We start from the raw sequence: 144,179 nt of genomic DNA, 5'->3' as shown, positions 1-144,179 counted from the left end.
AGCTAAGTAATCAATGTAATTTATTGCGGTTGGTGAATGTAGGTAGGATATTTTTTCTATCTTATCGTTTAAATTTAGATATGTTTTTAATATATATATGTATGTAATGAACAACAGTTCAGTGAAAAATGTTGTTAAAAAGAATCTGAGAGTTTCACTCTATTTTTTTTCTGAAACGCACAGCAGTGCTCAGATAGTGAAATCAGATTCTGGAACTGAATCGTTCCTGTTGTAATCCCTCTGAAGAGGAAGACTATTTTGTAACAGTTTTATTTTCTGTTGTTTTCTAATAAAGATCCTGTAGTAGAAACAAAGCGTTGTTCTCTGTGCTATTTTTTTTGTGTTTGAAATAAACAGAAATTTCCAACAAAATTATTATTAACTAACAAGTTTGGGAATCCATGGGAGAGAACCCAAGAATGAGATTTGTCAAGCACGAGACGGTTAGAGATATTTAGTTACTCTCTCTCCCCTCATAGAAAAGGCATCTCACTGGGAAAAGGGGTTGAGGAAAGGCAAAAAAGAAAAGCTGAGGCACCTGAAGATAGAGAGGAGAGACAAAACTGCAGGCATGACGCTGCCATTAAGGGACTCTTAAGATGAGCTATGAACCAGTGGAGACCTTGAATTCCTGGCTCGGTTGGCACCTTGATGCCAGTGAATAAAACCCTAGAGGTCACTCTTCTCTACTGTTCTGGAGGCTTAGTGCTCCAGGGAGAGAAACAACCGTAATTTTAGTCCTCGTGCTTGGGAGGAGAGTTGTACTCTCAATTGGATTGCTTGGCTCTAATTGATTAGATAAATATGGTGACACAATATACATGTTTTAAAAGTATAATGTACATGTTTTAAAAGTATGTTGTTTATGTGTGAATGATGTATTTCTTTAGGAATAGTAGAAAAATGCTCATTCAAATTACAACAAAGAAATGGTTGGAACTGTTATAGTTTTAAAAACTAATCGTGACAATAATATTTGACTGTAAATATCATGAATTCCAATACTCTATTACTGAAAATAAAATCTTCAGTGTGTTCCTATACAATGGGAAGGTGAATAAGTGAAACCTCCCCGACACCACGCAGGCTCAAGATTAGCAAATACGTTGTTCCCATTGCACAGGATGAATGGTGTTGGCGGTAGGGTTAATAGGGTTACCAACCAAAAAATTGACTCAAAAAGAGGAAAGAAAACTAAGAGTCTGTCCAAACCCAGTTCAAATACTTGGGTTCGAGCACAAGCGAAACAAAAACTGTTTAAGAATTGACAGAGACCCGTTTAGCTTCCGGGTCAAGCTGACTTAAGTAAGCAACCCAAAACCCTGTCTAGACCGTAGCCAATAGGGGACAATTATTTCCAAAAATGAGCAGGATCGGGTCTGCTATAAAAACCCTTACAGAACTGATTTAAAACCCTCAAGCCTAGAACTGAAAGTAACAAATTCTATGAAACTTCAAAACGCCAGAGGAAGTAACTCTAGTAAAACCTGGTAGCAGAGGTAGTCGTAATTAGGAAGTGATATGTAGAGTACCCGAGTACCAATCAAAATGAAGCTCACAACATTCAAGGGTGAAGCAAGAACCTGTGTCGCTAAACTCTAAGAACAAGCATAAGAGGAAAGTAAGCGTGGGAGTAAAATGATCCAAAAAGTTACCAATAAATAGAACATTGCAAAGGAATTGAGGATGCCCGAGTACAGGGGTAACTCCAGCGGAAAACCCTTGTAGAGTGTGAGCCCTGTAGTAAGATTGCATGCCGAAAGAATGGACAACATAAGTATCGGTCCAATAAAATCAACCTGTAAAACCGTAAGTAAGGATATATTACCAGTCCAATACAAGTAGCCAAGTCGTGCAATGAAAGGCACAAAACGAGGAAGTGTTCTTTCCCATCACATGATCTTGTAACCAGCAAAAGAAGTATCTTAGTTCAATGGGAGCAATAAGGAATTAAAAGAGAAAGAGAGCTAATTACGAGGTAGATGGAGTTTCTTTCCTACATGGATCAGATTATATGCTTTCGAAGGTAAAATTTGAAGCATTTCTTTTAACTCTTGATGTGGATATTGTGCTCTCAATTGAATATGGTACACAGGATGAGTTGAATGAGGAAGCCAAGAAGATATTGTCAAATCAAGATGTAGCAAAACTGAGACACCGAAAGACTACAAAATAGGATTCAAGATAGGATTCAAGATTCTGAAAATATTGAAAAACTCCATTGCATTCTTAAAAAGAAAGAGAATAATAGAAATGACTCTTCATAGCAGTAGCAGATCCGAGTTTATCTGAAGAAGATAGTGAGAGTATCCATGAGAGTAACGACATTTAAATCATTGATCTCAAAATCCAGCATGATGAAGTCATTAAGGAAAATGAGAATTTGTCAAATCAACTACAAAACTCGGAAGCTTATTGTGCAAGCCTAGACAAGGAAATAGTCTCTTTGAGATGTGAGCTTGAAAAGGAAAATAATTAGCTATCTCAATATTGAAAGTTGGAGAAAAGCACCGAAATTTTGAATGAAATCCTGATCGGCCAAAGATCTCCACTTATTAAAATTGGATTGGGCTTTGAAGAAGAATCATGCCTTGTGAAAGAAAAAGAGAAAGTGGAGGATAACGAAGTAGAATACAATCAAAATTCCACCACATTTAAAGTCAAGGTTCTAGGAAGCAACATCATCAAAGGAAGCAAAAGAAGAAAATAAATTATCAGCAAAAGCAAAGAAAAGAAGATCACAATCACAACATGTAGCAGTTCAAGAAGGTGACAAAGCATCCAGGCATTCATGGTCCAACAAAGAAAAACACAAGGTATCCTAATTTATTTTACGGGTATTATTTTTCTTGCAATCATTTTGGTCATTGTGCTAGAAAATGTAAATTTTTACAAGAAAAAAAAGTTGGTTGGATAATCATTGCTTCAAGTGTGCAAAATATGGCCACAAAGCTATAGGTTGTAGATATGACAGAATCAAGCCAACAAAAAGAGCAATAACACCATTGAAGACAAAGAAGGTATGGAGGAGAAAAGATGAGTTGCAAAGAAATAGCTCTTCAAAGGACATCAAAGAAGAATGTTTTGGTTTGAAAAATGATATTCTACTCAGGGGAATAGATCTTTATCTTGTGAACAATAGGAGATGGCTTCATGAGAAACCAAACTTGATAGGCGCATGTGACTAATAAGGAGGAAATTTCAGCCTCATGCATCTATTCATTTCAGGTCCACAAGATCGTTTTGAGGCATAGAAGGAGAGTGTGTGAGTCTAGGGGGAGTTCTACAAGGTTAATGCATTATATATCATTTTATCCTTTTGTCTCATGATTGTTGATAGTTGCAGCCATGTTTTGAGAAGATTATTTTTCTATTTTATGAACACTAACAAAATTTCATGCAGCAAGCAACAATTGTTGATGGAAAGATGGCATATTCTTAGGGGAATTTGATTTGGATTTATGATTTACATGTATAACACTTATGCCATGCATGATACTATGTCTTCCATGGGAATTTTGGTGATAGTTTGTGAGAATGATGTTTCTCTCATTGAAACCCTCACTCTTTTACTTCATTATAGAGTCATTTTTCACATGAGGAAGGGTCATTGATACATGCATGTGTATTAGGAAGTTGTTGGTCGATTTTTGTGAGTTGTTTGAAGAAAATTGATACATCATTCAATACAGTTGTAACATGTTTGAGAGTCCATTACATGTGTATTCACATGAGTCATATATCTTACATTGCATTATTAAGTGGCCATGCATCCTATTTTCATATCATATTGTCATAAGGATCTCACCTTGAAGACTATCACATATATTTGTTAATGATGATGAGGATTGTTCTTTCTAGTGCACATATGATATCTAGAGAGAGTGGATGAAGTTTATATTGCAGATTTCTTACTTTGATGATAGCCATCTTATGCCTAGAGGTTGTGCTAAAAAATCTTGGTTGCATGGTTACTATTGTTGATTGTATTTGAGGATTACTTGCATATGTTGTTGCTGCATTATTGTGTTTAGATTAGATTATTGCTCATGATGTATATGTGTTGTTGGTGCCAGAAAAAGAAAGGTTGTATTGATGGCATATATATGATAGTTTCCTAATGATTAGAGGCATGTTGTTGCTTGCTATTCAGCTGGAGGTTATAGTATTGATTCATTCATATGGATGGCTAATAGTGTTTTGTTACTTATTTTTATATGTGAATGGATTGTTTTTTCTATAGTTCATTCATGGAGGCTTGTGTTGTTGGGGCTGCCAACTATTAGTGTTGCAGCTTGCTAGTTCAGGACATGTTCTGACAAATCTTTAGATAGAGTTGTGCACACTCTTTTTGGCATGAATTTATTCACTTTTGATCATGGATCAAAGCCTTGTATTTTCACTTCTTATCATCATTGTGTTGATTGAGTGATCCATGAAATGGAATTTATGTATCGTCATGAGTCAAGATTGTCTTGAGAGAGAGCACCATGAGATTTATTTCAGCCTTATATCAGCTGGTATATGTTATGTTTTTGTAGTCATGTGTGGGCGTTCAGAATTATTTTGTAGTCATGTAACATCATGTATCACTCTTGGGTCATCGGTAGAATCATATGAGTGATGTTCATGTATATGTGAGGAGTCATATTTCATATTTGATGAAGCATTGTACAGTCACAATCTATCATTCATGTAGCCATGTAGTAGGATTATGAAGCCCTGTACTTTCATTGCAATATTTTTGAGTCATAGTCCTTGGTTCTTTTGGAGTAGCCTCCTACTTGTCACTTGGAGGAAATTATGTGTTGTTTCTCACACCATATTGGATGATGGTCATCATATGCCTTGTTGGTATTGTTGTTGGTTATGATATGCTGATGCATGGGAGGATGTTATTGTCATTGTCTAACTATGTTATTACTGATGGATGTAGTGTAGTCTTGCTTTATGATGGTGATCATTTGTTTTGTTGTTGTTGCTGGTGATGTTGATGGATAGAGTGCCACTACTCTGGTTGAGAGTGGTGATCTTGGAGTTGTTGATTATTATTTTCTCTATTGCTTATGATGTGTTGTTTCTGATTTTTATACTGTTGATTACTCTATATTGTTGTTGCTGCGAGAAACGATATACTGTTGTTATTTGGGCCTTGACATTGTTGTTCATCTAGATGGTGTTATTCCTTGAAAATACTGTCATTTCTTCAAGAGATAGAGAGACCCATTACTGCTATTGTTTTATGTCATTCTTCCATCAGGAGTGTTGTTGATGCATTATGATCTGACCTTACTGGTGCATATGATGACTTGTTGGTTATAATATATTGTTGGCCACACTATGTTGATGGTTATGGTTGTTGCTTCTTACTGAGACATAGTTAGTGTCTAGGGGTAGTAGCTTCTATTCAACTATGGTTATTGGATGAGCTCAGCCCTTTTCCATTAATGTCAAAGGGGGAGTGAATGATGAGCTTTTCAGAGGCTAGTTGGTTGGCTTAGATGGGGTTTCCATCAATGCCAAAGGGAAGATTGTTGGCATTATAGCTCAGTTGGTTGGTTGGCATTGATTTCAACCTAGTAGAATTGGTGTTGGATGTTTCATTGGTATTGGTTGGCATTGATGTCAACCAAGTAGTATGAGATTGTTTATGCACATGATTGTTTGGTTTATGGTCTCTAATATGTGTGTGTATGGATGAGATACTACATGATTGATTAATACAAAAATGGAATTATGCTAGTGAGATGGTACTTGGCTTATAAATTGGTTGCAGACCTTAGCTTGATGGTTTGCAGATGTTAGTGTAGGTTGTTGGTTGTTGTGTGGATGCCTTGGCAGGTTGTGGAGTTGCTACACCTAGTTGACAGTATTGGAGACATTCAAGCATGTTTATGGTACTTGGTGTATATATGGATGGGTTTCAGCTTGTATGATCAGTTGCAAGGTTAATTATTGATGGTTGCAGATGTTGGAGTAGTTGTGGTGAAGTTTGATGGCTTGAGTGTTGGAGCAGCTAATGGGTGGCATACAAGTCAACCTAGTTTGACTGATGATGATAATGGTGTTGCTACAGTGTTTTGCTGGAGTGTTGTAGAGGATACAGTGGGTCCTTGAGGTCTTACAGAAGATGATTTTTCAGTGGGTCAGGTTTGATCAGGTTATGAGCTGATTTGGGATGAGTTCTCCTAATCCTCTGCCCCAGTCACATGGAGGATGGGTCATGGGAGCGACTAGAAAGCTCTAGTAACTTGGAGATGGGCCCCATGAGAGAGATTACATGTTTCAATTGATTTGTCTCAGGCCTGTGCATGCGACTCAGACTCGGAGTGAAAATTCCTCTGCATTCCTCACATTGATCGATTTTTTTTTCTAGCTTACCTTGTTCGGGACTCATCATGTAGAGGTCAGAAAAGGGTCATTGGACTTATAGAATATATTTTAAAAGGAATATTCATTAGTAAATGAAGTTAGTTGCTAGAATGAGTCAAGGATCATTAAACCAAACCACTTTTAGCATATGAATAAAGCTCCATTACATGATTGGAATTAATTGATTTAATAATCTTCAGCAACTACAAACATGTGGAGAAAGGTTGCTCATTTTGTTGGTTCTCTTGTGTGAGAAAATTTTCATAGTGTTTTGGAGAGCCATTAGTGAGGAGTGTGAATTTGCTGAAGCATAGTGTGCATGGAGGTATTACTGGAGCAGAGACAAAAGTATGCATGGCTAAAGACTATTCTTATGCAAAAGACAAGTGTTAGGGGTACAAAGGATTTTTTTTAATGAATTTGTGATTGGAGGGGAAAAATTATTGTTTGAGTTTATATGATTGTGATAGATTGGTTGTAGTAGTGTCTCATGTTTTCATATAGCAGTTATGTATTGCATTGTTGAGTTTCTGCATCTAGTTTATTTGCAAAAAATGTATTGAGGACATGTGAGTTGAGGATGTGAGAGAGGGCTATGATTTGAGTTGATTCAGTAATTGATATTTTGTGTTTTGATTATGTGATATGGATATATTTTTGTTGTGATTTTCATGTTGATCAGCTCAAGTGTTCCAGTTTGAAAATGCATGAAAGATGAACTACATAAAGAAGTGGGGTGGGTGATCTGGAAAAACAAGTATTGAGAACATATTTCTTCATAAGTCCAATGGGTGTTGGGAAAGGCTTGTTGATTATATGGGTGTCTGTAGAGTCATAGATGGAGATCATAGATCCTTTCAGATAGTTGCCATATTGTACTCTCTACATAATGATTTGCAAAACAGATAATAAAATATATTGAATAGCTCAACAACAACAGGTTGGTTTTTTTCCTAGGGAAGGTTTTCCACCAGATATCTTGTGTTCCTATGTGATGTGATGATTTTGATTCATTATGCATGTTTATTTCTTATACTATGGCTCTCATGTGTTGATTCTAGTTGAAGTTGCATGTTCACATCTAATGTTTATTTTTGAAGTAATAGATTGATTAATATATTGGAGAAAAAGTTTTACGTGTAGGTTTTAACCCTATACAAAAATTACTTGCATACGAATTCTAAAAAACAAAAAATATACAATAGCGAGAGCATAAAACATAAAATAGATATACACAAAGATTTTCCCCTGGATCCCAAAACTGGGACAACTAGATTGATTTTTCATTAAGTTCCTTTCAATGATACAATAAATATATACACATGTTGAAGCATCCATAAATCCCAATCCATTAACCGTAGATTAGAACATAACTGTAGTTCTTTTCACCGGATCTGCAAAATACCATGGACTGAAAACCATCGTGCCCAAAACCATGTGTGAAATCCATGCACAAAATGATACCTAGGTATGCCCACCTAATATAGGGTCCAAAAAAAATTTCCCGGGGTGCTGCCCCTGTCAACCCCCCGCATGTGGGATAGTCATGGAAAGAATATAACACAACCCAACATTCTCCCACTTGTTGTTTTCTTTCCACAAAGGGCCACAGGAGAGCTTATTCATTGATCCAACCCTACAATGTCCATTGTTTCTCTACACCAAGAGAACTTCTCAATGCTCACAAACTTTGTCAATGCATCTGTAGTATTCTTCATAGTGTTCACCTTTACCAGCAACACCTTTTTGTCCTCAACCATATCCCTCACAAAGTGATATTGAACATCAATGTGCTTTGTCTCTGAATGGTAAGCAGGGTTCTTTGCTAAGAAAATTTCACTTTGGCTATCACAGTCTATCCTTATATATTGTTGTACTAACCGCATACTTGAACACAATCTTTGCAACCAAACTTCTTCCTTGCTTGCATGAGTGGTTGCCATGTATTCTACTTTTGTAGTTAAAAGTGCCACTACAGACTGTCTCTGACTCATCCCACTGACTACAACTCCAAATAGGTTAAACACATACCCACTTATAGATCTTCTCTGATCCATATCTCCAACCCCGTCTGCATCAACAAAGCCACAGATGTCCAAAACTATGTCCATTCCTAGTCCTCCTTGGTAGCACAAAACATAATCACTAGCATCACAAAATTACCTAAAAACCCACTTCACTACTGTCTAATGCTCCTTCCTTGGTTTTGACATAAACTTGCTCAATATTTCCACTGCCTGTGTAATGTCTCATCTAGTATGGACCATTGCATACATCAGGCTACTATGAGCACTTGCATATGGAACATGGGACATGTCCTCTTCCTCTTCTTATGTCTTGTGACACTGTTCAACAGATAACTTTACACCTACAGGGATAAGAACCTTCACCGATTTACTGTCCTACATATTAAACCTCCATAGTATTGTCTCGACATACTTCCTCTAGTTTAACTAGATCTTCCTCTTTCCTCGATCTTGTTTAATTTCCATGCCCAAAATATAGTTTGTAGCACCAAGATATTTCATGTCGAATTTCGAGGACAATTGAGTATTCAAATCCTGGATAATTTCTCTGTCGTTTCCAACTAGCAATATACCATCCACATACAAGACTAGATAAATAACATGGTCACCAATTAATTTAAAATACACATAGTGATCTGCTTTGCTTCTGGTGAAGCCATGTCCCCATATAAATATATTCGTTTTTTGATACCACTTCCTTGGTGACTATTTTAACCCATATAGAGAATTTGTTAACTTGCGTACCAGTTCTTTCTTACCCTTCACTGCAAAGCCTTTAGGTTGCTTCATGTAGATCTCTTCTTCCATATTTTCGTCAAGAAATTTTGTCTTCAGATCCATCTGCTCCACCTCAAAATAAAGAGAAGCAGCAATAGATAAAAGTAATCTAATAGAAGCTACCTTGGCAACAATAGAAAAAATATTACCAAAATTAATTCCTGGCACCTCGAAATAACCTTTTGCTACCAATCAAGTTTTGTATTTATCCACCTTTTCTTCTACATTTATCTTCTTCTCGAACACCCATTTCCTTCCTGTTGATGGTGTTGGACCCGCCAACATGTCAAGGGAATCTCCTCAGTAAGAAGTCCCAATTAGACCTTAGAATATTTTGTGTAGGAGTCCCAGCAGTGGGTCGTATAACAATGCCTTGACAGTGATTTTGCACAGAGACAAGTAACATAGCTCTGTGAGTAGCAAGGCTGTGACCGTTGTGGTGAGTCAAGGAAGGTGCATGAGAGGTTCTAACACATGTGGGTTGAGATGAGTGCGCCCCTTGGAAACCTGTAGCAGTACTCGGATGGAAAGGGAACACACAAGTGAAGATGCATCACAAGCTAGAAAGCAAGTCAGCTGGCAATCCAAAGTGATGGTTAAACCAATCAACACATTTAAGAAAGATTCATACATGCTCATATAGAATAGTCCATACATGTGTGCATAAGAAAGAAAATACATATGTCATTTAGAGTAAACAAGATAGCCGGAATACAATACAACATATGCATGAAACGTGTTGGCTCTTATTATATAAAGAAGTGTAAGTTTCAGTCATACAATACATCCATGTACACCCGCTAGCCCCAAAAACGGAATGTTTTAGCTACATCCACCTACTCCTCCAATGAGATGTACTAGCTCTGTGTGGTGGAGAAGCCAAGGCGCGTTACAATATTATCGAAGCTCTCTCCAAGATAGTCTTATTGGAAGCTTGGCTGACCAAAAGCCTATACAATGAGTTATGAGGGACTATTTATAGCAAAGGGTGGGGTGACCCTTGACATTCCCCTTTGTGACCATTCAACTACCCTCATGACTCTTCACCTACTCTATGACTGTTACATTCACTATTGACACTTGACTTACACTTGACATGACTTAACATTACAATACACATGTACCCATGTGAACACAATGACTTGAGCAAGATATGCTAGACATCACTCTAACTTAGACAACCATGGAAGTCCAAATCCTCAACATCCTCATGCTGATCAACAGTAACATATTGATGCCAAGATCTATAGTCCTTGATGGTGTCTGTGTGTTCTGCGGTGACATCTGTCTAAAACCTGACTCTTGCCTCCATATCATTTGGGTACACTTCTCAAGATCTTCTATCCAACTCATCTGAAAGCATGCGCATCATTGTCTTCAATGTGGCTGGACTAGCAACATACTTGTGCATGATATCTGCACTGATGGGAAATTTTGGGCTGGTGGGAATGTGCATTAACTCATCGAAGTACAAGTCAAACTCGAGTTGGACTTGTTTCTTTGTGTTCACCTGGGTAAGAGTCCGAATTGATGGGATCGCATGTGCATGCACCACAACATCCATACCCTTGAATACTCATGCATGGGAGCCTGTATGTTAGTGATGAACTATAGGAGCTCTTCATAGTTCTGGATCTGACTCTGGATATGTGCTTTTAGCTTGACTGCATTGACCCTCATCATATTAGGCAAGTGAAGTGGAGCTCCCTTGTACTTCATCGTCCAAGTTTGCGTGTCATCAACAACAACATGCAAGTTCATCAAGATACGTGCTCTTCTAACACATCATTGCTCCCATTCATTGAGGTGGACGACTGCCTTGTGCATGGTACCCAACCTGGAGTACAATGCTCAGATAACTATGTCAAGGGACTATACTTCATCTATTATTGACTTCTTTAGTTCAGATCGGGCGGACATTGTCACCAAGTCTTCTCCTTGCTTGGCCATTTGTAGTTCCTTTTCCATTCACTCATTATCAGCTATTAGGAAGCAAACACTTGAGTTGGTGGCTTTGGCATACACTCTAGATGCATCAGTGAAGGCAATTGGATGTTTGTGCACATCAGTCACGATCACTTATTCCTCAACTTGTGCAGGAGACGTATGATCCTCCAGAGTTGACACTTTGTGAGACTACACAACCCTATGTTGGGATTCGTCGAACGTGATGTTGTGCAGTTCTTCTTTGGGTTGATCACCAAGGATCTTAGTGCCTTGGTCATTCGAGACTTGGTCATCATCTGGATGCATTGAAGTGGGTGAGTCGACCTCTTTGTGGTGAGGCATGAGGTCGATGTGCTGTTCCAACCCCTACTGCTCCATGTTTGCATCCAACTATTGAAGTGCATGTTCTATCTCATGAGCAAAGTCTTGCCCCTATGATGGTTCACCCTGTTTGCTTGATGCCAGTGTTTGAGATGAATCAACTACTTGTACGGGTGTTGCTTCGTCTGTTTGCACATGTTGCACCCCCTGCTGTATCTGCTACTACTGCACTTCCCTCTCCTGTTTGCGCAACTCTTGTTCCTTTCGGAGTTTCATTTTTTCTACATTGGTCTATATTTGATTCCTAATAGATCTTTCTCTTGCATGTGGCTTAGGAGTCCTCTGACAATCGTGAATAATAGTTATATTAACACCAGTCCAAATCCAATAAATTTGAATAAATTTAGTTAGTATTTTCAAGGGCTCAAGAAAAATAGGTTCCTCACTCCTACGAAAAAGTAAGAGAAAAAAGATCATGAATATTATCATTCCAACTAATAATATAAAAACATTCAAAAAAAATCATATGATAGAACTTAAAGATGAATGCATAATTGCTAACTCATGATGTGGGGCAAGCAGTAAAGTGCAAAGTTTGTTGTTTGATTTAAGGTATTTTTGAAAAGCCTTAGCCTATGGGATAGATTTTTAACACTCCACCCATGTTGAATGTATATATTCAAATTTTTAGTATTATCATGAGGATGTAACACATCCTAATTATGAATTAAACTCATCTTGTAAAGGTTTGAAGATATCATTGAAAATTAGGATTTTCATTTAGATCGTACATATGTTTTGAAGGTTCCAAAGTTTGTGGATATGTTTTAATAAATGGTAAAAGTACATCTTTTTAATGCAAATATTGGATAGTTCACAAATTAGCAAGTAATATTGGCTTTGATTGATATGTTTATATTTGTATTATGGATTTAAAAAAACAATGATCAAAATGCTTATTTTTAACTTTAATTTATGTTGAGATAGAGATTATTCTAAATATGACGTCAAAATTGTAAGTTGATGGAACATCAATATCATAAAGAAGTAGACAATGTAAGTTTTCACATGAATAACTAATAATAATCATATAATGGTTGGAGCATTATGTAGTCATGCTCAAAATTACAAATAATTAAACAAAATCAGTTGTCATAATAGATGCGTTCTTACATCTTACCTAGGAGTCTTCCATATGATTAGAAGTGATAGTTATGTTGACTCCAACTTCTAATCTAATAAATATCAATAATGGTGGTTGAAATTTGAGAAAAAAAAATCCACTTATATGAAACCATAAGATTTGAGAGAAATAAATTCACAATTATATGAAATATAAAATAAACAAACACAAACTACTAATAAATAATAAATAACAAAATATAACAATTTAATATATACTCTTTAAATCAATGATATATATATATGGCATCGTTGAGGTGGAATGAAAGGATTCCTCCCCACCGAGTGACTCCCATTTTCATGGTTCAATGATAACCCCACCACCAACCGAATAAAGCAACAAACTAATTAGCACCAGATGGGACACTGATTTGAAGTGGGCAATACGGAATCCTCAAATCAAGTAATATTTGCTTGTAGTCTGTACGCTGGCCCCACCCGTCCAACAGCTCTATTTGAAGCATTTTTAATGTATAAACTCTTTAAAATCAATTATATATATATCGCGTCGTTTATTCAAGATTACAGGAGAAACTCCAGCGAAATATTTTATTGTATGTGAAAATGTAAGAACCTGACCATAGAAGCTTCAATCTTGACTTTATCAATATTTTCCGTCCACCTTTTGCAAATCACTCTAAAATTCTCTGCGCAGTTCTTCTGTTTCGCTACTTTGTTTATCTTCGACTGTCTGCTCTTTTGCATGTCAATCTTTAATTCTCTTTGCAAATTTTATTGTTTTCTCTCTCATTGGTTTGGGCATGTGATAAAATTAACTGCATATATAATCCTATATGATAATCCTATGCAGCGCCGGTAAATTACGCCTGCGTTACAAGCTAAAACTATTGAATGCGAATGTTTTCTAAAACCGATATCGAAGCCAAGTAATGAAGCCCATTGGAGTAACCAAGTGGAGTATCCGAGTGCGCAAGCCAAGCCAATTATCCTGGCAGCCGGGGATCAGCCGAGTAACGCAGCAACGATAAACGGAGGGCAATAATAAAGTTAACAGCATTAATGATATATCCCACATGAGAAACACTACGTGATTTCCACCTCTTTATAATTTGCCGCTGTGGGAAGGCTAAGCATGGTGTCCGGTTTAGCGCAGGACTGATACTTGAGATACCCGCCTTAGAAGAAATCCAGATTTAGCGCCAGTGAGATCGGGTGCTTGAGAGTCTGTCCCCTTATTTGTCAGCGATCCGCTGGCTTTAGCGGGCGCTCGAAAGGCTTTCATTTGTCGCCAATCGGCTAGGCTGAGTTAGGCCGCCACTTGTCACCCATACGCTGGACACATCGGGCGTCTGATTGCTCGCCAATTGTCACCCATCCGCCGCCCAGATCGAGCTGTCGAGAGCCTGCCACTTGTCAGTCTGCCAGATCCGGCGGCCAAGAGGCTCGCCACTTGTCACCCATCATCCTCCCCTAGATTGGGCGGTTGCGGGTGGCCGAGAATTTCTCCGACACTTGTCAATCATCGGCTGGCCAGATCAGGCGCCTGAGAGCTCGCCACTTGTCAATCATCGGCTGGCCAGATCGGGCGCCTGAGAGCTCGCCACTTGTCTGCGGGCCAGATCGGGCGGCTGAGAGCTCGCCACTTGTCATTGGCCACAGCGAGTGGCTGAGAGCTCGCCACTTGTCACTCATCCGGCTTAGATCACGCGGCCAACAGGCCACCACTTGGCAATCATCGGCTGGCCAGATCGGTAGCTGAGAGCTCGCCACTTGTCACCTAACCGACGGCCAGATCAGGCGGCCAAGAGTCCGCCACTTGGCAATCATCGGCTGGCCAAATCGGGCTGCTGAGAGCTTGCCACTTGTCACCTATCCGACGGCCAGATCGGGCGGCTGAGAGCTTGCCACTTGTCACCTATCCGACGGCGAGATCACGCGGCCAAGAAGTCGCCACTTGTCAAGCATCGGCTGGGTAGATCGCCACTTGTCATTGGCCACAGCGAGTGGCTGAGAGCTCGCCACTTGTCACTCATCCGACGGCTTAGATCACGCGGCCAACAGGCCACCACATGGCAATCATCGGCTGGCCAGATCGGGTAGCTGAGAGCTCGCCACTTGTCACCTAACCGACGGCCAGATCAGGCGGCCAAGAGTCCGCCACTTGGCAATCATCGGCTGGCCAAATCGGGCTGCGGAGAGCTCGCCACTTGTCACCTATCCGACGGCCAGATCGGGCGGCTGAGAGCTCGCCACTTGTCACCTATCCGACGGCCAGATCACGCGGCCAAGAAGCCGCCACTTGTCAATCATCGGCTGGGCAGATCGCCACTTGTCATTGGCCACAGCGAGTCGCTGAGAGCTCGCCACTTGTCACTCATCCGACGGCTTAGATCACGCGGCCAAAAGGCCACCACTTGGCAATCATCGGCTGGCCAGATCGGGTAGCTGAGAGCTCGCCACTTGTCACCTAACCGACGGCCAGATCAGGCGGCCAAGAGTCCGCCACTTGGCAATCATCGGCTGGCCAAATCGGGCTGCTGAGAGCTCGCCACTTGTCACCTATCCGACGGCCAGATCGGGCGGCTGAGAGCTCGCCACTTGTCACCTATCCGACGGCCAGATCACGCGGCCAAGAAGTCGCCACTTGTCAATCATCGGCTGGGCAGATCAGGGGGCTGAGAGGCCGCCAATTGTCATCCATCCACCCGCCAGATCAGTTCGACTGAGAGGTCGCCACTTGTCGCTCATCTGTAGGCCAGATTGAGAGGTTGCGAGGCTGCCACTTGTCACTCATCCACTGGCTAGATTGAGAGGTTGCGACGCTGCCACTTGTCACTCATCCACTGGCTAGATAGAGTGGTTGAGAGGCTGCCACTTGTCACTCATCCACTGGCTAGATAGAGTGGTTGAGAGGCCGCCACTTGTCACTCTTCAGATGGATCGTGCGGCCAAGAGACCACCACTTGTCATTCATCCCATGGCCAGATCGGGCGACTGAGACATCGCCACTTTTCGCCCATCCACCGGCTAGATCAGTGGGCTGAGAGGCTGCCACTTGTCAATCATCGGCTGGCTAGATTTCCGGCTGGGGGCGCCACTTGTCACTCATGAGATGGCTAAATCTAGTCGCTGAGAGACCGCCACTTGTCACCCATCCGCCACAAATCACACCGCTGAGAGCTTGCCACATGTCACTCATCGGCTGGCCAGATCGGGCGGCTGTGAGGCTGCCACTTGTCATCCGTCCACTGGTCAGATCTAGCGACTGAGAGACCGCCACTTGTCATCCATCCGCTGGTCAGATCTGGCGACTGAGAGACCACCACTTGTCATTCATCCGTTTGGTGGATCGAGTGGCTAAGAGGCCGCCACTTGTTACACATCCATTCGCTAGATCCAGTGGTTAAGAGGCCGCCAGTTGTCACACATCCGTTGGCTAGATCGAGTGGCTGAGATGCCACCACTTGTCATCTATCCGTTGGCCAGATCAAGTGGCTGAGATGCCACCACTTGTCATCTATCCGTTGGCCAGATCGAGTGGCTGAAAGGCCGCCACTTGTCAGATAAAAGGGTTACGTTTCTGTTCAGATAATTCATTTAGCGGATAAGTGCCGTTTTTGTTCAGATAATTCATTTAGCGGATAAAGGTTTTTTTATAAGTTAAGTCGATATAGACAAAAACATATACATTGATAATTTATATGGTATGCAGTTATCAGCGATAAGTTATTATAGATAGGTTATGTGTTAGCAGTTATCAATGGATAAGTTATTATAGATAAGTTATAGATTTATAATTTATAATTCGATAAGGAATATAACGTATAAATTGATAACTTATAGTTCGATAAGGAAATTACCGTATAAATGAGAACTTATAATTCGATAAGGAACAGAACCTATAAATTGATAACTTATAATTCCATAAGTCCAATAACGTATAAATTGATAACTTATAATTCAATAAGTCAAATAACGTATAAATTGATAACTTATATTTGATAAGAAATATAACGTATAAATTGATAACTTATATTCGATAAGGATTGTAACGTATAAATTGAGAACTTATAAGTTTTACAGTTATCAACAGATAAGTTATTATAGAAAGGTTATCCTTTGATAATTCATGTATATAAGTTTCGTAGATAACTTATCTAATGAGAACGTATTGACTGATAACTTATAAGTTATACAGTTATCAACAGATAAGTTCTGTAGATAGGTTATCCTTTTCAGGGGAGTAGATAGGTTATCCTTTGATAACTTATTGTATATAAGTTTCTTAGATAACTTATCTAATGAGAACTTATCGACTGATAACTTATGTGATATTTAATAATTTATTACATGATAGGCTATCTGACAATAAGTAATGGGCATATAAATTATCAGCATATAACTTGTGGCTAAGAACTTATCGGTGGTGATAACTTCTCAAGCAATAATTTATTCAATAATTAATATTTCTCTTAATTCACAGTGTTATCAGTCCGGCCATCGTCCGCAGGGTTCTCTGCACGGCCAAATTTGCAGGGGGCGTTCGACGCGCAATACTTTGCCTCCATGAGCGGCGCCTCTGCATGCCAAAATTGCAGGCTTAGAACTGGGATTTCGAGGGGCACTTCGCCGGCGACCAGGTTCATTTTTTGACTGTGCATGCCTACCAACAGCATATCAGTGATTCTGGAGAGGATCGGTCAATGGTTCGAATCACGCGAACGATCTAGAGGCCTCTGAGTCGCTCGTGCATTACTAATATTAATCATGAAGGACTCTGAATATATTTAATAATCGGTTCATAGGCTCGTATGGTTTTTTATGCTCGCCGCCTTCGTAACTTGTATATTTTAACCCGGCTTTTAATGCTTCATAAAATTCAGAAATATGTTTCATAAAATACAATACTAAATAATAATTTGACATATTTTAGACATTTTTTTTATGATGAATATATTTTAGAACTAGCTAGAAAGGAGGAATATTATTCCGAAATCTTCATCCCAATCAAATTTTTATTGTGCATGCATTTATAATGGTTTTTTTTAATTGGAATGAGATTGGATGCATTTATAATGGTTTCAGAAGAAATAAAAATTATTGTCTTCTTTGGACGTCCTGTCCTTCCATGGGTGCATCGTCTGCCCTACCTCTCTTCATTGCCCTACCTCTCTTCATTAGCTCAGGGCTTTCATTTATGACCATCGCATGCGGCTCTCCATCCCCTCTCTTTTTCTCTTTTTCTCTCTTATTAACAGTGGAGTATCTGACGGACCTTAACGAACCTTATGATTGAGTACCTAAAGGTCCTATGGTTGAGCGCCTCCGGACCTTATTGTCGACCACCTCTCCTCTCCCTTTTGGTCGATTTTAAGTGAAATTTAAAAACAAAAAAAAAACAAAAACAACATGCTAAAAAAATTAAAAACAAAATTAACGTGTGATTTAAACATTTGATTTTAATCATTAGATTTTGAGTAAAATTTATTGAAAAAATATGCTAGAAATATATATATATATATATATATATATATAGATATTAAAGTGTGATTTAATGAAGACATTTTTTTTTTTTTTTTTAATTTTGATGCAAATTGGTGTTTGTGGGACAAGGGACCCACTGCACAACGATTTGACTACTAAGTCTACCAAGGCATACATACTCTAACCTCGTTTAGTTTTGAACCTATGACGTTTTAGGAGGAAACACATGCTCTTAACCTAGGCCCTAAATCATTATCACCACACTCAAATGGCCACCCTTTTGGTCGATTTTAAGTGAAATTTAAAAACAAAAACAACATGCTAAAAAAATTAAAAACAAAATTAACGTGTGATTTAAACATTTGATTTTAATCATTAGATTTTGAGTAAAATTTATTGAAAAAATATGCTAGAAATATATATATATATATATATATATATATATATATATATATATATATTAAAGTGTGATTTAATGAAGATACTTTTCTTTTTTAATTTTGATGCAAATTGGTGTTTGTGGGACAAAGGACCCACTGCACAACGATTTGACTACTAAGTCTACCAAGGCATACATACTCTAACCTCGTTTAGTTTTGAACCTGTGACCTTTTAGGAAGAAACACATGCTCTTAACCTAGGCCCTAAATCATTATCATCACACTCAAATGGCCAACAATAATAATATAATAATAAAATAATTATTATTATTATTACTTAATAAGTTTTATTTAATTTTATAAAAAATTTACTCATTTTATTTTATTTTAATATCTATTTTAGAAGTTTCATTTTATTTTATTTTAATATCTATTTTATAAATTTAATATAATTTATATTTTAAATAAATTTAATTTATATTTTATATATCAATATCAACCTCTTTTTTATATATTTTATATTTTATATATCAACATCCCCATATCCTTCCTTACCTTCTTTCCTAAGAGGTGGAATAATCTTTTTATAATAATTTATATAAAGATTAATGTAAAATTATATTAAATTCCTAAGAGGTCGCATAATTTTTCTAGAATAATATATATAGACATTAACGTAAAATTATATTAAAATTCAGGAAGGGAAAAATATCAGAGAAATTTTAGAATAATATATATAAACATTAACGTAAAATTATATTAAAAATCAGGAAGGGAAAAATATCAAGGAAATTTTATTAAGTGGAATATGGCATTTAGAAAATTTAGATTTTTTTATGGAAGAATACGCCTAAGGCCAAGGTTTAGAACATTAGAGAAAAGTGATGGAACATTCTGCAACAAATTATGTCGCATATTCTAAGAAAATATTGACGGAATATCTTATTTAGCTAGTAAGGTGAGGAACAATTCTATGATATTAAAATGAAACAGTTGTTTCCAGATTCATGATGGGTGTAACAAAAAAGAAACTACACTATAATAGATCCTAGATTTAACATATCGAGGCATATTCATGATTTAGTATGTGAGATTGACCATGGTGATGGTATTTTTAACAATGCCTTTTGTCAAGACTTGAAGTACAGTTATGGGGAAACCTCCAACTTGAAGTACAATTTCGGGGAAACATCCAACAAAAATATTGAAAGGAGATCATTACAACATGTGAAGACTAGGAGTGGATTTTGAGGAAATTTCCACTAGAAATTTGAAAGTAGTTTTCTTTAGTAATTATATGTTGCTTGGCAATTGTTGGATGGTATCCTAATACCCAACATGTCAGGTGTGTTAATATACATGGAGGCCTTTTTTAGGATCACTGGTTGATAAAGACCTTAATCCATGCTTTACATATCCAGGTCACATTGAAGATTGAGATTGCACTAATAGTTGATATATTAATGAGAAGATCACGTTGTGTGATTGAAGAATCATGTTATGCAAGGATTAAGCTGAAGAATCAGAGCATCTTGTTTAGTTATCTACTAGAACAACAATATCAATCATGAATATGAAAATGCCTCCAAAGATTCTTTTGGCTCCCATCCATAAAGATCACCATCTTCCAATAGGTTATCCTATGTTTCCACATCTCTTAATGGTTCCTATGACATGTGGACCATCCAACATTCTTGTGGTAAATTAAGCTTTTTGTCCAGTAGAACTTCCCATATTTTCAAGGGATCTTCGGATTAGATAATTTGATGGATGCTCCAATGGATGTGTCTTTGGTTTTGCAGTCACCTTCCATATTCCACTACATTACTAACTATGAGTGACATATCATTGAGCCTAACCTCACTAATGTTAGGTAGTCCTTTTGTCATCAATGCAGTACATTTATGTGTTATTGGCATGCCCATTTATGTGTTATTGGAATTCCCTTTAGATGGTAACTTTTCCTCTAATGATGCTTCTGGTGGTCCAAGTGGAATTGGCACATTAACATGAGTCCAAATGGATCAAGTAGTCCTTTTGTCATCAATGCAGTACATTTATGAGTTATTGGCATGCCCATTTATGTGTTATTGGAATTCCCTTTAGATGGTAACTTTTCCTCTAATGATGCTTCTGGTGGTCCAAGTGGAATTGGCACATCTGGTGGTCCAAGTGGAATTCGCACATTAACATGAGTCCAAATGGATCAACTAATGGTGTAATTGATTCTTTTAATTGACTCTCTCATTTGTCAATTACACCTTTCTGCATATTTAACTCACCTTTCCTCAATTCAATTAATATCATCCTTTGGTGGTGTAATTGATTCTTCTAAATCACTCTCTCCATTGTGTAATGCCATCCTTTGGTGGTGTAAGTGATTCTTTTAAATCACTCTCTCAATTGTATTAGGACATCCTTTAGTGGTGCAATTGATTCTTTTAAACCTCTCTCAGCTGTCAAATACACCTTACTACATATTTAACTCACCTTACTCCAATTCAACTAATTCCATCTTTGAGAGTTACTTTGAAGTATTTTTGTCTCGCCATTCCTAGCATTCCTTTACCTATTGGAACTATTCATTCATGAAACATTATGAAACCTCATGATTGTGTTGCTTTATAAGTGGTAGTGGGCCACTTGATAAAAAATTATTGCACTAATAAAGTTTGTAATTTAAGATAGTTCATAATCAAACAAATGAATATAATAAATTGACAATTGCTAGCATTGTAATCTTCTTCACTTGCATTGAGATCTCAAACGACTACTCCATTAGGTTCATCTATTGGTTATTTGGATCAATCTTAGTGGCTAGTGCAAATCATTTTCAGTGTCGACTTGTCGATTTATCTAGCCTTTAACAAATTGTACTAGCAACGCCTTTATCAATCATTCATTGGATCAATCTTAGTGGCTAGTGCAAATCATTTTCAGTGTCGACTTGTCGATTTATCTAGCCTTCAACAAATTGTACTCGCAACGCCTTTATCAATCATTTATCTAGGTGAAAGAATCATTTATCTAGGTGCAAGAATCAGTAGTTACCCTTTTTATGAATAATATTCTAATGAAATGAAAATCATGAGTTGAAAGAAAGTTATGAATAATATTCTAATGAAATGAAAATCATATGAGTTGAAAGCATAACCTTATCAATAAGTAATCAATGTTTCATCAATTAAGATCATGTGTCTAGATCATGTGTCTAAACCTCTAAGAGCATCCAAAAGGGTCCCTAAGGACAACTCAACTCTCAACATTCTAAAACCGGCATGGATATTTTGTTTTAATGAAAAATGAAACCCCTCCCTCTCAGAGTTATGAATAATATCCAAGTGAAATGAAAATCAGTGTCAGTGAAATATGAAAATCAATGTCAATTAAATATGAGTTGAAAGCATAACCCTATCATTAAGTAATCAACATTTTATCAATTAAGATCATTTGTCTAAACCTCTAAGAGCATCCACTAAAGGGTGACTAAGGACAATGACACAACTCAACTCTCAGTATTCTAAAAACTTATGAATATTTTGTTTTCATGAAAAAAAAGCCTTGCCTCTCCATCTGAGGGTTATGAATAATATCCCAATGAAATGAAAATCAATGTCAGTTAAATATGAGTTGAAAGCATTGATTTATGATCATGCAGTTGAAAGTATTGATTCATGATCATGCAATTTAATTTTTTTTTTTCCTTATATTTAGAAGAATTTCATGAGCTTCAAATGGTCATTTTAATTTTTCTTTTCCATATATTTAGAAGAATTTCATGAGCAATAAGAAATCTTGTTAAACTCTATCAATAAGTAATTGAGTGTTTCATCAATTAAGAGTGTGTGTCTAAACCTCTAAGAGCATCCACTAAAAGGTGAAGAGTGTGTCTAAACCTCTAAGAGCATCCACTAAAGGGTGATTGAGGACAATGACATTATTTTGGCATTATTTCCATTTGGAGTGTGTCAAGAAATAAAGTTGTGTATGCTATAAAGTTGTGTATGCTATAAAGCAGGGCTTAACAAGTGGTAAAGTGGGGCAGGGGTTAACAAACAAGTGGAAAAGAGAAGGAGAAGAGAAGAAGAAACAATGGGTAGTAAATCAAGCTTATTCCAACAATGACCGGTGGTAAAGCAAGGCTTAACGAGTGGAGAAGAGAAGAAGAAAAAATGGGTAGTAAATCAAGCTTATTCCAACAATGACCAGTGGTTACAACAGGGCTTACCAGGGCTTAACAAGTGGAGAAGAGAAGAAGAAACAATGGGTAGTAAATCAAGCTTATTCCAACAATGACCTTATCCGATTGCTTCCCAACTAAACAACACTTATAATCTGCCAATTTACAATAAGCTATATTCTCTCCATGTTATTAAAGCAGCTAGCATTCGTAGATAGTTACAAGCGCTATAAACATGCAAAGTCCTATAAATAGCATAAATACCTCTCGCAATTACCAATGGCATAAATGAAGCCTCCTATCAAGCTTATATCCAAAATGTGTTATATCACAACTTTAGAAGGAAGGAACTCTCCATCATTCGTAGATAGTTACAAGTGCTATAAACATGCAAAGTCTTGTAAATAGCATAAATACCTCTCGCAATTACCAATGGCATAAATGAAGCCTCATATCCAAAATGTGTTATATCACAACTTTAGAAGGAAGGAACTCTCCATCATTCGTAGATAGTTACAAGCGCTATAAACATGAAAAGTCTTGTAAATAGCATAAATACCTCTCGCAATTACCAATGGCATAAATGAAGCCTCCTATCAAGCTTATATCCAAAATGTGTTATATCACAAGTTTAGAAGGAAGGAACTCTCCATCAAAAACAATCCAAAATGTGTTATTATATCCAAAATGTGTTATATCACAAGTTTAGAAGGAAGGAACTCTCCATCAAAAACAATGACAAAGGCTGCAACAATGAAAAGCTTGATATCCAAAATCTGTTATATTACAACTTCCGAAGGAAGGAACTCTCCATCAAAAACAATGACAAACAATGCAACAATGAAAAGCTTGATATCCAAAATGTGTTATATTACAACTTCCGAAGGAAGGAACTCTCCATCAAAAACAATGACAAATGCTGCAAAAATGAAATAATAGGTGTAGTATCCCATCAACTGTGTTATATTACAACTTCCGAAGGAAGGAACTCTCCATCAAAAACAATGGAAAAGGCTGCAGCAATGAAAAAATAGGCGCAGTATCCCATCAACTGTGTTATATTACAACTTCCGAAGGAAGGAACTCTCCATCAAAAACAATGGAAAAGGCTGCAGCAATGAAAAAATAGGCGCAGTATCCCATCAACTGAAAGATATCTTTATCAAGATGCTTAAACAATAGTCATCAAAAAAGAACAACAAGTCCATTAATAACAAAAAATATGAGCAACATCCTATCAACTGCTTTCAAAGATGTCTTTATCAGATATCTGTATCAATATGTTTAAACAATAGTTATTAAACAAGAACAACAAGGCCAAAAAAACAAAACACAAATATCCCATCAACTGCTTTCAATATATCAATGTTTAAACAATAGTCATCAAAGAAGAAAGTTTGACAAGAATGTTGGTTGAGTCAATTGCAGAAACTCATGCATAATTAATGTTTTCTCAATTGAATGCATATTAATGCTTTTTCAATTAAATGAATTAATGTTGGTCGAGTATTCAACCCAAAATGTTGATTGATTTAACAAAATATGATATGAAAAAGACTCATAAACCAGGTTTTTCTGAATGCACATGAACATATGAAAAATACTACTTGTGGTACAAAGAAAGGTTTCAAAAATAGAAACTGAGAAATTCTCGGAAAGAATGTTCATGAATTATGCTCCAATGACAATGACAAACTTTCAAATTTTTACACGACCTAGAAAAAATAGTGACCAACATTGCACCTAGATACTGATTTAGGTATGATTTCCAGTTGCTTAACCTCCATATAGAAAAAATGTGACCAGGATTGTACCTAGATACTCATTTAGGTATGATTTCCAGTTGCTCATACATCTATAGGGTTGAAAATTACAATCTTGATAGAATGCCTCAAAAACTAGAACACAAGTGAGAGATTTCACTGACAATACGCTACCATTATTCATGGTATTCTTGTAAATAAAATACAAAGAGTCGGTAGACACTTGTTCTTATGTTTCCATTAAACTACCTTGAGGGTGGTTCCAAACCTTTGTTAATTAATGTTGGATTTGATCCGACAATTCCATTATTTGGGGTGGGTCCAACACCACTTCCCTTTGGACTCTGAAGCTTCAATAACATGAACTCCTCCATCTGTCATTCCAAGAACGAATTGATTCAGTCCGAATGGATGTGATGCAACGACTAGAGGAGACATTACTGCTTCATCTTGATAGAATGCCTCAAAAACTAGAACACAAGAGAGACATTTCACTGACAATACACTACCATTATTCATGGTATTCTTGTAAATAAAAGACAAAGAGTCGGTAGACACTTGTTCTTGTGTTTCCATTGAACTACCTTGAGGGTGGTTCTGAACGTTTGTTAATTGATGTTGGATTTGATCTGACAATTCCATTGTTTGGGGTAGGTCCAACACACCACTTCCCTTCTGACTCTGAAGCTTCAATAACATGAACTCCTCCATCTGTCGTTCCAAGAACGAATTGATTCGGTTCGGATGGATGTGATGCAACGACAAGAGGATAGGCATTACTGCTTCATCTTGATAAAATGCCTCAAAAACTGGAACACAAGTGAGACATTTCACTGACAATACGCTACCATTATTCATGGTAAACGAATTGATTCAGTCTGGATGGATGTGATGCAACGACAAGAGGATAGGCATTCCCGCTTCATCTTGATAGAATGCCTCAAAAACTGGAACACAAGTGAGACATTTCACTGACAATACGCTACCATTATTCATGGTATTCTTGTAAATAAGATACAAAGAGTCGGTAGACACTTGTTCTTATGTTTCCATTGAACTACCTTGAGGGTGGTTCCGAACCTTTGTTAATTAATGTTGGATTTGATCCGACAATTCCATTATTTGGGGTAGGTCCAACACACCACTTCCCTTCTGACTTTGAAGCTTCAATAACATGAACTCCTCCATCTGTCATTCCAAGAACGAATTGATTCGGTCCGGATGGATGTGATGCAACGACTAGAGGATAGGCATTACTGCTTCATCTTTATAGAATGCCTCAAAAACTGGAACACAAGTGAAACATTTCACTGACAATACGCTACCATTATTCATGGTATTCTTGTAAATAAAATACAAAGAGTCGGTAGACACTTGTTCTTATGTTTCCATTGAACTACCTTGAGGGTGGTTCCGAACCTTTGTTAATTAATGTTGGATTTGATCCGACAATTCCATTATTTGGGGTAGGTCCAACACACCACATTATTTGGGGTAGGTCCAACACACCACTTCCCTTCTGACTCTGAAGCTTCAATAACATGAACTCCTCCATCTGTCATTCCAAGAACGAATTGATTCGGTCCGGATGGATGTGATGCAACGACTAGAGGATAGGCATTACTGCTTCATAAATAACCCAAACAATAATTAAATCATAAATTGCCTTGAACAATAAATTAAATCATAATATGCCCTTGTCAAAAGCCAAATCTGAAAAATAGATGTATCAACCATGACAGAATGAAAGAGCCCATTGACATGGTCATTCCCAATGGTAAATATGCAGAAGGTGCAATGCGATAGTGAGGCCTCAAACATTCAGCACCAAACACTCCAACTGCACCATAGCGGCCTCAAACATTCAACACCAAACACTCCAACTGTGCCATCACAGAAGCTCGACAACTGCACCATCACAGAAGATCGCATAAACTAGGACGCTGTCACATGAATATATGGCACTTGAAATAGGAGCAGATAAGGAATCATGAGGATACCACTGCAATGCAAGCATGTAACAAGGATATCCAATCAGATACAGAAGGTAAGTGACATTATATAACCGTCTATGTTTGAATTCAAGACTGCTTACAAGTACTTAATAGTGCAAGCTCTCCAACTTGGAAGCATCATATATAGTAAGCTGGCTCTCATGCACGACCGACAAGTGAATTTAATCATTATGAAACTATACTGTTGTATCCCCGACTGGTGGTGATGATCTTCCTGGCTTGTCCCACCCATTTATGCACCAGAGACATAACTCCCGACTGGTGGTGATGATCTTCCTCGCTTGTCCCACCCATTTATGCACCAGAGACATAACTGCCAAAAGACGTGGTTGTGAGTACATGAACATTTCTAGTCGGTAAATTTATGTAAACTTTAAAGCGAACATCACAGAGTCACTATATATAATAATAAAAGAAACGATATACTTGGAGCTTAGACCTAGGCATTAGCTCCAGAAGACACCAATACATTCAATACACGTGAAAAAGCCAGGCCTTTGGTTTTCTTTTGGTGACCCTTGAGCTTTGTTTTTACCTATAAAAATTCCAATAAGTTCAAGTTTAAAGGTCATTTTTGGTAAAAGGGAACAATGAAGAAAAATGAAAATAATTTTAAATTTAAATATTTATTCACAGGCAGCACCTCATCAACTAGAACATTGTATGTTTGAATTGATAAATCCTCTATGCTTATTGCAATGATGTTATTGTCCTGAGGGTGGAAAGCCAGAAATGTGGCTCAGGAGGAGGTGTCATGAAAGTTGTCATGACCTGCAATGAATCACTAATTAGCATGTCATGAAACCAGTGATTTAGATAAACTTAGCCTATAGTGAGGAACATTATACAAGAACCTTCTAGAGTGATCCTGAACTGAACACCATTACCCACATAATATGTGAAAGTTGAAGGTGAGACATTAAAGCAGACCAATGTACCAAAACTGAAATTATATATATATATATATATATATATATATATATATATATATATAATTGGAAACATTAAAATGAAACTGGTCTTTAGGTAAAAGTCATATTGAATAAGGAGACCTTGCCACCGGAAGCAGACATCACATAGAAATCATTCTTAGACAAAGATATACAAGCAGCGACTTCTTCTGGATTTGTATCACCAATGTCATTTTTCATAACAATCCCGCTAGCTGGCTACCACATCTATGGTGGAACACTCATTGTAGACCGTGGAACAAAATATTAACTCTTAGTTACGAGTAAATCATTACTGCATAAAATACAGCTGCAAATTATGTATCCAAAAGTATAACAAACAAATAAATAAATAAAACAAGCTAAAACAAAATGGAAGTAAACAACAACTACTAAAAAAACCACACCTTTCTATATGGATTCCAGTCACTCCGCGGCCATTTTCATAGCTTACGAAGAGAATTGGATGCCAATGCTAAAACAGCAATGCCGAAATTGGTGTATATCAGTCTTACTACCTGCAAGAAATAGAAAATTACTTGTTTGAATCAATATCGACAGAAATGTAGCACAAATAATTGTAAGTATGTCAACCTTTGTGTTTTCTGTAATAGAAGGATGATTGCATGCCTTGCTCGCATGCATTGTGTCAGGCAACCTGAGAGACCTACACTGACCCGAATCAGTGATTCAGCCAATTTCCCATTCTTGTTCGTCTGCAACCTCATCTAGAAGCCTTGGTTTAACCTCTGGGATCTGATTCAGTCAATTTCCCATTCTTGTTTGTCTGTAACCTCATCTAGAAGCCTTAGCTTAACATCTGGGGTTCGACTGCTATATATACTATGCACACATGCCTTGAATGCCAGATACATATTCTTGTTTGTCTGTAACCTCATCTAGAAGCCTTGGTTTAACATCTGGGGTTCGACTGTTGTATATACTACTCTGCACATGTCTTGAATGTCAGATAGTTGTTAGAATCAATTTATCATATCATCCTATTCCTATAAAAGATATGCCAAGGTATGCCAAAATAATGGCTAATAGAGCACTTGAAAGGGGAAAAGAACAAATATGCTATATGGAAACTTGAAAGCAACAATATCTGGACTCTGGAGTGAAAGTTTAGAAAATGATAAGACAAATAGAAAATGATAAGACAAAATAAACTGAATATGGCTGGACAAATATGCTAGATTATAAAGAAATAAAGAAATTTGTTAGAATCCATTGATCATATCATCCTATTCCTATAAAAGATATGCCAAGGTATGCAAAAATAATGGCTAATAGAGCATTTGAAAGGGGAAAAGAACAAATATGCTATATGGAAACTTGAAACAACAATATCTGGACTCTGGAGTGAAATTTTAGAAAATTATAAGATAAAATAAATTGAATATGGCTGGACAAGTATGCTAGATTCTAAAGAAATAAAGAAATAAGTGTAGGGGGGAGTTCTTACAAAATTAGTCATTGACATTGCAGGTGGAATTCTCCCTGAACGTTCTACAACACTGGGAAGGGAACCAGGAGCAGTGACTGCAGGAGGCATAACATTCACAATTGAAGTCTCCATAGTAAAAATGATCTAGTTAGAGTCAAAACTTTACTATTAATTAGCAGTGCATGTACATAGCAAATGTGCATGGAAGAAGCAATTTACCTTTGTTTCCATTTTCTCTGGTGGCACCCTCGTTCCCTCAAAGGATCTACTCTACAGCATGCCAATTAAGCGAAATCCCTCATCATTGGCTAAGATCTTTATGCCATTGTCATTCGTTGTGACTGCCAACAGGGAACCATCTTTACTGAAACGAAGGGAACCATCTTACTGAAACGAAGGCCAGGACTAGCCTGCAGCTTTTTGGAAATAACACAAGGATTATACAGTGAGATGTGATCAAGAAAACTTAAAATAATGCGTCAAAACTTTTTGGTCAAAATCACTATCTCTCAAACTCTAAAAATAAACCATCCTCATCAACTTCTTACCGAACTACCCTCAACATCAATTGTTGTCAGGATACTGGTGTTATCCATGTCCCAAAACATTATTTGAAATTCATCACCAGCAGCCAAGGACCTATTCCTAGTTGTATCAAATTGCACAACACCTGAGAAACCCTTCCTAAAACCATAATATGTCCGCTTGATTGTTCCCTCACTTTCATTCCACTCAACCATGTATGAATCACCATTTTTTACTTGTTCCACAGGAGAAGATCCTAACAAAAATACAAATGATTATATACTTCAGAAAGGGCATAGTCTTGACAGAGCAAATATAGAAAATTGGAGAAAGTAAAACTCAGATCCACATGAAGACACTTTAAAAAACTAAACACCATTCCAAGTTGACATTTTACCTTGTTGCTTCAACACTATAAGCCATTGTAGTGCACCATAGGCACGGAGCATTATAGTCCACCCTAGATCCTGCAAGATCATACAACCAGGCTTTGATCTTTCCATCAATAGTTGTAGAAAAAATAAACTGTATATGAACAAAGAATCATAATCTATCTATCCTTAGTGCAATAAAGTATATCTCATATGGCCAAAAATTCACAAGCCAAACATCAAACAAAAATAGGATATGCAATATGTAATGTAACTTCAAAACAATTAGAATTTGATATTACTCGACTGCAATGCACATAAATTGTTCAGGCCTTAAGAAACAAAGTACCTGAATATTTTCTTGCTGGTGAGGACAAACATATTATACAGGTCCTTCATGACATTCAAATGTGTACTGTTGTTGACCAATTATTGCATCCAACAGCTACAAGCACGAACAATTTTTTTTTTCATATACAGGTAAGTAAACAACAACTAGAATGAGTTTCTACACATATGATAAAGCAGATTACCTTGATGGTCTTATCAGCCCCACATGTAATTATGCATATCTGGGAGGAAGGGTGTGAAAAAGAAATACCATTCACACCACCAGCATGTGCATCAATCTGTATAAATTATATCAATGTTAATAAATTATACTATCAATACAAACTTACTTTTATAGACCTACAAGAATGTACAGGTTGGCCTTTAAGCATGTACGCAAACCTCTAGATGTTGTCTCAAATCGCCTGCCATAGGTAAGAATATATGTGAACTATATGCTTGGAAAATACAACTCCTAAAACACATATGCAGGCATGTCAATATCTGAATAGAGGGAGTAGCACACCATTGTATTGGTGCGCAACCAACCAAAAGGAGATCAGAGGAATTTGTAGATGACATTATTGCAAATCACTGGCATTGATGTATAAAGAAGGAAATGATATCAAAACATCTTATTAATAAACACAGAGTATAGATTAAGTTACCATGGACTGCAGATTACCTTGATGGTCTTGTCATCCCCACATGTAATTATGCATATCTGGGAGGAAGGGTGTGAAAAAGAAATATCATTCACACCACCAGCATGTGCATCAATCTGTATAAATTATATCAATGTTAATAAATTATACTATCAATACAAACTTACTTTTTATAGACCAACAAGAATGTGATGTATAAAGAAGGAAATGATATCAAAACATCTTATTAATAAACACAGAGTATAGATTAAGTTACCATGGACTGCAGATTACTTTGATGGTCTTATCATCCCCACATGTAATTATGCATATCTGGGAGAAAGGTTGTGAAAAAGCAATAACATTCACACCACCAACATGTGCATCAATCTGTATAAATTATATCAATGTTAATAAATTATACTATCAATACAAACTTACTTTTTATAGACCAACAAGAATATACAGGTTGCCCTTTAAGCATGCAAGCAAACCTATAGATGTTGTCTCAAATCCCCTACCACAGGTAAGAATATATGTGAGCTATATGCTTGGAAAATACAACTCCTATAACACATATGCAGGCATGTCAGTATCTAAATAGAGGGAGTAGCACACCATTGTATTGGAGCACAACCAACCAAAAGGAGATCAAAGGCATTTGTAGATGACATTATTGCAAATCACTCGCATTATTGTATAAAGAAGGAAATGATATCAAAACATCTTATTAATAAATACAGAGTATAGATAAAGTTACCATGGACTACCCCATCTGGGCTCCAAATACAATGATTCACTGATAAAGCGGGATATTTCACAAGAGCAGCCTAAGAAAACATAACAAAACATGTATAAGAGTTTACCTAAGGCGAGTGCTAATGATCAACTCCAATAAAGAACTCTAAATTCTTTTCAAAATCAATTCATACATGTACATTTTTCCAATTTAAATTACAGAACATCTATTGCATGGGAATCAAACCGAACGAAATTTCCCAAACCTTAAAGTTCCTATAAGCTAATCTTTCTTGAGATGCCACTTCCCAAATTGCAGTGTCACCAACATTTTGTTCCAATCCAACTGATCGATAAAGCCAGCAATCCAAATTTGAACCACTAGCCAGTGTGAACATATTTATAAAGATAAAAGGTACATCTTCCAAATTAAGTTAAGGAATTTATTTAAATGAAGAATTCTATTGAATGGAATTTGAAATCACCTAGCAGAATTGTTTGCTGCAGAGGATGGAAATCCATACTCATAACATTTGAACCCTGATTGAGAGTTTTTGCTTTGTTCGAAAATGAAGAGGGCGATATGTAACAATGCCAACTAATGAATAACAATGTGATACCTGACAACATTAAACATTCCCATCTACTCAAAGATGCAAGGCCTTGTTAATTTTCTTTGATCATATAATATTTATTCAAGTGGCCCACAATTATAATGTTGAGCTCAATAAATTAGCAAATTACTTTGTATTATTAGGAGATGGAAAAGTATCAATTACTAATTATGATTGGCGTTCAATGCTAGATGATTGAACTTAATTGCTTTCCCTAAGATTATTGAAATTAAATGCTTGCTTAGGGCATCTGACCACTCATAACAAGACACGGGCAATAAATTGACTAGTTTGGATGATCATGGCCGATTGAACTGAAATTGCTTGCCCTAAGATGATTGAAATTAAATGCTTGCTTAGGGCATCTGACCACTCATAACAAGACACGGGCAATAAATTGACTAGTTTGGATGATCATGGCCACTGTGAAGGATGATGCCTTCATCCAAGATGTTTTCCATGTATCACACCTAGGTTCTAACTATTATGACTTGTAGAAGATATTAATACTAACAATACTCATACTCTTGACCATACAATCACTCTATGAGAAATTTAGATACGTGGGATTTAATAGAACATTTATACTTTAAGAAGATAAGATTAATATTCAGATCTTTATATAAGTTGTAGCATTAACATTATATCTTATTTGGAAGAGTTGGTATCCTGGTATCAATATTGAGTTTTAGCTATTAAGAGGAATAGAATAAGAACTCAACGAAATATCTTCGAGTATCTTTAACTTTGATAAGGGATGGCCCTATATCAACATGTATTTTCTAATCTTACCTTAGCTCTTTTCTCTTTCCTTTTTATCTTGCTAGTCTCTATTAGAAAATTCTAAATGAATAAAGGGCCACTTCCCACCAACAATGTTGTGGAAGATTTATGGGTCTACTAGTTTTCCATGTATCACACTCAACGAAATATCTTCAAGCATCTTTAAACTTTGATAAGGGATGACCCTATATCAACATGTATTTGCTAATCTTACCCTTTAGGTCTTTACTCTTTCCTTTTTTTCTTGCTAATTTATCTTGCTAGTCTGTATTAGAAATTTTCCTTTGATTCTACATGAATAAAGGGCCACTTCCCACCAACAATGTTGTGGAAGATTTATGGGTCTCCTTGGATGCTAATATAGAGTACTAAAAGAGAATTTAATAAGTTGAAAGACACCATTAAAAAAACTCGACATTGAATATGATCGACTTCGCTAAAACTCAATAATTGAAGAGAATGCAGCAGCTCTTAGCATCCACCACCAATTGCTGACAGATTAAATCAAGCATAAAATATATGGACAAGAGGATGGAAAGGGTGAAGCAAAATGTTGAAACAGAATTGGATCCTCCCAAGACTGCAATTGCAAAACCAGTATCGGTCATTTGGCAAGTACAAGCTCACCATTGTTTTGAGACAAACCAACATTCAACCTTTAATTTAAACTCGAGTAAGGGAAAAAGCAAAGCTGGAAAAATCAAAGTTGACTAGAAGTTTTTCAGCATTTTGGTCTCATTTTTACATGAAGCTATAATATGGAAGCTCTCAACGAGGAGTTTCCAAAAAGAGTTCATTTCTGTTTGAAGTCCTTAACATCACTTATGTCCAATATGTATATTAGATTTGATATGTTGTAACAAAAATTGAGAGGGAAAAATGTATCCACAGATGGAGTTTACCCTTGTCATGGTTACGTGCAAGATAAGCCTCTAATTAGTTCTGGTGGTGGACTATTATTCTCTCATTAGTTCTGGTGGACTATTATCCAATTGTAGGCAGTTGAACGCCAAGGGATACAATAGGCACCATAGAGAGATTCTCACAATCTGATCCATGTGGAGGTAAGCATAAGAGAAGGAAAGGCCCTAAACATTCACATGTTTTGTTTGAAAAAGTTAGGATTGCTTCTATCCACATCAAAGCTCTGGATGGACTCGGTCTTGAGGTTAATTAAGAAATCCAATCAGGAAGATGTTCCAGCCAAGGAGATCAAAGAATTGTTGCTGCAGACAATCAAGATGGATTGTAGTAAATATAACTTACTACACACCAACAAATGCCTTTTATTATTTCAGTCAGAATTTAAACTAGAACACAATAAATTCCCATTGTGGGAACCCTCTATCTAGAGACCTTTTGATATAGAAGATCAAACAAACTTTCTCTGAGAACTTGTGAAGGTTAGCTGAGACAGCCTTGAAGCTATCCACATAGCAAATTGTTTGTAGTATTTCAGTATAGTCATGTCATAGTAATTTGAATTAATAATCTTCTCTGTACTCTTGTAAAGGCCGACATTTTGGTAGTTTATTTAAGAGATTCATAGTGAGGAGACAATTTTTTATTGCAATGCCTCTATATACAAATAAATCTTTACCAAACCCAATTCTATGACTACCATTGATGCTTATGTTTAGTGGATGGTTCTCGATACCTTCTAGGTGATCTTAGGGCTTCCTTCAGTTGCTCATCACACATCAAAGGGAAAGGCTTACTAGTCTCGAGCAAGAACTTCTGGGAGAGACATCTATTGCTTCAACAACTTCTTATTTAGATAGTGGATTTGTGTACATAAGGTCGAGCTATGGAGATTTATAACTTATTAAATTGCACCAGGAGCTAGATGTCTCAAGCACACACGTAGAAGTTTTGGAAAGATATGCAAATATCGATCGAATAACAGGATTTTGTATTTTAGAAGAAAGTCAAGCATAAGGTCAAATTTTTACCTGTTATGGAGGCATTTAAGGAGGGTTTTCTCTCATAGTCCGCAATGATGAGCAAGCATCAACAGAGCTTTAGGGCAAAAAGGAGATTTGGTCATATTTGATAGTACCCGCTAGATTTTCTATTATTATAGTCACAATATTACTCGAATTCTTTTGACCATTACAAGGGGTAATATTGTCTATTTGAAAATTGGAGAAACATTTGGCCATTGAGTTTGATATAAATCCTATTGGTGATGATCCTCTGTAGATTGGATGGGCATATATTTAACTTTATATTTAATATGAGCATAGGGAAATTATTTGATGAGAAAAAGATTCCATTGGGTATGAAAGCTATCAGTCTTCGCACTTCTCGGTCTGGGAATTCAATGCATATGAAAGATCGAAGCCCAGCTATGATGAAATGCAAGGAAGGATCCCTGCAACTACAATTGTATCTCCGCAAAAGAACATGTAGTTGATGTATTGATGAAGTATGAGACTAGCTAAGGATTGTGGTTGTCTCCCTGGTTGAGAGGGAGTAAGGATTTCCTCCCTGATTGAGAGGGAGTGATGAGCACCGTATTCTCCATGTGTCATGCACTAGGCCATGAAGAAATAATGAAGAAGAGATCGCGAGTGAGACATAAGATCATATCACTCTCCACTGAAAAAATTCAATCCTTGATCCCATATCAAGTTGTTGGACACCATGCATCCTAGTCATAGGGAGTATGGCAGTACATGATGCGTCCATCAGTAGTGCTATGGTCCCTAACCATCTTTTCCCAACTCATTGGACAGATGAGAGGTACTTCCCATGAGTCCCAGACTCTATGGGTAGGATGTGTGTCGGGGCATTAGCAAAAGAAGGTGAACCACTCATCCTGCTCATATGCCATAAGAGAAGGTGAACCACTCATCCTATGCATATGTCAATCATAGGGGAAGGCGAACCACTCACCCTACATACATGTCAACCATAATGGGGTATCACAGGGGAAGGTGAACCACTCACTCTGTATCCAGCACACCACTAGGGTAAGGTGAACCACTCACTCTGTATCCAGCACACCACTAGGGTAAGGTGAACCACTCACCCTATGGTCGCTCATAGCTCCAAGAAGTACCCCAGGAGCTCCTAGAGCTCTATGTCCAACTCATATGGGACGCTCATAGGAGGGTCATTCCATGACTCCAAGTCTCTCTTGGAAGGTTAAGAATTTGACTTTCCCCAAAGGCTTCATGAGAATGTCTGCAACCTGCTCATCTATCCTGATGTGATGGCACCTAACTGCTCCCCGTTGTACCATATCCCGGATAAAGTGGTACATGATATCAATGTGCTTGGAACGGTTGTGGAACACGAGATTCTTTGATAGACGAATCCCACTCTGGTTGTTACAGAAGATCACGATGGTATCCAGCACGTGCTCAAATAACTCACTGAAGAGCTTCCTCAACCAGACTAATTCAAAACAGGCCATACTTGCAGCAATGTACTCAACCTCGACAGTGCTTAGTACAACCAATTTTTGATTCCTACTCATCCAAGATATAGAAGCAACACCAGACGTGCTCTTACGATCCACCACACTTCCAACCCAGTCAACATCTGTATATCCATGTAGCCTCAAATTCCCGACAGTGTATCTCAGTCCATAGTGGATTGTGCCCCGAAGATATCTCAAGAGAATTTTGGCAGCAATCCAATGAATGTGATAAGGCTCAACCATATATTGACTCAATGTGTTCACAGCGAAGCATATGTCAGGATAGGAGATGACCAAAAACATCAAGGCCCCACAAGTTGGCAATACTCAGTAAGGTTTGCCAATCCGAGCCCAATAGCACTTCCACATAGCTTCTTAAGTTGAGTTCCATCGGAGTAGTCACGGACTTGCAGTCCACCATCCCACATATTTCAAGTAGCTTCACAATATATTTTCCTTGAGAAAGGAAATCTCACTTGGCTTTTGCTAAACCTCCAACCCTTGGAAATAATGCATCAGTCCTAGGTCCTTCATCTCAAACTTAGAAGCCAACTCCCTCTTGCATTGCTGAATGAGAGGGCCATCACATGTCAAAAAGAGATCATCCACATAAAGGACAAGAATGAGAATGAGAGGTCTGTCCTTTTCAACCTTGAAGTATAGATTCGGGTCAACATCGCTTCTTGTAAATCCTAGCTTTATAAGATAGTTATCGATCCTCTCATACCAAGCCCTAGGGGCTTACATCAACCCATAGAGGGATTTCTTCAACCTGCATACATGTGTCTCACGATCTTGAACCTCGAACCCCTCGAGTTGTTCCACATATACTTCCTCATTAAGCGAACCATGCAAGAAGGCAGTTTTGACATCCATCTGGTGTAGGTTCCATCCTTGCGAGGCAGCAAGCGCTATGATCGAACGAATAGCAACAGGTGCAAATATCTCATCGTAGTCTACTCCTTCCTTATGAGAGAAGCCTCGAGCTACAAATCTAGCCTTGAATTTCTCAGCACTCCCATCAGCTCCAGTTTGATCTTGTAGAGCCATTTCAAAGTGATCAATGACTTGTCCTTGGGTCTAAGAACCACAACCCGGACATCATTCTTCATGATTGACTCATATTCCTCGTTCATCACATTTCCAAACCTGTTGCTTCACGACTTCTTTGAATGTACAAGGCTGAGATTGTACAATGGTACTCATGGAAGCTAAGTGCCCTTGGTACCTATTTGGCTTCTTGCTTTCACGAAATGTCCCCCTCGGTGCAATATGTTTCTCAGCATCTTCAAGAGTATCTTTGAGCAAAAAAGGTCTTTTTCTTGAAGTAGAGGGCTCACTAGGAAGTGGATCAATGGGATCCATCGGACCTTCAACGTCAGGCATCGGTTCATCAGACAGAGGTTCATCTTGCTTTTCTAGATCAGCATCATCATTGTTCTTTCTAGGAATAGGAAGATCTTGGATCTTTCTAAGAGCAGAATCTTCATCGAATAATTCCACTTCCCTTTGACTAGGCACATAAATTCTATATGCCTTTGAAGTTTCAATGTAGCCCACAAACGTTTCTTTCTTCACAGATACATCTTGTTTGTTTCTTTTCTCTTTCGGCACATGAAAATATACGGGACAACAAAAAATTCTAAAATGAGAAACATCATGTTTCTTACCGGTGAAAACTTCTTCGGGTGTCTTGAAGTCCAAAGCTTGATGTGGGCATCGGTTTTGGACATACACAGCGGTGTTGGTAGCTTCTCCCCATAAGAACTTCGGAAGACCTTGATCATGTAGCATGGCATGGGTGGCTTCTATGATAGTACGATTCTTCCTTTCGGCAACACCATTTTGTTCAAGAGTATATGCAGTAGTGGTCTCCCTCTTAATTCCAACTTCTCTACAATACTCTTTGAATTCATTTGACTCATATTCGGTACCATTAATGGTCCTCAATATTTTTCTCTTCTTCCCTGTTTGAATCTCGACCAAGGCTTTGAAAGAGAAAAACCACTTGAATACTTCATCCTTCTTTAAGAAATAGATCCATGTTTTGCAAGAGAAGTCATCCACAAAAATAGCATAATACAAATATCCACCCAAAGATGTCATGGGAAACATACCTGATAAATCAAAATGGACCAATTGAAGAATATCAGTGGTTTGAGTCTCACTTGAGGGGAATGGTCTACTTGTATGTTTTCCAGCTTCACATCCATGACAAACAACTTCATGATTTAAGTTGAATTTGGGCATCCTTGTGACCATCATCCTTACATCGGGTAAGGTTTTGAAGCTAAGATGAGCAAATCTTCAGTGCCATAATTCAGATTGAAGAGAAGTATCACAAGTCATTGCTCCCAACGGACTTCCTCCAACCTGATAGAGACCTTCAACCCTGAATCCAAGAGTGAATGCAACTCTTGGGTTCCTTTGCCAAACACGAACCTTCTCATCAATGAATGTCACCTTAAAACCTTTATCTTCCATCGCAGAAATAGAAACTACGTTCTTTTCAGATCAGGTACATATAACACTTCTTCTAAGCGGAGGGTTTGACCTTGATTTAAGTGAAGAGTAACAATCCCAATTCCTTTCACAGGATAAGTGGCATTATCACCAAGTATAATCTCCATATTTATCTTATTTTCAACCAAGTTTGAGAAAGCTTCTTTGTACCTAGTGAAGTGCCTTGAGGCACCACTATCAATCAACCAATGGTCCAATGTATTCGGAGGAGAGGCGATGGAGAGGGAAAAAATAAGATCAAATTATTTTTTCTTTACAACATTAACTTCTTCATACCTGGTGTTTCTCGACTTCTTGGGAGGACGACCATTTCCATTTCGAGTAGCAGGAGCATTCCTCTTTCCTTTGTTGTTGAACCTGTTGTTCCTCTAATTTTCATTGCCCTTGAAGTTGTTGTTATTGTTGTCATCTCTCTTGGAGTATCTTTCTTAAGAGGACACTCTCTAGCGAAGTGGCCAAACCTGTTGCAATTGAAGCACCTTCCTTTCTTTCCTTCTTTGAATCCCTGTTTGAACCCTTGTCCTTGATTCCTTGGACCAGCGTTATTCCTTCTCTTAGAATGAGCGGAGAAGGTGGTAGGATTTTTTCCATTTGAGGGCTTGTCTCTTTCCATCATCCTTATTTCTTCTTAAATGCATATGGCCAATAGTTCATCAAATCTAAAAATCCTGTCATTGTTGAGGATGGTAGTGTTGAACACATCCCAATCTCTTGTAAGGCCCCCAAGTGCAATAAGGGAGAGCTCTCTGTCACCAACGACTTCACCAATAGATAGGAGATCATTCTTGATCTCGGTAATCCTCATGAAGTAGGATTGGATGGGTTCTCCTCTATCCATCTTAATATCTTTCAGCTTGTTCTTGAGAAAGAGAATTTGATTTGGCATTGTTTACTTTGAACATCCCAACTAGCTTTTCATACATCTCCTTAGATGTTTCCAAATAAAAAATATAGGCAACCAAAGGCTTATGAATGGAATCAACAATAATCTTCTTAGCTTTAACCTCACCTTTCTTGTACTTGGTTTGTGCAGCAACAAATGCATTTGAAGGAGGCTCTACTATTCTTCCTTTTACATAATCCATGGCATCATTTTCTTCTAATGTCAAATCCAAAGTCATCTTCCATGCATGATAGTCGGATTTGTCCTTAAGCTTGTCCTCGGATTTGAAGAAAGATGTAGTCATCATTGGGACTAGTTCCAAGTCCTTGTCCAACAGCTTCCCTTAGTGATTGCTTTGCTTCACTCTTGCTTGGGCTTTGTCTTCACCTGAGTTCTGATACCATGTTAATTTTAGATAACAATGGTATGTTCTATGCTTTAGCACAATTTACTTAATGTTTCTTATCAACCCAATGAGAATTTTGATTATCTTCATAAGTAATCACATTAACTTATACACATTGATAGTAAATGCAAATAGAACATAAAAACATATGCAGAAGACAAGCCAAGACAAGAGAACACAAGATGTGGCAAATGCCAAGGATAAACACCAATGTGGGGAAACCATTTGATCAAATCTTCTATTATTCTTCAATAGTTCAGCAGAGAGAGTACAAATATCATAAATACATGCCCAAAACAAATCCGCCAAACCAACAGTCAAATCAGTAGTCAATGCAACCCTAACCAGAAAGTCAGTGGTGGTCAAATTCCCCAAAACATCCTCCAATCAGCTTAGTCAACAACAGAATAATGCAGCCTGCCAAGGGAGTCAAAGTAAACCCAAAACCAACTCGGTCAACCCAGTCAAAGTGTGTGTAATTTTGCGGTCAAACTAGAAAGTCAATGCAATAGTCAACTCAGTCAAACAGTCCCCAATCACCTTGAAATCCGTGCCAAATAATGTGGCCTATAGAAATCAAAATTTTTCCCCCAAACAAAAGTCAACGCTAGTCAAATACTCCAAGTCAATGTTGGTCAATGCATGCCCTAGTCCTGAAATTTTCAGCCTCCAAAACCAGTCCATAAATTTTCCTTCCTTCCACACGTGCGAAGAAGAGATCCTCCAAGTTGTAAGAACCAATCAAGAGAGGAGAGATAAGATGATGTGATGAGATGAGTGATGTCCAAATCAGAGAAGGGTCACTCTTATTTATACAATTCATTGAGGGTGAGGAGACATCCATTGGGCTTCATGAGCCTACATTTCACTGAGGCCGACCTTGACAATTTGTCCATGAGAAAGAATAAATTCAAAAGTCCATTTCTACGTGTCACAATGGGATGATCTTTATATAAAAATTATACCTCTCGAAAAGAGGAATCCAATGCAATAATCATCTCCATCATATGAGTTGTCCTAAGGTGGAATTTGGCCCTAGTTGCCAATTTTAACACAAAATGATAAATCATTGTGCAAAGAACAAATATTTCAATGTATTAAATGACAAAAGTATCTTATAGGAGAAAAGTATGCCTTACCCATCCTTTGTGCCACATTTATAGAATGTTTAGTGCATCTTCACCATTTCACCTTTGTAGACTGTACAATTGTAGTTCTTCACTACATAAAGAAGCCCTAGTTGCCAATTTTAACACAAAATGATAAATCATTGTGCAAAGAACAAATATTTCAAAGTATTAAATGACAAAAGTATCTTATAGGAGAAAAGCATGCCTTACCCATCCTTTATGCCACGTTTATAGAATGTTTAGTGCATCTTCACCATTATGAAGATCAATATAATTGATTATGAGAGCATAGATAAAACATATAATAAATTGAATAGCAAACAAATGGAGCCACAAATTAGCAAAAGATATTTTTAACTGAAGTGAAGTGCATTGTATATAGGTATGTTGAATCACCTTCATTTATGAACAATAATCTGCATTTTCCATGCTTGCTTCCTTCATTTCCGTTTCCACATCCAACAAACAAAACGAAGACCAAAGTACAAAAAATGTGAACAAAAAAAGCAAAACAAAGGAAAACAAATACAACTCACCCAAAAACGAAATCAAGACCAAACTACAAAAAACAATTAAAAAAAAACAAAACAAAAGAAAACGAGTACAACAAAAAGCATGGCCATGCTCAAACTCAACAAAACATGTAAACAAGAACAAAAAAAAAATTGTGAACATCCCCCCTGCACAACAGCTCTCCTATAGTGTGCTCTCCTCCGTTGAAAGGAAAAAATGTGGGCTAGAAAAGGTTAAAATGCACACACAGTTAGTAATGGTAAGCATATTTCAAAACCAATAATTATTCATAATAAGAAACACACCTCCCCAAGTGTTTGTTTTATAACGATGGACAATCTTTTGTATTCCACTTGCTTGTACTCATCAAAACAAGGCATCTACAACAGATAGAAAATAAGATATTACAATCATTGTATAAGTTAAACTGGAGAGTTAAATGCAATAATTAATCATAATAAGAAACACATTTCTTTGAGATTGTTATATAAAAGGAGAGAGTCCATTTTGTATTGCACGTATTCATGCTCCCTGGAAAAAGCCATCTGCAATAAATACACAAAAAATTATTATATTTCTAAAATATATTAAACTAGAGAGTTTCAATTCATGAACTTGTCACGCAACTTAGTCCAAGTCTACTTATATTCCATGCTATACCTCAAGAAAATATAGATTTTCTAAACTAGATGTACTTCTACTAGGGATAATACAAACAATGTTTTCATAAGAGGTAATCCTTTTAAGAAAATGAAAACATGACTCACTCATCCTCTATGTTGCATTTGCATTGCCTAAGGTATCTTCTCCACTTGACCATCCCAGACACTACAACTGTAGTCACTCACTGCACAAATAAATATTATATATGAGATCACGAATAAACCATGAGAGAAATCACGGCACAAAGAAATATTATATATGAGATCATGAATAAACAATGAGAGAAACTGAATAACAATTATACAAAGCAATGAATTAACCATACACATACTTGCTCACCCTCGATTATGTTATAGCAACAACAAGCATGAACAATAAGCTCTAAAAATGTGAACCCCGGTGTAACTTCTCCCTTTATTTTGTATCAAAGTTCTCGGAAAATCTCAAACCTCACACCCATTACCAAGATCACACTACCCTGAAGCCATGACAAAAGGATAAATCGTTGCATAAACAACAAATATTTTAGTGTCTTAAACCACAATATTATTATGTAGGAAAAAATTATGGCTCACCAAATGTCCCCGCTGCTTTTGTAGAACGTCTAGGGTATCTTCACCACCCGACCTTAATGGACTACACAAAGCATATCAATATATATGAGTATGAGACCACATATAAAACATATGATAAATTGAAAAACAAGTAAAAGGTGTCACAAATGAGCAAAAGATAATTGTGAGTGAAGTGCATTGTGTATAGTTAAGGTGTGTATAGTTAAGGTGATTCACCTTTATTTATGAATGATAACCTCCATCTTGTCACTTTCATTTTCTCTCCCTGCTCCCTTCCTTTCTTTTTGAACATCCAACAAACAAAACCAAATACCAAACTACAAGAAATGAGAAGAAAAAAATACAAAACAAAGGAAAATGAGTACAACACAAAGCATGGTCATGTTCAAACTCAGCAATAACAAAACATGTAGGAAACAACAAATAAAAAATCATGAACTTCCCCTTTGCACATTATCTCTATTGCAGTGTCCTCTCCTCCTCTCCTCAACTGAAAGGGAAAAAAAGTAGGGTGAATAAGGTTAAAATATAAACACAATAATTGGTAAACAAATTTCAAAACCAATAGTTATTCATAATAGGAAACATACCTCCTCTAGAGTTTGTTATATAATGATAGAAACTCCATTCTATATTCCACTTACTCATACTCAACAGAACAAGCCATCTACAATAGATACATAATCAAGATATTAGAATCATTATACATGTTAAACAGGAGGGTTGAATGTAATAATCAATCATAATATGAAACATTCTTGTTTTCAAGTTCTGTTATATAAAGGGGGATAATCCATTATGTATTTCACGTATTTGTGCCCACTGGAATCAACCATCTGCAATAGATACACAATAAAATATTAAAATTCTAATAAAAGTTAAACTGGAGAGTTGAAGGCATGAACTTGTCATCCAACTTAATTCCAGCCCATTTATATTCCATGCTATATCTAAAAATATATAAATCTTCTAAACAAGATGCAATCCTACTAGGAATAAGGAAATCAATGTTAACATAAGAAATGATTCTTTTTGTGAGAGGGATCTAAACATATTTAAACATATTGAACACCCAAAATCCAAGGGGCCACAAGGCTAAAAGGAGAAAAAGTCGAGCAAATGAATAATAATAACACTATTTTGTTGGAAAACAACATGACTCACCCATTCTCTGCATTGCATCTACAATGCCGAGGGCATCTTCTCCACTCAACCCTCCCAAACAGTACAATTGTAGTCACACACTGCACAAAGTAATATTATATATGATATCACAAATAAACCACAAGAGCTTAAATAACATACATATAGAGCGATGAATTAACCATAAACATACCTACCCTCCCTTGGCTAATATTATAGTTGTGACAATCATGAACAATAAGCCCTAAGAATGTAAATCCTAGTATAACTTTTCCATTTGTTTCATATCAAAGTTCTGGAAAAAGTCTTGAACCTCACACCCATAAACAAGATCATACTATCTTAAAACCATGACAAAATGATAAATCATTGTGCAAACAACAAAATATTTCAGCTATTAAGGACAAAAGTATTTTGTAATAAAAAGGATGTCTCACCCATCCTTTGTGCCACGTTCGTAGAATGTTTAGTGCATCTTCACCACTTTACCTTTGTAGATTATACAATTGTAGTTCTTCACTACATAAAGAAAATATATATAGTTGATTATGAGAGCATCAGTAAAACATATAATAAATTGAATAGCAAACAAATGAAGCCACAAATTAGCAATGATTATTTTAACCGAAGTGCATTACATATAGGTATGTTGACTCACCTTCATTTATGAACAATAATCTACATTTTCCTTGTCTGCTTCATTTTCGTTTCCACACCCAACAAACAAAACCAAGACCAAAGTTCTGGAAAAAGTCTCGAATCTCACACCCATGAACAAGATCATACTATCTTGAAACCACGACAAAATGATAAATCATTGTGCAAACAACAAAATATTTCAGCATATTAAAGGAAAAAAGTATTTTGTAGGAATAAAGTACATCTCACAATCTCACACCCATGAACAAGATCATACTATCTCGAAACCATGACAAAATGATAAATCATTGTGCAAACAACAAAATATTTCAGCATATTAAAGGACAAAAGTATTTTGTAGGAATAAAGTACATCTCACCCATCCTTTGTGCCACGTTTGTAGAATGTTTAGTGCATCTTCACGACTTCACTTTTGTAGACTATATAATTGTAGTTCTTCAATACATAAAGAAGATATATATAGTTGATTATGGCAGCATCGATAAAACATATAATAAATTGAATAACAAACAAATTAACCCGCAAATTAACAAAAGATTCTTTTAACTGAAGTGCATTGCATATAGGTATGTTGACTCACCTTCATTTATGAACAATAATCTCCATTTTCCTTGTTTGCATCATTTCCGTTTCCACACCCAACAAACAAAACCAAGACCAAAGTACAAAAAAATGTGAAAAAAAAATGAAATTGAGTACAACACACCCAAAAAAACAAAACCTAAACCCAACTACAAAAAACAAGAAAAAAATCAAAACAAAAGAAAACAAGTACAACACAAAGCATGGCCATGCTCAAACTCAACAAAACATGCAAACAAGAAAAAAGGAAAAATTGCAAACATCCCCTCTGCACATCATCTCTCCTACAACGTGCTCTCTGCTGCTGAAAGGAAAAAAAGTGGATTGAAAAAGGTTAAAATGCACACAGTTAGTAGTGTAAGCATGTTTAAAAACCAATAATTATACATAATATGAAATGCACATTCCCTAGAGTTTGTTTTATAATGATGGACACTCTCTTTTGTATTCCATTGACTAGTGCTCATCACAACAAGCCATCTAAAAAAGATAGAAAATAAGATATTACAATCATTATATAAGTTAAACTAGAGATTTGAATGCAATAATTAATCATAATAACAAATACACCTTTTTTTGACATTGTTATATGAAAGGGGAGATCCCATTTTGTATTGCACGAATTCATGCCCACTAGAACAAGCCATCTGCAATAGATACACAAAAAGATATTAGATTTCGAAAATATTTTAAACTAGAGAGAGTTGAATTCATGAACTTGTCATGCAACTTAGTCCGAGTCTAGTTAGATACACAAAAAAATATTAGATTTCTAAAATACTTTAAATTAGAGAGAGTTTGAATTCATGAACTTGTCATGCAACTTAGTCTGAGTCTAGTTATCTTCGATGGAGGTATATAGATTTTCGAAACTAGATGTACTTCTACTAGGAATAATACAATGTTTTAATAAGAGGTAATCTTTTTGAAAAAATGAAAACAACATGACTCACCCATCCCCTATGTTCTAAGGTATCTTCTCCACTAAACCATCCCAAACACTACAACTGTAGTCACTCACTACACAAATCAATATTATATATGAGTTCACGAATAAACCATGGGGGAAATTAAATATAGGCACTATATATGTAGTCACTCACGGCACAAAGTAATATTATATATGAGATCATAAATAAACCACGAGAGAAATTGAATAACAATTATATAGAGCGATGAATTAACCATACACATACTTGCTTGCCTTTGGTTAACATTATAGCACCAACAAGCATGAACAATAAGGTCTAAAAATGTGAAACCAGCTAAAACTTTTCCCTTTATTCCGTATCAAAGTTGGAAAATCTCAAACCTCACACACATTAACAAGATCATACTACCCTGAAGCCATGACAAAAGGATAAATCGTTGCATAAATAAAAAATATTTCAGTGGCTTAAGGCACAATATTATCATACAAGAAAAAATTATGGCTCACCAATTGTTCGTGTTGCTTTTGTAGAATGTTGCAGGTATCTTCACCGCTTGACCTTCATGGACTATACAGTTGTAGTCACTTGCTACACAAAGTAGATCAATATAGTTTGTATGAGACCACATATAAAACATATGATAAATTGAAAAACAAGTAAATGGTGTCAGAAATGAGGAAAAGATAATAGTGAGTGAAGTGCATTGCATATAGGTAAGGTGATTCACCTTCATTTATGAATGATAACCTCCATCTCGTCACTTTAATTCACTCCATTCTATATTCCACTTAATCGTACTAACAAGCCATCTACAATAGATACATAATAGAGATATTAGAAACATTATACATGCTAAACTGGAGGGTTGAATGTAATAATCAATCATAATATGAAACATTCTTGTTTTCAAGTTCTGTTATATAAAGGGGGGTATAATCCATTATGTACTTCACGTATTTGTGCCCACTGGAATCAACCATCTGCAATAGATACACAATAAAATATTAAAATTCTAATAAAAGTTAAAATGGAGAGTTGAAGGCATGAACTTGTCATCCAACTTAATTCCAACACATTTATATTCCATGCTATATCTAAAAATATATAAATCTTCTAAACAAGATGTAATCCTACTAGGAATAAGGAAATCAATGTTATCATAAGAGATGATTCTTTTTGTGAGAGGGATCTAAACATATTTAAACATATTGAACACCCAAAATCCAAGGGGCCACAAGGCTAAAAGGATAAAATGTCGAGCAAATGAATAATAATAACACTATTTTGTTGGAAAACAACATGACTCACCCATCCTCTGCATTGCATCTACAATGCCAAGGGCATCTTCTCCACTCAACCCTCCCAAATAGTACAATTGTAGTCACACACTGCACAAAGTAATATTATATATGATATCACAAATAAACCACAAGAGCTTAAATAACATACATATAGAGCGATCAATTAACCATAAACATACCTGCCCTCCCTTGGCTAATATTATAGTTGTGACAATCATGAACAATAAGCCCTGAACATGTAAATCCTAGTATAACTTTTCCATTTGTTTCATATCAAAGTTCTGGAAAAAGTCTTGAACCTCACACCCATGAACAAGATCATACTACCTCGAAATCATGACAAAATGATAAATCATTGTGCAAACAACAAAATATTTCAACTATTAAGGACAAAAGTAATTTTGTGGGAAAAAATTATGTCTCACCCATCCTTTCTGCCATGTTCGTAGAATGTTTAGTACATCTTCACTACTTTACCTTTGTATATTATACAATTGTAGTTCTTCACTACATAAAGAAAATATATATAGTTGATTATGAGAGCATCAGTAAAACATATAATAAATTGAATAGCAAACAAATGAAGCCACAAATTAGCAAAAGATTCTTTTAACTGAAGTGCATTGCATATAGGTATGTTGACTCACCTTCATTTATGATTCATGAACAATAATCTACATTTTCCTTGTCTGCTTCATTTTCGTTTCCACACCCAACAAACAAAACCAAGACCAAAGTTCTAGAAAGTCTCGAATCTCACACTATCATACTATCTTGAAACCATGACAAAATGATAAATCATTGTGCAAACAACAAAATATTTCAGCATATTAAAGGAGAAAAGTATTTTGTAGGAATAAAGTACGTCTCACCCATCCTTTGTGCCACATTTGGAGAATGTTTAGTGCATCTTCACCACTTCACTTTTGTAGACTATACAATTGTAGTTCTTCACTACATAAAGAAGATATATATAGTTGATTATGACAGCATCGATAAAACATATAATAAATTGAATAGCAAACAAGTGAACCCACAAATTAACAAAAGGTTATTTTAACTGAAGTACATTGCATATAGGTATGTTGACTCACCTTCATTTATGAACAATAATCTCCATTTTCCTTGTCTGCTTCATTTTCGTTTCCACACCCAACAAACAAAACCAAGACCAAAGTACAAAAAATGTGAAAAAAAAAGGAAAACGAGTACAACACAACCAAAAAACGAAACCTAAACAGAACTACAAAAAACAAGAAAAAAAATCAAAACAAAGGAAAACAAGTAAAACACAAAGCATGGCCATGCTCAAACTCAACAAAACATGCAAACAAGAACAAAGGAAAAATTGCAAACATCCCCTCTGCACATCATCTCCCCTACAATGTGCTCTCCGCCGCTGAAAGGAAAAAAGTGGGCTGAAAAAGGTTAAAATGCGCACAGTTAGTAATGTAAGCATGTTTAAAAACCAATAATTATATATAATAGGAAATGCACCTCCCGTAGAGTTTGTTTTATAACGATGGACACTCGCTTTTGTACTCCATTTACTTGTGCTCATCACAACAAGCCATCTAAAACAGATAGAAAATATTACAATCATTATATAAGTTAAACTGGAGAGTTGAATGCATTAATTAATCATAATAACAAATACACATTTCTTTGAAATTGTTATATAAAAGGGGAGATCCCATTTTGTATTGCACGAATTCATGCCCGCTAGAACAAGCCATCTACAATAGATACACAAAAAAATATTAGATTTCTAAAATACGTTAAACTAGAGAGAGTTTGAATTCATGAACTTGTCATGCAACTTAGTCTGAGTCTAGTTATCTTCGATGCTATACCTCAAGAAAATATAGATTTTCTAAACTAGATGTACTTCTACTAGGAATAATACAATGTTTTAATAAGAGGTAATCTTTTTGAGAAAATGAAAACAACATGACTCACCCATCCCCTATGTTGCATCCACATTGCCTAAGGTATCTTCTCCACTAAACCATCCCAAACACTACAACTGTAGTCACTCACTACACAAATCAATATTATATATGAGATCACGAATAAACCATGAGGGAAATTAAATATTAGGCACTATATATGTAGTCACTCACGGCACAAAGTAATATTATATATGAGATCATAAATAAACCACGAGAGAAACTGAATAACAATTATATAGAGCGATGAATTAACCATACACATACTTGCTTGCCCTTGGTTAACATTATAGCACCAACAAGCATGAACAATAAGCTCTAAAAATGTGAAACCAACTATAACTTTTCCCTTTATTCCATATCAAAGTTCTTGGAAAATCTCAAACCTCACACCCATTAACAAGATCATACTACCCTGAAGCCATGACAAAAGGATAAATCATTGCATAAACAACAAATATTTCAGTGGCTTAAAGCACAATATTATCATACAAGAAAAAATTATGGCTCACCAATTGTTCGTGCTGCTTTTGTCGAATGTCTAGGGTATCTTCACCACTTGACCTTCATGGACTATACAGTTGTAGTCACTTGCTACACAAAGTAGATCAATATAGTTTAGTATGAGACCACATATAAAACATATGATAAATTGAAAGGCAAGTAAATGGTGTCACAAATGAGGAAAAGATCATAGTGAGTGAAGTGCATTGCATATATTTAAGGTGATTCACCTTCATTTATGAATGATAACCTCCATCTCGCCACTTTAATTCACTCCATTTTATATTCCACTTACTCGTACTCAACAGAACAAACCATCTACAATAGATACATAATAAAGATATTAGAATCATTATACATGTTAAATTGGAGGGTTGAATGTAATAATCAATCATAATATGAAACATTCTTGTTTTCAAGTTCTGTTATATAAAGGGGGATATAATCCATTATGTACTTCACATATTTGTGCCCACTGGAATCAACCATCTGCAATATATGCACAATAAAATATTAAAATTCTGTTAAACTGGAGAGTTGAAGGCATGAACTTGTCATCCAACTTAATTCCAACCCATTTATATTCCATGCTATATCTAAAAATATATAAATCTTCTAAACAAGATGTAATCCTACTAGGAATAAGGAAATCAATGTTATCATAAGAGATGATTCTTTTTGTGAGAGGGATCTAAACATATTGAACACCCAAAATCCAAGGGCCACAAGGCTAAAAGGAGAAAATGTCGAGCAAATGAATAATAATAACACTATTTTGTTGGAAAACAACATGACTCACCCATCCTCTGCATTGCATCTACAATGCCAAGGGCATCTTCTCCACTCAACCCTCCCAAACAGTACAATTGTAGTCACACACTGCACAAAGTAATATTATATATGATATCATGAATAAACCACAAGAGCTTAAATAACATACATATAGAGCGATCAATTAACCATAAACATACCTGCCCTGCCTTGGCTAATATTATAGTTGTGACAATCATGAACAATAAGCCCTGAACATGTAAATCCTAGTATAACTTTTCCATTTGTTTCATATCAAAGTTCTGGAAAAAGTCTTGAACCTCACACCCATGAACAAGATCATACTACCTCGAAACCATGACAAAATGATAAATCATTGTGCAAACAACAAAATATTTCAGCTATTAAGGACAAAAGTATTTTGTGGGAAAAAAGTATGTCTCACCCATCCTTTCTGCCACGTTTGTAGAATGTTTAGTGCATCTTCACTACTTTACCTCTGAAGATTATACAATTGTAGTTCTTCACTACATAAAGAAAATATATATAGTTGATTATGAGAGCATTGGTCAAACATATAATAAATTGAATAGCAGACCAATGAAACCACAAATTAGCAAAAGATTCTTTTAACTGAAGTGCATTGCATATAGGTTTGTTGACTCACCTTCATTTATGATTCATGAACAATAATCTATGTTTAGTGCATCTTCACTACTTTACCTTTGTAGATTATACAATTGTAGTTCTTCACTACATAAAGAAAATATATATAGTTGATTATGAGAGCATCGGTAAAACATATAATAAATTGAATAGCAAACAAATGAAACCACAAATTAGCAAAAGATTCTTTTAACTGAAGTGCATTGCATATAGGTATGTTGACTCACCTTCATTTATGATTCATGAATAATAATCTACATTTTCCTTGTCTGCTTCATTTTTGTTTCCACACCCAACAAGCAAAACCAAGACCAAAGTTCTGGAAAAAGTCTCGAATCTCACACCCATGAACAAGATCATACTATCTCAAAACCATGACAAAATGATAAATCATTGTGCAAACAACAAAATATTTCAGCATATTAAAGGAAATAAGTATTTTGTATGAATAAAGTACGTCTCACCCATCCTTTGTGCCACATTTGTAGAATATTTAGTGCATCTTCACCACTTCACTTTTGTAGACTATACAATTGTAGTTTTTCACTACATAAAGAAGATATATATAGTTGATTATGACAGTGTCAATAAAACATATAATAAATTGAATAGCAAACAAATGAACCCACAAATTAGCAAAAGGTTCTTTTAACTGAAGTTCATTGCATATAGGTATGTTGACTCACCTTCATTTATGAACAATAATCTCCATTTTCCTTGTCTGCTCCATTTCCGCTTCCACACCCAACAAACAAAACCAAGACCAAAGTACAAATGTGAAAAAAAAAGGAAAACGAGTACAACACCCCCAAAAAAACGAAACCCAAACCAAACTAAAAAACAAGAAAAAAAATCAAAACAAAGGAAAACAAGTACAACACAAAGCATCGCCATGCTCAAACTCAACAAAACATGCAAACAAGAACAAAGGAAAAATTGCAAACATCCCCTCTGCACACCATCTCTCCTACAATGTGCTCTCCACCGCTGAAAGGAAAAAAGTGGGCTAAAAAAGGTTAAAATGCACACAGTTAGTAATGTAAGCATGTTTAAAAACCAATAATTATACATAATCAGAAATGCATCTCCCCTAGAGTTTGTTTTATAACGATGGACACTGTCTTTTGTATTCCATTTACTAGTGCTCATCACAACAAGCCATCTAAAATAGATAGAAAATAAGATATTACAATCATTATATAAGTTAATCTGGAGAGTGGAATGCAATAATTAATCATAATAAGAAATACACCTTTATTTGGCATTGTTATATAAAAGGGGGGATCCCATTTTGTATTGCACGAATTCATGCCTGCTAGTACAAGCCATCTGCAATAGATACACAAAAAAATATTAGATTTCTAAAATACGTTGAACTAGTGAGAGTTTAAATTCATAAACTTCTCATGCAACTTAGTCTGAGTCTAGTTATCTTCAATGCTATACCTCAAGAAAATATAGATTTTCTAAACTAGATGTACTTCAATTAGGAATAATACAATGTTTTCATAAGAGGTAATCTTTTTGAGTAAATGAAAACAACATGACTCACCCATCCCCTATGTTGCATCCGCATTGCCTAAGGTATCTTCTCCACTAAACCATCCCAAACACTACAATTGTAGTCACTCACTACACAAATCAATATTATATATGAGATCACGAATAAACCATGAGAGAAATTAAATATTAGGCACTATATATGTAGTCACTCACGGCACAAAGTAATATTATATATGAGATCATAAATAAACCACGAGAGAAACTGAATAACAATTATACAGAGCAATGAATTAACCATACACATACTTGCTTGCCCTTGGCTAACATTATAGCACCAACAAGCATGAACAATAAGCTCTAAAAATGTGAAACCAAATGTAACTTTTCCCTTTATTTTGTATCAAAGTTCTCAGAAAATCTCAAACCTCACACCCATTAACAAAATCATACTACCTTGAAGCCATGAAAAGGATAAATCGTTGCATATACAACAAATATTTTAGTGGCTTAAAGCACAATATTATCATACAAGAAAAAATTATGGCTCACCAATTGTTCATGTTGCTTTTGTATAATGTCTAGGGTACCTTCACCACTTGACCTTCATGGACTATACAGTTGTAGTCACTTGCTACACAAAGCAGATCAATATAGTTTAGTATGAGACAAAATATAAAACATATGATAAATTGAAAAACAAGTAAATGGTGTCACAAATGAGGAAAAGATAATAGTGAGTGAAGTGCATTGCATATAGTTAAGGTGATTCACCTTCATTTATGAATGATAACGTCCATCTCCTCACTTTAATTTTCGCCCCCTACTCCATTTCATTGCTTTCGTGTACCCAACGAATAAAACCAAATACTAACTACAAGAAATGGGAAAAAGATATAAAACAAAGGAAAATGAGTACAACACAAAGCATGGCCATGTTAAAACTTAAAAAAATCAAAACATGTACGCAACAACAAATTAAAAATTACAAGATTCCCCTTTGCACATTATCTCTACTGCAATGTCCTCTCCTCCACTGAAAGGAAAAAAAAAAGTTGGGTGAATAAGGTTAAAATATAAACACAAATAGTAACAGTAAGCAAACTCCAAAAATAATAGTTATTCATAATAAGAAACATACCTCCTCTAGAGTTTGCTATATAATGTTAGACACTTCATTTTATATTCCACTTACTCGTGCTCACTAAAACAAGCCATCTACAACAGATACATAATAAAGATATTAGAATCATTATACAAGTTAAACTGGAGGGTTGAATGCAATAATCAATCATAATATGAAACATTCTTGCCTTCGAGTTCTATTATATAAAGAGGGATAATCCATTTTGTATTTCACGTATTTGTGCCCACTGGAATCAACCATCTGCAGTAGATACACAATAAAATATTAGAATTCTAATAAAAGTTAAACTCGACAGTTGAAGGGATGAACTTGTCATCCAACTTAATTCCAATCCATTTATATTCCATGCTATATCTCAAAATATATAAATCTTCTAAACAAGATGTAATTCTACTAGTATAAGGAAATCAATGTTATCCTAAGAGATGATTCCTTTTGTGAGAGGGATCTAAACATATTGAACACCCAAAATCATAGGGGCCACAAGGCAATAGTGTTGTCTATTAGCACAATGGTTGATTGGTTGAAGGGTCGGTATGCTTGCTTGCTCGACCTTCCCATCCAGGCCACAATGTGTGGGGTTGTGTGTGATGTGGAGCAAGAAAGCATATAAATTTAAACATACCATTTGATGTATATGTCAAACCACTAATTAAGTGGTACTACCCCAAAACCACGCTAGAAGGAGAAAACATCGAGCAAATGAATAATAATAACACTATTTTGATGGAAAACAACATGACTCACCCATCCTTTGCATTGCATCTACAATGTCTAGGGTATCTTCCCCACTCAACCCTCCCAGATAGTACAATTGTAGTTAATCACTGCACAAAGTAATATTATATATGATATCACAAATAAACAACAAGAGCTTAAATAGCATAGATATTATTGAAGAATGGAACTAGTGTCGGTCCTCATAATTGTACTTGAGTCATAATAAAATGTATTTATCAAATGAAAGAAAAAGAAATTTTATTATTAAATAAATTGACTTATTAAAGCATGGCTTTCATGCTTGGGTCAATTGTTTTTAGGTCAAAGTCTACAAGTGTCATTGTCTATGTCATATTGTAAAGAACCCTTCTTGGGATTTATTTGTCAAAGAAGAAATTTATTTTATTGTAAACTAGGTCAATTAGGCCTCCTCCACCAAGTTGGCCTCAAACTAGACAAGTCGGCCTAAATAGGTAGTAGAATAACTATATAAAGGTAGCAACTTGACCTCATTTGTCACTCACTCACAACAAGTTCGATTTGCAACTTTTGGGGCCAGAAAAAAGTGCGGATTTTAAGGAAGAAGAAGAAGAAGGAGGATGGCGAAGGAGAAGGAGGTCTCTCACAAACATAAGAAGTCAAAATTTTCTCTCTTTTTCCCACACGTGTGAAGCTGCTGGAGAGGCCGAAATTTTGCAGTTGCTAGGAAGGCCGAAAGTTTGAAGTTGCTAGTTTAATTGGGACCAAAATTTCTAGGTTGATGCTGGGCTGTAGTTGCTGGTGAAGCTGGGACTGAAATTTCTAGGTTGATGCTGGGTTGTAGCTCTTGGATAAGAGGAGACTATTGAAGGTTGCAATATCTCATTGGAAGGTTGACTTGTTGAAGGAGGAAGGTTTGTTAGTATAGGGTCTTGGTCTATCTCATTTGAATTACTGAAGGAAGAGTTATTGTTTGGGTTTTCCCCTATATAAGGGTTTTTCCCTGGCTGTGCACCTACATCTGGTGTCCTTGATCTTTGTGTTTTGGTTTTGGTACTGGCTGTGCACCTACATCTGGTGTCCTTGATCTTTGTGTTTTGGTTTTGGTAATTTCTTGATGAACTAAGATAAACGAAGAACATAAGAAAGATAATAATAATTCAAGCAAATCACAAGTAATTATCAACAAGGGAAAATATTTTTGCCTTTCTGATTTTCTGACATGGTATCAGAGCTAAGGTGAAAAAGGAAGAAAAAGTATTGAAGAAAAGAATCAAGGAAAGGTCATTAAAGAGGATCATATAAGGAGATAAGTCTACCATCTACAAGAACTATGTCAAACTCAATGAAGGGAGAAAAAAAATTAGAAGGAGCCTCCAACTACAGGGCCTGGAAAAAGAGGATAGACCTCATTCTCGAAAAGAACAAAGTTTTGGATCTCGTTCAAGGAAAAATCAAGAAGCCTACAGATGAATCAAGTGAAGAAGAAAAAGCAAAGTTTAGAGAAATTGAAATCTTGGCTATGAACCTTATAGTGGATGGAGTTAAGGATAACCTAACTCCATACATATGCAACATAGATTTCGCTCAAGAAATGTATGAGGCTCTATCTAAATTATTCACCATCAAGAATATTGGTCAAATAGCAAGTCTCAAGAATGAATTAAGAACTATCAAGATGACGAAAGATGATACTGTGGCATCCTACTTTATAAGGATATCTAGAATTAGAGATGAACTCCAAGCAATAAATGAAGTTGTCCCAGAAAATGAACTTGTAATTACTGCTCTTCTAGGACTACCAAAATCTTGGAGTGCCTTTGCATCAAGACTTAACAGTTGGAAGGATACACCAACATTTAAGCAAATGTGGAATGCATGCAGTCAAGAAGAAGCTCAAATATCGTTGACTAACAACAAGGAGGATGAAGAAGAAAACATCTCTAATGCCTATTTTGCTCATCACAAGAAGAAGGGAACCTTCAAGAAGTTCAAAGGACCAAAGAAGAAAGTTGACCTATCCAAGATCAAATGTTACAATTGTCACAAGATGGGTCACTACAAAAGTCATTGTCTAGAGAGTCCAAGGAATAAGAAGAGAGATAGGGATCAAGAAAATATTGTCGATGAAGCTCCACCAAAGAAGAACAATATGGAAGAATCCGAAGTCAAAGACTTATTTGCTAGGGACTCTTAGGCACTCTATCCCTTACATATGCTTCTATTCTAAGTTTTGAATTGTTTCCTTTACGTTTTGATTTCTAAGGTTTATAGGTCTAACATGTCTTTTTGGAACATTTTTCATTTTGATAAGGTTTTAGGTATCCCTTAAAAGGATTGGGGTTAAGAGAGCAGCCTCCACCATTTTACCAAAAGATAAGTACTTTGTTCTTGGTTTCATATTTTCATGTTTGGTTTCCTCCTTACATCAAGACTTGTTTGCATTTGTATACTAATAACCTTTCCCTTTATATTTTCCTTGGATAGGAAAGCTTGTTGATTGCTCAAGGGTTATGGAGGAGACTTCAAAGGATAGACTTGAAACATGAAAGAAGTTTTATTGAAGCTCATCAAGATTTGATACAAGGTTTTTTAAGGAACAACTCAAAGGTATGCCTTAGACTATAAACTTTGTTATAAGGTTCTCTTCATAAAAGGTATGTTCATTCTATTTTAAATTTGCTTTACATTACTAACATCATTATGTCTAGGGTTTTGAATCACAAAGATTCTTGTTAGGGTGATTAATCATTAGATTGAATCTACCCTCATTATATTATCATTCTTATGGAACCCGAAAAGGGTTCACTGTAAAATTGTAAGCTAAGGGTATGTCGATGCTAATATTGAAACCGTAGTCTACCTAGGGTTGTTGATGAAATCAAGAATTCTTATTTTTTTAAGGTTTTGGAATTATTATAGAAACCCTAACCCTTTAGGGTTTGCTGATAATATCTAAGTCATGTATTGAAACCCTAGATCTTTAGGGTTTGGTAATTTAGAGTTTATGAACTAAACATGTGCAATATCTATAGAAAGGTCCTATGAATGAATCCCTAGGTATATGTTCGTTTGTCTGATCGAAACCCACCTTATCAAAATTGTTATATGTCTAACTCTGATGTGTTGATGTTTGTGTAGATATTGGTGTGAATTGCTAGTGCATGAAATCCTAGATATGTATTTGCAAGTATGCTGACCTAATTATTGATGCTCATAGATTGTGAATTCCAGGGTTTGTAACAATGCCCTCGTAATTGATATTCTAGGATTTGATAATATTATTTTCTAATATGATTTAGTTTTGAAGATAAAATCTAGGGTTTACAAACAAACCCTAGTAGTGTCTAACATTGTTTAAAACTTAGCTGCATGGTAGGATTTTTTGAAGAAAGTGTAACTATGTTCAGTATTTAAAAATGTAATTTTGATCTTTATACAAATCAAGAAAATGAAATATTATTTTTGTAAATTATAAGAATGAGTTTCTTGCTCATTCCAAGAATGTGTTTCTTGCTCATTCCATAGGTCTAGGAAAGTCAAAGAGTCAAAGACATGTAAAGAGCTCTTCTTGAGCATATATGTAATGTATATGAGTCAACCTAGTGTCTAGAATAGCCCTCCAAGAAAAGCACAATCCTCTTGAAAGAAAAATAGTCATGTCGGCCTACAAAAATGAATTAAATAGCTAAAAGAAGTCATGTTGGCTCACATATAAGACACACCTCTTCGTTGGTTCATGTCGGCTTAATATGGAGGGAAAACCCACTATATATACCCCTTTGGGGTCACCACAGAAAATACAATTCGGATACCTCTGAAACTTCAAATGGTGCAGGAATCTCGGTCAACCATACGAGTACAGGAACTCAGATTTCTCTGAGCTTTCAGATGGGTAAAAAGGTCTGAAATCTGCAATATAGGGAGACACAATTTCAGATGCCACAGTAAGGAAGATTCGAAGTTTGTCTCTAGGACAGATCTCTTCAGAGGGTAGTTTCAGGAAACATTTTGGATATCGCTTCGATGGACTGCCCTGCAGTAGCACACACAGTCTCGGCATATATATATGATGAAGAGGATCCCTATATAGCACACACAATCTCGGTTATCCAACAATGACACTTTGTCTCAGCATGCATTTTGGATGATGGTCCTCGTAATCTCAATCATGATCTCGGCATAAAGATAGTCATAATCCTAAGGGAGACATAGATACAATGATGAAGATCTAAGTGAAGGAGTAGCTATGGTGCAGCAACAATGATCTCTTTGTTATGGTGAAGTCCTCAACGAAGGTGCAGCAATGGTGTTTCAGCAGTAATGAAGATCTCGGTGGTGCATTAGTGATGGCCTCAATGGTGCAGCAATGATGATGATCTCAACAGTGACAAAGAAGAGGATTGGGGTCTTGGTCTTGGAGTGGCATAGTAAGTCAAGGGTCATGGTCTTGGTGTTCGTCAATTGGAATCTCTATAAGAAGAATTATGTGCGGGTTTTCCTCTCCAAGAGGGAGAGGTTTTGGCCCTGACAAAATGCCAACATCTTGTGTTCTTGTCTCTTTGTTCTTTGGTAGCTATTTGATGAAATAAGAAACACACACTCTAATAATATCAGAGATAAGATTGTGCTAATAAGAATATTAAAATGCCTCACAAATAGTTATCAAGTCAAGAAGAATCTCACTAGCTACATGTGCCCTAGATTCTTCAACAGGATTGTTATTAACTGTTGATATCTAAGGATTTGTCTCGAAGATGACATCTACGGGTTAGTAGAGTCTGTAACATATCTCTGAAAGTAATATTGAGGCATTGATATCTTGATTGAGTTGCTTTAAGTTTTAATGATGTGGTCTAGGGTTAATGACAATAACCCTAGCAAAAGGTATGTGTCTCTTGCTTATTATGAACCTAACTAGGTTTAGGTATTTGATTGTTTTGATGCTTCCATTATATTGACATAACTTTGATACAATTAACTTCACGCTTCTATATATGTATTTGGTTGTACTTGCTATTAAAGTTTTGCAAGTACACAATCTTCAAATAATGAAGATGTCTGTATGAGCATGGCAAAGAAATCTATAAGGATGATGATGATCAAGATGACCTTGATACTATAAGACGGAATGGAGCCATGAAAGACTCTCCCATGTTATAGAAAAAGGAAGTAGTTGATCTCCTTAAGTTGGAAAGGAGCCTAGATAAAAGAAAAGGGTATATCTCCCTAGTTGAGAGGGAGGGCATATTATGATGATCATGATGGATACCTTGAAGAAGAAACCAGAGAATAAACGAAAGAAATACAATGTATTGAGGTTTCTGAAGAGATGAAAGAAGAAAAGCTTCTGACTAGTTGCATATGGATAACTTGATATAAGTGGCATCAGGATGATTAAGGACCCCGAAGGTTTGTATTTACTTGTATGTATATTTGAAAGTTTATTTTTGATTGGGGTTTGTGTTTGTACAGATAAATCTCTCCATAAGAAGGATGAACACTCTAGAAGCATGCTTGAACAAATGGATAAATCTAGTTTATTAGGGAGAGATGAAGCATCTGATGGCGGATGCTTGGGAGGACATCTGGTCGGCCTATGTGTGTTGATGTCTAGATCCCAAAGAGGGAAAGTGACATTGGTCTTGGAGCTTTGACCTTGGATATGCCATGGGTTGATGGTTACTTAGTAAGCCTGATGGTACCTAAACTGGCTAAAAGATTTAGTCCATCTTAGTCCCACCCGGATAGAATACCCTGGTCAGGTTTCTAGTTCACAGCACTGAGTGTGCTAGAACTTTTCATAGTTCATTTTGGAGATCTTCCATGTACATCTATATATATGTAATTATGAATACCTCCCTAGTTAAGAGGGAGTGTTGAAGAAGCTAATTAGTGTTGAGATTCATAATTGTACTTGAGTCATAATAAAATGTATTTATCAAGTGAAAAAATATATATATATTATTATTAAATAAATTGACTTATTAAAGCATGGGTTTCATGCTTAGGTCAATTGTTTTTAGGTCAAAGCCTCCATTGAAGGCTTCTAGGGTTTATGTCAAGTGTCCTTGTCCATGTCATATTGTAAAACCCTTCTTGGGATGTGTTTTTAGGTCACAGCCTCCATTGAAGGCTTCTAGGGTTTATGTCAAGTGCCCTTGTCCATGTCATATTGTAAAGAACCCTTCTTGGGATTTATTTGTCAAAGAATAAATTTATTTTATTGTAAAATAGGTCTTAGGCCTCCTCCACCAAGTCAGCCTCAAATTGAACACGTCGGTCTAAACTGGGAAGCAAAATCACTATATAAACACAGCAACTCGACCTCATTTGTCACTCACAACAAGTTTGATCTGCAACTTCTAAGGCCAGAAGAAGTGTGAATTTCAAGGAATAAGAAGAAGGATAGCAAAGGAAAAGGTGGTCTCTCACAAACATAAGAAGTCGAAATTTTCTCTCTTTTTCCCACACGTGTGAAGTTGTGAAGCTGCTAGAGGGGCCTAAATTTTTTAGTTGTTGGGAAGGCCGAAATTCTAACGTTGTTGGTGAAGTTGGGACAAAATTTTTGGGTTGATGATGGGTTGTAGCTACTGGACAAGAAGAGGCTATTGAAGGTTGTAGTATCTCATTGGAAGGTTGACTTGGTGGAGGAGGAAGGTCTATTAGTCGAGGGTCTTGGTCTATCTCATTTGAATTACTAAAGGAAGAGTTATTGACTGAGTTTTCCCCTATATAGGGTTTTACCGTGGTTGTGTGCCTACATCTAGTGTCCTTGATCTTCGTGTTTTGGTTTTGGTAATTGCTTGATGAACTAAGATAAAAGAAGAATATAAAAAAGATAATAATAATTAAAGGAAATCACACGTAATTATCAACAAGGGAAAATCTTTCTGCCTTTCTGATTTTCTAATACATACAAAGTGATAAATTAACCATACACATACCCACCCTCCCTTAGCAAATCTTATAGCAGTGACAATCATGAACAATAATCCATGAACATGTAAACCCTAGTATAACTTTTCCATTTGTTTCATATAAAGGTTCTGGAAAAAGTCTTGAATCTCACACCCATGAACAAGATCATACTACTTCAAAACCATGACAAAATGATAAATCATTGTACAAACAACAAAATATTTCAACATATTAAAGGACAAAAGTGTTTTGTAGGAGAAAATTATGTCTCACCGTCCTTTGTGCCATGTTTGTAGAATGTTTAGTGCATCTTCACCACTTCACCTTTGTAGACTATACAATTGTAGTTGTTCACTACATAAAGAAGATCAATCTAGTTGATTATGAGAGCATAGATAAAACATATAATAAATTGAATAGCAAATAAATGGAGCCACAAATTAGCAAAAGATAATTTTAAGTGAAGTGCATTGCATATAGGTATGTTGACTCACCTTCATTTATGAAGAATAACCTCCATTTTCTTTGTTTGCTTCCTCCATTTCTTTTTCCACACCCAAGAAACAAAACCAAGACCAAAGTACAAAAAATGTGAAAAGAAAAAACAAAACAAAGGAAAACAAGTACAACATACCCAACAAATGAAACCAAGACCAAACTACAAAAACTAAAAAATAAAAAGCAAATCAAATGAAAACGAGTAAAACAAAAAGCATGGCCATGCTCAAACTCAACAAAACATGCAGATAAGAACAAAAGAAAAATTGCAAACATCCCCTCTACACATCATCTCTCCTATAGTGCGCTCTCCTCCGCTGAAAGGGAAAAAAGTGGGCTGCAAAAGGTTACAATTGCACAACCAGTTAGTAATGGTAAGCTTATTTCAAAGCCAGTAATCATTCATAATAGGAAACACACCTCCTCTAGTGTTTGTTTTATAATCATTGACACTCTTTTGTATTCCTCTTGCTCGTGCTCATCAGAACAAGTAATCTACAACAGATAGAAAATAAGATATTAAAATCGTTATATAAGTTAAACTAGCGAGTTGAATGCAATAATTAATCATAATAAAAAACACACATTTATTTGAGATTGTTATATAAAAGGGGAGAGTCGATTTTGTATTGCACATATTCATGCTCACTAGAACAAACCATCTGCAATATACACAAAATAAAATATTACATTTCTAAAATTTGTTAAACTAGAGAGTTTAAATTCTTGAATTTGTCATGCAACTTAGTCCAAGTCTACTTATATTCGATGCTATACCTTAAGAAAAATATAGATTTTCTAAACTAGATGTACTTCTACTAGGAGTAATACAAACAATGTTTTCATAAGAGGTAATCCTTTTGAAAAAATGAAAACAACATGACTCACCCATTCTCTATGCTGCATCCGCATTGCCTAAGGTATCTTCTCCACTTGACCATCCCAGACTCTATAAATATAGTCACTCACTGCACAAATCAATATTATATATGAGATCACAAATAAACCACGAGAGAAATTAAATAGTAAACACTACATCTGTAGTCACTCACAACACAAAGTAATATTATATATGAGATCATGAATAAACCACGAGAGAAATAGAATAAAAAATATACAGAGCAATGAATCAACCATACACATACTTGCTTGCCCTCGGCTAATGTTATAGCAGCAACAAGCATGAACAATAAGCTCTAAAAATGTGAACCCCGGTGTAAATTTTCCCTTTATTTCGTATCAAAGTTCTTGGAAAATCTCAAACCTCACACCTATTAACAAGATCATATTGGCCTGAAGCCATGAAAAAATTCGTTGCATAAACAACAAATATTTCAGTGGCTGAAAGCACAATATTATTATATGTAGGAAAAAATTATTGCTCATTGATTGTCCACACTGCTTTTGTAGAATGCCCAAAATATCTTGACCACTTGACCTTCATGGAATATACAGTTGTAGTCACTCACTACACAAAGTGAATCAATATAGTTGAGTATGAGACCACATATAAAACATATTATAAATTGAAAAACAAGTAAATTGTGTCACAAATGAGCGAAAAATAATTGTGAACAAAGTGCATTACATATAGTTAAGGTGATTCACCTTCATTTATGAATGATAACCTCCATCCCATCAATTTCATTTTCTCTCCCTGCTCTCTTTCCTTTCCTTTCGCACTCCCAACAAACAAAACCAAATGAAAATGAGTACAAGAAATGATGAAAAAAACAAAGGAAAATGAGTACAACACAATGCATGGCCATGTGCAAACTCAACAAATCAAAACATGTAGGCAACAACAAATAAAAAATTACAAACTTCCCCTTTGCGCATTATCTCTACTACAGTGTCCTCTCCTCCTCTAAAAGGAAAAAAAGTGGGGTGAATAAGGTTAAAATATAGACACAAATAGTAATGGTAAGAAAATTTCAAAACCAATACTTATTCATAATAGGAAACATACCTCCTCTAGAGTTTGATATAATGATCGACACTCCATTTTATATTCCACTTACCTGTTCTCACCAGAACAAGCCATCTACAACAAATGCATAATAAAGATATCAGAATCACTATAGAAGTTAAATTGGAGGGTTGAATGCAATAATCAATTATAATATGAAACTTTCTTCTCTTCAAGTTTTGTTATATAAAGGGGGATATTCCATTTTGTATTTCATGTATTTGTGCCCATTGGAATCAACCATCTACAATAGATACATAATAAAATGCTAGAATTCAAATAAAAGTTAAGCTCGAGAGCTAGGCATGAACTTGTCATCCAACTTAATTCCAATCCATTTATATTCTATGCTATATCTCAAAATATATAAATCTTCCAAACAAGATGTAAGTCTACAATGAATAAGGAAATCAATGTTATCATAAGAGATAATTATTTTTGTGAGAGGGATCTAAACATATTGAACACCCAAAATCCTAGAGGCCACAAGGCAATAGTGTTGTCTATTAGCACAATGGTTGATTGGTTGAAGGGTTGATATGCCCGCTTGCTCGACCTTCCAATCTTCCTCTCTAGGGCACATTGTGTAGGGTTGTGTGTGTGATGTGTAGCAAGTAGGCATACAAATTTAAACATACATTTGATGTATATGTCAAACCACTGATTGAGTGGTACTACCAGAGAACCAAATCTAAAAGGAGAAAACATCGAGCAAATGAATAATAATAACACCCTTTTGTTGGAAAACAAGATGACTCACTCATCCTTTGCACTGCATCTACAATGCCTTGTGTATCTTCTCCACTTAACCCTCCTAGACAATACAATTGTAATCACTCACTGCACAAAGTAATATTATACATGAAAACCACAAGAGCTTAAATAGCCTACATACAAAGCGATGAATTAACCATATACATACCTGCCCTCCCTTGGCTAATATTACTGCAGCGACAATCATTAACAATAAGCCTTGAACATGTAAACCCCAATAGAACATTTCCTTTTTGTTTCATATCGAAGTTCTAGAAAAAGATCTTGAATCTCACACCCATGAACAAGATCATACTACCTCGAAACCATGACAGAAGGATAAATCATTGTGCAAACAACAAATATTTCAGTGTATTAAATGGCAAAAGTATTTTGTAGAAGAAAAGTATGTCTCACCCATCCTCTATGCCACGTTTGTAGAATGTTTAGTGCATCTTCACCACTTCACCTTTGTAGACTATACAATTGTAGTCCTTCACTACATAAGAAGATCAATATAGTTGATTATTAGAGCATAGATAAAACAAATAATAAATGGAATAGCAAAAAAATGGAGCCACAAATTAGCAAAAGATATTTTTAGTGAAGTGCATTGCATACATGTATGTTGACTCACCTTCATTTACAAACAATAACCTACATTTTATCTGTCTAATTTCTTTGTTTCCTTTTCCATGTCCAGGCAACGAAACCAAGACCAAACTACAGAAAACAAAGGAAAACTAGTAGAACAAAACCAACAAACGAAACCGAAACAAAACTAAAAAAAAAAAAACGAGACAAAAATGTGAAACAAAGGAAAATGATTACAACACTAAGCATGGCCATGCTCAAACTCAAAAAAAGAAAACATGCAAACAAGAAAAGATAAAAAATTGCAAACATCCCCTCCGCACATCATCTCTCCTGCAATGTGCTCTCCTTCGCTGAAAGGAAAAAAAATGCACTGAATAAGGTTAAAATACACACAATTAGTAATGGTAAGCATATTTCAAAACCTATAATTATTTATAATAGGAAACACACCTCCCCTAGAGTTTATTTTATAACGATGGACACTCTCTTTTGTATTCCACTTGTTTGTGCTCATCAGAAAAAGCCATCTACAATAAATAGAAATAAGATATTACAGTCGTTACATAAGTTAAACTGGAGAGTTGAATGCAATAAGCAACACATGTTTCCTTGAGATTGTGATTGTAATATAAAAGGGGATAGTCCATTTTGTATTGCATGTATTAATGCTCACTAGAACAAGCCATCTGCAATAGATACACAAAAAAATATTAGATTTCTGAAATATGTTAAACTAGAGAGTTTGAATTCATGAACTTTCCATGCAACTTAGTCCAAGTCCAAGTCTAGTAATATTCCATGCTATACCTCAAGAAAATATAGTTTTTCTAAACTATATGTACTTCTACTAGGAATAATACAAACAATGTTTTCATAAAAGGTAATCTTTTTCAGAAAAGGAAAACAACATGACTCACCCATCCTCTATGTTGCATCTGCATTCCCTAAGGTATATTCTCCACTTGATCATCTCAGAATCTACAACTGTAGTCACTCACAGCACAAATCAATATTATATATGAGATCACAAATAAACCACGAGAAAAATTAAATAATAGACACTACACCTGTATTGACTCACGACACAAAGTAATATTATATATTAGATCATGTATGGTTTACCTTCATTTATGAATTATAACCTCCATCTTATCACATTCATTTTCTCTCCCTGCTCCCTTCATTTCCTTTCGCACACCCTAAAAACAAAACCAAATACCAAACTACAAGAAATGATAGAAAAATACAAAACAAAGGAAAACGAGTGCAACAAAAAGCATGGCCATGTTCCAACTCAAAAAAAAACAAAACATGTAGGCAACAACAAATTTTAAAATTACAAACTTCCCCTTTGCACATTATCTCTATTGTAGTGTTCTCTCCTCCACTGGAAGGAAAAAAAGGTGGGGTGAATAAGGTTAAAATATAGACACAAATAGTAATGTTACGAAAATTTCAAAACATTAGTTATTCCTAATAGGAAACATGCCTCCTCTAGAGTTTATTATATAATGGTAGACACTCCATTATCTATTCCACTTACTCGTGCTCACCAAAACAAGACATCTACAACAAATACATAATAAAGATATTAGAATCATTATAGAAGTTAAACTGGAGGGTTGAATGAAATAATTAATCATAATATGAAACATTCTTGTCTTCAAGTTTTGTTATATAAAGGGGGATAATCCATTTTGTATTTGGCGTATTTGTGCCCACTGGAATCAACCATCTGTAGTAGATACACAATAAAATATTAGAATTCTAATAAAAGTTAAACTCAAGAGTTGAAGGCATGAGCTTGTCATCCAACTTAATTCTAGTCCATTTATATTCCACTATATCTCAAAATATATAAATCTTATAAACAAGATGTAATTCTACTAGGAATAAGGAAATCAATGTTATAATTAGAGATGATTCTTTTCGTAAGAGGGATCTAAACATATTTAAACATATTGAACACCCAAAATCCAAGGGGCCACAAGGCAATAGTGTTGTCTATTAGCACAATGAAGGGTCGGTATGCTTGCTTGCTCGACCTTCCCATCCTCCTCCCTAGGGCACATTGTAGGGGGTTGTGTGTGTGATGTGGAGCAAGAATGCATATAAATTTAAACATACCATTTGATGTATATATCAAACCACTAATTGAGTGGTATCTTCTCCAATCAACCCTCCCAGACAATACAATTGTAGTCACTGCACAAAGTAATATTATATATGATATCACAAATAAACCACAAGAGCTTAAATCATATACATACAAATTGATGAGTTAACCGTACACATATATGCCCTCCCTTAACTAATATTATAGTAGCGACAATCATGAAAAATAATCCCTGGACATGTAAACCCCAATATAACTTTTCCATTTGTTTCAGATCAAAGTTCTAGAAAAAATCTTGAATCTCACACCCATTAACAAGATCATACTACCTCGAAACCATGACAAAATGATAAATGATTGTGCAAACAACAAATATTTCATTGTATTAAAGAACAATAGTCTTTTGTAGGAGAAAAGTATGCTTCACCCATCTTTTGTGCCACATTTGTAGAATGTTTAATGCATCTTCACCACTTCACCTTTGTATATTATATAATTTTAGTTCTTCACCTTCTAAAGATCAGTATATTGATTATGAGAGCATAGATGAAACATATAATAAATTGAATAGTAAACAAATGCAGCCACAAATTAGCAAAAGATACTTTTAACTAAAGTGCATTGCATATAGGTATGTTGACTCACCTTCATTTATGAAGAATAACCTCCATTTTCTCTGTCTGCCTTTTTCACGTCTAACAAATGAAACCAGGACCAAACTACAAAAAACATAAAAACAAAAAAGCAAAGCAAAGGAAAACGAGTATGACAAACCCAACAAGCGAAACCAAAACAAAACTGCAAAAAACAAGAAAGAAATGTGAAACAAAAGAAAATGATTACAGCACAAAGCATGGCCATGATCAAACTCAACAAAACAAAACATCCAAACAAGAACAAATAAAAAATTGTAAACATCCCCTCTGCACATCATCTCTCCAGCAATGTGCTTTCCTTCACTAAAAGGAAACAAAGTGCACCGAATAAGGTTAAAAATTAAAATACACACAGTTTGTAATGGTAAGCATATTTCAAAACCAATAATAATTATTCATAATAGGAAATGCACCTCCCCTAGAGTTTGTTTTATAACGATGGACACTCTCTTTTGTATTCCACTTGCTCATGCTCATCAGAACCAGCCATCTACAACAAATAGAAAATAAGTTATTACAATCATTATATAAGTTAAATTGGAGAGTTGAATGCAATATTTAATCATAATAAGAAACACACATTTTTTTAGATTGTTATATAAAATGGGAGAGTCCATTTTGTATTTCACGTATTCATGCTCATTGGAACAAGCCATTTGCAATAGATACACAAAAAAAAATATTAGATTTCTAAAATATGTTAAACTAGAGAGTTTGAATTCATGAACTTGTCATGCAAAGTAGTCTGAGTCCAATTATATTCCATGCTATATCTCAAAAGAAATATAAATTTAATAAAGTCTATGTACTTCTACAATAAATAATACAAACAATGCTTTCATAATAGGTAATTGTTTTCCGAAAAAGAATCTAAACATATTGAACACCTAAAACCCTATGGTTCACACAGCAGTAGTGTTGTATGTTACCACAATGGATGCTTTCTTGTCTGACCTTACCCACCTCGTCTATAGGGCACATACTATGGGGTTGTGCATGTGATGCGGAGCAAGAAAAATACAAATTTAAATATACCATTTGATGTATATGTCAAACCACTGATTGAGTAGTACTACTTGAAAACCATCCTAGACAGAGAAATAATTGTGCAAACAAATAATAAAAATACTATTTTGTTGCAAAACCACATGACTCACCCATCCTCTATGCTTCAATGCCCAAGGCATCTTCTCCACTTAACCATCCCAGACACCACAATTGTAATCACTCACTGCACAAAGTAATATTATATATGAGATCATGAATAAACTATGAGAGAAATTAAATAACAAATATACAGAGCGATAAATTTATCATACACATACTTGCTCACCCTTCATTAATGTTCTAGCAACAACTGTCATGAACAATAAGCCCTGTAAATGTGAACCCCGGTATAACTTTTCCCTCTATTTCATATCAAAGTTCTCAAAAGATCTCAAACCTCACACCCATTAACAAAATCACACTACCTTGAAGCCATGACAAAAGAATCAATTGTTGTGCAAACAACAAATATTTTGGTGGATTAAAGCACAATAATTATTATGTAGGAAAACAATATGGCCTACCGATCATTTACGCTGCATTTGTAGAATGTCTACAATATCTTCACCGCTTAAACTTCATAGACTATACAATTGTAGTTGCTCACTACAGAAAGAAGATCAATATAGCTTAGCATGATACAACATATAAAACATATAATAAATTGAAAAGCAAGCAAATGGATTCATGAATGAAGAAACGATAATTGTGAGTGAAGTGCATTGCACATAGTTAAGGTGATTCACCTTCATTTATGAATGATAACCTCCATCTCATCTCTTGCATTTTCTCTCCCTGCAAACAAAGCCAAGACCAAACAACAAAAAATGAGAAAACAAATACAACACAAAGCATGGTCATTCTCAAACTCGACAAAAACAAAACATGTAGACAACAACAAACAAAAAATTGCAAACTCCCCCTAGCACATTATCTGTATTGTACATTATCTCTATTGCAATTGGGTTCTTAAACTTGTTTCTTTTAGGCATTTAGTATGGATAACAGGGTGATTTGGAAGATTGATAGACCTTGATTGTAATTTTGTTGTCTCACCTTACCCAAAGGTTGGTTGGCTTTCAAATGTAGGAGAAATTTTTTCTCCTATGGGGTTATCCATTTTGGCGGGTAACAAGACCCTCTTTCCCTAACTAAGATTGTTAACTTGTTCGTCATAGCCATTTTCCCTGCATCAACTCATCAGTAATCTTATCAAATTTTTGGGCAAAGACTTGTGATGTGGGATCCACCTGGCTACTCGGCTTACAATTGAAAACACCAATTTGGCTCTGGGTATGAAAGTAAATCACTCTTAGATGAGGTCAAATTACATCCTATAGTTACAAAAAAATCCTTGGCTTGCTCAATGGTTTGAGAGACTTTATCCTTTAGTGCATAGGATATATGTCAAGAAAAGCATCCACACAGGGCAATGGTAGTTTGATCAGTAGGCTTATACAAGTTAGGCACTTCTTTGAGCAATTTATCAAACCTTTAAGTGAAATCCTTAACACTTTCATTATTGGTTTTCTTAGCTTCCTAGAACTTAGCCAAGAGTTGCATGCCTTCCTTCATTATGACCCATATCTTGTTAAGTGCTTCATGGAGTTGGTCCTGGTTCTTAAGGCTTCTTGCGAGAAAATCTAGGTACAAATCTCTAGCATTTCCTTTTAAGGATAAGTAAAACAACATCATGACTATTTCCCATTCTTCAATTAGCCTTCCACCAACACACTAGTAAAACTCATGCATATGTTTCTCGGTTGCGACTGCATCAGTACCATTGAACTTAGGAAACCATTAATCATACTTTTCAAGAAATTTATGACAAGTATCTAGGAAGTCACAAATATCCAAGGACTTGAATGCAGCATTAAGCAATGGTGTGGATGTTATGGTTGAGGTAGGAGAACTATCAAAGAGGTTCATGACTATAAGGGAAGGGGAAATTATGGAGGAAAGCATAGCGATAGTGATCTTACAAGTAGTTCTTCTGTTTGTAGGAGCAATGGCTCTTTTTGACCTATTACTAGAGGATAAGGAAGGGGAACTAGATACAAGAGTCTCCAGACAAGAGATTCTTATTACCCGCCAAAATGGGCAATGCCATAGGAGAAGAAAAAAAAATCTCCTATCTTAGACAACCAACCAACCAACAGCCCTACACATTTACTTATTGATTACGACATGCCAGTTCCTCAACCATCTGCAGTAGCCAAATGTTGAAGTTTCTAAGTTTACTTAGTTAGAAACCCTTCATGCACTTTTTCTGATTTATTCCTACCTACTTGTTATTTTTTCTTTAACAAGTTATTTACAAAGTAAATACTGAAAATAAACACCAGTGCAGGCTCAATATATTACAGATCAGCAACTAAAAGAAACAAGAACAAACACACCACATGACACCATTCTTTTTGGACCAATGTCCCCGGAAAAACCCAATTCGGGAAAACCGGTGCAATTATCGGAGGGTTTCCTTATTAAGCAATATCAGAGTACAATCTGGGTGCCGAGACTGGCCTACCCAACTGAGAGTTTCCTTAGCAGCTATACCTCACAGTTTGAGAGAAATCTCCTCGCTAAAACCTCGAAAAATCCTTTCGGTAGTTCCTCGGCACAAAACTACTCTTCAACCCCAGCGTCTACCCAATCTAGACTACGTCAACCTCTCCTAGCCCAGCGTTGGCCCTGCATCAACCTTCCTTGGCCTGCGTCAGCCCCAGGAGGCCCTGCGTCAGCTCTGGGAGCCTTTGCATCAGCTACACTGGTCCCTTTGGTGCTCTGCGCAGCACTTGGCTGCTTGTGTGTGGCCTTGCGTGAGCCCTTGTTGGCTCTACGTCACTCTCCTTGGTTGTTGCGCTACTCTCCCAACACAATCTCTACCTTCTCTATTTCTCTGTACTCAATGCCCCTCAACTGCTCTCTCGATCATTGATTCTCTCTCTCTTAGCAAACCCCGCTCTAGAGAATAGAATGACTGATCACTCTGGTGTCTTCTCCAAGTGACCCTCAAGCCCCCTCTTATGCTTTTCTCGTTGACATATCAACGGCCGAGATTAAGTCCCTAATCAACGACCTAGATTATATCTGGCTTGATCCATGTCTTTTGGACCACTGTAACAGAGATTCATATTAATACACATTAATATTTTATTTTCCCTAAGTTTAGACTTAGGGACTCCATTTAAAATATTGATTATTTTAATATCTCCTGATCTGTTTAAAATCTGCCCAAACCCTTTCTGGGTATTGGAGATCTCATGTGCCCCAACCTCTCCACCAAATTTTGTGGCTATAGCACATTCGATGCTACCCCAAATCAACATCAGACACCTCTCACCATCGGAAATTCCTCTTGGATGAAGGTGGACTACCACTCAATAGGTACTTTGGACATTTTGCAATCGAGTGCTTTTACTTAATGTTTTACACATTTGGTATGGATAACGGGTGATCTGGATGATTGACTGATCTTAATTGGTAAGTTGTTCTCTCACCTTACAAGGGGGGTTAATCTTTAGCTTGTGTCCATCGGGATCTCTCCTAAAGCCTTAGGGTTATAGGAGGGATACTACACCGAAGACTTGAATTGAAGTAGTGTGCCCATTTCCCTTTACCATACTTAACACTTTCCATGTCACATTTTTGTCCTGGATATCATCTCTATTCTCAGGTTAATTGTCAATGGTTCATTAGGATTTGGCACTCGCTTATCTACATCCTCAAGTAGGGCCGAAAAACATTGCCCTAGAGGTTGATACCACTAAAATAATGGAAAAGCATAAGACAGACAAAAAGAAAGAAAAAGAAAATTTAAAATGCAAAAGATGGTCGGGACATAAGATATGTTATTTTGCATTATATCAGTGTGTTTGCATTACAGTGAGTAGAGTGTAGTCTCTCATGTATAATCTAAAATATATATTTATGTTCTACGGTATCTATATTTTTTTTAATTTTCCAAGGTGTGGAGTCTTCGTTTCGTTGACTCATGAGTCTTCATTGAATCCCAAGACAATTTTGGCTCTCCACTATATACAAGTCCCATCCCAAGTAAAGTCTTGTGACTTGGTAAGTATAGCCTAGTATTGATATCAGGAGAAAGCTATATGAAATTCCATACAAAATTTTATGTTGTTGTTACTTGTAAGCATAAGATGCTTATGAATAAGATGGAGTTCTGGTTTATTATTGTTCTATATCTTAAGGGATGGCATCTATGTGATGGGATGTTTCCACTACAAATGAATTGAAACATACCTCCTTGAAACATACCTCCTTGTACTCTTATTGTGTAAAAAGATGGGGTGGACCTAATAGGAGGTTGGTGGTTGCAGTCTACTACTCTCTCTCAATCACACTCTATTGCAATAGAGTGCATGTGTTGGTTGAATAACTTTTTCGTCATTATTGTGATTTTTTTGATCCCATATGATGTGGAGAAATTGAAAAATATTGGCTTCCCCGAGATATTTGAAAGTGATTGGTGTGTTCTTACTTGTCAAGGAATTCGTTCTTCCTACTTTCTCGGCACACACCAATCACTTTCAAAACATCGTCATACTTTACGTTAAATTTCCATGAAACTCTGCAACTACTTAGATGAATAATTGAACATTGAAAACTAGTTTACTTTCACCAAGATACAAAGTTTCTTAACAATTAATAAGCAGTGGAATATAAACACAGACATAAAAACACATGCACAAATTGACATGCTTGTTTTCTCAGGAAAACCAATAGGGGAAACCTGCTTGCTTGATGTCGCTATTTTATTGATTATTCTTCAGCACTCGGATCTATTACAAAGTAATCAGTGTCTTTGAGAAGGCATTACACTTCTCACACAATTATCAGCCGATACAATTGATCTTGGTTGGGCTTGATCCTGCTTGATTTCAACCCTCTAGCACACAATTGTTCCTTTGTTGCCTCCATGACTTTCTCTACAAAACCTGCTCTCTTCTACTTCATCTTTGCGCACTAAAGGCTCCTTAATCCTTGAGCACTAGGTCTCTATTAACTAGCACACATCAGCCCCTATTCTCTAAGGCATATCAACCGCTATTTTAAAGGGAAAAACCCTATATCCTTGTGCACTTCCTGCCTCCTATTTCTCACGATCCGACTCCTCTTCCCTATGCAAAACCAACTCCTAAATCCTAGCACACTTGTGCCTCCTATTTCTTGAGACACAATTCTTGCACTCTCCACAATCAAGGCTTTCTCACAAACTCGTGAGATATATCTTGTCACAAACCTTTGTGCACAAAACAATAAATTTCGTTGTGCCTTCATCCTCCTCTTTATAGACCCAATTTGAACATTCAAGGAGACCAAGTTCAAATTTGGAACTTGAGTTCTTGATTGATGAGTTATCTAAGGGTGATACTCTTTATCTCTCCAATCAACACTGGAGTTCCTAACTTGTCCTTCCTTCAATCAAGATTGAAGACTACTTCACTCTAACTGAACTACTAACTGTCACCTCATTCTATAGTCAAACTGATGCAGACTCCTATATAACCGAAGCTTCAACTCTACGCATGTTAACCTGATGATTATTCTAGTAAATTGGAAATAACTCATACTAACTGAATTCTAACTCATATGGACAATTCGAGGTCTTCACTGGCTAAGGCACAAGCTATAAAAGACCTTGCTCGCTACAATTTCAACACTCCTTAGCGAAGAAGTTACTTCTGGAAGAACCTATTCCACCTGAATTTGTCTTCAAAGCCACCACGTTATTTGTTGTTGTAGTTTCTCCCTCTGAACTAGAAGGCTTCCCTGCTTGTTATTGCAAAATATGATCTGAAGACCCATTTCTTCCAACAATACTCCTATTTTGCGAGTCTATCACCTCAGTCATAAGTGCTATGTACCCCGCGTATCTCTATGGCTGCTTACTCTACCTGAAGGAGGGGTAGTAGGAGGTCCAACTCTCTTCTAATCCTCCCTAAACAACTCTTTTGCCCAATTGGCTCGAACTCTCCTTGTACTGGGAGTCACTAACGGAGTGGCCACCTCCACTTGCCCTGGTATTTTCTCCTCTTCATCCTACTGGTCAGCCCACTTTCCAATTAACCAAGACTGAAACAATGAAACTGGTTGAGGCTCCTTCTTGAGATCTCTAACTTTCTCTCGCTCTAAGGACTCCCACAAAGTTCGTCTCTCCTCCTCCCTCATGTCTCTACTCTATGCTCTTCTTGCCTTGCTACTCAAGGTTGTACCTGTCGCAACCTGTAGCAGGTGTAGATTCTTCTTCCTCGCACATTTTCTTCTTACATCCAAAAGCTAAGTGCTAGAGGTAAGCCATACCTCTACTGAAGATGACATCATAACCCTTATCCTCAAGGGTAGCTATTGAAACAAGGTTCTGCTTCAAGCCCACAACATAGTAGACATCTTTGAGATGGAGAGAGCTACCTGACTCCCTCTCAAAACTGATAGTACCAACTTCGCTAGTTGCATATTTTCCATCATCTCCTAGCTTAATGTGAAACTGCATGGCCTTCTCCTTCAGGTGGCTGAAATACTCCTTGTTCCCTGTCATGTGGAAGGATGCTCATGAATCAATATACCATACACTGTTCTCTGTTGAGTTTTCCATGCAAGCTATCAATGAGAAATATTTATCGAACTGAGAAGAAAACACATCTACCTCAGCTGATGCAGCCACATGATCTTTATTGGACTCCTTTCGATTAAGACACTTATAGGCATAGTGCCCGAACTCATGGAAATGGAAGCACTTGATCTTGCTCAGGTCCTTCTTCTCCTCGCCCATCTAACTAGAATCGACCTCTCATTGGCCCTTCTTTCCCTTGGCTCTGTTACCTCTATTTTCCAGGGAAAATTTCTCCTTGTCCTCTACTAGAGCTTTTATACTAGCTCTCGTCCCTCTCTGGATTTCTTCTTGAACAGAGTCACTACATAACCTTACCCACCTGGGAATATTCTCTCTAATACTTACTACATCCTAGAAACTATACTAAGACTTATGAAGTCCCAAAAGCGCAAGACTCACAAAGTCATTGTCTATTATAGTCACACCCACTCCACCTAGCTCATCTCGAACCTGAGTGAACTTCAAAAGATATACGATGATGGGCTCTCCTTGGCTCATCTGGATACTTCTTAGCTTCTCCTTGGGACCAAGCTTCCTAGCATCACTGAAACCCTGATACATATCTAAGATGGCTTTAAACATCTCATATGTTGTCTTCTTCTCATAGAGATGAGGAATGATATGATCGCTCATCCCCTCAAGAATGATCCTCCTCGCCTTGGTGTCATTCTTGTTATGTTGGATCAATTGTTGGGCATCTTGAGGTGGAGCTATTGCCTGCTTCACATACTTGAGCACTCCATTATCTTCTAGCACCACTGAGATTTGCTCCTTTCATGAGCAAAAGTTTGAGGCTTCCTCTAAATTATGATCTGACCTTAGTCCTTGGAATGCCATACTACTATCCAAAGATCTGATCTGCTCTTGAAACTCTAGCGCAAGCCTTCTGCTTGATCTGCGTTGTGCACTAACTAGTCAATCTGGTGCTGGTCTTTATAGTAATCTCTGCTTTGATACTATGTTAAATTTCCATGAAACTCTACAACTACTTAGATGAATAACTAAACACTGAAAACTAATTTACTTTAAGATACAGAGTTTCTTATCAATTCATAAGCAACAGAATAAAAACACATGCACAAATTGACACACTTGTTTTCTCAAGAAACCCAACAGGGGAACCTGCTTGCTTGATGTGGCTATTTTATTGATTGTTCTTGAGCACTTAGATCTAATACAAAGCAATTTGTCTACTTGAGAAAGTGTTTTTCTTCTCACCCAATTCTTAGTTGATACAATTGATCTTGGTTGGCCTTGATCCTACTTGATCTCGACCCTCTAGCACACAATCGTTCCTCTATTGTCTCCTTGACTTGCTTTGCAAAACCTGCCCTCTTCTGCTTAATCTTTGCACGCTAGAGGCTCCTTAATGCTTGCACACTAGGTCTTTATTTCCTAGCACACATCAGCCCCTATTCTCTTGTGCATATCAACCCCTATTTTATAGGGTAAATCCCTATATCCTTGTGCACTTCCTCCCTCCTATTTCTTAGGACCCAGCTCCTCTTCTCTACGCACAACCAGCTCCTAAGCCCCAGCGCACTTGTGCCTCCTATTTCTTAGGACAACACTCTCCACAATCAAGGTTCTCTCACAAACTGATGAGCTTTATCTTATCACAAACCTTTGTGCACAAAACAATGAATTCCCTTGTGCCTTCGTCCTCCTCTTTATAGGCCCAATTCGAACATGCAAGGAGACCCAGTTCAAATTTAGCAATTGAGTTCTTGATTGATGAGTTAACTAAGAGTGATACTCTTTCTCTCTCCAATCAACACTGGAGTTCTTAACTCGTCCTTCCTTCAATCAAGAATGAAGGCTAACTTATCTAACTGAACTGCTAACTGCCACCTCGTTATATAGTCAAACAAATGAAAACTCCGATATAACTGAAGATTCAACTCTACCCATGTAAGCTTGATGATTATTCCAATAAACTAGAAATAACTCGTCCTAACTGAAGTCTAACTCATGAGGACAATTTGAGGTCTTCACTGGCTAAGGCACAAGCCAAAATACCTTGCTCGCCACAATTTCAACACTTTGTTGTTGAATGACATGCAATGAGACTAATTTGTACATTTTAGATCAATGTTTTAAAACTCGGACTTGAACTCGGAACCAGCCGAAGGTCAACTCTGACTCGGTATAAATCGGACTAGTTGATTCCAATGACTCAGTTTTTGTAAAAAGTGCATTAAATATTTAATTTTAATGAAAAATCATATTTTTAAAGGTTTTCATTCATGTTTCCAAACACAAAGTATTATAATAATAGAGAGAAGACAACACTTGATCAAAGCATGCTCATGAATATATCTATTTTATTAAAATGGCACCCAGCGCACTGTCCAATACATGTAATATATAGAGATCAAAACAAAAACACATAACTAATGTTGCACCAAAAACCAACTCCTCAATGTTGCTCCAAAGATCGCCCAAGAACGTCCTCAATGCTGCTCCAAAAACCAACTCCAACTACTCGCAAACTCCTCCTAAATGCTCACATAAATGCAATGAGATAATTGTGAGGAAATATGAGAGGTTGGGTCACCTTTATAGGCGTGCGAGAAGGGTAGAGGAGCTAGGAAATAGTTTAAACAACAACAAAAAATTGATTCCAAGTTCGCCCGGCCCGAAATTTTCCCACCGTCGAGACCGACTAGTTTAAGTTGGGCTCGGTTAGTCTGATCAATCGATTACCGAACCGGTCGAATCAATGACCAAATCGGTCGATTCAATAACGGACCGACTAGCGAACCAAATAATTAACCTAGTTAGTCCGGGCAGGGGTATGGCTCGATCAACCAGGATGATTTTGAGTGTAATGTTCCTAATGGAACTTTTACAATGATAAAGACATGCAAATATAGAAACACATAAATTTTCAGAAACAAACACATGAACTAGAAATTTCTACAAATCCCCAAATGGCCAATTTTTATTAATAATATTTGTTGTGTTACAATGAGTTGGGGAAAGTGCACCTGGGCTTTCACAAGGCAAGCTACAAGCACCAGGTGATGAGTACAAGAAAGCCCAACGGTTGCAATAACCAACTCCTCCAGAAAACTGTGTTGTTGCTCCAAAACTACATTGCTGCTTGAATTCACCCCCTGATTTTCCCACTCTAGAGTGCCTAGAAAATTCTATAAAATTAGGAGAGTACTCCTTGCCCAAAACCCAAAAAAACCCAAAAATGGTTTCCCTTGGTTCCAACCTTCAAAAATTGACCCTTCACAGCTTGCCCCTCCTCCAAATACGAATTTTGTTGTTGTGACTGATCATGTCAATCTCTGCACTCCCAACTCCAGCAATCCTCCTCAAATGTCCCTCCAAATGATCTCCTAGCTCCTTGGCTCCAAAATTCCAGGGATAGTGTTGCCCCAACAAATCTCACTCCAATGAATGTGCAGTCCCTGCGTTGCTATTACTCTCCCTGCTCTGCTCTGCGCTGCTACTACTATCCCTGCTGCTGGAAATCAGCCTCCTTGTTGTTATTCTCCTGTTGTTGTAACTCAGCCCTCCTACTGCTGTAACTCGGCCCTCCTATTGCTCCTTTCCATGTGTTTGTAACTCGGCCTCCTTGCTATTACTTCCCCTGTTGTTATAACTCGACTTACTGATGTTGTAACTCGACTCATTGCTACTGGTACAGCTTGGAATGAAGTAGAACTCCCTCATAGGCTGGCATGCGAAGTCCACCGAAGCAAGGGTTGAGATCTTCGCTGGGAGACACATGTACTAAACAACACAATATTGGGTCAGCTCAATAGCTAAGGCAAATTTGATTTTCAAATAGACAAAAGACCCCTATTGCTCCCTCATTCCTTCCTCTTATAATTGTTGGCCATGCATTCCTTGTGGGTCCCTCTACCAATTCGATTTTCCTCAAGGAATTTGAATTCCCTCTTCCCCAGGTGTGTACTTTATGTGGGCCCCATATTCCACTATCAATTTAATCTTTCATTTTTTCTAATGTTGGTGGCCTCCATCTCTCCAAAAATTAAGTGGGGACTCCCTCCACCCACTTTTCCTAAGTTTACATGCCAAAATATTTCCCAACACCCAATTGCAAAATGTTGAAGTTTTTAAGTCTACCAGTTAGAAACCCTCCATGCACTTTATCTTATTTTTTCCTACCCACTTGTTCTATTACTTAACAAGTTATTTAAAATGTAAATACTAAAAATAAACACTAGTGCATGCTCAACATATTACACTTCAACAACTGAAGGAAACAGAAACAATCACACCAAATGACATCGTTATTTTTGGCCAATGTCCCTGGAAAAACCCAATGTGGGAAAACTGGTGCAACTATCTGAGGGTTTTCTTATTAAGCAATATCAGAGTACAATCTGGGTGCCAAATCTGGCCTACCCAATAGAGAATTTCCTTCACAGTAATACCTCTCAGTTTGAGACAAATTTCCTGACTGAAACCCCGGATAATCCTTCCGGTATCTCCTCAGATCCAACTTGCCACAGAAACCCCATCGTCTGCCTCTATGGACTGCGTCAGCCCCTCTCTGCCCAGCGTTGGCCCTGCGTCACCCTGAATGGGTCTGCGTCAGCCTTAAGAGGCCCTGCGTCAGCCCTTTGGCCCTCTGCGTCAACAATGCTGGCCTCCCTGAGGCTTTGCGCAGTTCCCGACTACCTTTGTGTGGCCCTGCGTGAGCCCTGACTACTACTGCATCACTCTCTCTGTCTCCTGCACTGCTCTCCCAACACTATCTCTACCTCTCTGTCTCTCTGTACTCAATGCCCCTCAGCTACAACTCCGATCACTGATTCTATCTCTCTTAGCAAACCCCGCTCTAGAGAATAGAATGACTGATCACCCTGGTGTACTCTCCAAGTGACCCTCAAGCCCCCTCTTATATTTTTCTCGTTGACATATCAACGACCAAGATTAAGTCCCTAATCAACGACAAAGATAAAGTCCCTAATCAACGACTAAGATTAGATTTGGCTTGATCCATGTCTTTTGGACCATTTTAACATAGTTTTATATTAATCCACATTAATATTTTAATTTCCCTAAGTTTAGACTTAGGGACTCCATTAGAATCTCCTAAACTATTTAGAATCTGCTCAAACCCTTTATGGCTTTTGGAGATCTCATGTGCCCCAACCTCTCCACAAAATTTTGTGACTAGAGCACATCCGATGCTACCACAAATCAACACTCCCTCTTAGCGAGGACTGTGCTCTAGCAATACTCCTTAGCGAGGACTGTGCTCTAGCAATACTCCTCACTGAGTATTACTCTGATCATTCAGCATCGGTCCCGATGCTGATGTTGGGACTCGTGCATTGTAGCTATCTCTGCTGCTTCATCCGCATCCATCTCTACCCGACTCAGCCAGTCCTGCTACTCCTCTTCGGGGCTCCCGTAGCAAGGTCTAATCCAAGAGGTTGGGTACCTCGAGGATCCTGCCCCTCATCACCTGTAATCCGCCTGACTACAACTCGATGTTTCCCCACATCCGCTCAAGTGGTGTGTGTGCACTCATGGAACAATCATCGTCTATCAACACTTCCTTCTCTGCCCTTGCTGGCGCTGCCTTAGTCTCAGAAGACTTTCCCTTACTCTTCTTCCTTGGACACTAGGTGGCATAATGACCCAGCTCCCCACAGTGGAAGCACTTGATCTTGGAGATATCCTTCTTCTTCTGCTTTTCCTTCTTTCCCTCAGATGCTAGGGCAACATCTTCCTCCTCTTGCTTCACTTTGATCCCCTTGTTGCTGCTACCCATCTTTGACTGTCGTCTGATCTCTTCTTAGCGAAGAGCAGCCCACATCTCATCCCAAGTGGAAGTGTCCCTTTGCCCAATATACTCTGGACAAATACCTCCCAGTCTTCTGAGACAACATTCAGCGTTTTCCTCACCATCATTTCCTGATCCACCGTGGCTTCTATAGCAGTCAACTAATCTTGGATCTCATTCATTCCTCCGAGGAAGGTGTCAATCGGTTCTCCCTTCTTCATTTGATACGACCTCAACTGATTCTATAATAACATTCTTCTTTGCACAGAATTATGATGGTACAATTTCTTGAGGGCCTCCCACATCTCATATGTCGTTTCCTTCTTGGCAATGTCTGGTACTACATGGTCCTTGACCCCGTCAAGGATGATGCTCTTGGCCCTCGCCATTGCCTCCTCGTACTTGTCGTTATCATTTGGGTCGACTGGGATAGTTATAACCTTCAAGGTGAATTTATTGACATGATTTCTGTCATGTACGAATAAGATTTTGGCCTTTTAGACTGCGAAGTTCGACGCTCCATCCAGTCTGTCTTGGTCTCTTACTCTGTGTAGTGCCATGATGCTCTTCTACTTCCCTCCTGGAAGTCCTCAATCTGACTAACTCTGAGTCTCAATTTCCTTCCTGGAAATCGTTATGCCGATGTTGAGATGCCCCTACTCTGATTGTCTTGTGCAACCGCACCACTGATCTGGGTTTCTCGGCTAGAAACCCTCGGTAGCAACTCCCTCCTCTTGGCCTTGCCATGTCAGGTACTGTCTGACTACAGTACCTCACCAGCTCCACTATGCAATGTTCCTACAACCTTCTAAACCACAACAACCTGAAGGTGAGAGCTCCTAGGCTCTGCGTAATCCCGGCACCAGCAACCCGGCCTCCTCAGCCAACTGCATTAGCCCTCCTAACTTTTGTGTGGCTCTGCATGAGGCTCCCTTTGCCTTCCTTAGCCTCTGCGCTACCTCTTCCTGGCTCACCCTTGATGACGCAAGCACCGCGTCACCCTTCCCTTGTTGCTACTCTGCTAGAAGCAACTTCTGTCACCTTGGGACAGCTGTTTTCTACTGTTATTGCTCCGCTTAGTTGATGTCCTCAGTCCTCGTATGATATGCAATCATGCTCTGATAGCATGTCGAAGTTTCTAAGTCTACCAGTAAGAAACCCTCCATGCACTTTATCTGATTTATTCCTACCTACTTATTCTGTTACTTAACAAGTTATTTACAATGTAAATATTGAAAATAAACACTAGTGCATGCTCAACATATTACAGATCAACAACTAAAGGAAACAAAAACAATCATACCAAATGACACCGTTATTTTGGACCAATGTCCTCGGAAAAACCCAATGTGGGAAAACCGATGCAGCTATTTGAGGGTTTTCTTATTAAGCAATATCATAGTACAATCTGGGTGCCAAATCCGGCCTATCCAACAGAGAATTTCCTTGGCAATAATACCTCTCAGTTTGAGACAAATTTCCCTGCTAAAACCCCGGATAATCCTTTTGGCAGCTCCAATCTACCCCAAAAACCCCATCATCTGCCTTTCTAGACTGCATCAGCCCCTCTCTGCCCAGCGTTGGCCCTATGTCACCCTGAATGTGTCTACGTCAGACTTCTGGCCCTCTACGTCAGCAACGCTGGCCTCTTTGAGGCTCTGCGTTGCTCCCGGCTACCTCTATGTGGCCCTGCGTGAGCCTTGGCTGCTACTGCGTCACTCTCTCTGGCTCCTGCGCTACTCTCCCGACACTATCTCTGCCTCTTTGTCTCTCTGTACTCAATGCCCCTTAGCTGCAACTCTGATCACTGATTCTATCTCTCTTAGCAAACCCCGCTCTAGAGAATAGAATAACTGATCACCCTAGTGTACTCTCTAAATGACCCTCAAGCCCCCTCTTATACTTTTCTCGTTGACATATCAACGACCGAGATTAAGTCCCTAATCAATAGCTAAGATTAGATCTGGCTTGATCCATGTCTTTTGGACCATTCTAACACAATTTTATATTAATCCACATTAATATTTTAATTTCCCTAAGTTTAGACTTAGGGACTCCATTAAAAATATTAATTATTTTAATATCTCCTGAACTGTTTAGAATCTGCCCAAACCCTTTCTGGGTATTAGAGATCTCATGTGCCCCAACCTCTCCACCAAATTTCGTGGCTAGAGCACATTCGATGCTACCCCAAATCAACACAAAAATGGTCATTCATCTTAGCAAAATTAATTTAATTGGGGACATTACAGTCCTCCCCACCAAAAATTGTTTGTCCTCAAGCAATGCCTGAACAAGCACCCTCTCGATCAACTGACCCCAACAGTCTTTGCACATAATACCAGGGTCCCAAATGTACCACTCAGCCATCCCTGATCTCTGACTCATCCTGCCAGGATCCCAAGCCATCCTGATCAGCATGAGGCATCCCTTGCTCCACTCACTGTCCAACTCAGCATAAGCACCAGACGTCCCCTACATACCACCACTAAGTAGAGCATCATGGTAGTATAAAATCTTGATCATCTCCTCATGAAACTGCTCTACCGAATAGTCTCTCTCGTGCACTTCAGGAGTAGACCCCTGAAGACGCAATCCAATCCTTGTGGGATGGAATCCTCACCTGCCTGTGCTTCCCCTGATCTCCTCCTGTTGATCACCCTGCCACACTGGTGAAGTCCCCCACACCACCAACAAGTCACTAAAACCCAATGGAAGATATGGATGACCTTCCCCTATAGAAACCCACTCACCTCCACGGGTAGCTGAACTGCTAAGCCCTGCTAGGCCAGAATCCCAAGCTAGTCCAAAAGGGGTGCCACCATGATGTCGCTGCGCCACTCTGATCATGATGGTTTTCCCGTCACACACAAGCTATATCCCCCTCTCTTGGGACCTAATGGAAAAATATCTATGGAGTCCCAATGCATTTGGCCCAAGAATCCCCACGATGTCATGACCTACCCATCCAACACTCACTCTGATTTGTAGCAACAAGGAAAACCAGTCTTGCCATGCGACAAAGGCCTCAACGCTCCCCCGCATGTCAAACCAAGTGGGAGTTGGGTCATCCTCTGTCCTGCTCCTGCTCATCATGAAACAAAGTGTCCAATCAACCAGCTAGATCCCTGGATCCCACAGCCAGAATGGCTGCGGCATAGTCCTAACAGCTGCTGGCGCCAACACGTACCCTGTCGCAAGCCCCTGCGTGCAATCAATATATGGCCTCCTTACTTCACAAACCAATCTAGTGCATACGAACCTGCCCTGCGTTGGCCATACCACGCAGTGGGATCTATCATCCTACCTCCTGAAAGCACTCCCCAACACCACTTGGAGTCTAAACATCCGCCTGCATGTAAGGTCCACAAACTGTTGTGGATGTTCCTGAGACACCTCGGAATGTCTCACCCAAAGAGGGTCATGCCTCTCCCTCAGTGTGGGCTCAAGGGCGGTGCAAGTTTTAACTCTACAGAAGATTGGACTACCCCCAAGCCTGCATCCACCAACCCGCGCCTTGCCCATATGCCACAGCTAGAAAGCCTCTCTCCTGATGCACTGTGCCCCGTCCAATTGTCTCATATGAACCTCTTAGGTTCTGTTGCTAGCAATGAGGGCATCAAAGGACGGTATCAAAGTCCCCGATGTTAATGTGCAATGATGGTGAGTGATAAAGGGAAGCTCAAGGTCGGCCCTATGATCAACTTGCTCTCCAAATTTAAGTGTGTCAAGCCCAATGGATTTCTTAATGCCCTCGTCAAGAGACCTCTCTAGCGAAAACACCTCAATAAACTGTTGTGCATCATCATGCTCTGTTGCATACAAATACACACCCCAACACTCCACTGCACAGCCCTGAACTCCGTGGCACAACTTCATGCACTAATGGGTATCAATACTCAGTGGCATGCCACCATGTACCATAGGCCATCCCTTATGTGCCCATGCATCTACGACTCTACTAGTACACCCACCACGATGTGATCTACACCTCCTCATCTGGCTAGGTACACCTATGTGGCTCAACTCCTCACATTCAATCGGGAATAACACTACCATGTCAAACCTCAGTAACTCTAGTGCCAATTACATTAATGAGAAAGCATTGTCTCCATATGATGCCCTGTCCGGTGGCCTGACGATGCCACCTCCTCCTACCAACTCCTACCAGAGTAGTCTAACCATCCTACAATCCCATGTCAACCCACCATGCCATGACAACTCATGAAATATGCCTACTCCTTTGTCAATCCACCTTGTCATAGTGTTGTCAAGAACTCTGAAGGGGATATTAAAATGTGTGTGCGCCCAACCACCAAGTCCATCACATAGCTGCTACCATCACCTACCGACTCCACGATGTGATGGAGAATCCACCTGGATCCCAACAGTAGTCTGGCCCTCGAGCCCCCATGGTAATCCACAACATCCACTGAGCTATGGCCATGGATGCATTTAACCTCCTAGCCAGCTCCATCGAATACCAACTCAATATCTCTTGCCATCCAACCCCAAGGGAAGGATTGAGAGCATAAACTCTCGTACATGGAACTAACCCTCCATCCTGCCAAGGATGCACCCTACACAACTCATGTCGCCTCATCTCACCATCCTAGTGAACACATGAAATATGTCAGGGTGACTCTACCTCTCCCTCTCCAATGTGTATTGGTAACCTGCTAGTGCTACCAACCTGTAATTTCTGAATAGGGTTGCCCCATCGCTCTAATGTGCACTCCAACTGAACCATTAGGGAACCCAACCATTCCCCAATGCGAGTCAGTTTGGTCGCTGACTCAACACAAACCGCTCTCATGCCCTCCAACTCCTCATTCTACTGTAGAATGGCCTCTCGCACTGTCATGGCCCTCTTTCTCAATGCTAGAAGGCTAGCCCGAAACTGATGAAACTGTGGAGGGCGACTATCCTCTGTAAACTCAGTCACCACTCTGGACCCCTCTGTCTCTTTTGGCACCTCCTCAATGACAAGTATGCCTCCAAGTACCTCATCAACCTGTTGTGGGCGACCATCATCTAGAAATTGGGTTATAGCACTAGGTATCTTTGTTGAAGTTTCTAAGTTTACTTAGTTAGAAACCGTCCATGCACTTTATCTGATTTATTCCTACCTACTTGTTATTTTCCTTAACAAGTTATGTACAATGTAAAGACTGAAAATAAACACTAGCACCTGCTCAACATATTACAGTTCAGCAACTAAAAGAAACATAAACAAACACACCATTATTTTTGGACTAATGTCTCCGGAAAAACCCAATGTGGGAAAATCGGTGCAGCTATCTAAGGGTTTTCTTATTAAGCAATATCAGAGTAAAATCTGGGTGCTGAAACTGGCCTACCCAACAAAGAATTTCCTTGGCAATAATACCTCTTTGTTTCTGACAAATCTCTTGGTTGAAACCCTGGATAATCCTTGCAGCAGCTAGTCAGCACCAATCTTCCCCAGAAACCCTAGCATCAGCCTCTCTCTGGACTGCGTCAGCCCCTCTCTGACTCACTCTAGCCCCGCGTCACCCCAGATGGGTCTGCGTCAACCCTGGGAGGCCCTGCGTCAGCCCCTCTCTGACTCACGCTAGCCCTGCGTCACGCCGGATGGGTCTGCGTCAACCCTGGGAGGCCCTGCGTCAACCCTCTGGCCCTCTATGTCAGCAACGTTGGCCTCTTTGAGGCTCTGCATAGCTCCTGGCTACCTCTGCGTGAGCCTTGGCTAGCTCTGCGTCACTCTCCTTGGCTTCTGCGCTGCTCTCCTCCCATTATCTCTACCTCTTTGTACTCAAATGCCCCTCAACTGCATCTCCCGATCACTAATTCTATCTCTCTTAGCAAACCCCACTCTAGATAATAGAATGACTGATCACTCTGGTGTATTCTCTAAGTGACCCTCAAGCCTCCTCTTATACTTTTCCTGTTGACATATCAACGGCCGAGATTAAGTCCCTAATCAACGGTTAAGATTAGATCTGGCTTGATCCATGTCTTTTGGACCATTCCAACATAGATTCATATTAACACACATTAATATTTTATTTTCCCTAAGTTTAGACCTAGGGACTCCATTAAAAATATTAATTATTTTAATATCTCCTGAACTGTTTAGAACCTGCCCAAACCCTTTCAGGGTATTGGAGATCTCATGTGCCCCAATCTCTCCACCAAATTTCGTGGCTAGAGCACATCCGATGCTACCCCAAATCAACACTCCCTCTTAGCGAGGATTGTGCTCTAGCAATACTCCTCACTGAGTATTACTCTGATCATCTGGAATTGGTACCTCTGCAGATGCTAGGCCTTCCTGCCCAACATCCTCTACACTGTTGTATCATGTACTACTGCCCATGGTTCTGCCACTGCCATTGCTGCATCTGTACGACAGCTCCCTCTGCATCCATGCTGTTGTTGGTCCTTTCTCCCAGCATTGCATCTGCACTGCACCTCCTCTCATCATGCTGCATCGTGCTGCCCACTGCTGCACTGCAACTCAGTTACTGAGAAGTAACTAATCTCCCAATCTGACCTCCCTGTTGGGCTAGAGACACCCATTGATGTTGAAGCTCCCTCTGCCGCTGACAAGTGCTCCCTCTCTTACCTTTGTGTTGCTCCAATAACTCTCTGCATCTCGCACCATTGCACACCTCTTTGTGTCGTCCTGCACTGGTGCAACACTCTTGTGCCTCTCACACTGTCGTAGCCTGCTAGCCTTGTTCTGTCTCGAGACTCCTGCACTGTAGCTCTCTTTGTCGCTCCATCCACATCCGTCTCTACCCGACTCAGCGAGTCCTGCTACTCCTCTTTGGGGCTCTCGTAGCAAGGTCTAATCCAAGAGGCTGGGTATCTCGAGGATCCTGCCCCTCATCACCTGTAGTCCTCCTGACTACAGCTTGATGTCTCCCCACTTCTTCTCAAGTGGCGCATGTGCACTTATGGCACAGTCTTCGTCTGTCAAAACTTCCTTCTCTGCCCGCGTTAGCGTTGCCTTAGTCTTAAAAGACTCTCCCTTACTCTTCTTCCTTGGACACTGGGTCGCATAATGACCCAGCTCCCCATAGTGGAAGCACTTGATCTTGGAGAGATCCTTCTTCTTTCGCTTCTCCTGCTTTCCCTCAAATGCTAGGGCTACATCTTCCTCCTCCTACTTGACTTTGATCCCCTTGCTGCTGCTACCCATCTTTGACTGTCGTCTGATCTCTTCCTAGCGAAGAGCTGCCCACATCTCGTCCCAAGGTGGGAGAGTCCCTCTACCCAAGATACTCTGGAAAAATACCTCCCAGTCTTCTGAGACAACATTCAGGGTTGTCCTCACCATCAACTCTTGATCCAGTGATGCCTCTATCGCAGTCAACTAATCTCGGATCTCATTCAGTCCTCCGAGGAAGGTGTCAATCGGTTCTCCCTTTTTCATCTGATATGACCTCAACTGATTCTCAAGCAACATTCTTCTCTGCACAGAAGTATGCTGGTACAGTGTCTTGAGAGCCTCCCACATCTCAAATGTCGTTTCCTTCTCGGCTATGTGTGCTACTACATGATCATTGACGGCACCATTTCCTCCTCGTACTTGTCATTATCATTGAGGTCGACTAGGATAGCTATTACCTTCAAGGCGAAGTTCTTGACACGATTCCTGTTGAGTACGGATAAGATATTGGCCTTCCAGACTGCGAATTTTGATGCTCCCTCCAGTCTATCCTAGTCTCTTACTCCATGTAGTGCCATGATGCTCCTCTACTTCCCTATTGGAAGTTCACTGTTCGACTCCTCTAAGATTCTACTTCCCCTCTGGAAGTTCTCTTCTAGACTCCCTTTGAATCCTGATTTCCCTCCTAGAAATCCTTTTGCCGCTATCGAGATGCCCCCTACTATGATCGTCTTGTGCAACCGCACCACTGATCCAGGTTCCTAGGTTAGAAACCCTCGGTAGAAACTCCTCTGGCCTTGCTCTGTCAGGTACTATTCTGACTACAGTACCTCACCAGCTCTACTCTGCGATATTCCTGCAGCCTTCTAAACCCCAACAACCTGAAGGTGAGAGATCCTAGGCTCTACACAATCCTGGCACCACAACCCAGCCTCCTCAGCCAACTACGTCAACCCTCCCAGCTACTGCGTGGCTCTGCGTGAGGCTTCTCTTGCCTTCCTTCACCTCTGCACTGCCTCTTCCCGAGTCACCCTTGATGATGCAAGCACTGCGTCACCCTTCCTTGTTCTGCTCTACTAGAAACAACTTCTGTCACCTCAGGATAACTGTTTTCTGTTGCTATTGCTCTGCTCGGCTTATGTCCTTTAGTCCTCCTATGATCTGCAATCACGCTTTGATAGCATGTTGAAGTTTCTAAGTTTACTTAGTTAGAAACCCTCCATGCACTTTATCTGATTTATTCCTACTTATTTGTTATTTTCCTTAACAAGTTATTTACAATGTAAAGACCGAAAATAAACACTAGTGCATGCTCAACATATTACAGATCAACAACTAAAAGAAACATAAACAAACACACCATATGACACCATTATTTTTGGACTAATGTCCCCAGAAAAACCCAATGTGGGAAAGTCGGTGCAGCTATTTGAAGGTTTTCTTATTAATCAATATTAGAGTACAATTTGGGTGCCGAAACTGGCCTACCCAACAAGAATTTCCTTGGCAATAATACCTCTATGTTTCTGACAAATCTCTTGGTTGAAACCCCGGATAGTCCTTCCGGCAACTACTCAGCACCAATCTACCCCAGAAACCCCAGTGTCAGCCTCTCTCTGCACTGCGTCAGCCCCTCTCTGACTCATGTTGGCTCTGCGTCAGCCCTCTGGCCCTCTACGTCAACAGCGCTGACCTCTCTGAGGCTCTGCGCAGCTCCCGACTGCCTCTGCGTGAGCCCTGGCTGGCTCTGCATCACTCTCCTTGGCTTTTGCGCTGCTCTCCCGACACTATCTCTGCCTCTCTGTCTCTCTGTACTCAAATGCCCCTCACATCTCCCAATCACTAATTCTATCTCTCTTAGCAAACCCCACTCTAGAGAATAGAATGACTGATCACTCTGGTGTATTCTCCAAGTGACCCTCAAGCCTCCTCTTATACTTTTCCTATTCACATATCAACAGCTGAGATTAAGTCCCTAATGAACGGCTAAGATTAGATCTGGCTTGATCCATGTCTTTTGGACCATTCTAACACAGATTCATATTAATACACATTAATATTTTATTTTCCCTAAGTTTAGACTTGGGGACTCCATTAAAAATATTGATTATTTTAATATCTCCTTATCTGTTTAGAATCTTCCCAAACCCTTTCAGGGTATTGGAGATCTCATGTGCCCCAACCTCTCCACCAAATTTTGTGGCTAGAGCACATCCGATGCTACCCCAAATCAACAACCTCATCAACTATTGGCATCTCATCAATAGATGGCCCTCCGAGTGTATGCTCTACTCCCTCAACCGAGGTGTCAGTTGGAGCTACCAAAGAGGCCTCCAACAATGGTGACTCCTGTGCCACACTGGGTATATCGATGTGCCCCTCACCATCCTGCATGTCCTCCTGTTCAACCTCCTCCTCGAGCTTCTAACATCTAAAGCCCGGTCTCCACCAGTAGAAATGCCTCCTAGTCTCATCCTCTAGTTGTCCTCGTCCTATCCACTCCCTTTGAGGGGGTCTAGTGTCCCTTTGGTCAAATCTCTCCGCGAGCCACTATGTGAACTCATGTGATACATACATGACCCAAAGGGATCAGCCCTCGATACAACCATTCCATAGCATCTCCATCCAAGTGCAAAGTGGCATGTCTAATAGCATTCGCCTCCCTCATGGGGTTTAGCCAGAAATATGTGTCCAATTCTTGTACCCATTTTCTGACAAAACTCCTAGCTAAACCATCAAAGTGGGTGAGGGTCATTTTCCCTCAATGATACTCACTCTCCCTTGAGCCATGGGTTTGTCTATAGTTCACCCATCACAGTGCATACATGCCCAAATCTTCCATGATTTAGCTGGCTACTTCACAATTGACCAAGATCATGCTCCAATACCACCCAAATCTTCCATGATTTAGCTGGCTACTTCACAACTGACCAAGATCATGCTCCAATACCATTGTAATGTTCCTAATGGAAATTTTACAATGATAACAAAGACATGCAAAAATAGCAACACAGAAATTTTCAGAAACAAATACACATGAACTAGAAATTTCTACAAATCCCGAAATGGCCAATTTTTATTAATAATATTTGTTGTGTTACAATGAGTTGGAGAATGAGTTGGTGAAAGTGCACCTGGGCATGCACAAGGCAATCTACAAGCACCAGGTGATGAGTACAAGAAAGCTCGACGACTGCAATAACTAGCTCCTCCAGAAAACTGTGTTGCTGCTCCAAAACTACATTGTTGCCTGACTTCGCCCCCTAGTTTGCCCACTCTAGAGTGCCCAAAAAATTCTGTAGAGTTACAAGAGTGCTCCTTGCCCAAAACCCAGAAAAACTTAGAAAGGGTTTCCCTTGGTTCCAACCTTCAAAAATTGACCCTTCACGACTTGCCCCTCCCTCCAAATATGAATTCTATTGCTGTAACTGATCTTGTCAATCTCTGCACTCATCCTCCTCAAATGGCCCTCCAAATGATCTCCTAGCTCCCCAACTCCGAAATTCCAGGGATAGTGTTGCCCCAACGAATATCACTCCAATGATTCTGCAGTCCCTGCACCACTATTACTGTCCCTGCTCTGCGTTGTTGCTACTCTCCCTGTTGTTGGAAATTAGCCTCTTTGTTGTTATTCTTCTGTTGTTGTAACTCAACCCTCCTATTGCTCCTTTCCCTGTGGTTGTAACTCAACCTCCTTGTTGTTACTTCCCCTGTTGTTGAAATTCGACTGACTGATGTTGTAATTCGACTCACTGTTGCTGATACAAATTGGAATGAAATAGAACCCCCTCATAGGGCTAGCACTCGAAATCCACCGAAGCAAGGGTTGAGACCTCTGCTCGAAGACACTGGTGTACTAAACAACACAATTTTGGCTCAGCTCAATAGCTAAGGAAAATTCGATTTTCAAATAGACAAAAGACCCCTATTTCTCCCTCATTCCTTCCTTTTATAATTGTTAACCATACATTCCTTGTGGGTCTGTCCACCAATTCGATTTTCCTCAAGGAATTCGAATTCCTTCTTCCCCAAGTGTGTACTTTATGTGGGCCCCATATTCCACTATCAATTTAATCTTTCATTTTCTCTAATGTTGGTGGCCTCCATCTCTCCAAAAATTAAGGGGGTACTCCCTCCACCCATTTTTCCTAAGTTTACATGCCAAAATATTTCCCAACACCCAATTGCAAAATTAGTCATTCATCTTAGCAAAATTAATTTAATTGGGGACATTACACTGAGTCAGACCATCCTAGTTTTAAAACTATGTTTTAGATACTTCACTAAAATATCATTCCTTGACAGGTAAGAACGCACCAATCACTTTCAAATATCATTCATACCTTCTTCCTAAATATCTATCATCTACTTTCTTACCTTCTTCCTAAATATCTATCATCTACTTTCTTGTCAACCATTACTTTGATAAATTGTGTAAGAAATTCTATTATCCATCGACTGTTGTATTTTTTGCAAGCTTAATAGGTAAATGAGTAGTAGGAATCAAATTGCATGCTTAATAGTTAATGGAATAGTAGGAATCAAATAAATTGTGTTCACCCTGCTTGCTTTCTTTCATTCATTATTTGACTCCATATTGATATAAGGCATCGGTCAAATACTTGGTTACTTTAATCATTCAAAACAAACATTTTCTTTAGTTTTCTTGCCAAAAAATCAGCAAGCTTAACTTGCTGATATTTTACATTTATTGCAGAAAGAGAAAGGAGTTATACCCCTTCCTCTCTCTGTGTGCATAGGAAAACTTCTAAATACAAAAACAACAATTAATTAGTGAATCCTCCTTACATAAACCAGAGTAGAACAGCTTGTTGTTCATCTTTAGATAGTGATTAACAATTTTCAGTGTTGTTTTGCATCGGTCTATGTGCCTAATTTAGATTTATATTTTCCTGAAAAGTTTACCATGTGTTTTTGTATTAGTCTATGTGCCTAGTTTAGACTTGTATTTCCCTGCATGGCTTACCATGTGTTTTTATCATTTTTCAAGTGTTTTCTACCCTCTGCCCACACAATTTACTCTCAAATATTTACACAGGATAACAGCTTTACTTATCTATTTCAGGTACTACTAATCATTAATGATTTGGTGTTGGCCTTTTATATAATCTAAGGATACCCCTTAAAGCTAGCATGCACTAACTTTGAAGTGAAACGAATCCAGCAAGGTGACAGTGGCTTGTTTCCTGTAGTTATCTGGACTCCCCTACATTTTGCAGCCAGGAATTTCCTTGTGATAACAGGATTGGATTGTACATACAAATACAAACAATAACATTGGCCTGTAGAAAACATGACCATCATTGGTCTAAAGTAAAGCATCTAAAATGTACAAACTAGTTTCATTGCAAGTATGACTCTATGTTGCTATGTGTCAAGTGTAACCCAATGATACAGCTGGAGTTGTTTTGAGTGTCCTGCTCATTATCTGTAACTATAAAAACACCAACACAATTTGGATCGTATTATCTGTCAATCTAGACTGCAACCATACGTGATATCTGAAAGCAAGGCCCTAAAAAACTGTTAGAGCACAACTATCCTTCAGCTGTCAAGGCTAGAACATCTTTGTGGCTGCATAGAATCATGAATACATCAGTAGCACCACCTACCTAATCTATGTGCCATACAATGGCTTCATTTACTCTAATGGATTTTTACAACGGAGGGATCAATAGCTTAAGTCCTCTAGCAATTTTGGAAGACTCGTGAGGCGGACAAGTGCATGCTCAATACAGGAATAAATTGAACAAAAGAGAACAAATAATTGAACAAATAAAATAAATGATCACCACAGATCACTGTAAATACTAAATATACAAAAAGGAAACTCATTGAGCTAAGGCATGTTGACAAGTAATTTATCTAATTGGAATACATGAATTAAAGCTAGTTGAAAAAAAAAATAAAATAACTATGTTCATTGTGGCCTTAAAATATGCAGAAGGGGAGAGACTTCTTGGAGCATTCTACCCTAGAAAAAAAAGTTAATTTTGGATACAAAAGTGGGGAACATAGCCAGTTACTCTGTACAACATTACCTGATTGATGTAGCTTAACTTTGAGACACCATCAACCAGGCTTGCAACATCATCTCCAAATTCTTGTTCTATATATCTCAGCTTTTCTCCAGCATCATCTATGACATCATGAAGTATACCTTCCACTATAGTATTCAGTGTTCACAACCTACGAACAATTCATGCTATGTTACAAAAGCACAGCAATCATGAATAAAGTACAATTGCGCAACTATAAAGTTGATGGCTTACAAACAGTTCATGCTATGATGAAAAAGGGAACCAATTATAAATAGAGCATTTAGAGAAACTGTGTATATTCCAGAAATTTCCACGGCCAACGCTTTTAGATTAGATATATATGTGTGTGTAGATACATATACACACATTGTGTGTATATGGGTTGACTGAAAATTCTGTTGCAGAAAGCTACATAGTTCGAGGCTACAAATGTAATTTTTATGCTCATCATACCCTTTGGCCACTGGATGCGACTAGAGCAGCTAGAATTTTGCTGGTATGGAGACAGTGAGTCAAATACGGATCCCCTGTTTTCCTCATCTGACCAGTATGTGCTTTTCTTGCAAATGTAATTGCTTTTTGCACCTGCAAAAACAACAATGAGAAGTAGTGAAGACTTCAGCCATAGAGGTGAAAAGTAAGATGGGTTATTTAAACTTTAAATAAGGGTGTTATCTCAATATATGATTACCTTGGCCTCATTGAAAATTCCATAGTCTGTGATGTCAACTCCACCCAATTCAACAGAATCTGCCAATGGAAATGTGATAAGTAGTTTTCCCCCAATTTAAAATGGATTAATAAGGAGAACTAGAAAATAAGCTATTCTGTCAATTTTTGGCAGCCTTCAAACTATAATTTGTTCAAAATACCCAAAAACAACTCATTCATCACAATATTTAATACTAGAATGTTACACTTAGTATGTGATCCCACTGCAATAAAAATACACCTGGCCTTACATCTTTCAGAGGCTATTGCAGACCTTGCAAGGACCCTCCAAATTTACGAAAATGATTGCCTCCTACTTTCAGCATATCTCAGCCCTTGGGGGTGATGAGTACCCTATAGGTGCTATACTCATGTTACAGTAACTTCTTCAGATAACTTTCTAAAGCTCAAGTGCAAGACCCATTGTGTAATTAGGCGAGGGCCATTGTCACATCTCCAACCTTCCTCTCACTTTTAGCTGGCTTTCCTCTAGCTCGATGGGGGTTCTCCTATTAGATCTTAGGGATCGATGGCCCAGTCAAACCAAGTCAAGAGACCCCTAAGGATTCTACTTCTATTACCAGCAATCAAAGGATCTAACAATTAGGGTCTAAGGTGGAAGATAGGATTTCTAGGGTTCTTAAGGTAATTTCCATATTTGAATTCAAAGGGTCGATACACAAACATGCACAATCAAGGAATCACAAGATGATTTCAGAGAGTAAGCCCCAATAAAACGTAATAAAGAATTTATGAAAGAAACGGGTGATGTAGAATAGAAAATCGGTGCCTAGCTTGCCAATATATTTTTTGGCGGCATATGGGGTCAAGGATCAACACACTTGAAGAGAAATGGAATGAATTAGGTTCAAAGACTAAGGGAGACCCACTCGTGTCCCTTAGAGGTATGACCTACATGTCCTACAATCTGCAAAGATGGATAAGGGAGTGAGCTTACACTTAGCTAATTTTCAAAAGAGCTCGATGAAGGGCTTGTTCAAGAGGGACAATGAGATAAAAAAAATACCAACAAGTTGCAACACTTTGGTGACTATTTAATAGTCATCAACATAAACACAACCAAGATGAAGAAAGAACACTTAGATCACCATGCATCCATTCAAAGCTTTACAAATATTTGTCCATGAAAAGAAGACCATCCACATCAACAAATATCCTCTACTTATTCCTCCATAGCCAAAATTAAGAAACAAGATAAATTTCAGAAATTTCAGATTTGCTAAGGGATTTCTACCTCCATCCAACCATGTAAAAATGAAAGGAATTGCACACCTATTTATAGAGGAGGTACCTGTTACCCTCCAAAATGGGTAACCCCATAGGAGGAAAATTATTTCCTATATTTGACAGTTAGTCGGTCAGCCAGACAACCCCTGTTAGACACAATTGGATGATGATATGTCATGTGCTTCTCACCATCTCGCATTAGCACTTGGATGAAGGTGGGTTGCTATTCAAAAGGTACTCTAATCATTTTGCAATTGGGTGCTTATACTTGTTTGCTTTGGGCATTTAGTATGGATGATGGGTGATCTGGAAGACTAGCAGACCTTGACCATATTCTTGTTCTCTCACCTTACCAAGGGGGTTAATCTTTAACCCTAGTATAGTGGGACCTCGCCCTTTGGGTTATAGGACGGGGCCTACTTGGAAAGCCATGATTGAGATAGTGTGTTCCATTTTCCCTATACCATACTTGGCACCTTCTGTTATAGACATTTTTTTGCCCTACAACCCCAAGTATGAAATGTCCATAAACCAAGGGCTCCTAAGTCCCTAAAAGTGTTGTTCTAACCCCTAAAGGAACAAGGTCAATAGATTACAGCTTCTCCCAGAAGTTCTCCATGAGAAACTACTCAGAATTGGTCAAAACAGGATCATTGCAGCTGCTCCATTGGCTAAGTGTGTTGCATCTCACCTAAATACATTGTGAGGGTGCGTTGCATTTCAAAAGTCCCTTCTGTGGGGTGCGATGGGCGAGAAATGACAAATGGCAATGTCATTCCGCGAGGTGGAGAGGCAATGGAAGCTTCGAGAATCTTCTCCTGTGACACTTGCCTCACTGAATTCGACCAGGGATGAGTAAGAGGCCCTCAGTCTCCAAGTGGAAGCAAGAACTGTCAGAGAGAAGACACTAATCAAATCACAAGCTGACTCATCCCCCTTACAGATATCTATATATGGATCCCTCATCCCAGAGATCCAGAGGCTGGAATTTTGCATATTGTAAGGAATTGCTGTTGGTTTCTAGAGACAAACATCAGATTGTTGGGTGATCTAAGCTTTGTTTGAGGTGAAGACGGGCTTCTTTGCTGGGAGGTTGATGCTGGGTCGGAACCACTGGTTGTAACTCCTCCTGGATCTTTTCTTGTTTATCAATAAAAACTATTTGAGTTTTCCTCCATGCTTTTGTATCATTGATGCTTGTTACATTTGTATGGTCAATTTACATCTGATCCTAGATTGTTTATGATTATAGATCCATGTATTTGTATAGTGCTATGCTTCTGTGATCTTACAGGTACTTTGTGAAGCTGGGCGTGCAAGGGAGCAGGTAGCTGGGGATTATCAAAGAAGAGAGGGATCAAATCGAAGGATTATCACAAGACAGAGGTTGGTCTTTCTATTCCTCTCTATCTATAATTCATAAAGGAAAAACAAAAGTAGTTTTTCTCTGTTTGTTTCTAAGGCAGCTGTCACACCTTAGTGGGATAGAGCAGTTCTAAATAGAAACTTTTCCCTGTAACAAAATGGCGACTCCACTGGAGAGCTAATTAGTTAGTTTGTTTATCATTCTTTGTTGTTTGTTTCATAAACTTACAAGTAGCATTCGAACTGCATTTGCCATAACAAATGCAAAGTAGACAACTGCTATTTCAATCCGTCTATTGGATCTGTTTATGATTTAAACAACTGATTCACAAACTATCTGATTACCCTTGTGATAGCTCTTAGATCCTCCTTAGATCTACCCGTAATTGTTGCATTACTGATTGCTTTTTACTCTGCCAAAACCCAAGAACTGAACTGCAAACTATGACCTGGAACCCGAACAGAGTCTCGTTTCTGGCCCAGCGCTGGTACTGTTCAGAGATTCTGAATTTCAGCGCACTTTCCGAGTGGACAACCTGCGTTGCATTTTAGATTCTCTGTGTTACAGGTGCGCTGATCAGACTAGCTCTGTGCAGTTGTGGCTTCTGTGGATCATTCTTTCCAGTTCTATTCCTGAATTTTGCTGCCTGTGATCAGTATATGTATGTTTGAAACCCCTTTTCCTTGCTGTTATCCCGCCTCCTTTGTACAAAAGAAATATAGGTGTTTTTTGTGTGTTTGTTGAGTCATTTACAGTTCTCCTTTGCAAAAGTGGCATAGTCGTACTGTCGTCCTTTGATTTGAATCAGTTGCAAGTGTTGATTTCGATCGTAGGAAAAAGCTTGATTGTTGTTGATGGTCGATTATCCTATTACTATTGTTTTTTGTCTGAATTTGTAATTTTCTAGTGTCAAGAAAAAGCATTCAGTTCAAAATCGTAAGGTGTTGTAATCGTCTCCATTTTTTAATTTCGAAAAAAAGCTTGTTGATATTCGTCGCTTGAAAAGAAATTCAGATTTGTGCATCAACTTTCTTTTTAGCATCCATATACTAAGAAAGTCGAAAACAAATACATGCATGTGCATTTGCATATAGACAATCTGATTGGCTTGATTTAGGAAAGTGCATTTAGAGTGTGCTCTTTGCTCTTTGTGAAAATATTATGTCTTTCTTTTCCCTAGTAGCTAGGATTTTCATTGCATAAAGGAGATAAAAAGTTTGTTTATCATCTTAGATTGCATTTTAGGAATTACATCTACATCTCATGGTGAACCCGAAAGGCAAACTTCATAAACAGGATCAACTTAAAATAAATTCATGAATCTAACAACGCTTTGGAACTTAACGCACACCATTTAGAAGTCTAGGCTAGAGACGTATTCCGGCGTCGTAAAGCCTGATAACTGTTGTTCTCATTGATGGTTGGGTGATTCCTCCACTTTGAGACGATAAGTGCCAGTACGGACTTGTGCTCCCACGTACCGTCAAGTATATTTTGGGAGACCCCAATAGGCTTAATCCTTTATCCATAGGAAGCCGTGTCTACCGCCCTATCGATCGCAATGCACTGAACACAACATTCGGGAAGATTGACTGCTGTCCCCTAAAAAATATTCTGCAGTTTTGCGATTGGTTTGGTACTCCCTCTACCTAGACTTCCAGAGCAGTCCCTTTCGTTCCTTTTCAGACTCCTTAACAGAAAAGGTCCATTTGAGCACTTGTCACTTCAGGCTCATTAAAAATCGAAGGAGACTAGAGTCATCTTTTGTTTTTTCTCGACTCTTAAAAACTGAAAAAACAAGTTGTGTCAAAGCGTCTAAAATTTATTTTAAACGGAATATTCATTACCCTTTCCTACGTTGATCTTGGGTTGAGAAAATGGAATCCACCAACCAAGGGATTCCCCTTGGAGGAAATCCTAGTCCCTTCTCCTCTTGGGGAGATGTTGGTGCACCCCATATGGCCACATTGTCGCTTCCAGGACTGATAATTGGTTTACCCATATGGCTCTTCTCAACCTCTGTCATTCAGAACACCGCAATTCCTGAACAATCAAATATGCAATTAGATGAGTCCAGAGTTACCCACCAACCTTCTACTTCCTCTAATTCTTCCTCTTCGCTTGATGGGACTGGTAAAGCCAAAAGTCAAGTACCTAAGGAGAAGAAGGAAAAGAAGAAGAAAAAGAAAAAGAAGAAGGAGCCAAAAGCGAATGGGGGCAAACGAGTGTCGTCTAGCGAAAATCCACACACTGCACCGACCAGGCCTAAATCGCCATGTGTCATTTGCAAAGGAGACCACTATCACAGAGATTGTCCTTGCATCCCTCGGATCTTAAGGCACTGGTCTCCTCGTTTGCACAACCCGGTGTCGTCAACCTCTGATGATCATGTTGAAAACACATCGTCAACTAATGAAAGTGAAGCCCCAGGACAAAAAGGAAAATATAGATTTCCTTGTAAACTGTGCGAAGGCGATCATGCCGTCCACCGTTGTCCCTTCTTAGACGAAGCTAAAAGAGTTTTGGACGATCATCCGGTTTCACCGTTATGACTTCCTCCTGGATATAAGAAACTGTTGCCGAGTCCGTCACTAGTTGAAAATCCGGCTGGCCCGCTCAGATGGTCGGCCGAAGCATCTATCATTGAAGATAAGCCATCTGAACCCATACCAGACGAAATTCAAAAGGTTGAGGTGGCAGTTGACCCGGTCTTGCCTTCAGAGGTTCCATCTTCAAATGATACAGTCACTGAAGAGAACAAGGATGACACCGTCCAAATTCTTTTCATAAACACAGACTCCAACGAACACGGGGGCAATTTACCCGTTCCTTTACCGCAGGAAGGAAGTTCGTCAGAGTCATTCCCGGCCGTCTATTCGGTCCCACCTCCAAGCAACCTAGTTGTCTCCTTCGACTGGAATCAATTAAGCAGACCCCATTTACCGGCTAGTATACCATTCCGAATCATTGTTCAAATATATAGAATGGTTATGGCTGGTACAATCATAGATGAAGGGGTTTCTGTGAGTATCCTTTCCTCAACTGCTTGGAAAGCGCTTGGTTCGCCATCGCTTTTGCCTGAGATGAGAAATCTATCAGGTTTTGATAAAGGAACCAGTCGACCGTTAGGGATCCTTCCCAATGTGCCCATAACATTGAGAGGGAAAACCGTTCACATGAACGTAATGGTAGTTCAAGGACCCCTGGATTACAATCTACTCCTTGGACGAGACTATATTTATTGCATGAGAGCCATTGTCTCATCACTATTTAGAGTGATGTGTTTTCCGCACGAAGGAAGAATGGTCAAGCTTGTAGACTAGCTTTCATTTCCCAGATCACGCATAGCAAATAGCCATATACCATCCCTGAATGGTCTTTTCACACAAGAAATGTCTCAATCCCCAGTCCGTCCACCCGATGAGCGCGAGTGATTCGGGGGGACATGACTGAAACCCAGGGGGCATGCACCCTGGTCTGCTTCGGCAGGAAAACTTCGGGTATAAGGTAGGTTTCCGCGAGAGAATATGACCTCCGTACTCCCGTCCGTGATTGGAAGAGGGAGTTGGACTGGAATAAGATCCTCTTGTCAAAGTTATGTGAGTTGGCGGGCATCACCGCTCACCTTTGTTTATTTCGGTAGACATCGCCGAAGAAGTGTTTTATTTGCACTGTGAATAGAACAATCTTTGGGTAACCTGTAAGAGGTAGGCCTCTCTCGCTAAAACAAATGTTTTAACGGAAAGAAGTAGGGGTAACCTTGAAACTCTGTTTTATACCTGGGGGCATGCAAGCCTTTTGGCGTGCAAGCGAAGAGCGACTATTTATTATTTTTAAATTTGTAGGACCTCTAACCCTTTAAACTCGTAGGATTGGTCGTCTCCTAACTTGCATAAAGAAAGGATGTGGGGAAAAATTCTAAAAGTTTCCGTTTTATATGAGACATTCTTATCACACGACTGGATTAATCGAGCAGTGTTACCGCAAAGTTAAAGCTCGTTAAAAAATAAACCCGCATCGAGCAGTGTTACCGCAAGGTTCAAGCTTGTTAAAAAATAAACCCGCATCGAGCAGTTTTAGCACATAGTTCAAGCTCATTAAAAATAAACATAAGACATGAGCAAATGTTTCCCCCCGTGTTTATGCTCGTTAAAAAATGAACTATTCCCTGGTAAATAACCATCGTGAATGTAGTACTTCAGCCGTTAAAGCCTTGGTCATGTTTGCACCGTCACCTCCACTTTTTCATTGGCCGATCATTCACCTCCATTTGATTGTTTACCCATTTTGAGGAACAACTGCGAAGAGTGATTTTACTAGCCATCCTTGTGACACTGTCGTGATTGGAAATTTCCAAACCTTACCTGAAATCAGCTGCTACCCGTTTTATCACTCATTCCTCAAAAGACAAGTCTCCTTTAAGCTCTTTTCAACTAACTTGTAAAATATGAAAAGATTGTCGAGCCATTGGCCTCTCCAGCTCGTTAAAGGGACAGGAAGTGTTATCCCTCCTCTAGATTTTAATCTTTTTGGACCTGAGGGATTATTACACAAAAAGATAGAGCGCTTGTTTTGTTCGGCTCGTTAAAAGTATCGAAAATTCATCCCTTTTGTATTGTTTTATACTTTTTCGGACTTAAGGGATTAGATGACGAAAAAGGGATTTTGGAGTTACCTTTACGTTCCTTTTCAGACTCTCTAAAATTGAAAAGGACCGAGTTATCTTTATCGTTAAACTCGTTAAAAATATTAATAGCGACAAACTTGTCTATAGACGAGGACGAGTTTCATTATCGCTAGGCTCATTAAAACATAGCGATGGGTTTGCCTGAAGGGAAAATTATAGAACAAGCATATGTTATCCTCCTCAAGCTTGACAAAAATAAACAGGTACTGGTCAGCAATGAATGGGGAAAATTGGGAAGAAAACTCAAAGAAGCTTTGTTGGTAGCAAGTCGCTCTTGAACATGACACTTCCACTCCGTGTCCGAGTCGGGTTGGGTTGTTTCATTCACCGGTCACATCACCATGGTCACGCCATACCATCCACATTTGGGGTTAATGCTACCGATCCACCACATCAGTGTCACCGATATGTTCAAGAGAAGTCATTGAGAGAATTTACCTGTGTCTCACCCACTACCATACATTATACTCCATTCTTTCATGACCGCCACCCTGAACTTTATATCACCAGATCGTTTTCATCTCCATTAAAATCATTTGCTCCATTCTGTGTCATTGATGTGGGATTCATTAAGGCCCTCCTGTGACAGATCACTTCTTGTCGACATCAGCTCATTATCGAAGAAGTTGATCTAGGAACACCCCATTCAGTACTTTGAAGCTTGCATGCCTCAATGGCAAGTTTCTCACTTCCGGTGACAGGTTTACATCAATGGCCTTCGACCGAAAGATTTTGCGTGGTGTTCGACGCCAAGTCCTTTATTCACACCACGTGAATTGTATTGCAGTACCTTGAGGGTCATTATCATTATCGGTGATTCCTCTCGCGCTTCTTAACAGTTTACATCACTGACTGGTAATCATGCGATGTGTTCCCATGTTCGACTTCAGAACATTTCTCACATGGATCGACTTGTACTCCGAGTGAAGATCGGACGAGATTGAAGACCCGGGATCTAGTTTCATCCATCCGGGCTGCAATATATATTCAGGGAAATAAAGACATTAAATGTACATCATTGCAGCACAGATAATCATCCTATCAAAAGGATGATGGCTCTATCAGAATCATCAGTCTACACTTAGACGATTGTCTGTTCTATGTACATGAAAATGAATTTATAAAGCTGAGCGTGGGAATGCCCGCCTCAGCTAGATCATGAAAATATTATGAAGATAATGTATTGTATTGTATCTTATTACAGGTCTCCTCCCAGCATTGAAAGAACTTTGAATCCTCATAATAAAGCATTTCACTTGACACCAAAAGGTTAACGGCCTCATACTTTAGAGGGCAACTGTTATAGACATTTTTGTGCCCTACAACCCCAAGCATGAAATGTCCATAAATCAAGGGCTCCTAAGTCCCTAAAAGTGTTGTTCTAACCCCTAAAGGAACAAGGCCAACAGATTACAGCTTCTCCCAGAAGTTCTCCATGAGAAACTACTCAGAATTGGTCAAAATAGGATCATTGCAGCTGCTCCACTGGCTAAGTGCATTGCATCTCACCTAAATACACTATGAGGGTGTGTTGCATTTCAAAAGTCCCTTCTGTGGGGTGCGATGGGCGAGAAGTGACAAATGGCAGTGTCATTCCGCGAGGTGGAGAGGCAATGGAAGCTTCCAGAATCTTCTCCTGTGACACTTGCCTTACTGAACTCAACCAGGGATGAGTAAGAGGCCCTCAGTCTCCAAGTGGAAGCAAGAACTGTCAGAAAGAAGACACTAATCAAATCACAAGCTGACTCATCCCCCTTACAGATATCTATATATGGATCCCTCATCCCAGAGATCCAGAGGCTGGAATTTTGCATATTGTAAGGAATTGTTGTTGGTTTCTAGAGACAAACATCAGATTGTTGGGTGATCTAAGCTTTGTTTGAGGTGAAGAGGGGCTTCTTTGCTGGGAGGTTGATGCTGGGTTGGAACCACTGGTTGTAACTCCTCCTGGATCTTTTCTTGTTTATCAATAAAAACTATTTGAGTTTTCCTCCATGCTTTTGTATCATTGATGCTTGTTACATTTGTATGGTCAGTTTACATCTGATCCTAGATTGTTTATGATTATAGATCCATGTCTTTGTATAGTGCTATGCTTCTCTGATATTACAAGTACTTTGTGAAGTTGGGCGTGCAAGGGAGCAGGTAGCTGGGGACTATCAAAGAAGAGAGGGATCGAATCGAAGGATTAGCGCAAGACAGAGGTTGGTGTTTCTGTTCCTCTCTATCTATAATTCATAAAGGAAAAACAAAAGTAGTTTTTCTCTATTTGTTTCTAAGGCAGCTATCACACATCAGTGGGATAGAGCAGTTCTAAATAGACACTTTTCCCTGTAACACCTTCCACCCTACATTACAAGCCTTGTATCTCACATCCATTCTCCCGATACAACTCGTCATTGGTTCTTGGGCATTTGGCACTCATATGTCCACTTAACTTGAGTAGGACCTGGAAATTTTTTCCCGGGAGGTTGATGCAGCTAAAAGAAAATAAAAAGCATATCATGGCCACAATAAAAGAAAAGAAAGAAAAATCAAAATGCAAAAGATGCCCAGGACATAAAGATTAGCACGTGGGCAAAAGCCTAGCATGAGCTCTCCCTACCTCATATGGCCATCACCCTATTCCTGAGCACATGATGTTCCATTATATCAAAGAGGAACACTTGCATGTCCCAACCCTAATGAGCAACAAACTAACTAATATTAAAGGGGTAATAAGATTGTTATATCATACAAAGCAAACTCTAACCCTTGAGCTATAAGAGGTAATACAAGGAATAATCAAGAAGAAGTAAAAGGCACACTAGAGGGGTGGAAAAATCAAGTCGAGCCAGTAACTCATGCATCCACAAATACTACCTCACATTTATACACTAAGGATGTGGACAACCCCATCAGTTGGTTCCTTTGACCATGACACTTGACCATGAAGTCTTATCCACTCCATTGCCACATTATTATACACTAACACTTATGAATTGAAGGGTGGACTGAGGAAATGCCACTTCCCCATAGTTGATCATCAGATCTACTATTCAGGAAGTGTTTACATTCTATTTCTTCAGGCAGAGTCTGTAATCGGGCCAGGTAGCCTCTGGATTCACCCTTCCTTTGGAAGGTGAAATATCCGGTAAAAGCCCATACATTCAATCTCTGTACGAGAAATATTTTGTTCTCACGAATCTTAGATCTGAGGCAGTTGAGTTGGTTGCTGGTGGAATTCGAATTTGCAGTAGTGTTTTCTTGGTGACAACGCAGCAATGTCTTTCAACGGATTGCGATTGGAGTATGCTCTTGAGGGCAGCTCAAACTATATTGCATGGAAGGACAAGATGGAGGCAGTATTGGATGATAACGGGCTGAAGGAGTTCATAGATACAGATATCCCAAAGCCTACTGATGCTACTCAAGCTGATGCTTGGCAAAAGAAGACTGCAAAATGTCGAAGGATTCTGTTGGAGGGCGTGAAGGATCACATTGTGTCCAGCCTCCATGGAAAGGCTACTCCATATTTGATGTGGAAATCATTAACAGAATTATTCCAAAGCAAGAGCGATCAGAGGAAGCTGGTGCTCAAAGATAAACTCAGAAACATCAAATGCGAGAAGGGTGACAGTATTCCCAAGTATCTCACGAAGTTCACTCAGTGTCGAGATGAGCTGGGAAGTGTGGGGGTTACTGTCGATGATGAGGACTTGGTGAGCTTGGCTCTCCTTGGTCTTCCGAAGAGTTGGCATTCCTATCAGGACTTTGTCAATGGTCGAGAGAAATTGCCAGGATGGGAAAGACTATGGTCAGATCTTGTGCAGGAGGAGATCAGGCGGAGTACCAGGGACGAATCTTCGTCAAAGGGAGCTGATGAAGAGAATTGTGCTTTGGCTGCCAAAGCAAAGAAAGGGAAGAGCAAGAAAGCTTCTCAGTCTGGTGCGAAAGGAAAGAAGCAGGATATGTCCAAGGTGAAGTGTTTTCACTGTCACCAGCACGGACACTATGCCACAAATTGTCCGCAGAAGAAGAAGAACAAGCAAGCTGCTGGATCTACAGGGGGAGAGGCCTTAGCTTCTCAGTTTGAGCTTGATTTTTCATTGATCGCATGCTTGGTTTCAAGTGTGATGGGATCGGTGTGGTTCTTGGATAGTGGTGCGTCTTTTCACATGACGGGAGATAGAGATTTGTTCTCTGATCTGGAGGACAAAGATCTTGGAGTGCACATCGAGATGGGCGATGATGGTAGATACAGTGCGACCAGTATCGGTACCATTTCCTTTGAGAGGGAGTCTGGTAAACCCTTTGTATTGAAGGAAGTCATGCATGTTCCAGGATTGAAGAAGAATCTCATCTCAGTGGCGATGTTAGAAGACAAGGGGTATGATGTTGTTTTCAGTGAGGGAAAGGCCTTCCTGCGCAGCAAGACAACCGGTGAGACCCGGAAGATAGGGGTTCGAGTGAGGAACCTTTATCAGTTGCATATAGATGGATGCGCAGCAATGGCAGGCAAGGCCGAAGGATTGCTGAGCCGGGATGATGGCGAGTTGTGGCACAGGAGATTGGGTCACCTTCACCATGGAGCCTTGAAGATACTGCAGCAGATCACTACAGGGCTTCCTAAAGGCACACTTGCACAGTCAAATCAGTGCAAGGGGTGTACTTTAGGGAAGTTTGTGAAAGCCACCTTTCACGAGAAGGATAGTCGCGCCACGACGATCCATGAGAGAATTCACACAGACGTGTGTGGACCTTTCTCAGTTGCTTCGACAGCAAAACACCAGTATTATGTGATTTTTGTTGATGATTTCTCTCGTAAGTGTTGGATCTTCTTCATGCAGAAGAAGAGCGAGACATATTCAAAGTTCTGTGAATTCAAAGCACTGGTCGAGAAGGAGTCGGGGAAGAAGGTGAAGGCTCTTAGGAGCGATAATGGTGGTGAATACATCTCGGACGAGTTCAAGGATTTCCGCAAGGCAGAAGGGATTCGTAGAGAGCTCATAGCTCCCCATAACCCACAGCAGAACGGGGTAGCTGAGCGGAAGAACAGAACGATCGTGGGTGGTGCACGTGCAATGTTGCATGATCAGGGCCTACCCCTTCACTTGTGGGTGGAAGCATCCAATACAGCAGTATATGTGCAGAACCGTTGTCCTCATAGGATACTTGGCATGAGTACACCCGAGGAGGCTTATTCTGGTAAGAAGCCTGATCTTTCTCATTTGTGGATTTTTGGTGCTAACGTTTACATTCATGTGACGAAGGATGCCAGGAAGAAGTTGGAGCCGACCGCAGAGGTTGGGATATTTGTGGGGTACATTGATACGCCCCACAACTATCGTGTGTATTTTCCAGACAGTGGTAAAACTGTTGTGCGACGGGATATAAAATTTCAGGAGGAGAAAGCCATGAAGTGTTCGCTTGAGAGGGAGCTACACTTGCATGCAGATGAGGAGCTATTAGTTCCTGAGGATGAGCTTCAGGATGTGGATCAGCCACAGGATGAGGTTCATGGAGTGGACGAGTCCACTCATGCAGCGCCAACCATCAGAGGGGAAAGCGCTTGACAGAAGCTGAGCGACTGGCTCAAGATGCAGAGATAGTTGTAGGACCACCTACAGCCCAATGCAGGCAGAGACAGTCACCTGATCGGTACACTGGATACATGGCTCTTATGAGCAAGTATGTTGTGATTGAGCCATCCTCTTTCGAGGAAGCTGTGGAGGATCCCGCATGGGTAGACGCCATGGTGAAGAGTATGATTCTATTGTCAGAAACAATGCATGGGAGATTGTTCCTAGACCGAAAGGGAAATCAATGGTGGGTTCGAGATGGATCTACAAAGTTAAGCAGGCAGCTGACGGGAGTGTGGAGAAGTACAAGGCAAGATTTGTTGCCTGAGGCTTTTCACAGATTGAGGGGATCGATTATGAGGAGACCTTTGCACCTGTCGCAAGGTATTCTTCCATGCGGACGATTCTTGCTCTCTCAGCGCAGATGGGATGGCACATTCATCAGATGGATGTGAAGACTGCGTTCCTCAACGGAGTAATTGAGGAAGAGGTGTACATTGAGCAACCCGAAGGCTTTGAGGTCTTCAGCAGCAAGTCGCATGTGTGCAGGCTCAAGAGAGCGCTGTATGGGTTGAAGCAAGCATCACGTGCTTGGTACACACGGATAGACAGCTATTTCACAGGACTTGGATTCTCCAAGAGCGAGGCGAATCCTAACCTATACCAGATTGTGGTGGAGGGTAAGTTGCTTATCATTGTACTGTATGTTGATGATTTGATTCTAACGGGTGATGAGCTGTTGATACTGTCATGCAAGAAGGATCTTGCTACAGAGTTTGAGATGAAGGACTTGGGCCTCCTTCACTATTTCCTAGGATTGGAAATATGGCAGCACATTGGTGGACTGTTTGTTTCTTAGGGCAAGTATGCTCGGGAGATACTGGAGAATTTCAACATGCATGGCTGCAAGCCTATTGATACTCCTCTTCCTGGAGGTTGGAGGAAGGAGGATGCCACTTCGGGAGAAGAAGTGGATGCCAGTGTTTATCGACAGTTGGTGGGGTCGTTGATGTATTTGGTCAATACACGACCTGATATATGCTATGCAGTTAACCAGCTTTCACAAGCTATGGTTAAGCCTACCAAGCTCTTCTGGAAGGCGGGCAAGCATGTATTGTGCTACTTGAGAGGCACATCTGGATATGGTTTGTGGTACAGACATGAGGACGAGGTGAAGCTATGTGGCTTCACGGATGCAGATTGGGCAGGGAGCCCAACGGACAGAAAGAGCACATCAGGAGGGATCTTCAGTATTGGATCAACAACAGTTTCTTGGTACAGCAGGAAGCAGAGATCCGTGGCACTCAGTTCAGTGGAGGCCGAGTATATGGCGGCAAGTCTGGCTGCATGCGAGGCTATATGGATGAGGAAGATCTTGGTTGGTTTGTTCGGTTTTCATTTGGATCCTACTGTGATTTACAGTGATAACCAGAGTTGCATTAAACTCTCGGCTAATCCTGTATTTCATGATAGATCTAAACATATTGACATCAGGTACCATCATATCAGAGATTGTGTGCAGCAGAGGGTCATGTTGCTTTCATACATTCCAACGGAGGATCAGGATGCTGATATTCTGACGAAGGCTCTCACCAGGAGCAAATTCGAGTACCACTGAGGCAGGATAGGGGTTGTTGATAATCCATATCTTGTCGAGAGGGAGTGTTGAGATTGCAACAAGATGATGGAGCTTAGTGAAAAGAGTCGCCTTCACTAAGTGGGCCCGCAGGCTATTTTTGGCGCAAGTCTATTTTTAGGTTATGTCTATTTTTAGACATATGGATCATGTCTATGGATTGCAGGTTGTTGTTTATGGATGATTGGTCAAGTTGGGAAAAATAGATGGACTTCTATTTTTTATCACAGTGTGAGTGATCACAGTGTGAGTGATCAAAGTCTATTTTTAGACTGGCTGTCAAAAATAGAAAAGTCAAATATTATTGTCTCATAATAATATTTGGACTATAAACTTGATCTTATTCTCTTGGAGCACTTCAGTTTGAGCTACAGAGGTGGCACATGCAGCTGTTAGAAGGAAATACGCTTTTCTTATGAGTCAGTTGAGTTGTTGCATGCATGACTTTAGTTAGAACTCAATCAGTTGAGTTTGGTGGAGTTGATTGTGGAGTTGATGGAGTTTAGTTGTAATTAGTCTAACTGCAAATAGACTAATGATGAGTTGTTAAACTAATTATTAACTCATGATGCAACTAATGAATACATCAGTTAACTCAGTTGCATGTTAGTGCATGTTCAGTTCAACAGGGACAAGTGGTAGAGAATCAGATTGCTATCAGTTGTGACTATAGTTGTGCATCAGATCTTGCACAATCAAGGGATTGAGTATGCCAATGAGTTTGCTCACGTAGTTGCCCAGTATTGTAGCCTCTGCTCACATCTAACAAAGTGTGAGTAATTATTTTTAGGTGAAATACGAGTTTGGTAAGCCATTCTCAACAGTTCTTGAGCAGGTATTGAGCAGTGGAGGCAAGCAAGCAGTGGAATAGATTTGGAGATCAGATCTGAGCTGTATTGTGTGTAACAGGTGGAGCTGGTACTGGAATTCTTGTGATAAGCATTGTACTTTGTAATGTTACATGGTCTCAATCATTAATATACAGATAGTTGGGGTTTTTAGCGAGATGCTTTCCCCGGGTTACATACTGTGTTAATGTGTGAATGCTCTTGATGTTTTATTACATTGTTATTGATGCTGCTATATTGATGATCAACGTAGAGGAGCTTATGTATTGTGTATGTATTCCACAATAGTACATGATCAGGATAATCTCTGTTGAATATGTGTTAAATTATTCAAAATTTCTACATATTGGGTTTTATTCCAACAGTTTGTAGTAGTAATAAAACAACTTGCATTGTTACCCAAAATCTTATAGTGAAGTTGTATATACAAGAATTTTAAAAAGGGGATATAACAACATGTTATAATAATGCAATTGCTACAGCTATTGCTAACAGTTCATGATGTAGCAACGTATTAAAAGGTAGCAGCAATTTCATATCAGCAGTTTGAAACAATACTTGTCAACTACCTATGTGTGATAGCAGATTGCTTGTGTTCTTTCATTGATCGTATTAACACATTGAGACCGTGCAATACTAGTGGGTGACTTCATAATTCAAAGTTGCAAGAATCACTTGCTGTCATGAGTTCTCTCTTGCTATTTATGTGAAAAAGCCCAAGTTATAACCACAGTAATTGATTCAACATGAATCTTTTTCTTTTCCAATTTTTACTTATATATCGGGAGATTAATAATTGCACAACCATTAGAAAGGACACATATTACTAGAACAATTGTAAGAGAATCTCAGAGCTGAAAATTGCCCAGAACAGAGTTATATTAGATCACAGTCAATGTACAAAAGCTAGCAATGTGCCTTTAAATAATTTTGATGTATTCTTCCTATCACACTCAAAGATTATATTTGAGACAGTAAGAGAATTCCCTCCCTAATTTCACAAGGTCTGTTACAGTGCCTGATGGCCCAAACTTGTTAAGACCTTGCATCATTATGCAGAGGTATATTGGTAAATATACTGATTCAAAATCCATTAGACCACCCCCCTACTAAACCCAGTCGGAAAACCCTGATTTTAAGGCGTTTAATTCCGAGTGACCTAGATTGGTAATAGCATCAGGTCCCTAATTCTCCTCCCAACCATTGACAGTCTGTCAATAGAGCAGCTGCCACCCCCTAGCCTAGGACCAAACCAGGGATTCCAGAGGTCTTTTTCCACCTCCACCCTGCCTATAAAGGTAAGCTTATACCGGGATTCCAGAGAAAATCCTCCTCCACCCATCAACCATTAAAGGGATTCCAGACTCAGAGTGTCTCCACCCAGAAGAATTGCAGCTTCAGTACCACCACCCTATGTTGGGAATCTAGAGGGTACTATAACTGATTATTCAGTAATGGAAACCAGTGTAGGCCTCCACCCATTAGATACTGAGGGACTCCAGAGTATAATCCTCCACCCTCGTTTTAGCTAAGAACCCTAAAGAACTAAGCAGTAACTATGCTTAATGGATATGAGAGCCATCCCAGATATTCTCACATTTCACCTGTTAGAAGTGACTAGCCAGCAGAATGGCTGTAAGTTTTCTGCCATAGGGAAATTAATGCCAACCAAGCAGTAGCACACTAGGACAAAATAACCCATCCACTCATTTACATTACTCAAGGAACATTCTACAGACGGAGAGTTTAGGAATTTCATCATCCATTTACATAATGTGTATGAGCAGCCAGGACAATACCAAAACTAATATGAACAGTAAGAACGTTGCCAAGGATGGTATAAGCCATAGAAATCACAAACAGGGTTTCATTTCAGTCAGTACGCCTATTTCATTTTAATGAGCTGGTAATTATCAAGGGTGAATTTCGAATGGATTTGACTTACCTCTGGCGCTTCCACCTTCCAAGTCACGTTGGTCTATCCTCCTTCGAATGGATTTGACTCACCTCTGGCGCTTCCACCTTCCAAGTCACGTTGGTCTGTCCTCCTGCCTTTCTGACCTGTGCGCTTTCCTTTTCTCCGGCCCAGATTCACTCGATGTCCTGTCAAAGGAACCTGAAAATGCGCATAAAAATTAATGATAAACCAATCAACTGAAAATTGAAATTCTAAATTGGACTCGGTCACAGAATTCCTGAAGAAAAATTAAATGCCATGACACCAAAACCTTATTCCAGAAACAAATCTATAATGTATAATCAGTCATAGGGTAGAGAAATTTGATTTAAAGTACTCACCATTATACGAAGTAGCAGGATGAAAATGCAGGGGCAAAATTCACTAGTCGGTTGTTTAACAAAGTAGATTCCCATCACCTAGAAATGCAGAAAAAAGCAGGGGTGAAATTCACTGGTAAAAAAAGAGAGAGCAAAGAATAACGCAGAAAAAAGCAGGGGTGAAATTCACTGGTAAAAAAAAAGAGAGAGTAAAGAATAATCCTCTTGGCGTGGAACGGGCATCATAAATATTGATGATATTTATATCCGAAAGAGTCTGCTCACCGGGTAACATGTAAAGATCAAGATGGAAAGGCAATTTCAAAGAGAAAATGCAGCAATGACCCCGAGACTGACGAGTGGGGAATAAAACGCAGCGATATATCTGGAACCCGAGACCGAAATTGGTTTCCAGTTGCCAGAGGAGATGGATGTCCCGTCAAACTAACCTGAAAATGTGTTAAAAAATAAATAAATGCCACAATACTAACCCTTGTTACACAAACACCATGAAAAAAAATCGACATTACATTTAATAGCACTGCACTGTCTTAAACGCAGTTGCAGTATGGAAAGCAAAGCATGCAGCAAAGATTTATGGTATGGAAAGCAAAGTATACAACAAATATCTGGGGTTTGGCAATTTACAGGGGAAAACTGGGCGGTTTTGTGGTTTTGGGCGCTTAAGAAGCCATGGCATCGTGTAAAAACAGCAAGCTCCTGTACAAACAGTGCTTCTTCGACAGCAATCCCCTGCACAAGAAAACAAACGGTGCTTCTTCGACAACAAGCTCCTGTACAAACGATGCTTCTTCGACAGCAATCTCCTGCACAAGAAAACAAATGTCGTCTTCCACAAATTGCGCGCTCTCCCAGAAATATTATATTGGGTTCTATTTTGAAACCAACGACAGCTCGCGCCCCCGATCGACTCTCTTGGACCCCACATTACACTTGAGTTAATGGAGTTGTCTATAATGCGACTTTTTGGAGATTCCGGTGACGGAATCCGGCGGAAGAAATTGAGGTTAAATCTTGATTTGTTGCAGTTAAAATGGTTTTTTAACTGCATATTTGGATTCAGCACCCTGGAAAACCCCTGGGACGCTTTCATTGTGCAGAAACTAGCTATCAAACTTGCGATTCCAATAAATTCCTGCCGGATTTCGACCGGAAAAACCCGCCAGAAAAGCTTTCAAAAAGTCGCGTTATAGACAATTGCTGAGTTAATTACAACTTTTATTGGGCAATTGTTCATAATAGAATGATCTTGTTAAAAGCTTTTAATATTTATAAAGCTTTTTCCAAATTAATAAAAATGCTTTTGTTAAAAACTTTTCATGCTTTTTAAATGGAATGAAAACGACTAGTAACTGATGCAGACGTCAGCGCATTAAAATTTCCTTACACGATTCGTGCATTTCAACGAAGTCTTTGTCCAGAATATTCTCCATACGTGTGGGAAATTGAAGTGGATGGTGAAGAATTTTTATAAAAAAAAACTACTATTCTTTGTGTAATTTATTACAACTGGATAATTTTTTTAAAATAATAAAAAACGATTTTATTAAGCATTTTAAGATATTTTAAAGCTTTTTTCAAGTTAATAAAAAAGTATTAAGAAATTATTAATATTTTTAAATTAAATGAAAACGATGTGTAACAAAGTACACGTCATCACATGGGAGTTTGTGCGCAACGGTTCAGCTCATCGGAGTTCGTGCTGAACATTTTTATCCACGATCTTCTCAACACTCTTCCATGATTTAAAAACTTGTGTGGCAGCGAAAATGGATGGTCTGACATTTTTATCAACAATATTCTCAATACCTTTCCATGATTTAAAAACGTGTGTGGCAGCCAAAGTGGATGGTCAAAAAGATCACTGGGACCCACCAAAATGGATGTCGGAGAGTCCAAAAAAAATTAGTATTTATATAACTGATAATGAATTTTGTTTATTTATAGAACTTATAATGAATTTTGTAATCTAAGTTTTCCAAATTGATGGGACATTTAGAAACTTAATCATTTCAAATTCATAAAAGATTTTGTTAAATTAAGTTGTAATTTGTTAAATGATATAAATTTTCAGTTTAAAAAAAGAGTATTTATATAATTGATAATGTATTTTGTTTATTTACAGAACTTATAATGAATTTTGTAACCTAAGTTTTTTCCAAATTGATGGAACATTTAGGAACTCAATCCTTTCAAATTCATAAAATATTTTGTTAAATTAAGTAGTAATCAATTAGATGATATAAATTTTCAAGTTATATAGAATATTAATTTTAAAAGTTTATGTTAAAATATATATATATATATATAAAAAAAAAAGTGAAAATTGAATGAATAGATATTTTATTTAACAAATAATTAGATAAAACAAATTTTTAAAAAATAAAATTATTTTAAAATTGAAATTAGTTATTATTTAATTAATTTTTAAAGAAGAATTAAATAAGGATTAATTAATGTAATAGGATTTTAAGTTAGTAGTGAATAAGAGTATTGTTAAGGATTTTTCATTGATCCAGATAGTCGTAGTTTAAAAATTATGTTTTTTTTTTTTTTTTTTTTTTTTTTATCTTGAAAGTTATGGAATGGTCATATTTTGAAAAAATCTGGCACGATTTTTATAAATCCAAGTAAAAGTTGTCAAAATTCATAATTTTAGGTGTTCTAGACGTTTTTGATGGTGCTGAATCTATTTCCACCATAAAAACATGATTCAAACACTACATCTACAAGATTTTTTGAATTTTTTTTTACCCACACCACTTTTGACGGTCCAGACAATTCCTCCAGCTTCATAGACAGCCCCGATGGATATGTTAACTTAAGTAAATTTAAATGATTAAAACTTTATGATATAAAATAATGTTGTGTTTGTAATTTATATATTTATTATTGATATGGTTGTTTTTTTAAATTTTATTTTTTTACTTATATTATATTATATTATATATATATATATATATATATATACAATTATATTATCTCACATATTATATAAGATGTATTTGTTTCATGAAAAAAAAATTGTTAGTTTTGTATAAAGAATAGAATTTATTGTTAATGTTGATTACTTTTGGAGTCTTACTTTACATGTTTATTACTCTTATGACTTCTTTTTAGATTTGGTTGATTATGTCCCCTACCATGACTTCTTCTGACATTCCTTTCATTTGTCTTCTAAGTGTATTAATTAAGGAATAATTTTAAATGATTATAATATTATAAACTAAAATAAAGTTATGTTAGTTTTCTTTTTATTTTATATATTATTATCATTATGTTTTTTTTAATATTTTGTTTTCCAAAATTGTATTATAAAGTATAATATTTATTGTATTGTAATATATTACCATTATATTATATGACAGATCATTTTGGTAAATGCATATTTTATAAGATAAAATTTTGTTATGAAAATGATTGTTTGTTAGTATTGTATAAAGTAATGGATTTAGTTGTCCATGTTGATCATTGTCAAGTCTCACTTTACATGCTTATTACTATTATGGCTTCCTATAAGATTCATTTCATTATGTCCCCAAGAGTAAACTCAATTTCTGTAAAGAGAATGGACCTTGTTCATTATCGTGTATTCAAACCAATATAATATTGTTGTTGACATATATGATCTTTTTCCTTTATGTGCATCACTAAGACTCACGTGTAAAATCCATCATGTAGGATCTGTTAGTCTATATAGCTTTCCCATTGCTCTTTAATTCATTTTCCCATGATAATAAACTTTTGTGTGGCCTCTAGGTTGTAATGTGCATTTTTGACCTACCGTGTGGCAACATCTAATTGAATGTTCAGCCCACTCCTCTATGATAAGTCTCAATCATCATCACAACAATTGCATTCCCAGATGTGGATCACAAATATGATCAAGGAATAAAATTTGTGAGTCATAAGATCCCCTCCATTGTTGTCAGGCCAGGCAGTAACTCCATAAGGCAAAAATGATTCGACTGTTCTATTCCATCAGGTAGGTCTTCATTATATACATGAGGGAGAGACTATTCAGTTAGTCTCTCGATGACTATTCATATTTCCTATTTATCTATTTACATAAATTCACCCAATCACAAGGATTAGGTGTCAACATTCTCCCCCTTAATCTAAAGGGATGTTGGTGAGTCCAAGCATCATTCTCAATCGTTCAAGCTTTTCTCTTCCAAGCGCTTTGGTGAATATGTCTGCAATTTTTTCATTTGTGGAACAATGACGGAGATGGATTGTTTTGGCCTCAACATGATTTCGAATCAGATGATATTTAGTATTGATGTGCTTCGTTCGATCATGGAACTTTGGGTTCTTGGCCAACTTTATTACAGAGGTATTGTCAATCATGAGTGGAGTTGATTGTGCTTGTTTTACCTGCAAATCTTCAAGAATTTTCCTGAGCCACACAATTTCTTTTGTTGCTTCAGCTGCTGCCACGTATTCTGCTTCTATTGTGGAATCTGCTGGAACTGATTGTTTGCATGATCTCCAGGAGACAGCTCCTGATCCAAGATTCATAGCATATCCTGAATTTGATACCCCAGTTTCTTTGTCTCCATCAAAGTCTGAATCAGAGTATCCAATCAAACTGAAGTCGTCCACCTGTGTATACTTGATTCCAAAGTGTTGATTTCCCTTCAAGTACCTTAGAACTCTTTTTGTAGCAGACCAATGTCCCTCACAAGGCTTTTGCATAAACCTGGAGAGGATTCCAACAACGAATGAAATGTCTGGTCTGGTAGTAGTTAGGTAGTTGAGACTTCCTACAAGCTGTCTATACTTTGTTGCATCCTCAAATTCTTTTCCTTTAGTAGATGTGAGCTTTAAGTTTTGTTCCATTGGAGTAGTAAGACGATTGCACTTTGTCATGCCAAACCTGTTCAATAGATCTCCAATGTATTTCTTTTGAGAAAGAAATATGGACTTTGGATGTTGGGTTACTTCAATGCCAAGATAGTAATGAACATAGCCCAAATCAGTCATTTCAAAACTTTTTCCCAGTTCCTTCTTTATGGATGTAATGTAGCTTTCATTGTTCCCTGTCATCAAAAGATCATCTACATATACCACACGATATACAACTGTTTTTCCAAATTTCTTGACAAATAAAGTTGCATCATCAAGATCAAAATGTTTGAAATTGAGCTTCAGAAGATGCTCAGTTAGTTTTTCGTACTAGGCTCGCGGTGCTTGTTTGAGGCCATACAAGGACTTCACAAGTTTTCATACTATGTTCATGTCCTTTCACAACAAATCCTTCAGGCTGGGACATAAAAACATTCTCTTTTAGATCTCCATTCAAGAAAGTAGTTTTTACATCCATTTGATGGACTTTCCAACCATTTTGAGCTGCTAGTGCAAAGAGTGTCCGGATGGTAGCCCATTTTGTTGTGGGGGGCAAAAGTCTCCTCATAATCGACCCCTTCCTTCTGTGTAAAACCTTTTGCCACAAGCCTAACTTTGTGCTTGTCAAGTGAGCCATCAGCTTTATACTTGTTCTTGTAAACCTGCTTGCAGCCAATTGGTTTGGTTCCTAATGGAGGATCAACCAGCTTCCAAGTGCCATTCTTTATGAGGGCATCATACTCCTTTTGCATTGCTTCTTTCCATTCATCATGAGAAGCAACTTCTTTGAAGGAAGTTGGTTCAAAATCTGTAGACAAGTTCAATTCACAATCATAAGAAACATCCATATCAACAAGTGAATTAGAGTCATCTACATCACCTCCATTTTGCCGGTTTGAATTTCTGGTTCCTGTCTTTCCAACTTCATCAGGATGAACACTTTCAAGTGTCTTTGCCAGTCACTTTGGGGGACCTTTCTCAGATGGTCCAAGCTGCTCCATTGATTGAGTTGGGACTAAATCAATATTGATTCTCCCAATTCTATCAATCATATCACTTAAAGCATCATCCGTTGTTGGAGTTTCATGCGGGGGAGATTGTTCTTCAGAAGAAGATTCCACATGTTGATCTAATATAGGAATCCCACGTTCAAGATGTGGAACCTGATTATCAAATTCTTGAAATTATTTTTCTTTTGTGAATCTATCCAAGCGATCAAGTTGCTGCTCAACAGCATTGTCAGTTTTGGATGATTCAAGAAAAATTACATCTCTAGATAGAACAAACTTTTTATTTACTTCATCATAGAGACGGTATGCTTTGGAGGTGTTTGAATATCCCAGAAAGATACGCTTACGACTTCTAGCACCAAGTTTGTTTCTATGTACCTTTGGTATCAAGGCATAACAGGTGGAACCAAAGACCCTGAGATGCTTTACCGAAGGAACATGTCCATACCACATTTCATATGGAGTCTTGTTTCTTATAGCATTAGATGGACATCTATTCTTTATATATGCAGCACATAGAATAGCATCAGCCCAAAACATTATCTTTACATTTTTGAAGAAGAGCATGGATCGTACCATATTTAAGATTGTCCTATTCATTCTTTTAGCTACACCATTCTGTTGGGGATTATAAGGCATAGTTGTTTGATGTTTGATCCCATGTTGGCGAAGATAGTTTTCAAATTCATTTGATGTGTATTCTTTTCCAATATCAGTGTGAATAGACCCAATATGAGATTGTGCATCATTTTCAATCCATTTATGAAAACTCTTGAATGTTTGAAAAGCATCAGATTTGTTCTTCAATATATAAACCCAACACATTCTGGTGTAGTCATCAATAAATGTCATGATATATTTACTTCCATTTGCAGAAGGAACAAGCATTAGAACACATAAATCGAATGAATGAGTTCAATTTTTCTATGTGCTCTTGAATGTGAATCGTGAAAAGACTGTTTGCTATGCTTTCCTAGAATGCAATCATCATATTGCTTAAGTTTCCTAGGAATTGTAGGCAAACCAGCAACACCATTTTTCTTCAACAAGTGGAGACTGTCATAGTTCAAATGTCCAAATCTAGCATGCCATAATAAACTTGATGGAAGTGTACCTTCTCCATGATGAGAATTGTATGAGAAATGTTGTGCATGAGTAGAGGTCCTTGCAGTTTGAGAAGCCTTTCTTCTTTTATTCCCCTCATGACAAGTGAGTGGTCAGATGCTTTTCTTACCTCAAGCTTGCCATCAAACATATGAATGGAGTGACCTTGCTGGCGGATGTGGACCAAGGACAACAAGTTTCGCTTGAGTTGTGGGAGATATAGAACATGATGCAGAAGAAAGTCTGGAAGACCAGGCAGTTTAAGCCTGATTGTGCCAAGCCCTAATGGCTTGATTTTTGATTGATCTGCAAAGTATACTGCTCCATCAACATTGTCAGTGAAATCTTCAAAAAAATCTTTTCTATCAGTCATGTGGCAGGTTGCTCCTCAATCAAGCAACCAATCATTTTTCCAAGAAGCAAGTGAAGCATTAAATAAATCTTCATTTGCTCCAATGTTACATTGTGCCACAACATAGTGAGTGGATTCAGGTGCTTTACCTTTGCCTGTATCACCAGTTTTACCTTTCTGTTGGTTTCTTTTCTGCTCAATTTTGTCCCATGGTAGCTTGCATGTAAAGGCATCATGTGATCCATTTCTTTGGCAGCAAATACAGTGCAAATCTGCCTTTTCTCCTTGAGAATGTCTGCTGCCCCCCGCCTCTAAAATATCTTCCTCTTCCTCTTCAACCACCTCTTCCTCTTGTGGAATCTTGAGCAGGATGCTTTTCTTTATGACCAAGGCACACAACCTCTTCAGAAGATTCAGGGGCTGTGTTCTTTCCAAAAGCTTTCTCTCTTTCAGCAAACTTTTTCACAAGAGAGTCAAAGGTTATATCTTTGAGATTTCCATTTGCTTGCAATGACTCAAGATAATTGGAGTAAGTAGGATAAAGTGCCTTGAGAAAAGCGATAAGAGGAATATCCAATTATTCAACCTTAGTGGATTTGATATCATGCATTATAGACTTTACTTCAGATGCAAGAGCAAGAGGATCATTACTTTGTAATTCAAGAGTGAAGAGTTTAATCATGATTTGAACAACTTCAAGTGCAAAATGTGAGTCATAGAGTTCTTTCAGCTTTTGTAAGGCTTCAAAGGCAGTTGAATATGACGAAATATGGCGAATCACCTCTTCATTTACAGATGCTGCGATTAATGCATAAGATTTGCTGTTCTTGTTTTCCCAAATGACGAGCTCTTTGTCTGAGGTAGGTTGTACTGGTTCATTGTCTCCGTCTCCGACACACACTCCTTTCCACAACTCATTGAAAATGAGGGTGTGTTTTATCATCCGAGACCATTCAGGATAGTTCTCCTTGCCAGTGAGAACTATTCCCACCATGGATATGATTGAATGCATATTGTAGCAAAAAAAAACTTCTGCTGCAAAACTTTTACTCTTAATGGAAAAAAAATATAGTTCTGATGTGACTGGACAACAAACTCAAATGTCAATTCACATTCATCTGCACAACGTTAAAGTATAGAATATGGAAATATACTAAGTCCAAAAAAATACCCTCAACAACATAAAGCATTGTGTCCACTAAAAGGCCGAAGAATGTAGTCCAGAGGTATTTGGACTCTCAATATCACAAGTTACAAACCCTCTTAGAAATATATGAATTCATCCCTTTGTCCATATCCATGCGGTTATACTTAAAATTAACCAAAAAAATGTTGGTTTTCAAATAAGATTTTACTAGTCGACTTTCAATTGTTGATTGTGCTAAAACTAGTCTATTAACGTTTTTTTCAAACTTCTCATGCTCCTTAGGTGCACAACAATATGGGCTTCAAATGTATAATGTTGTCAGGCACATTACTTAATACAGAACCAGAGTGAACAGAGTTAAAAAATACGAAGTCTTCATGTGAACAAAAGAGAATTCTAATCCGTGATACCATAGACCTCCGTTACCATCACCATGGCAGAAGGCCACTTTCAGTGGCCGGTTTCTTCAATATCGGCCTATTACGAGGGGTCGTCACCGCTGATCGAATGCCCTTGGCGGTCACGCGAGGGGCCGAGCTTCATATGTTTTTGAGCCAGCGGAAGCATTCATCGATCGCTTCTTCCTTGACAGAACATTACATTACAAACAGTTGACGTCCCTCTGAGCACACGTCGAATACCTGAAAACAGTGCCATTTCCACTATGGGGATTACGGTTGAATGGGATTTGAAATGCTTGATGTGAATCAGTGCAGACCGCCACAGCAAGGCAAATGGAGAAACAAAATCGCCGGAGAGTAGAATCGCAGGCCCTTCAAAAAAAATAATTAATGCACATGAACAGCATGGACAATGCTGGACAGTGGGGCAGTATGGACAGTATGGACAACGCTAGACAGTGGGGCAGTATGGACAGTATGGACAACGCCTTTTATGAAATGTTTAAAGCAACGTTTAGACTTGGCAGCGACAGTGGAGGGGGCAACTACCATGTCAGGAGCAACTAATTATATGGAGGAGTAGCTCAACTATATGGAGAGCAGACTAGGGAATTACAAGGGACATAAGAGCTAAAAAAGGGAGCTGGCTCTGATACCATGTCAGGCTAGGCAGTAACTCCATAAGGCAAAAATGATTCGACTGTTCTATTCCATCAGGTAGGTCCTTATATACATGAGGGAGAGACTGTTCAATTCGTCTCTCGATGACTATTAATATTTCCTATTTATCTATTTACGTAAATTCACCCAATCACAAGGATTAGGTGTCAACAATTGCAATGTGCAACTTTATAGCCTACACTAATAAAGAGGTTCAATGTGCCTCCTTTAACATGACTAAAAATGGTTAAGTCAATATCTCGTGCTCTACTCCCTTCTGTGGATCTTAGCCAAATCAACGCTCTAGATTTCCCCTCCTTTTAACCCTCAAAGGTCTTAACTCTCTCACACATACATCCCCAGATCCATTTCCCCTCTAGTGATCTTAGTATCAATAGGGGGTCAACTGTTGAGAAATGACAACAAGAAATTCCAGTTTAATTTGTCCTTGAATTAAACTTATAATTAAAATTGTAATTCTTTTTGTTTGGTCAATTTAGTGTGTCCTAAATTGCTATATAAATTGTCAATCCGGGAGTCGTAAACTGCTGAAGTGAAGTGCACTGTATATGCAAGATAACCGATTTCCTAATTCTTTGTCGTTTGTGATTTTTTTAGGTTTTTTTTTGGGTTTATCTTTTGTTGATTCCCTAATGTGAGATGACAAAATAAAAAAAGTCAAATATGGATGCAGTGGTGACCTCTACAATGATTTCCAAACTTCAAAATTCTCAAAAAGGTTTCAAAACTTGCAATGATGAAATCAATTACTAAGAGAAAATAAAAATGTACCAAACAGTGAGCTAGTGACAATGAAGCCCAGTATCCTTGCTGCTGTATAAAAAGAGAAAAAAAACTGAACTTAAAGCAATTCAAAAACTGTAAGTAAAGTAAACTAGATCATACTACTTCAACTCATATTCTGACCCCTCACCAGTAGTCTCGCTCTGGCTATAGGAGGTAATCATAAACAAATTGAGTAATCTGATATCTAAATTGCATAAAATGAAACTAAGATCAAACTACGCATTCATACTTCAATCCCTCACCAGTAGTCTCGCTCTGGCTATAGGAGGTAACTGAAAATGACATGAGTAATCTAATCACTAACTTGCAGAAAAATAAACTAAATCATATCACTTCAACTCATATTCTGACCCCTCACCAGTAGTCTCGCTCTGGCTATAGGAGGTAATCATAAAAAAATTGAGTAATCTCATTTATAACGTGCATAAAAGTAAATGAAAAAAACAAGGCTGAAAGAAATAACAATGTTGGAATTAGAACTCAAAAAATAAATAAGTAGAAGGACAAGATGATTTCATGTCATTAGTCATTCAAAAGCTATGTAAAATTTCCCGGGCTATCTACAAGAACCTGAAATAAAAACACTGATCAGTTAACAATCATGAGAAAGCATAAAAGAAAGTATGGACAGTAGTTAACATGAATATCAGAAATAGTGTAATATATACAAGCAAACGATTATGAAAACAGTAACATAATAGAGAAAAGCAAGAAACTATACAGTAGTTACAGAGCCTTGGTGTACAGGGGCCCTCTGCAACCTCGGCCAATCAGCAATCAATCACAAAATGGAACTTAAGAACACTGTCTTCTCATATATAAAAATGTAGTCATAAGATAAAGATAGAACACGGCACAGTGGGCTCGTAGAACAGTCAAAATTACATATACCAAGCTAACTCCCAAGCGTATGATAGCGCGTTATTTATAACTGAGGATGCGATAACTACTTCCTACATTCTGCGCTGCTAAACAGACACGTGAATGACCACATCCGGAGATCTAGCAATATGGTAGCTGTGACAATTAAATCCAAGGAGTGGTGGCTGTTGGATTTGGGTTCACGGAACAGTCCACAGGTGTTAGCACACCTCCTAAGATTGAGGAATTTGCCACGCAAGTCTTCACGTGGTGAAAAACAGAGTCCTGCCACCGCAAAACTCTTAGCTTGACCACCGCTTTGACTATCCTTGACCATGGCCTTTTGTGAGTGATTCGGCTGAACCAAGGGGACACGTTCCATGTACACATCATTTGCAGCTTGCCCATGTGGCCGGATTCTCCAGTAGACACCTGTAACATAGACTTCAACAAAATGGCTGCGGAAAGTTGAGCTGGCTGCGGAAACTGACAAGATTCTGCAGCTGACTGAGCAAAAATCTAAATCAAACAGCAGTCACAAGACATAGTTAGGAAACCATTTTATAAGCTCTTTTTAAACTAGTATGCAATGATTTGACAGCTTGGTGGTTCAAGTAACTGGAAAAGAAGGCTAAAAAGGTGTATAGGGAAGATGCAGGTTTGGGACTCAACATACCCCCACTGTGAAGGTGTTGCATGTCCTCATGCAACCAAAATTTTAGTCATTCCCCTTTAGTCCATATGTTCTGAAGCCTCTGCTAGTACATCTAGTCCTCTTCTTTTCTTTCTTGGTGCTACCACCATCCTGGGTTTCCTTATCAAACATCTGAATTTGAGATTGATTAATTCCCTGCTCAACTTTCTGCACTTTTTCTTTAGTTTCTTGTTCTTCTTCTGCCATAGACCCAAATGTAGCATAGTATTATCATGAATGATTTTGTCCACTTTGCTCTGCTCCTTTAGTGCTTCATTTTCTTGTTTAATATGCCTGTTTAGAACCTCTAACTCAAACACTTCTTGTTTTAAGGATTGGACTTGTGCATCTTGTGTCATGTGGGGCAGAGTGGATGATGTACTCAGGCCTGCAGCTGTCTTTTCTAAAGATTCGAGGTAATCATACACCTCCTGCTGACTTGGATCTATTTCGGGTGTTTTTCTTGGACTGACTTCAAAGTCTTGTTGAGGAGGAGGACTGCTTTCTAATTCCGGCCGAGAGGGACTTACATCAACATCTAGAGGACTAGTTTCAATATTTGGCTGAGAATGAGGTGGACTACAGCCAGCTGGAGGTTTATCGGGTGTTTCCCCACCCAAGTCGATGAAGTGGGGTCTTTTTACTTGTGTTTTTCCCCCTTTTCCTCTAAGCCTGTTGCTTCTTCTTAAATACTGTGGGCTAGTACTCCCTTCTACCATGCTTTGTTTTCCTTTTCCATTCTTCTTGGCTGTAGCAGCTTGTTTTTGAAGATGCACTAGTCTGTCAAACAATGTTTGATAGTCTTCCTCTATAGATGGCTTTGGTGATTGGTAGACTTCTTCTATGTTTCTTTTGCCTTTCAATTTTCTCTGTTTTCTGTCCTTAGTTCTTTCCTCCTTTTCTTTTTGACCAAATTCTTTAGTTTTGATAATAGGAGAGTCTTGGATTATGGCACTCTTTTCTTTTCTCCTACTCCTTCTCGGTGTCTTTGGTGTATTGCTTTCAAGTGCCTCAGATGGCCCTTGAAAGTAGTTTCTTACTAAGAACCGTTCCTAGGTATCTTTGTTTTTCTTCAGTTGGTCTTCAATGAGAATCCTTACAAGTCCATGATGATATAAATGAGGTTCTATATTTCCTATGTTCTTTTGGACTGTGGTACTCATCTTTTTCAAACTCAGCAGTAAGAAATAAGGCAAATTAAGATTTTGACTCTCTAAGAAGTTCATCAATAACTTGGCATGATACATGTACATTGCTCCAAAGCATCCTTCGCAAGTGATAAACTTTTGGATGATTAACAGCAAGCTGGCCCATTCTTCTTTCAATGCATGAACATGAATTCCTTTTGTAAATACAGTAACATCCATACCTGGGTTACATAACATGATTCTCCATGCCTGCTTGTCCACATTTTTGTTTTTAAACCAACGCTCACCTTCCCGGGGCAAGTCTGTGGCAGCTGCTACTGATGCTTTAGTGACCATGAGCTTTAAGTCTCCAATTTCCACCATCTGGCCGTCGAAAGACCGTGCAAAGGCTTTCGTTACCTCCTTATTATGGCCCTTAAATTTTTGAATGAAGCGTAGCCATTTTGCTTTCTTCAACAAATCTTTTACTTGGGGGTAACCTTCTAAATACTTAGGTCCTTCCGGTTCTGCCCTTAGTAATCATCCCATCCTTTCCTCTGTTTTGAAATTCAACTGAAATTCAACTGCGTGTGAGGGTTTAGCAGAGGTAAGATGGCTAGGTTGCAGGGTTTATGGCAAAACACAGTGGCTGCAATTGGAAGATGGATAACAGGGGACGGAAGTGTTTAGGAACTGCAAGCGGAAACAGAGGATGAGCAGCCGAGGTGAGTTCACAAAATGAAGTGCAGACATATGTGAATGAGGTGGCTTTAACAGAATGGCAGAGTAGTGGAGTGAAATCGGAATTTTGAATTGAACGACTACATACGAGAGGTTACACGTTTATGGAATGGCTGCAAAAAATGCGGTGGAGAGGAGCCGTAATGAGATAGGTCACATCTCATGATTACAAGTGGAGTATGAAAGTGAAATCATCTACGAGTTAAACCCGAAATTTAATCATGAGACCGTTAGGGAATAAATGCATGGTTTATGGAATAATGTCATGGAATGGTAATGGGTAATGGAGCTATCGTGATAATCATTGCACATAGTTGAGCTTTAAGGTTTAATAACTATGTAGAATTGTGCCTTTAATTGCTATTTGAAAGAAACTTTTGCACATATCTTGGAATCCTTGTCATTTTTTGTCCATTAGCCTTTACTCAACTGTTCCTTGTTGGTGTCTGTAGATGCTCCATATCTTCATAGCATATGCTCAGTCACACCTGCATTTTTATGATTATTGTACTAACATTTTGACTGCAAATTTGAAAAACAGAGTGGTGGCTGCGGAAACTGATTCCAGCTGCGCAAACTGACACAACACCCACTTGGCTGAACAAAGATAGTTAGACAATAACTAATTGAATGGAAATGGTCATGAAAGAGACATTTATTGATGAAATGGGATGAAATGGATGAGATGGAGTGAGATGAAGTGGAGTGGAGTGAAATGAAAATGAAATGGAAATGGAGTGGAATGGCAATGAAGTAAAGTGAAGATGGAAAAAGGAGAGATTTTTTTTTTTTTGGAAAATATAGTGTCAGGTGTCCCTAATTTTCACTCTACATTTTCTGTATAAGACTACCAATTAGTGATTGGTTTTCAGGCTTATACATTTTTTTTTTCCAAGAACAGAAAGGAACAAAAGCTAGGCTGGTGGGGAAGAAGGATTCTTCTTCACCAGCCTTATTGTAGAATTTTCTTGAAACATTTTGACAAATTCCTCTTTTGAGAGTGGCTTATGATAAATTTTCAATCTGTGGCCATTCATAATAAGAGGAGTCTGAAATTCATCAATGGTATTGATTCTTACCGCTCCATTGCTAAATACTTTGTCAATCTCATATGGCCCAAGCCAATGGGTATGAAATTTACCTTTGAAGTATTTAAACTTGGAATCAAATAGTAATGCCCAATCTCCCTCTTGAAAATTTTTCTCTTTGATGTATCTGTCATGCCACTTAGCTCTTTGATGTTGAACTAGATCAGTTCTTAGGATTGCTTCTTGTCTGATCTCATCTAGCTCATTCAGCTGCTCCATTCTGTGCTTTTGGGCTTCTGATAGATCCATCCCCAATTGAACTGCCATCTTGAAATTTTTGAGTTGAAACTCAATGGGGAGCAGGACTTCTTTCCCATAAACAAGTTCATAGGGAGAATGTCTTGTTGTGTTCCTCCATGTAGTTCGGTAGGCCCATAAGGCTTCAGGAAGCCTCTCTGCCCAATCTCTTCTGTGTAGATGAACAGTTTTGGTGATGATGCTCTCAATAACTTTGTTTGTAGACTCCACTTGGCCATTTGCTTGCGGATGGTAAGGAGTAGATTTTCTGTGCTTGATTTTGTATTACTCCATCAGCTTCTCCATCACGTTGGATGTAAATTGACTTCCCTGATCTATCACAATTTCTCTTGGGACACCAAAGTGAGTAAAAATATCCTCATAAAGAAAAGTAACAACTGAATTTTCAGTACCAGAAAGTAATGCTTTGGCTTCTACCCATTTAGTGACATAATCAGTGCATACCAATATATACTTCTTCTGTTTAGATGGTGGATTAATGGGTCCAATGAAATCTAAAGCCCATTTTTCAAAGGGTTCGATGAGTACTTGTGGTTGTAATGACATTTCATTTGAAAGAGTCGGTTTCCCTACTCTTTGGCAGCTGTCACACCTTCTGACATATTCTTTTGTATCTTTGAAGAGGGAAGGCCAATAATATCCTAAAGAAAGGATTTTATAGGCCATCCTTTTGTTAGTGAAGTGTATACCGCATGGTTCATCATGACATGCCTTAAGGATGTCAGGCATTTCATCTTCCCGCACACATCTTCTGATCACATAATATGGCCCTGTTTTAAACAATTCGTTAGAAATCCATGAATATTTTGAACTCTCCTGAATAATTCTTCTTTTTTCGCTAGGAAATAGATGTGGAGGTAGCTTCCCTGTAACCAAATAGTTAGCAATATCTGCATACCAAGGAGTCTTAGTAGTTACTGCAAATAAATATTCATCTGGAAACTTATCCTCTACAGGAGAATCTTCGTTAGTATTTTGGATCCTAGACAAGAAATCAACTACTGTATTTTGTTTCCCTGGTCTATCCAGCATAGTAATATTGAATTCTTGTAAAAGTAAGAGCCATCTTGTAACTCTGCCATTAGTAACAGGTTTGTTCATTAGATATCTAATTGCAGAATGATCAGTATCGACAAAAGTTTCATAGCCTGTTATATAATGTCTAAACTTATTGATTGCATGAACAACAACTAAGAACTCTTTTTCAGTCACAGTATAGTTTAACTCAGTGGGAGTCAAATTTTTACTGGTATATTAAATGGCATAAGGAACTAAATCCTTCTGACCCAAGACAACTCCTAGAGCTGTATCTGAAGCATCTGTAGAAATATGGAAATGAAGTTTCCAATTTGGTCCTCTCAAAATGGGTGCTTCAGATATTCTTGTTTTCAAAGTTTCAAATGCTGATTGACAATCAAGATCCCATTTGAATTCACAGTATTTTGTAAGTAATTTGAAGAGTGGAGATGCTATTTTGGTGAATTTTTCTATAAATCTTCTATAGTACCCAGTAAATCCCAGAAAGCTTCTAACATATTTTTGAGAATTTGGAATAGGAAACTTGGAGATGACTTCAACTATTGATCTATCAACTTTAATCCCATCCCCTGAAATATGATTTCCCAAAACAATACCTTCAGTAAACATCATAAATCATTTTTCATGACTCAATGAAAGGTTTGTTTCTTTACACCTTATAAGGACCTTTTCCAAATTCTCTAATGCCTCTTCAAATGAATCACCATAAACTGTAAAATCATCCATATAAACCTCTACACAATCATGGATTAGATCAGAGAAGATTCCTAGTACTGCCCTTTGAAATGTTGCGGGTGCATTACATAATCCAAAAGGAAGCACTTGGTAAGCAAAAGTTTCCCATGGATAGGTAAATGTGGTCTTATCTTGATCTTCAGGTGCTACCTGAATTTGATTATAGCCACTAAAGCCATCCAAAAAGGAAAAGTACTTTTTGCCTGCTAGAGTATCTAATACCTGATCGATAAAGGGTAAAGGAAAGTGATCCTTCAAAGTTGCTTTATTCAATTCCCTGTAATCAATGCATACCCTCCATTTACCATTCTTTTTAGGTACTATAACCAAAGGAGAAACCCATCGGCTATCTGAAATTGGATAGATGAAATTTACATTGAGTATTTTTTGGAGCTCTTCTTTCACTATCTCCCTAAGATTTGGATTCATCCTTCTCTAAGGTTGTCTAATTGGTCTACTATTTTCCTCAATGTTGATGTGATGGATGCAAGTCTTAGGGTCAATACCTTTCATATCAGTATACTCCCATGCAAATGCAGTAGAATGTTTTTGCAAGATTTTGGTTAACTCTCCCTGTTGTGATTTTTCCAAGTTTCTGTTGATATTCAATGTTTTACCTGGAAAGATCTCAATGGCGGAACTACCAAACTCTTCCATAGAGTAAAGAGACATTTGTCTAGATGATAAATACTCAATGTCAGAATCTAACTAAAATTGTGTGTGGTCATATTCTGAAGATGTTTCAAAATTTTCTAATGTGTTCAGAATTTGACTATCTTCACTGATTTCAGAAATGGTAAAGACAGGTTGTATAGTTTCCTTATCATCGACCCATTCATTATCTACTACTTTTGTAATTTCTTTTGCTGGAGGATACAAATTGAATTTCTTTGTCGAATTACCATCAGAAATATACATATCCCCAGATCTACAACTGATAAAAGCATCAGCTGTGGCTAGCAAAGGTCTTCCTAAGATGAGTGGGTGCCCTCCTAGATTACCCTTGGGAGTTAAAATCATGAAATCTAATGGATATTCCCAATAATCTAAGGAGACCAAAATGTCTTCTAATACACCATATGGTTTGATAATTGATCGAGCTGCAAGTTGTAGTAAAGTAGGTGTAAAAAGAAGATTAGGAAGTTTTAGCTGTTCCATAGTCCGTCTACTCATAATGTTGATAGCAGCCCTTAAATCAATCAAAGTGTTTGGAATTTCTACCCCATTGATATGTGTTTTGACAATTGGACTATTGAGATCTACATACTTCTGCATGGTAATTTTTCCCATCATGATATCTGCAATTTTTCCTACAAGGTGGATTCTTCTTGTATCTCTTGGTTTCCTTCCTGGTCTTTTGAGACTCAACTCCTTTATTGTTTTTGCTAGAATAGGAATTTCTCTAATGGCTTGTAACAAGGGAATCTTGATACAGACATTCTTTAATTCATCTAGAAAATCATAGTTAGGCAACAAGATTTGTTTTTCCACCCCTTTGTCAATTTGTAATCTTTTAGGAAAAGGAGGTGTAGATGAAGATGCAGGTTGCTCAACTATAGGAGTTGTGGGGGTTGACTCTTCTTCTTTTTCTTTTTGAGTGCTTGTGTTTTGAAGAGATGCTTCAGAACCTTTATTGGCTTCAAGAGAATCTTCCTCAGAAATGCTTTGCTTTTGAGCATCTATAGAAGGTTTGTCCAAAACTCTACCAGATTTGAGTTGTACATCATTGAGAGGAAAAATCATACAGGTAGGAAATTGTTGTCCTTCTACCATGTAAGCATTTTGAGGGTTTTTATTATTGGGGTTTGGTAATGGCTGGGAAGGTAGTTGATTTGTCTTCTGTTGGAACGGAAGCAAGAGTTGGGAATTTGGATTTTGTTGAGAAGGTTGTTGTTGTTGTGAAAATAGCAATGAAAGTTGTGGATTTTGATTTGGAAGTTGTGGAGCTTGTTGATTTTGAAAAGATGGAGGATATTGATAAAATTGAGCAAATCTCCCATAAGGATTTTGCATACCTTGTACCCATGATTGAAATGGACTTTGAGGTTGGGACCAAGGTTGTTGCCAAGGATTCCAATTTGGTGGGGGTTGAAAGTTCATAGGGTTGTTAAACCCTTGATTTTGTTGCCCCTTCCAAGGTCTTCTTGAAAAAAACAGAGAGACTCAATTGAATTTGGATCTTCTTGAAAGACAGCTTTGAGCCCAGGAATTGAAGGACAATCCTTGGTCTCATGGTTTTCTGAACAAATCACACATGTTTCTACAACTTTTGCATCCAAGGGACATTCCCTTAGAGCATGTTTCTTCCTACACTTCGGACAAAAGATGGCCAAAGCTTCAGCTTCTGCTTTCTGCCTGTTTTGTATCTTGAGGGTGTCTAGTTGCTCACTAAGACCTCCTAAAATATATGTTTTGAACTCATCGAGCATGTTGCCAATCTTAGCCCTACTTATTGATCCAGTTGCAGATTTGTTTGCTCTAATGAGAGAAGGATCTCTAGGCCCTTTCCCAGTTTTAGATTTTACCCTTGAGAGATGGACACATAGCTCTGCTATATCATGAAGTGGAAGTTGAGATATATCTCCTTTTCCCATCATGTTCAAAATATCTATCCTTTCATCTCTAATGGCTTTTAATAGAAGGGCTTTCAAGGTTTCCTCATCTAAGTTATTCATTTTTGCTCGTTTCAGATTGTATTGAAATCTTTCAAGTAAATCCTCCAAGTTTTCATCTTCTTTTTGCACCATTTTGAATACCTCATCCTTGTGATTGGTGGGCATACAATAGTCCAGGTATCTATCCAAAAATGTTTGTTTCATATCATTCCAAGTCCTAATAGATTGAGTGACTAATCCCATGAACCATTTTAAAGCAGCTCCCTTCAATGTTGAAGGAAACAATTTGAGTTTTTGAGAGTCTTCCATATAATCATAAGTTCGACACACAACTTCAAACTCAAATATAAATGTTTCAGGATCTTCACTTCGCAACCCATGAAAGTTTGGGAGGACAGAAGGTGAGATGTTTTTCATTGTTGTTTGAGATTCCTCATCAACTATAGGAAATCCAAATGAGTTATCTCCATCCCTATTTCCCCCATTGTTACCTCTACCTCCTCCATTGTTTCCTCCTCCTCCTCTACCCCTACCTCTACCTCCTCCAAATCCGTTTACTACTTCCTCTGTCATGATAGTTTCCTCAGAGACTTCAGAATCCTCTGGTTCTTCTACTAATGGTGAACGAGGAGGAATTTCTCCCTCTTCCTCTTCAGGTGATTCTACTTCCTCAATTACAATGTGTTTTCCTGTAGAAGTAAAGAAAGGGTATATTCCTAACTCAGATTCGGTGGATAGTGTGGGAGAGTCTCCTAATTCAGCTACTGCCTCTTGAATTCCAGGAATCCTAAGGCTGGGAGCGTAAGTTGGAGATGATGCAGGTGTTGGAGATGAAGGAGTGATGCATCAAGAAAACTGGTAAAATGAAAAAGGATCCTAATACAATCCAAGTAATTGGAAAACTAGCTAGCCTCATGCCTACAAAGACAACTGTTGAAAATTATATTGACCCTGGTATCCCTATGGTCACTATTTCAATAAATAAATTTTCAGTTCCAAACACATTAATAGATTTGGGAATAGCTATAAATGGCATGACTACAAAGACAATGAAACATTTGGATTTAAACAACATTAGATCTAATACTACCATTTTATAGTTAGCAGACAGATCTAAGGTTGTACCAGAAGGAATATTAGAAGATATCATAGTCTCTCTAGATTCACGGAAGTATCCTATAGACTTCCTCATTTTCCAGCCAAAAACAAACTTAGGAGGAAATCCTCTAATCTTAGGCAGACCGTGGCTAGCCACTGTTGATGCCTTTATAGTATGTAGATCGGGAAGTATGATTATTGCACATGGGGATGAAAGAAAGAACATCACACTTTATTCTCCAGCACAAGAACCTTCTTTATTATTATGGCTTGAAGGACAAGAAAAACAACAAACTAAATAAGTTCTCAGTATTAACCAAGTCTTTGACCTTAAAGAAGAAGATGAGAATGAATATCTATTAGATCTTTTCATCTCAGAACCGGATATTTCTGAGCAGATTAGAGTAAGCCAGTATGAAGCTACAAGTAATCTTTTGAATCACTGTTTTTAGGAAACCTACACAATTCAATCATTGCAAGATTCATCCACAAATATTTTTCCTGTTAACACAACTACCAATTCAAAAACTAAAACTAATTTGTCCTGGGAATTTGAATATTGGTAATAACTTACAATCGTCGCAAGAACAAGAGGTAATAACATTGTTAAAGAAATATTCAAAAGCATTTTCCTAGGATTACACAGACATGAAGGGGATTCATCTCAACACATGTATCCACCAAATCTATACTGATGATCATATCAAACGAGTAAGGTAGCCTTAAAGGAGGATGAAACCCATGATGAATGAAATTGTGAAAGAAGAATTACGGAAACTCTTACAAGTTGGATTCATCTATCCTAGTTTTGATAGTCAATGGGTTTTTCCATTAGTAATAGTTTTAAAGAAAAATGGGAAGTGGAGGATATGTGTAGATTATATGGAATTGAACAAAGCCACATTAAAAGATCATTTCCCACTACCATTTATTGATTAGGTACTAGATTCATTCACTGGGAGGAAATACTTTTATTTTCTAGATGGATTTACTGGGTATAACTTGATTAGGATAACATTGGAAGACCAGGACAAAACCACGTTTACTTGCCCATGGGGAACATATGAATACAATGTTTTTCCTTTTGGGTTATGTAATGCACCTGCGACTTCATAAAGAATAGTCCTTGCAATATTTGATGACCTAATCCATGAATGTGTAGAAGTCTATATGGACGATTTCACTGTATATGGAAACATATTTGACGACTATTTGAAAATTTTTGAAATGATGCATAGAGACAAATCTATGCCTAAGTAATGAAAATGCCACATGATGTTAACAAAAGGGATAGTGTTGGGGCACCATGTTTCTTCATCAGGAATTAAGGTGGACCTAGCAAAAATACAAGTCATTGCGAATTTAATTCCACCTACAACTCAACAGGAAGTAAGAAGTTTCTTGGGTTATGCAGGCTACTATGAGAGATTTATTGAAACTTTCAGTAAAATAGCTCTGCCTCTACTCAAGTTATTTTCAAAAGATGTTGAATTCCAATGGGGAAATCATTGTCAAAATGCATTCCAAATATTGAAAGAAAAACCATCAGTTGCCCCCATTCTTCGAGGACCAAATTGGTATTTTCCATTTCATATCTCCACTGGTGCATCTGATACAACCATAGTACATCACTTGGACAGAAAGAAAACCAGTTCAATTATGCTACATATTTCATAAGTAAAAACTTAACACCACCATAATTTAACTATACAATCACAGAAAAAGAGATGTTAGTTGTAGTACATACAGTAAATAGATTCAGGCATTACATAATAAGCTATGAAGTATTCATTCACATAGATCATTCAGCCATCAAATACTTAATGAATAAAGCAATCACAAATGGTAGAATTACAAGATGGCTCTTGTTAATGCAAGAATTTAATATTACAATTCAAGATGGACCAGGTAAAGACAATCAAGCAGTTGATTTCCTTTCAAGGCTTCATACATTTGGTGATCTGAATCCTGTTTCAGATAATTTCCCAGATGAACATCTATTTGCAATAACTTCCAAAACACCATGGTTTGTAGATATAGCAAACTATTTATCTTCAGGAAAATTACCATCCTACTTCACAACAAAACATAAAGAAAAATAATTAGAGAAAGTGCTAGATATAGTTGGATTAATGGTGATCTCTTTTATACTAGTTTTGATCTGATAATAAGAAAATGTGCTAGAGAAGATGAAATCTTAGAAATTCTAAAAGCATGTCATGACAAGCCCTGTGGTGGTCATTTTGCAGACAAGCGAACGACTTACACGGTGCTGAAACTTGGCTACTACTGGTCAACAATCTTCAAGGATTAGAAAGAGTAGTTCAAAAGGTGTGACAATTGCCAAATATTAGGAAAACCAATAATATAAGACGAATGCCACTTAAGCCACAAGTACTCATAGAGCCATTTGAGCAATGGGATTTAGACTTTGTGGGACCAGTAAATCCACCTTTAAATGGGAAGAGGTACATCTTGGTATGTACTGACTATGTTACTAAGTGGGTTGAGGAAAAGGCAGTAGAAAGAGCAACATAAGACACAGTAGTCACATTCCTCTTCGAGGAAATCTTTGTTAGATTTGGAGTACCGATACAGAGTGTAACTAACCAAGGCACACAGTTCACTTCCAAACTTGTTCGTAATCTTATGGAGAAGTACAAGATCAAACATAGAAAATCAACTCTGTATCATCCTCAAGCAAATTCCTGGAGAATATCGTGACGAATATTGTACAAATGAATAGAAAGGACTGGTGAGATAAATTAAGAGATGCATTATGTGCATACAGGATAACATGGAAGAACACAACTGGGTTCAGTCTATATCAGTTAGTATATGGAAAAGTAGTCTTGTTACCTATAGAATTTCAAATACACACATTCAAGTTAGCAACAAAGTTGGTAATGGAATTATATGAAGCACAACAATAATGAGTAATGGGATTAAATCAACTAGATGAAATAAGACAACAAGCAGTGGAGCACACATCTCTTGTACAACAACAAAGGATAAAATGGCATGATTGATTCATCAAGAACAAAACATTCAATAAAGGAGACTGGGCATTATTGTTTGACTCCAAATTTAAAGATTTCAAGGAAAAGTTTACAACTCATTAGCTGGGGCCATATGAGATAGAAGAGATCTTTGATAATGGAGTTGTCAAAATAAAAACAATGATCAAGAATATATTTCATTTGTAGTTAATGGACATAAGCTTAGAGTCTACAATAAAAAAGAATTTATGAAAAAAATTTCAATAGATACTGATTTGGAAATCATGGAACAACAAATAAATATGCCTTCCATTATTCCAGAAGAATAAAAAATATAAAAAAAAAACAAATAAAATAAGTTTTCTTGTGAAAATCTAGGCAACTGGCACAAAGAAAACTTGAATTCATAGAGGAAAACCAACTAGTTTGGCCTGTATGAATTATCTATCTTGTTTTACTCTTACATCAGTTTGATTTTGCAGAATTAACCCTCCAAAACAATACAATACTTGAGGACAAGTCTTCACAAAAGAAAGGGGGAAGTTACAAAAGGAACTCAGTTTAAGCAGCTGAATTGGAGAAGGAAATTGAATTGAATGTCAGAAGGGACCTGAAACACCATTGGAAACATTGTGTAGAAGGGACCTGAAATGTTAGAAGAAACATGTATTATATGACAAATACTGCATAAAAAATACATGTCAGAAGGGACCTGAATCATCAAGTACAAATTGTAGAAGGGACCTGAACAACATCAACATTCGATGATCCTGAATCAATGATGGATGCAAAAACATGAAGTAGGAATAAGTCTACATTGCAATGTATCCTAAGACGATATATCAAAGACATTTTCACCTATCATTTAACCATAAGACATCATCAAATACTCTATGGGAGTAAAGTACAGTGAGTAAAAACTTTTGTTCTTGAAATTTCAAAATTTTTAAAATTTTTCTAGAGATTGTTAAGATTAATTTAATACCTGACATGCATATTTTACCTACACTTCACTAACTTCATTATTCTACTCATTATATTCCTATTATCCTATTCATTTCCATATCCATTATCCTACCCATTTAATTCCATATACCATATTTCATTTCATACTCCAAATACCACATATTCATTTTATATTCCATATACACATCATATTAACCCTAGGTATTTTCTTACAAGCAAATGGATTAGAAATAAAGGGTCCAATAGTCAAACCCTAGGCCTACAAAACCATACCAAGAGTTAGTATCATAAATTTAATTTTAAATATGATCTTAACATTGTCATTTTAAAATTAAATTACAAATATTGAAAAGCGCATATTAAGAAATGATATAAGTCAAAAGAAATTGAAATAATGCATTTCGATAAGACATAATCAAAGAGCATTAAACAAACATGATACAATGGAGTGTAAGGTTATACAATGCAATGCCAAAACAAATGATGCCATGCCATGCACATAATGCAATGAAACAAACATTATGAAGTCGTATTATGATATGTTTTGGTGGCATAATATGTTGGGAATGGATATGAAATAGAGGTATGATGAAGTCCAATGGGCATGAGGCCATGCAATGGAGCTATAATGAATTTCAAAGGGCACGATGATCGAACCATAATGCATTGGGAATAGGTAGAAGATGGAGTAATAATATGTGCTGGTGGACATATAAAGGTACGACGGTATGAGTAAATGGTGATATAAGTAGACATCAGTCAAAGGTTATGGTAATGAGAAAAGTCGAAATGTGGAGGTATACACCATGGATAACTACGTAGTACTAAGCCATGAAGGCATCACAGTCAGAGGTTGAAGCATGCAGGAATGGTCAAATGAATTTGATTATGCAATAATACAACATTTCAACCAAAGCAACACCGTGAGCCTTCACATTAAACCAAACTCACACTATGCACCTCTGTAATTTTCAAACACACAGACCTCTGTAAAACCATTTTCTCTCCACCATCATAGCCATTTGTAGGATCAAGGAGGATGGTGAATGTTGTGTAAGCTATTGGCACACATTCGAATGTCAAGTGAAGAATGGTTTGACAGAGAAAACACAAGAATGAAGGAAATCAAAACAAGAGAAGAGAAACAAGAAATATAGCAGTGGATAATTAGAGAGATAAGAAAAATAAGAGGGGTTGACTGAGGGATAAGCCAAGCAATTTGGCAGTTGTGTAAGAGCAAGCAGAATTGACTGAGAGAGATCTTGTGAGCTAGAAGGTAAGAGAAAAACCCAATTTGTTTTCATAAATACAATGGATATTTTGATGAGTAAATCTCGAGATTTTTAATGAAAACACTAGTTTAACTCCAAGTTATAAGATAGTGCTTCTACCACTATTTAAGATTTGTCACTACTGTCGTTCATTTAGATTCTACCGCCAATAAATACATAAGGTTTTTGAGTGAATTTTAACAGTAGAAAACATTTTGAAACACAAGGAGATAAGGCCACGACTCAGAGGGAATCACAACATTTCACGACAAGCAGGTAAATTGATTTAGATCTTCTATGTTTAATCATGAAATTGCCAAGTTTGGTTGATGAAACAGAGTGTTGAATAAATAGTGAACTAGTTGTTGTTTTATTACACAAACAATGAGCTCGAAACCTACTTCATTTTGTCATATAAATGAATTTGTTAACCATAGGAAAGAGTTATAAATGAAAATCAAAAGGAGGAGCTATGGCATGAATTTGGAGAAAAAAAAACAAAAAATCAATATCAAAATAGAGTTTCGATTTTTGATTTCTTCTCCTATAAACAGTGAATATAACGAATTATATGCATAATACGATCACTTAATTTCATGGACGTAGCAACGTTTTTGATGAAATGGAATAGAATAGAGAGTGGTTTGTGCATCAGAGAATAAGCAGGATGTTTATTTTCTCATCTACACAGAGTAATGTTGTGAAAAGAACATTGACTTATTTTTGAAGCGAAACAGAGATTAAACAAGCTTGAATTCATTGTTTTTTAAGAGTATTAGGAAGGAGGTAAGCTCTACTACTACAATGTATAACTGAATCAAGAAGATTTGTATGCATGAATTATTTTTATTTTCATTTTTAAAATGAGATTGATGACACTAGAGGCATATATCAATTGGTTTTCATAAAACATGGCCATAAGAATAGAACCAAAATTCCAGATTGAGCAGTGGAAGAAGGAAATAGTAGAGAAACTATATCAAGCAGGACTTATAGGTTTTCTTCAGAGGTTTAATGGGCACAGTGAAAGTATAACCAGGGAGTTTGTAAACAACTATGCCTACGACCCTACTATGATAGGAAACTTAATCATTCCATTGACCCTAGAATACATCTCTCACGCATTAGATCTACCATTAACATGAGAAAACTATCATAAAGGTCTACACTTCAAAGAGAAAGCATGAAATTTCTTCTTAGAAAAGAACATGAGACCTTTGATAAAACCAAAGGCATACATAGGGAATGGTTCAATGAGCCTTGGGGAGAGTTAGTTTTGATCATTCAATTTTTTTTTCACATGTCATAGAGGCCATAGTGTGGCACATCTTTACCATGTCAAACTGCTCGAACACATCAAAGGAGAAGTAAAAATTAACTTGCCATATTTTTTCTTTAGGAATATGATCAAGATGATAGAGTCATTGAAAAATGAAACTAAACCAAAAGAAGCTCAAATTTATCATGAAGGACTTATAAAAATTATTGTAGAACATCAAGTGAGAACTCAGGGTATAATCTGGAAATAATTTTTAGTCCAAAATTAGCATGAATAATAGATAACAGAAGAGCAGCACAAAACAGATCAGGAAACCACGGGCATAGTCAATTCACCACTCTATTTAAGAGCTAGATCTAAGAAGCAACACAACGTTGTCATGATGGAGAAGGACGCATCCTTCATATCCACTCCTAGGAGGCATAGGAGAAAGATCCCAACAGAAAAAAGTAGCAAAGACCCTGAAGTACATATTGTAGAGACACTTTCTATAGAGAAACAAGTATAAGACATAATTGAAAGATTGGAGAAAGAATCATTAGAAAAAGACTCATACTTTGATAATGTAGAGGCCACATCATTTGCCAAGGATACACAGGAATTAGAAAAAGAGTTGCAACTGAGAAAGATAAAAGAACTGATAGATTAGTTAGAAATAAACAAGATCTTAGAGAAGGACTTGAAGAAAGAGAATAAAGCATATAAGAAAAATAATGCAAATTTGGTCAGGGAGAATGAGAAAATAAATGAGGTAGGAATTTTGAAAATAAAGAATGATCTACTTTGAAAATATGCTTTCAAGTGGCTCAAATATAAAAACATGTGGAAAAACAAGTATGAGAAATAGAAGGTCAAAGCTACCATTTACAAGGAAGAATAGTACAAGGCGATAAATTGTCTTCTAGAGGTGGCACAATAGGAAGAATCAGGGTTAGGGACATGGTTTATAGCAGAGATCACAAGAACCAGTTTTTCTTAAGGAAACATATTTAATCTCTATGTTTTCCATCTATTTTCCATCAAATACACCTCATTTTGATGTATTTATGCATATTCACGTATATAAATTTAATTTTCCAATTTTTAGATGTTTTTATGAAAATTGAATTTCAAGTGCATTTTTGGACAGAATCAGAAATTCCTGTAATGGCTACATGGATGTCTTATTTGCAGGACACATGGACATGATTTGAATACATTTATGGAAAGCCTTGGAACTAGGAATTAACTAAATCCTATTGGTTCTGTCAAACCAAGATTAAACATGCCCGGTCAAAGTTGGTCAAACAGGGCCAATGATTTAGGAAATCCCTAGGAAATAGGGTAGTTTTATGATTTCCTAGGATTTTCCATATTTTTAGTGATAGGATGGATGAATTCAACTTGGATAGGTGGGATATGGATATATATAGTTGTTAGAGATATTTTAGATCAGTTTTTTGCACATATTCTTCTATTTAAACCAAAACATTGATGGCTTATGGTATGTAAAATTTGTATAATTTTATATTGAAACATATGAATACTTTGAGTTAATTTGAGTAACCTATTCTACCTTAATTTTGATGTTCAATGGTGTGGATGATTGACTGAATTTTCAGTAGCTGATAATCTCTTCAAGTGTGCAAGGCAAGGGTGGAGGGCCCCCACTCCAAGCTAAGTACACTTCATGGTTAATCTAGCTTGATTTTCATAAACTAGTTTTGCTTCATATTTGCTTACTTGATTTGATGGATGATGATTTATGTTCGTTGATTAATCTTGGTTTATTTATCATATTTATATTAAGGGAAAAACCAATGTTCAAGTTGAACCCTCCTTCTATTGGATTAATGAATAAAAACTAAAATTCATCTTTCTTGCTTTCAAGTAATTTTATGAATTTCTAGTTTTCTAACAATGGTATTATGATGAATGAATTTGTGATGAGGAACAACAAGGACCTCCTAAGTTAGGAGCCTCTTTCATTATTTATTTATGCATTTTAAATAAATAAATGAAGTGGTAGGAGCCACTTCATCTCACATATATTGCATCAGTGTGATGAGCCTGTTATGAAACCAGCTCAAGAAAAGATAGAAAAGATAGATCAACGCCTTATAATTCAGCCTCTTCGAGGGGGCAACCTCCTTTACATTACATAAATGAACAATTCTTGGATGATTCAAATGAAAAAACCTCCTTTCTATATATAGGAGTCTAAGGAGTCACAATATAATCCAGCCGACCTAACAATAATAATATAAAGCCACAAAAATAACAATAGAGGGATTCTTGGGGCACAGAAATAACAATATGGGGGTAATAGGGGCACAACAATATAAATAAGGGTTATAACTACAATAGTAATGGGGTAATCACTAGTATTATAGGGACCCAACATGCCCCTCTCCTTCAAAAAAGTGTTGTCCTCAACGCTTGAGTAGTTCTGGATACTTCTGCATAAAATTCTCATCCTCCCATGTGGAATCTTCAGCGGATAAGTTCTTCCACTTGATAAGATACTCTGAAATTGATCGATTTTGTAGCTGTCGAGTTCTTGTTTCTGTGACTGCTTCCGGTTCCAATATAATTTTTCCTTCCTCGTCAAGTTCTGGCAATATTGTTTGAACTGGGAGCTTGTCGCCTATAACCTTCTTTAAACATGAAACATGGAAAACTGGGTGCAATCGAGAAGCTGCAGGAAGCTCCAATTTGTATGCCATAGTACCAATCTTTTGCAACACCTTGTACGGACCATAATACTTTGGTGATAATTTATTATCCTTCTTAGCTTGCTTTAGGGACATTTGCTTATATGGTTGTAGCCGTAGGAATACCCAATCACCTACATCAAAACTTCTTTCACTGCGATGTTGATCTGCCTGTTGTTTCATTCTATTTTGTGCCAACACGAGGTTATCCTTTAAGAGTTGGAGGACTTGTTGTTGATGTTCGATGTGATGTTCCACTGCTTGAACCTTAGAATTTTCTCTTAAATATGATGTGATGGATGGTGGTTGATACCCATAAAGTGCCATAAATGGGGTCATTTTTGTTGTTGTATGGAAGGAAGTGTTATACCACCATTCAGCCAGAGGCAACCATTTGACCCATTGTGTCTGTTTATCAGATACAAAGCAACGAAGATATCCTTCCAAACATTTGTTTACTATCTCAGTTTGCCCATCAGATTGAGGATGATAAGATGAGCTATGAGCTAACTGAGTACCAAGACAAGAAAATAATTCTGTCCAAAAATTTCCAGTGAAAATGGGATCTCTGTCACTTACAATAATCTTTGGGTTTCCATGTAGCTTTTGAATTGTTTCCATAAATGCAGTAGAAACTGTACTGGCTTTAAATGGATGTGATAATGCACAAAAGTGTGCATACTTGGTAAGTCTGTCAACTACCACCATGATGACACTCTTTCCCTCAGACTTGGGTAAACCTGTGATAAAATCCATTGAAACCTCCTCCCAACGTTGGCTTGGAATGGATAAAGGTTGTAATAGACCCGGTGTCTTAATTGTTTCAACTTTATTTTGTTGGCAAACCAAACATTCCGCCACAAACTTTTGAATATCTGATTTAAGGCCATCCCAAAAAAATTCCTTCTTAACCCTGTGGTAAGTTTTTAAAAATCCTGAGTGCCCTCCTAAGGGAGAAGTGTGCAATTCCATAAGAATCTTTTGTTTTAGCTGGGAATTCTTACAGAGGTATAAGCGATCTTTGTACCATAACGAATCATTTTTCCAGCTAAATGTATC

The 144,179-nt window shown here is 37.8% G+C and overlaps 2 pseudogenes; both read right to left on the bottom strand.

Annotated features, from left to right (window-relative positions):
• Positions 1–26,285: 26,285 nt before the first annotated feature.
• LOC149161429 (protein TOPLESS-RELATED PROTEIN 2-like) lies at positions 26,286–28,941 on the bottom strand (annotated as a pseudogene).
• A 93-nt stretch (positions 28,942–29,034) lies between these two features.
• On the bottom strand, positions 29,035–75,904 carry LOC149161428 (protein TOPLESS-RELATED PROTEIN 2-like; annotated as a pseudogene).
• Between the last annotated feature and the right edge of the window lie 68,275 nt (positions 75,905–144,179).

This window comes from Pinus tabuliformis, chromosome 5_2 (genome assembly GCF_031772625.1).
Source record: "Pinus tabuliformis cultivar Carrire ecotype Pingquan chromosome 5_2, CPIR1, whole genome shotgun sequence".
In the NCBI taxonomy this organism is placed as follows: Eukaryota; Viridiplantae; Streptophyta; class Pinopsida; order Pinales; family Pinaceae; genus Pinus; species Pinus tabuliformis.
Note: the sequence above shows the minus strand (reverse complement) of the source record. Positions and strands in the feature narration are given on the sequence as shown.